This window comes from Moschus berezovskii, chromosome 10 (genome assembly GCF_049115385.1).
Source record: "Moschus berezovskii isolate FMDL1 chromosome 10, NW_MosBer_1.0, whole genome shotgun sequence".
NCBI lineage: Eukaryota > Metazoa > Chordata > Mammalia > Artiodactyla > Moschidae > Moschus > Moschus berezovskii.
The window spans coordinates 65378618-65522796 of NC_142469.1; positions in this window are offsets into that span (position 1 = coordinate 65378618).

Consider the following 144179-nt stretch of genomic DNA (forward strand, 5'->3'; position numbering starts at 1 on the left):
AATACTGACTAATCCCACTCATGCTGTATATCCCAAATTGTTCTAGAAATGTATTCATAACCAGAAATACAAGATAACTTGAGATGATTTAACTTCCATTTTATTTTACTGTTCTAAGTAAATTGATCAAAGAAGAGGGAGAAAACAATATTTTTGTCTTCACATTTCTGTTTGACTGGTTTCATTTAAGTTATTTAGCTTAATCTTCATTACAATAAGTTAGGTGTACCACATCAATTTTCATACAATTGAGGTCTAGAATCATTAAGTGATTTGTCAGTGATGATATAGCTGCAAAGTGGATGGAGAAGGTGCAAAACCAGGCCTGCTGCCCACTCACCCCAGCCCCACACTCCTCTCTCTCTGCTACACTGTTCTTCCCAGTGTCAGATAAATGGAGATTTTATTTTTGCTGATGTAAAATAAGCCCTCTAGAAACCTCAGCCACTTGGCTTTATAAGTCTCTTTTATAGTAAATAATATTTATATGAGTACAATGTTAGCTACATTTCCCAACCCATAGAAAAAGCAAGTTTTATAGTGTTAACTCACATTAGAAAACATAAATTTATGGCCCATTAAAAACATAGTAAAGCTCACGTTTGTTCTAATATGTTGTGATTGTCACTTTTGGGATTTAGATATTGGCCAAAGGGTTTACATTTTCCCAAATGCAATTTTACCACACTATTTCAACAGTTGTGAGTTTCACATATTTTAAAGTTGTTTAGTGTGATGCTATTTTTGGAATAGACTTCCATTTTAAAACATAACAATCTGTCTTCAATTTTATCATGTGGCCATTTATCAATGCTATTTTAAGAATGTTATTATTTAACTTTTCATATACATTTTATTCTAGAGAGTATCTCCCAACTTTTTCTTCCACTTGCAAGTTTCCTATTTAGAAAAAAATTCTAAATTTGGAGAAAGTCAGTATCATTTAGTAGAGTATATTATTGCACATAAAATCTAAGATGGGTGGAAATGGGAGACTGAGATTTAATTTTTTCACTTGTTATACATCTAAGATGTATGAAGTATAGATATCATAATTTATTATGGAGGGGAAAATAAAAGAGATTTTTCTCTGAAGCTTTTTTGTTTCATATCCCCAAAGCAACTTGGGTAGCTTGTACTCTGACTTTCATACAACTATAACAATGATACTATGCTTTCAGAGGCAAAGGTAAAAACATTAAACATTCTTTAAGATTGCTACTTTTACAGAGTCTCCCATTCTGGTAAAAACAAATGCACTATAAAAACAAAAATAGTTCCACAAGTCTAAGTAAGCTGGAAACTCCATTCTGAGGCTCTCTGGTGTCTTCAGCCTACTTTCTTCACCTATAGATCAAGTTTCAAGGTTACAGTGAAGATTAGAGGTAATATCTGTAAAGCATCTGGCACAAAAGCTTGCTCATGGCAGGTATTCTTGTAGCATCTGCTATTCCTCTTTCTGTTTGCATTCTGCATATTAGGGTGAAACCATAGGTCTAGATGCATCAGCTTAGGTCCACAGTAAATGGCATTTCTTTTTCTTGCTCAGTTTTATAATGACTGCTTGACTGGCCTGTCCAAATCAGCAGGAAGGCCACTTTTCTGATGTCTTCACCCTATGCAAGTAAAAGTGCAGGTGCTCACACCACCATCGTGACCCAGAGGACCCCAGCATAGATCACTGCTCCAAGTACTTGGCGCCACATTACTCATCATCCAGAGGATGCTAGTTAGCTGTGCTCGTTTACCAATAGGCGTATTTTCCCCCACAGCTGCTGCTGTTGCCAGCACATAACAGCAGCATTTGCAGGATGGCTGAACACCTGCAACAGCTGCCCTGGGGTGAAGAATGAGGTCGAGGCCAGAAGGAGCCTTTCATCAGAACTTAATTGAGCCAAAGGGACTGCAAAGGCAAGGACGTTGTTGGAGTCTCAAAGGGCAAATGTATGTGATAAACAGTGAAAGATGAGCCACAGGATCCCATCCCCAACAGTGCCAGTCCAAGGATAACCACATATTTGATCAAATAAAATCCAGTCACTTTACCTGCTTGTATTGTGGCTTCTCAACTAATAATGTTCAGGAAACAGTATGGATTTGCTCATCAATGTGCCTGGTTGAAAAAGCAAGGATCCTGTACAAGTGATTCTCCAGGCAAGAATACTGGAGTGCCATGCCCTCTTCCAGGGGATCTTCCCAACCCAGAAATCAAACCTGGGACTCCTGCATTCCCAGCAGATTCTTTACTGTCTGAGCCACCAGGGAAGCCCCATAGACTGAAAATAATCCCTCCATAATCCTCAAGGACATTGTGTCAGGTACTAGGTTTCTCAAGTCACATGAGATATGGATTTGACTATACTGTATTTGGTGGCTCAGTGGTAAAAGAATCCATCTGCCAATGCAGGAGATGGCTTCCTTCATAGCTCAGTTGGTAAAGAATGTGCCTGCAATGCAGAAGACCCCAGTTCAATTCCTGGGTCGGGAAGATCCCCCAGAGAAGGTAAAGGCTACCCACTCCAGTATTCTAGCCTGGAGAATTCCAGAGACTGCAAAGAGTTGGACACAATTGAGTGACTTTCACTTCACTTCACACAGGAGATGTAGGTTTGATCCCTGAATCAAGAAGATCCTTTGGAGAAGTGAAGTGAAGTCGCTCAGTCATGTCCGACTCTTTGTGACCCCATGGACTGTAGCCCAACAGGCTCCTCCATCCATGGGATTTTCCAGGCAAGAGTATTGGAGTGGGTTGCCATTTCCTTCTCCAGAGGATCTTCCCGACCCAGGGATTGAACCCAGGTCTCCTGCATTGTAGGCAGATGCTTTACCCTCTGAGCCACCAGGGAAGTCCTTTGGAGAAGGGAATGGCAACCCAATTTGGTATTCTTGCCTGGGAAATCCCATGAACAGAAGAGCCTGGTGGGTTGGTTCATGGGGTTGCAAAAGAGTCAGACACAACTTAGCAACTAATCAATATTTAAATATTTAACTAAATTATATTTAAATATTACCCTGAGCAGATTAGAGACTCAGGCAGGTGATCTCTCTCCTTACAAACTGGTTGATCAGCCATACTGTGGTTGACCATTACCCAGGGAGAATTAATAAAGATCTTCAGAATAAATGGATTATGGTTTAGACTAGCCATTGATTTTTAAACTTGGCTGTTCATCAGAATTACCTATAAAATTTATTTAAAATAGATTTATTGGCCTTAAATATGGAGATTCTTGCCAATGAAGGTGTGGGTTAAAGCTCCAAAATTTGGTATTTTTGACAAGAGTTCCAAATATTTCTGATTCCATTTGGAAACAGTTGAATGAAAGTTCAATTCAAAAATCTTCCATCACTGAGGTTCCATATCTCTGTCCAGAGACCAGAGGACTCCAGGCAACACTGAGTGTCTTTGGTGTAACCCCCAAAGCTTCAAAGACAGGTTGGGAGAATCAGTTGCCTCAAGCTATTCTCGGAGAAGACTAAATTACTTCACTCATTCATTTGGTAAAACCAAGTTAGGAAGCCAGGAATTTTCTACAGCTGTCCTCTAGAATAGAACTCAGTTGATATTCAAGGTCAATCCCCTAATCATTTGGTAAAGATATATAGTTACAATAAAAAACACTTCCCTTGTCCATTTTTATAGATTAATTGTAGAATACCCTATGTTTGAATATGTCTACACATAAGAGAGAAAAAGCAGTAGGAGTGTCATATCTTTTTATGTTTTACTTTTTCTTCCTTCTCAAGAACAGTAAAAGTCAAATGTAATAGGAAAGGAAAAAATTCTCAACTGTTTCTACAACTTTGTGGAATAAGAGATGGAAAAATGCATTTTTATTTATGCCTATTTATCCCTCTGAGCTTAAACTAATCCTAAAGGGTTTGAGCAAAGAGCCAGCAACACTAATGCACTGGACCAACAGGTGATTTTAATTTACTTGCTATAAATTGTTGAGGGTAACCTATGCTAAGTCCGTTCTCATTAATTCATCTACCATCTCCTTTCCTGGAGTGAAAGTTGCTGATTGCACAGACAGGATCCAGAATGAAAGGCTGAACTAAGCAAAGTATGGAATGTCAGCTTTTTGTGGACACAACTGGGATATTCTCCCATCGGATACAATACATCAAAAATCCTCAGGTCTACAGAAACCATAAAATAATGCTGAGGAAAATAAACATGGTTTCTAACATTTTGTCCAACTGAAAAAATATATATTAAATGATATTAAATGTACTCATTCTTTTTCAAATGTTTCTTAATAGTTAAACTTTATTCTGAAGTCTCCAAAACTTAAGAATATGAGGAAATCGTCTCCCATTACGTAGTGGGTGTCAGCAGCAATATGTTCCTATCAAGCAGTCCAGTTCCACCCATCTTGGCTAGCAGGAATTCATTCCATAAACAATTATTTCTCATTGTATTCAAGACACTGCATTATTTAGTACTGGGGATAAGAATGAATATAATGCTCCCTGTCCGCTTGAAGGACCCCAAAAGAAGTAATGGCCTGAAGAAATCCCATAGAAAAATATCAAAACTTGAAAGTGTTCTGTCTCCACTGGATCACCCATATGGGGCTTAATCTTTCTTCTCATTTATCTTCAATGGTGTCATACGGAGAGCGGCCTTAGGTGTATTTGTTGCCTTAACTAAAGGCATAATCCCCCATCTTAATGGATAGGGGAACTCTTAGGTATAGAGAGATGTAAAGCTTCAAAGTTTATTAGGAAAAACCAGAATGCTAAATATAAAATCGGAGTTAGCCACAGTACAAAAATGTACTGAATGCTGCCCCAAGTCCTCAGTTCCAGCATTTATCTTACCAGAGTGTAATTTCCCACATCCATCTCTATTTGCCCCAGTGGGAGACCCAAAGTCAGGAACAAGCCCCAGGGTATTAGAAAGATTGAGTACAACTCTTGGCTTTGCTTCTAACAAACTATGTGATACTGGTCAAGGGCTTACATCTCTAAACTTTAGTTCCTCACCTGTAAAATGGAGATATTAACAACTACTTAAAATTTTGAGGATTAAATGAAGTAATGACTCTAAAGTATCTGCAGAAGCCCTGGTACGTAATCAGTGGTTAGTACACGGTAGCTAATCTTATTATAGGTGCCTTTACCATGTTTTTATCATGTGTACGACAACTTATTCCTGCAAGCCCCATGGTAAGTCCTCAACTTCAACATTTTATTTCTAACTTTGAACCAGGAGGTTCGTCCTCTATTATCCTTGCCCAGGTGGCCATGACGGTAATCATTGCTCCAGAGGTTTTCTGATCCCAGCACAAGTCATGAATCTGCATCCTTTGAACAAAACTTGCTGCAATGATAACCATCCCGAGTTTCCTGCTCATCAGAGTAGTCTGCGCTTTCTTGAATATTATAATCTAGGAGATAAAAAAGGATTTGAATTAGGAAAGAAAGAAGTGGGAAAGCCCAGCTGGAATGATCTTGGAGGCAGTGAGTGGCATTTAAACTTTGTTCTCACATGGGTGAGTTGAGAGAACTGTACATCCAGACTCAGGGATGTAATATCAGCAAAGACAGTAAAGCCATAAATACTCGAAACATGTCTGAATGGTAGGAGGGACCATGTGTTTTGTTGAGAAGCAGTCTTTGCAACAGTCTCTAATCCTTAATTGAAAACCCTTGGGGTCAGATATATTTTTGCAATTCAGAATTTTTCAGATTTTAAAAAAAGGATGCAGTTCACGTAATCTATACAAAACACACCTGTAGCCTCTAGGAAGCAACTAGCAATCAAATACAGTAGTATTTCTACATCTAACATTCAAATATTTGCACAAAGTGATATACATAAAGGACATAAATAGCCTCATGTCAGTTCAGATCAACTTTGGTCACCAAATGTGTTATGAAAAATAGTGCTTATAAATTTTAGGTTTCTGTACTGTTGAGGCTGCAGAGGGAGATGCAACCTGAAAGGTGGGTTAGGAGCATATTATAAGAGATATGAATGCCTGGCAGGGGAGTCAGCTTTCATAATAGGCTGATGGGACAGCCTTACAAATCACTTCACACATCCAATTTTTGGTAATTTTTAATGTCTTTTTTGAAAATATAATTGTTGTTTGTACTATATCTTATTACATCAGTCTTTCTTTTAGCTTTTACTTTAATGTGTTAATCTGTCAATCAAATCCCTCTTCTTATTCTTCTCTGACATGCAACAGAACTATTTTGAACTGGAATTTAACTATAATTCTTTCTATTACTATTTTTAATTTCCATAGAGTAAAACTGATTCCTTTTGATGTACAATTCTATGTGTGTTAGAATGTGTAGAGATTCACATAATCATGACCACAATGAAGATACAGAACTGTTCTATCACCTTTCAACTTCCTTGTGTAGTAGTTTTTAATAACACATCATCAGGAACATATGAAAGGTCCACCATCTTACCTCCTTGAATCCCTCTGCAACGTAGGAAAACCGTGGCTATGGATTGCATCTAGAATCAATATGTTGTTGGCTAAGATGTATATGACCTCTGCCCCTTTATTGTAATGAGTCCCATTTCCTGAAGGATGCAGCTCAAAAGGGCATTCATTTTCCAAATGTTTATTGTTGCTGTTGCTTAGTCACTGAGTTTTGTCTTTTGCAACCCCATGGATTGGAGCCTGCCAGGCTTCTCTGTCTTCTGATCCAAGCAAGAATGCTGGAGTAGTTTGCCACTTTCTTCTCCAGGGGCTCTTCCTCACCGGGGATCAAACCTATGTCTCCTGCATTGGTAGGCAGATTCTTTACCAATGAGCCACCAATGAACTGAATTTTTTCAAAAAAGATTCTTGAAGTATTCCCCACTGCCTTTTTTGAAATACAAATGCAATTCTATTCAGGTTTGTGTGAGTCCTCTAGCTCTCAGATTTTTTAACACACACCTTCCCCCATCAGATCTCTATATTCATGTATTGTTTAGCTTCAGATACAGTCTACAGAATCACATGGACAGAGGAGCCTCGTGGGCTATAGTCCATAGGATCGCAAAGAATGGGACATGACTGAAGCAACTCAGCACATACGCATGCACAGCCTCCACAAGTTGCTTAGATTTGACCCACACTATCTAAAAAACTGCCACATGCCTTTAGGGTAAATGGATGCTTAATCTACACCTTCAGCTGTCAGATAAGTGGTATCTGTATTGTAGCTCCAAAATTGATGTGTGATTGTCCTGTGGGTCTGTAGGTAGAACAGAAAAACTCAGACATGAAAATACTGAGCTACTTGATGCTGTGCTTTAGTAGCTCAAGGCTCCCAATTGCATAGAAATCAAATGAAGATTCTTATTTGTATACCCCTCAACTCACTGTGTTCTAGTGCCTGGCATGTCAGTTCCAAAACTACTCTTTGCCAGACTGCTCTGTCTTCACGGCTCTTTTCTTTCATCCTAGATACCGCACATCTTAGAAAATGGCTTAAATATAAACTTTAGAAGTAAAGGTGCCCAGCTCAACCTTGTGGAGTTTGAGGAAATAACACAAACAACCAAGTCAAAATACAACATAGAACCTCCAGTCAAAAAAAAAAAAAGTGTGAGAATTTGGGAAGATTAAACACATTTCTCCTTTTTAGAAATATGTTCAAGCTTCAGAGTATTCTTTTTTTCTTTTCTGATGTAGTTAAAAATAACTCAAGAAAGAAAATATTCAGTGAATTTTTGAATTTCTGTAGGACGGTATGTGAAGGAGCCCTTTCAAGGAAGGACAGCTGAAAGGGAGACACAGAGTTTGAATGAACTTATCTCCTGGTAAGTTGACAAGGCTTTATTTCCCTTGAGCAGGACAAAATGACACTAGAACTGTATGTTCTCTACCAGTAGAGTTCCTGTTATAGATTTTTATATAAACAAAAAAACCCACATATTTTATAGGCTGTGAAATTATCCTGTTTTACCTCTACAAGGCAACTGGGAGAGGAGTTTACAGGTGGAGAGGATATCATAAATGAATACTGGACTGGAAACATCACAATTAATTCAATAATTGCTTTTTATGAAGTGCTTGCAAAAATGACTGCTAGATGAAATGAGCCCCAGTAGTGCAGTAGAGTTAGCAATGTCATCTCTAAGAGGGGGAAGAATGTAAATCTTATAACAGTTTACAGATGTTTTTATTGAAGATCTATAATCCAAAAGTTCTGAGAAAAACGTGGCCACCCTGGAATTGTACAATGGTGGTCTCTGCTAGGCAACAGCTTCCTACAAGCAGCAAATCCTCATTAATCCCTTTGGAATTCATTGTAATGACACTAATCATGTCAAACTCATTGGGTGTTAATATAAGTGTTTTATATAATGCCAAAGGAATCCAGAACAAAACTCCTCAAGTAGCCTGCATCTATCCTCCTGAACAACTGAACAACAAAAATCGGGTTACAGCCTAAGTACCCACTTATTATGCATAAATTTTACTCATTATAGCTCCTCTGATTGACTATAACTCATTTACACCAGTGGAGGGGCACAGGTATGCAAGAAATGATTAGCAATTTACTGTTTTTCGGGAAGAGCTAATGGACTCAAGAAAACAAAGTAATTCCATACTAGTTCTAAGTCAAGTCTTTTGATATTCTGCCCTCCTTTCTAAGGCACCAAGAATAATATTTCTGGCAATGATGAATAAGCAGCAAATGTTCTTTCAGTGAAAATCCCTGGAGTGTGAAACAAGAGAGATGCCTTGCTTCTCCAGTGATCAAACTTATATGGCTCCTAGTCCTGTGTTAGTGACTAAGTGTGACCTCCTTTCACGGCTGCAGCCCATTCCTAGTGGTTCCCTTATAGTTTGAAAAAACAACAACGACAACAAACTGTGTTTCTCTCCATCGGGGTACCCTGAAATTCCCAAGCATAGTGAAAGTGTTCAGGGCTGCTTAGGAGAAAAGTGTTCAAGAAATAAAACAGCAGCCACAGAGAGAAATATGGGGGGGAAAAGTGTCTAGAAGGAGCATTATCTCAGAAAAGCCATCATCAGCTGCTTCTCTTTTGAGATGGCTTGATTTTAAACATTGCAACTGTGTTATGATCCCTGGTCATATTTGCATAGCTATTACAATTAACAGTAACATTATCCCAGCAAACTTCTGTGGGAAAAACTAATCACATGCTCACTGTGCTGCATTATAGAATATTAAGTTGATGATGTCATCCTGTTAAAGAGAATTCTATGAATTCTTTTATGTAACAAATAAATGTTGACTAAAGTGAGTGATCTAATCCCCACCTATCTTGACCAGGGCACAGCTCAAGTTTATGAATTCATCCTCTATCTTAGCAAGAAGTAAAGCTCCAACAGGAATTTTGGACTCACAGTATGAGTCACAGTCAAAGTATAAGTCCCCGAAGAGAGACCAGAAACCCTCTATTAGACTGATAAAATGAATGGAAATCTCTAGGTGGACACATTTGCACTGCACCCACAATATTATTCTTGGTTTGCTAAGAAGAAAGCAATTTATTCTGTCACTTTCTGGGGACTTAGAGCTAATTGGCCTTTCATAGTTATGTGATTCTGCAAATGAGCATAAAAGTGAAAGCTGACAAAAATTCAAACAGGAAATCTGAATCTGCCTATTTTCATAAGTATCTTATAATGGTTTGTAGAAAGGGACGAGATTTTGATTAGAATAGCAAATTTCTTCATGCAAAGGGAAGTGCTATTACCCATCACTGTAACAAACAGAAAGATTGCTCTTCATTCAGCCTCCTGTGTGGAAAAAAAAAAAAAAGAATGTTCTTTCCTGAATCCCACCTCCACCCGCCCCCTCCAGACCATCCATTGTGGTCCATCAGCATTGTCATCAGTGGGCGTTCCTCAGAGCATATAACCTCTCGGAGCTTACCAGCTCTTTGTGGCTCTTCCCACCCCAATCCACTAGAAAGGACATGCATAATACATCACATCTTCGAGACAACGAGACAGTGTGTCTACAAATGCAGCAGCAGGAGAAAAGAAAGAGAAAAATGACGGAAACTGCCATGCAAACTTAATAGAAAAGAAGCTGGAAAAGATTAAGTTCAACACTAAAGAAAGAGTCCTCAAAGCCTGAAACGAATGCTACGGAATTTTCAGGGTCTGGCACAGAGAGCAAAACAGACATCGTTGAAGGGAAAATGAAGAGAAGCAAACCAAGGCAAACCAAAAGCACCATTTTTCAGGCATAAAATCTACAAAATGAATTTGCTGAGGCCAACAGATCGGGGTCATGAATGAAACAGAGTCCAGCCTAGGCCATAAGCTAGTTTTTCTTTCAGATTTTTGGGGTTGGAGTAAATTTCTCCTTTCTTTCTCTTTCTTTCCTTTTTCTCTTTTTTAATGACCAGGCTCCCCTCTCCATGGCTACCATGTGACAAAATCTATAGGAAAGACTGCAGTTCAAGCAGACCCATTTGGGATGTACATGATGTGGTTATGCATTTTGTAGGACGGGGTGGGCACTGGGTAAAAACTGACATTTCCAAAACAGCATCTCTTCTGCTTTTCTGACTGCCGGTCGGTTTTGCCATATTGAGGCACTAAAGCTCCTATTTTTTTCCTCCCTGAGCTTGAGCTTTCAAAGTTATTTTCCACTCTGATGATTACAGACAGCTCGACAGACAAAGAAAAGGGGGATTTAAAACAGGCAGTCACTACTAATATGTACTTTGCTCTTTCTGACCAGGAAAAAGAAGCCCGGGTGTCATATTGCCATTTCTTAATCATCAATGTCAAAAAAAAGAAAAAAACACCCTTCTTCTGAAAATGCAGACATAAAAATGCACTTACATGGAAGAGATCAGGGGAGAAAAAGTGACAAATCTTGCTCACAAACAGTGCCCTGGGTTCCTACAGGAAAATGGGGATTAGAACAAAAGAGAATGATGGTGAGTGTGAGATTGAATTTTTAATAAGAATAATATAAAAATAAGGTGAGAAATGTGTTTAGAATAAGTTTGCTGCTGCAGACTGTACTCTGGGAATTGATAATACAGTCAATACTTTCCTTTGCAGACCTTCAGTCTGTCAGCTCCTCTGTGTTCTAAGAAATCTACTGTATTGGTTTCCATTCTCATATTTTAAATTTCTGGTCTGCTAGTTCTTTTTCATTCATTCTACTTTACATCAAGCTTGTCATATTCAAACATCTAAAACTTCCAAAAAACGAAGTTAAAATGTATCCTATTTCAGAATATTGTGAGGGGTAGGTGACAGACGGCAAGGTGAACTGACATCAGTATCAAATTTCATTAGTGGAAAGGAAAATAATAAGGTAATTCTAGATTCATCCATAGTGAACTAGTTTCAATAGTCATTTTTCCTCAAATCATTTCATATACGTTTTAGACGTGTTATTAAAGACAGTGTTTTAAGTGTGACTTTACATACATTAATGGCTACAATTTATTGACTGCTTACTTTGTGATAAACAAATGCTGTGTGTTTTATAGAAATAGTTTCTTCTATTTAATGTGTTCTACAGAGTCATTATATCTCTTGTTCACTTTCACAAAGGGAAACAACGTTCATGGAAATTGCATCTGAACTGAGGCCACCCCCATAGTGATTAATGACTGGCACTGAAACCCAAGATTCTCTAGATGCTAAATTGATATTTTTCTCTTTTCTCAAATCACGTCATCTTCCCCCAGTTTGCTTCCAAGGAACAAATTATTCTGCAGGGTAAGGGAGAGTTAATGGATTTATTCCTTGTAGACTAAACCACAGAAGGTTTCAATAACTGTCCTGTGATGTCCCATAAATGAGTCAGCAAAGAACCAGAAGGCAGGACAGAAGTGCTGGACCGTGGTCTAAAAACAACGATAAAAGTTTTCTGAAAAACTCACAGCACTGGCTTGAGACATGTACGGGAAAATGAAGAGAGCTATCTGCCAATGAGGAAGTTAAATTCTCACAGGCAAAACTAGCCTAACACAGATATTAGAAAAAAAAAAAAAAAAGCCTAGATACAGTAAAACCTAAAATAGCTGGCCTGATCAGAGAATAAGAGGATTCATACATTTATAAACTAACACGTCTTTAAGCACCAAAAATGACTGTTTCTCATTTGATGTTTGATGACATTCTAAACTCTATTATACACTTCCCTGGCTTCATCAACATAGCTTACTGCACACCATTTTTCCTTTCTTTGATGACTGGGGATCCTAACTCTGTATCAGTCCCTGTTCTGAGCTGTGGGAACACAGTGTTTCCAGAAGTTATTGAGTCCTGGCAAGACATCTGCCTGGGCACCATGTGACCCTTGGTTTTAGGACTTCTAAGGTTCTTTCACCCACACATCCTTCCTCCCCATCAGATATCCCCCCGTGTTACTCTCATGATGACTTTGCTAATTCCAACCTGCTGTTTCCAGGTGTCACATGCAAGACCTGTCATGACTGCATCTCTAGCTTGTTTGTTCAGCTTTATCTCCTAGATTATTTTTCCCTCCCATGAGTCTTATTTTCTATATTACAGCAATTCAGAAGTCTATTTAGGTTCTAAGCACAAATACAGGCTCTCTCACACTTCTGCCACTCTGCATTGAATGCCTTTTCCTTTACTTGTCCACTTAAAAAAATAGCAACAATCCTTGTCATTCGTTGAACCTAACCTAGAAATAAGAATTTCCAGAGAGATTTGCTGATACCATTTCTTGAGTCCAGAATAGAAATCATCAGACTTGTTTCTGGGCCACCCCAGCACTGGGTGGATTTCTCTGTATACTACCTGGAGCAGAAGGTAATATTTTTGCTCATAAATTTGTTCTCTCTACTAAACTAGAAACTGTTTATCCACTTTTGCCTTTAGCTTATGGTGTCCTGTAGAATAAGTACTCAATAAATCCCTGCATACTTAAGAAAAGTGTCTTGGTTTTACATACACATGTCCAGACTCTCCTCTGCTATCAAGCGGGTGTTAGGTTTGCTTTAGCACTGCTGGTCAAACTTTGGCATGAAGAATGCATGGCTATTTCTAATTAATTGTGTGCTACAGAAAACAAATACATTACAAAGGACTTTCAGTATGAGGAGAAATTTCACAAGCATCTTCCTGAAACAGGGAAGGTTTCAGGGAAGAAGTGAAACTTGAACCGGCCCCTCTCACTTGATGGGCACAGATATTTGCTGCAGCCCTGGTAGGGAATGACTTGTTTATGGGGCTACGTAAAGTGAATCGCTTCATATCTCTGTAAAGATGTTATATTGTCTTGTTGGTCTATTAAAAATAAAATGTCTACCATAATGTTAAAGCTTCTTTGACTTTAGCTGAGTCCCTTGGATTTACTGAGAGGCAGGAACAGGGCCACCAAGGTTGCTCAGAGATAAGCTGAAGCAGAGGAATAAATAAAATCAGCTACAGTGGGGACTTCCTTGGCGGTCCAATGGTTAAGAATCCACCTTCCAGTGCAGGAAATGTGGGTTTGATCCCTGGTTGGGGAACTAAGAACCCATATGCTGTGGGGCAACTAAGCCTCTGAGCCACAACTACTGAGCCTGGAGCCCTCGTGGAGAGGAGCCCGCATACGTCAATGAAGGATCATGCATGCCACAACTATAAGACCCAGTGCAGCCATAAATAAATAAGTAGCTAATTAAATAAATATTTTTTGAAAAATCAGCTGTGGAGAAAAAATGCTAGGGTTATTTGCAAAAGCTGGGATATTCTGCCCTTGATGCCCAGTGGGGAGGAGAGAAAAGCTCTGATTCTTTTTTTCCAAGCAGCTCTCACAGCTCTGGTAGTAAGTCTGAGATGCTGGGATGTGAGTCATTGTGTTCCTTAAAAATGGCCAATCAATAAAGTCGGACTAGATTCTCTGACCTTGGCCTCAACATCTTGCCTCACTTTCAACTTCTAGACAAGATGTGTATCTTGTACTGTGCTGTGCTGTGCTAAGTCGCTTGAGTCATGTCTGACTTTGCAATCCCAAGGACTGTACCCCTCCAGAATCCTCTGTCCATGGGATTTCCCAGGCAAGAACACTGGAGTGGGTTTCCATGCCCTCCTCCAAGGGATCTTCCCCACCCAGGGATCAAACCCTCATCTCTTGTCTCCTGAACTGGGAGGCAGGATCTTTGCGACTAGTGCCACCTAGGAAGCTCTGTATATCTCTTCAGTTCAGTTCAGTTCAGTTCAGTCGCTCAGTCGTGACCAACTTTTTGCGACCCCATGAATCACAGCACACCAGGCCTCCCTGTCTATCACCAGCTCCCGGAGTTCACTCAAACTCATGTCCATCGAGTTGGTGATGCCATCCAGCCATCTCATTCTCTGTCGTCCCCTTCTCCTCCTGCCCCCAATTTTTCCCAGCATCAGAGTCTTTCCCAGTGAGTCAACTCTTGGCATACTAAACTGTATTATCTTTCTAGAAGTTGAAAACTTTCAATTACTTTTCTCAGTAAATTTTTTCCTTGACCTCAAATTTCACAGTATTACAAAATTAACCAATGACCATTATCAACTAGGTTAAGAAATATAGGAGGAAGAAATAGAAAGGTTTTGTTTCCTTTATATAACCTTGACTCCAGCTTCCATCTTGATGTAATTTTCTGTTATGCTATGCAGTATTTGAAGAAACATTTCATGATACAGAAACCTCAAAAAAATTTTCTGAAGTGAAAAGCAGTTCATCAAAAAGGACAGTCAGAGAGTCCACGGCAGCAGGTTATAAATGAATTCCCATCAGTAAGGGCACAAACATAGAATCCACTTATGTAAAACACAAACCAAAAGCAGGAGACCTTGGAATTGCATGTTATAATACTCAGAGCAATTTGTTTTATGTATGTGTGCCAACATGTCATACAAAATGAAGCCACAAACCACACTTCTAAGTGATCCATTTCATAAAGCCATTCTATTTAGGACCATAATGCCTCTTTCCTTTAATCTTTTCATAAGATGATTTCCTTAGTATTAAAAGGCAGAACCTAGTCTAACATTTTGTTTACTTTATCCCATTTTAGTGATACATTAGCACTGTGTTACCAACTTGCAGTGGCTTTCATTTGGAACCAAATGCAAAATGTTTTTATTTTAAGACTCTCACCTTCAAATTTCTTTCCTACATTTCCTTCTTTGCTTTTCCAAGGGAACGACTCTCCATGCCTTCCTGATCAAGACAGACAACCTAATGGCTGAGTGGGCTTTAATTTCCAGCTTCTGGCATTCAAACCTGATTTGCATTGTCATGTGGAATTATTTGGTATTCAGTATAAAACACTATTTCTTTCTCTCCTTTTTTCCTTCCCTTTTCTAGACAACCAACCACTGGGAAATTATTGTCAAAGTCTTAAAGTGATTTCTCAATGATTGCTTGTTAGTACAATACAATTTCTCCGTTCTGGTTGCTTTCCAGCTCCCTTCTGGGGACCAGGGGCTCCCCTAGTGCCTCCAGCACACACAGCAGACACACTCCAAACACACATCTCTCTCCACTCCTCTCTGTGGCACTTAGCAGGTATCTCAGGGAGCAAACATGAGGGGTGAGAGGGGGCAGGTGTAAAAAGACAAGAGTAAATGAGGAAGGCTGTGAATTTGAAAAGAAAAAGTAAGATGATTCTTCACAGAGTTTAAGGAAGAGATTTTCATCACACAAAGAAGCTGTAATGTTGGAAGATAGAAGGAAGCAAATGGAACGCTTGCCTTCAAGACACCCCCAGTGCAGTCAGAGAGATGGACTTAAGTAAACAGCTGTTGTTCAAGGTCAACAGTTAAGGGCTGTACATATGAAATGGGCTAAAATGAGTTCTATGGGGATGCAGACTAGTAGCGATTTGTTCTGGGGAGTTGGGAGGTGCGGTGCAAAATGGCGGGGGATGTTAGCCATGGTCCCATTTCAATAGGTGGAAGATTTGATGAAGCGAAAGAGAAAAGTGTGCAGATCATAAAAAGAGAGAAGGAAAGGATCTGGGGGTGAAAAGAGAAATAGGACCTCAAAAAAGGGAACAAATGGCAAGAAACAGGGCCAGATTTAATTTCCAGAGAATTAGCCTGGGAAATACTTCTAACTGAGGAGGCTGTGACTCTAAGGACTTTCTTTTAAGTGCCAAAGGCATAAACTAATCTATTTAATTAGAAAAATATGCGTGTATTGCACTCTGAGTAATTTCCCAGAGGACAACTTGTTTCTTTTACAGTTAAATGTTTTTGTTTAATGCCTCCCATCCCCCATTCTCCTTTCTCTGCCTCAGAGCCCACACCTCTTGAGCAGGTACTTGCTCCTACGCAATTATCATCAACAGGGATGTGGGTATGACCCTTCTTAGATCTCACATTTGTTTTTTGGGTACTGAAATAGAAACACATTAACCTAGATATACCTGAGCCCTCCAGCAGGTACTTTATAATCAGAAAGAAAGAAGAAAAAAAAAAACTCAAAAGGCAGTTTCTTCAATGACTCACCAGATTTTCACAATGGCAAATAATTCAACAGGATAACTCAATAGATCTTAGTATCTTAAATGGTAGTGAAAATACTCAAAATAAAACAGAACATCCCTAGTCAATTCACAATCCCCTTCCAATAAGTGAGTAGAGTCTAAAAATATTTTCTCTGATAGCAGTAAGGCAAAGTACTTAGTCTTTCTTGTACCTGCAATAAGAGGAAAATAGATTCTGAAGGTGGCCTGCAAATTGAGTCAAGATAAGCTCCTTTTTTAAAAGATGCTACAGGCAAGCCTGCAAATAGAAAGTTGAATATTTTATCATAGTTTTGCTCTTGAGGAAGGAAGTTTGATCACATTAATTGAACCAATACAATCATTTATTCAAAGAAGATTAAAATACTCTAAATATGCTTCCTGTGTTTTTCAGTGAAAAAAAACAAAGGGGCAAATATTCATTTCTAATCCATTTCTGCCTAGTTTTGTACTTCTAGCTCTTTCTACATTTACATATATGGTATAGCCTCAGATAATAAATAGCAAATGGAATGTGATCAATTCAAAATAAATACGCTTACTAAGAATGAAACCAAAGCAGGACAAAGATGTAATGGATGCAAAAGAAAAGGAAGTATGGGTATACTGCTGAAACCCTGCAAATATCAACACTTAGTAATTGAGAAACATATTTTAGAATCTTTGTGGTTCCTAAACAAAGTTAATAAAAAGTTTCAAAACCAGCTCAAGTTGTATTTTCCTTTCCTTTAATTCTTAAAACAGAAATGGATAATCTTGGGACACAGGGTAAAGTGACCTATAACCTGCTCTTGAGCCCAGTGAACTTTATTATCTGGAGACACTGAGTCCACAGTCAAACCCATAACATTATTAAAAACTGTGACCAAAGATTCATTCCAGGTAGGTTTCCTCACATGCAAGTAACCGGAGCTTGAACCTGTGTTTTGGTGGCTAAAGGCAAAGTATCTCATTATAAAGAAAGGATGGAGTTTAAATGTCAAGGAAAGCTTTCTTAATATCTATTTTTGCACTGAATATTAAATACACTTCAGCTTGCTTTTATGAACCCCTATGAATTATGGTTTCAGAAACATGTGTATGTAATTGTTCTGTTTTTATAGGTTCTTTGAATGCATGCACCATAATTCTTTACACATTCTGTATGCATATGGGTAAGTAACCCAAAAGCTCAATGAATATATTTCTAAAGGTTAACAAAGGTATGATGAAAGCTTTATTTTGATCTGTCTTTACTATTATTTACTGCTTCATGAAAACCATAAAACTGTTCTTATAACTAACAACTAGATCTGCTAAAATGATCTTACCCTAGGAATTAGACCAACACAACTTGCAAGTTATTTTTATATCAAATCAACTCCGGTTTGAAATGGTTTCCCCAATTACTAACAGGCATGCTATGCTCACATAAAAGGATTGATATCCCACAAACGTGCTGCTGTGTGTTTTTCCCTGGAAAACTCAAAATAGGATCTGTCAGGTATATCCGCTAGCGTAACAAACATGTCACCCAGATTTGCATTGGGAATTAAAACATTCTGTAGCCTGACAAAAGGCTGTGTGTTTTTAGCAACCGTGACGAGAAGAAGGCATTGCAGCACCTACATGTTGTGTGTTAAAAGTCCCTCACCAGTCAGCCTGAGGAAGCACAATAATTCCATGATGGAGCGTCCCTGAGTGGCGTGCCATGCTGCCAAGAGCCGTGGCTGCATCCCTACTCCAGCCATCATCATCGGGCAAGTCTAATTCTATCTCCTGCAAACCCGACATTGTCTTTTATTCTTGTATTTATACACCACTTATATCGGAGCCAGGAAAGTAGGAAAATGCATGTGTAGCTGGTGAGAAATGTCATTGATATTAAAAGTCCAACCCGCATTTTCTCTAATGTCAAATGTGAAACAATGGTATTTATAAAATAATACTACATCACTATGTGATAAGTAAACAATATTAATTAGCTTACAGGATGATACCATACATCTTATCTCTATTATTTTAATAACAAGAAGAGTGTTACTAGTTTAAATGAGAAGCAGGGCTAAGAGTTTCTCCATTTATATAGTATATTCTTTATGTGCTGACTTAAATAATTTTACTATATTAGTCCATTTTTAGTGTCCAAAGAATGCCCAGCAGATAAATCTAACAATATTTTGTACACGTCAAAAAGGATCTTCACCTATTTGAATCATAGATAAGTGATAACCAAAAGGAAATCTCTTCTGCATAAAAGAGCAGAAATACTGTAACTTACAGTTTTGTTTAAAATGCCACAGGCTTCCCTTGTTTTTCAAGTCATTAATGGAAAACAGGTGTCAACTTATTAGCAGTTTCATAAAGGCAGTCTTTTGGAAATATTTCTTATCACTTAACTGTGTAATTCGGTCATGTCATTAGTTCCACAAGTAAGACTTTTCTGTAGAAAAAATGTGAGAGAAACCAAATAAAGTGCTCATCACCAATGGATAGAATTTAACTTGTACAAATAAAAAACAGATTGCCCAGCAAATGTTCTAATAACTTTACATTCTAAAACACAGTGTCCATTAAAGTTATTTATTAAAAGGGTTCCTTTATTGAGTAAGCGTTAACTGACATGCTAGATTCAACTCTGAAACATGAAATACAGTTTTTGCCTAAATATTTCTACACAGGCATGATAAAGGTCAATGAACCATATTCATCATATTGAAATATTAGTACTTACATTCTTCCAATTTTATAAGACAAAAAAAATACAAATCATGAATTAATTAATTGATTAATTAATCATAGGCTACCATTCCCAAACTATAATTTGACACCTTTTTGGCCATCTTATTATATGAGACTACTGTTTTCATTTATTCCTTAATAATGCCTATTGCTACATTTAATAGTGCTTACTGATGTGTTTAATAGTGTATATTGATATGCTAAAAATATAAGTACATCCTTAAAAATCAGAAGCCAGACATATATTCACATTCTATACCAAAAAGCAAAAATGAATGAATGCACTCTTCTGCCAGACACTTACTTTCATGTATTTAATCTTCACCTTCAAGTGTGAGGGCTGAAGTTCATTATCCTACTTCCAGATGAGTAAAATGAGACTAGAGAAATTAAGTAGTATATCCGAGTCATACAGCTAAGACTGTTAGAGAATTTGAAAATAGTTCTGAGTGACACCAAATGATATTATCAATGCTTGCTCTCAATGCTATAACTAATTCTTCACTAACTTTCCCCAAAATATTGATATAAGTAATGTGAAAGGTGGCTGTACAAATTAACATTCTTTGGTGATCCTTGACATTTTTTTCTTCTATATTCTTCTTATTTAATATTCAAAAACTAAACATCTATTCATAGACCTGTGAGCCCTCCCCAAGATACAGGTGACTCAGTGCTGCCCCTTTGTGGGGGATGGAGGAAGGGATACAAACACACTTGGGTGCCATCTTGCCTGAAGGAGCTCATTTTGTCATTAGCCTTCCCAGAGGGGACACTGTTTTGCAATCCACATTCAGTTACCAATGGTCAGTGCCATGACCCCAAGTTCCATCAACATGTTTTATTATTTTCTGTAACAGGATTTAGGAATTTAGAAATTCATTAAATAATTTCTTTTCTTTCTCATTTTCATTTTTCTTCCAGACAGAACAGACATGAGACAAAGGAGATGGTGGAGTCAGTTGATAGACTAGGGTCTGGAGAGAAGTGGTTCAGTTCACTGAACTTAATTCAACATTCATTTACTGATGGGAGTTACCAAGCTGATGGATCTTTGAAAGAGGAGGCATTCTCAGGATCTTTATGGAAAAAGACAGATGATTGGAAAGATGCATAAGGAACTGTCATTCCAGAAGACAGAATAACCTGCGAGGTGTTAAGAGAAGCTGTACCTAGTCTTGGGATAGCATCCTTTCTTTTATCATTCTTTGTTACACAGGAGACATCCCATGTGTGTCAAGGAAGGTGGGAAAGAAGTTTGTGCAACTGAAGACAGAGCTAAAAGTGGAATTTTTGGTGGTATACTAACTTCTCTTACCTTTCACTTCCTTAATGATTTTTTAAATTATTAAAATGCTGGTATTTAGCATACACATTTAGTTTTCAATAATACAAATAGAAAACTGCTCACAAAAAGCATCTTTGACCTTTTAAAAATTTCACCTAAATCCTCTCATAGATAAACAGTAAATAGTTGTACTGGTTTAATACAACTTCAGTCTGAACTTTTCTTTCTAGCTCTATGAAATGGCAACTCACTCCAGTATTCTTGCCTGGAGAATTCCATGGACAGAGGAGCCTGGCAGGCTATAGTTTGTAGGGTCACAAAAGAGTAGGACACAACTTGGCTACTAAACAACAACTGTGAACTTATTACAGTCATTTGCCTTCTGGGAGTTTGTTGTTTTTTTTTTTTTTAATCTTTTATATAGAAATCATTCTGAGAATAGGATTCTGTAAGGATTAAATGAGTTAAGGTATGTAAAATCCTTATTTGGCACAGGGAATGGCATTTTAGGAGTTATTAATAATTGATAGATGTGACTTGCTGTTTTGGTTTATTGGCTGGTTTGTTTGCTTGCTCTCTGACAAACATAATATGTCCAAAATGCCTCCAAGGAATCTGACTATTCAATATTTTTAAATTAAATGGACAAATTAGCTTAATTCCTAGTTTTTTTCCTCAAGTGAACTTTCTTGTCATTTACATGGCAGTCTTACTTTTAATAAATGCAACAGAAAGCTGCCATCTAAAAGCACTGAGAGCTGATGAATAGAACCAAAAAGTATGTTTTCCTAATGTTAGTACCCAATTGCTCTTGCTTAAAATTGATCTCTTCAGTTTCAAACTTTAAGAAGCCTCAAAGGCTATCATGTTAGACCATTACTATGTACTAATCATAGATTTCATTCTTGAGAAAGCCCTACTAAGAAAGAGAAATCACCGGGATTTTTATAAAACAATCACAACAAATTTCTTTCTGCCCTCTTCCTTCCCCAGTGAAAATGAGAAAACAATATTATGATGAAAAGCAAAGAGTCTGGATTCATAGATAGACATGCTCTGAAGAACAAAAGATAGTTAACAGTGAAAGATAATTCAAATAGTGGGATTTGATGTTCTTTTTCAGCTGTCCTATTAAATACTTTTTTTCTTTTTTCACATTTCAATTGCACCAAATATGAAAAGCCCAAATACAAAAGAAACAATAAAATGCTTGTTAATCTAATAACAGAATGCCAAGAACAGAAAACCTCTCTTACCACAAAGTGTAATTGAGATTGCCTGCAACACAGGCAGTTTGTGATCAAAACCTTGGGGAAAAAAAAGCCATCAATAGAAATGATGTTTCCACTGTGAGCTCATGGTCACAGCAAGGCTACAAGACCAGGGACATAAAGCCCTATTAATTGTACCTCCCAGGGGTCACCAAACATCTCTGTTTGCCTGTAAGTGTCCCAATTTATGCCTTTTATCTGGTGTAATTATTAATAGAGTTCCTTTAGCTCCAAAAGTGTCCCAGTTTGGACAATAAATTATACAGTTGCCCTCAGCTTACCCCTATTCCTTTTTGCTTCTTTTACCTTTCCAAAAAGAAAGAAAAAAACCCAAAGCAAAACACCGAAGGGGCAAGCTATTTTAACTCTTCAGGTTATATGAGAGCCAAGAAAAAAGATATCTGTTGCTTAAGCTCAGCTATTCATTTGACTACCTTTCATTTTCTTAATGAAAATGGGACTTCCCTAGTGGCTAAAATGGTAAAGAATCTGCCTGCAATGCAGGAGACCTGGATTCAATCCCTGGGTTAGGAAAATCCCCTGGAGAAGGAACTGGCAACCCACTCCAGCATTCTTGCCTGGAGAATTCCATGGTCAGAAAAGGCTGGCAGGCTACAGTTCATGGGATAGCAAAGTGTTGGACACACCTGAATGAACAACTTTCTTTTTTTCACTTTCGTTTTCTTAAAGCAGGGAAGATTTCTAGTCTGAATTAACTTTGATGTGGTCCCATTCATCCATGAAATATTTGGGGGCAGAACTAACCCTATCTTTTTCCACCACCCTCTCTCTCTTATGAATTTCTGCCTAACTCTAAGCTACATTGCTGAGTTCACATATTAAATCCTGTTTGCAATTTTAAGGAATTATACCTCACGTGAGTACTCCTTAATATAATTGCTGGGTTTTTTTTTTGTTGTTGTTAAAAAAAAAAATCAGATGTTCAAGGTAGGTTATATAGCAGCCAAGAATAGTAGTTCATATCAGCCTCAAGAAAGGCCGAGCACCTTAGAGCAAGAGCCCTTTAATCAAAAAGCAATCTTCGGGGATGAGTTAGTAGTACTTTGCCTCTGGCACTAACCAGATCCCCTGGTTTCATTGTATATTTCCACAGGAGTCTAACGATGAAACACATTAGATCTTCTCATAGGTACAGTAGAAAAAGCATTGCCTACCAAGGGTCATATGGCCCTTCTAAAAACAAGGGGGTGAAGGTCAAGAGCAATAAGAGCATCCAAACCAACCATGAATTCTGCAGCTAAAGTCTCGATGAAGAAGGGGAGAAATTCCCCCTTTCATAGGAACGTTCATGGGAAACCCAGGATGTGCAATTGTGAAGAAGAGCAACAGCAAACAGTTTGCTTTTTCATGGGAGGGGTTAGGGGTGCAAATCTTTGTTTAAAAATTAAGAACTTACCCTTTTAGTCAGGAGAATATCCCTGATCTTTATCCAGAAAAGCTTCAAAACTGTAAGGAAAAAAAATAAAATTCATTTGAGGGCAAAATATTCTGGTATTGTAAAGATTTACATTGATCCAGTGGGTTTTATCTGTGGGTCTAGATCTATAAAGGCACAAGCCTCATTTCATGGGAATGTGGTTCTGCATCATTTGCACAAAGAAGGCATGGACTGCGTCTAATTGAGTTATTTTATTTATTTGTATTTTATTTATTTTCACATAGGCATAAAAAGAATGCACACACATATGCAGAAACAAATAGCATAAATTTTCACTTTTCATGTGTATATCCGTATGTAAACACAGAAGCACCCTCACACACGTCAAGTTTTGTAGCACATGTGGAAGACACAGCAACTCTCCTCCCCATATTACAGTCTCATGACCACTCCCCCAAGATGGGGAGCATTCCCAAAACGGGACAGCAGGCAATATTTTAGATTGGCTGTGCCTTTGAAACATCTGACTCTTCCTTGGGTTCTGCAAGTAGCCTCAAGTCAAACAGGTAAAAACATATCATGAATCAGGGTGAAAGGCTATAAATATGCCATGTTTGTGTTTCTCTGTTGGTTTTGTGTTTTGTTTTGTTTTGTTTTGAACCTTCACTGATTTGGGGGAAGTAATTAAGTGCTTTAGCATAAAAGATCTCATGCTGGGTGATAGGCTACATGGGAAAGAGAAATTAGACAAAAGGTATTGAGTAATAACCACAAATGACTTTATAGACCATTCTGCTTGAATGTCAATAGAACTCGGAAGCAGAATTTGCAGATCATCAGCAATGGCTCCCCCAAGTATAATCAGGAATTGACTATATAATTTGCCACTTGTAAACTCTTACCTGCCGTTATGATTTCTTAGCTGAGTGGGGGAAAATGATATAGTGATCTAAAAACTCCATATTATCAATGGCAGAAATTCCCAACTATAAAAGGCATTTACTATCTTACCAAAATTTATCAGCATTGAATTAATTTGGCAGATTCTTGATTATTTTGCCCAGTGATGAAGTACACATCATATAGCACCGTATGTATTATTGTAAGCTGCTTCAAAGCTTTTGAGAAATGAGAGGAGGGCAAAAAATAAATAAACAAGTATAACTGCACATTGTTTAAATAATGGTTGTATAAAGAAAAATCATACTGGAAATAACTGAAGAATAAAAAATAACTTGAAGTACAGCAAAAATATATAGTCTGTCATGCTAGGCTTTGCACAAGAAGATGAAAAGTGTGTTTGGATGTATTTCTTTAACAGTGAAATATTCACTTAGGTGAAAGTGAAGCCGATAAGAAACAATAATTGTTTTATACAATATTAATTCAGTTACAATGACTTTCCCCCATATACCCAGGCTAATGAGTTTAATCAAAGAAGGAGCTGCTGAAAACAGACTAATGGGTTTGAAATTACAAAACCCTGCCTTCCAATTTAGACACGGAGTTCTTTAAAGGGTGCTGTTTTTTTTTCAAATTATAATCCATAAGAAAGATTTTTTGGTCTATCAGAAGTCATGTTTCCTAAGGCAGGCTGCATCTATATGTTATCAAAGTGCCTAAAAATAAGTTTAAAAAATTGGTCATAATGGATTTTTTAAAAAATATAGTCACTTTACCTACATTATATTTACCACACTACAATTCCTGGGTGTGCTGGGCATTAGGAGACACCCAAGTAAACCACCTCAATGGTTATTAAGATACTGTGCTAAAGAAAAATATTTCCCAACAAGAGGTACTAGTAAGATAGACAGTAGCATAAGAAAAGAATCAACATGAAAAATACTAAAAAGACAGCAACTATGTCCAGTCTGGATGTTCCTATTTAGCAGTTAAAACATTGCTGAGCTACAGTGATCTGTACATTGAAAGTCCAAGGGTTTAAGCTGGTGACAGAGAGAACTCAAAATTTTATTCAGTGCAATTTGACGAATACCTATTGTGCATCTAAAACATGTCTAGTTATATTCAAAGGAATCTAAAAAGAAATCAATTCTAAAATAAGAGGACTCACCCAAACCGGGAGTTCTAGATATTTGGAAACAGAAATCATCAGGCTCAAAAGTGTGCAAATAAATGTCTTAGAGAAAAAAAAAAGCAATAATGAATATTTAATGGCAGGCCATTTTTGGCACTGATTTAAAAACCTTATTGATAAATACCAGAATTTTCTAAATACCAGACTATCTTGTAATTTCACCTAAGACCAAGCCCACTTTAGCAAAAAACAAAAAAATCAAACCTGTCAAGGGGTAGTAGCACAACTGCTATTATCAGACAAAGGTTCATTGACTGAATCAGTGACTTAAACAAAACCTTTTAACTTGCCTCAGAAAATATCTCCACTTACATGAGAACGCAGTTCATCTAATTTCATATCTGTAACAACCATGATCTCTTGGGTTTCTCAGTGGAGAAAGTGGGATCTAGGATGAGGACACAGAGGAGAAGTTTGAGAAAAACCCAACACTGCAACTTCCCTGAACCTGGCTTGCCATTTTTTTTAAAAATCAAAATTATTACCCCTTTGTTAAAGTTTGTAAGCAGGGGGATGAGAGCCTGCAGGATGTTATTAATAGTAAGAGTGGTATCAGTAGAGATACAAGAAGGTCCATGAAAGGGTCAGCTCTCATCAGCGGGGTCTCCCTGATATTCCACAGCCTGTGGTGTGATGAGTTTCTCTGGCTTATGAGAGATACAGTTTCCTTAATGTGTGGAGAATTTTCTCTAGGTAAATATTTATTCTAGATTTGGAAAGCAATTAAGCATCACTACATTCTCACAAATATGTCTTCTCCTTTTAAAAATAAACATTCTCCCATGAGGATGCAGGAAGGCCCCATCAGATGGACTTGGGTTCCCTCACAGACTGTTAGCCAGATATATAACCCATGTTATATGTTTCATTATATCATGTTAAATTACTGGGCAGAATCACATCGGACAGGAAGTCTGTGTCTCTGTCTCACTAGGAATGATAATAATTACCCATCTGCACACAATGATAGATCACTGTTTCCAAGGAGGATGGTAGGCCTACCTGACTACAGGGGGCATTCAGGTTTGCTCAGTGTTTTGCTGTTCAGAAACTAAATAACATGCTATCTCACTTAAGTTCTTGGGCAAGAAGAACATAAGCAGAATGAGAAACGCTTGACCCAGAATTTTACATCTGGGAGACAAGGACAGCAAAGAGCTTGGGGATGTGGAGGTGGGGCTCCCAACAAAGACTGTGCAAATAACAGCAATTCATCAAAGACAGTGGCTTCTCTTCTACAGCTTAGTTTCTTTAAACACACACACATAGGGAGCTAATGGCAGCCTTAGTGCAATTTCGTCAAGTACAAAGATAACAGAGTACCACTGAAAAAACTTCTGACTTAGACTGAAACCTCAGTCCCTGCCTGAACTTCCTGCCAACTGGAGCAGCTTCCTGCACATCCTCACCTTCAGTAAAGTGGCAATGATGTTAAAATTGCACTGGGCAGTTATAAAATTTTACTCAAATGCACTCTGCAAGAAAAAAAAAAAAACAAACTTGGAAATATGAAGACTTCTACCAATGTTTGAGTTAATACATTTATGCCACTACCTCATTCTAGATAGATTTTCCTGTAGGTTTTAAGGCAGTGAAATCGGTATATATAACACGCTTGTCACTTGGCAGACAAAAGACCTGGACAGTGGACTGCATTTTTCATGTTTTATGTTTCATGTTTCATCCAGATGTTTTGGCACTTTGGAGCCAGAATAATTTTTTTATTCCCGATGCGTCTCATTTCTGTTAGGACTGCCAGAATTCTGGCTGATGACAATAAGTCACATTAGCTCTTATCTTTTTCGGTTCAATTAATGTATCTATTGAAAAATCAAAGAGCAATTATGAATTTCTCTTCCAGTGAATTCTGCCCATGTATGAGGTGATGGTAATGATGCTGTGGGGGTGGTGACAGAGTATAACTTCAGAGTAGCTATTCTGCAAATAATGAAGGCATGGATCAAGCATGGTAGAAAAAAAGCAATGAATCAACTACAGATGAAACGAGGGACTTGGTAAAAAATATAAAAACCTCAGGAGGAAAAAGAACAAGATTTGACTCTTTGTTCAACGACAAATATGCATATAAAGTAACTGTCCTTCATCCTAAAAGGCTAAGCTGCTAAAATGTCGGTTTCTGTGGCTAAAAGCCCCAGGCGCACAAATGAAAACTATGCTTTGGTGGGTGGCTTCAGTTGCTATTTACATTCTGTTGTCACCTGGGGCCCCGCCTCCCGTCCTCCTAGGGTGCATGCCACAGTTGCTCACAGGGCAAAGCCAGAAGCCAGGTCATCTATTGCTGGCTGTTTCCCAGCCCACAGTAGCTGTTTCACTCTGCCTCTGGAATGCTTTGTTCTGGGAATTCTTAGAATTTCATATCTGCCTCCTTCCATGCTTTGCACTTTCCCCATTTTAAGCACAAAGTAGGAACTCAATGTGTATTTGCTGAACTGCTTAGTGAATGAATGAGTGAAAAAATTATACTGACATTAAATATGACTCGGCAGTTGTATTATAGCTAGCATGATATCTAAATGAGCAGATTTCAAAGCAAGGTCATCCTCTCCTGCACTTCAGTGGTACTATTTAACATGCCTGACTACCTAAAAACAATTCAATGCATTTACAATTTAACAAAAATTAGATTTTAGCAACGTTACAGAGCTTCCCAGATGGCTCAGTGGAAAAAAATTCTCCTGCCACTGCAGGAGATGCAGGTTTGATCCCTGGGTGGGGAATATATCCTGGAGGAAGAAATGGCAACCCACTCCAGTGTTCTTGCCTGGGAAATCCCATGGACAGAGGAGTCTGGTGGGCTACAGTCCCTTGGGTTGCAAAGAGACAGACGCGACTGAGCAACTGAGCATACCTGCAATGTTATCTCTTTGTCATTCTCTCCTTTGATAATTTAACAATGTCTTAAAGTATGTTAGTGGGGTTATAAAGCTCACTCAGTTCTCAGCAAAAGAAGAAACCAGGGAGCAAAGCAGCCAATGGCGCTGGCCAAAGCTTGTGCGAGACACAGTTGAGTTTCACAGAATTTTCCTGATAATGACTGCATCATTTTGAACTAAGGACACTTTGATCTCTTTATATCTAAATCAAACCACGTTTCTATCTTTTCCTGGTCCTCAAGCATTTTAAAGATATTGAGCAATGTCTTCAGCAACAGCAGTGATACCTGTATTTCTGAAATAGCTTGTGATTTGTTTTGCAAGTGTGTGTGTGTGTGCTCAGTCGCGTACAACTTTGTGAGCCCATGCACTGTAGCCTGCCAGAATCCTCTGGCCATGGGATTTTCCAGGCAAATTACTGGAGTGGGTTTCCATTTCCTCCCCCAGCTTGTTTGTCATATACTTTCTTAAAATGATTTTGATGGAGAAATGACAGAGACAGCATGATTATGAAAGGGACTTTTGATTCTAGAATCAAATAGGTTTGTAGATGGAATTCAGACAAAAAATATGTCACCCTCCCTCACCTTGCCAAGGTCCAACAAATGCTAAATGTCCAGATATATGGAGCTCATCCTTACAGACATGTTAGATCTCCCTGTGTATTTTGAGACTTGGACTCCTTTAAAAATCAACACTAAGGGGAATGTCGTGAATATATGCTTTGATCTTTCAGCTCAGCCAAGTGGCTTACGAGGCAAGTAACTGCTACGCAGACCTTTGCAGCAGAACCTGGTAGGAATTATCATTTTAGTCTATTACAGAGGAGCAGGACTCGCCCTGCCACTTGTAAGTGAAAATAAGAAAGTTGGCATGTCAAAAGATTATCATAATATAGAGCCTTTCAAATCACAGTGGAGATTGCAAATCTGGCCACTTGCTTTCTACTCAATCAATAATAAAACAGTTCTCATTTTCCAAACTGGGATTGGTTTTCTCTGTTAATCCTTAAAAAAAAAAAAAACATGGTGCTTGGTGGGATATCCGAGACGGCACCTCCCAGCGTGGCCCCTGATGTCATGCTCCCACCAGGTTGAGTCTAGTTGGTATAAACTCGTTTATTTCCAGAACCAAACATCTTATTGCTGTTAATGAAAAGAACGCCTGACCAGGCAAAATAAAAGCAATTTAAGTCTCTCCCATGACTTCTGGTTGCTGGGCCCCCCTTAGAGCCAAACAAATCTCTGTTGGTTACAACTGGCAAAGCCCAGGAAAAAAAAAAAGTAGTTATAATACACAAGTGGTCAATGAGGCAGCCTTTAAGGAAAAACACTGCTGATAAGATAAACAGCTTGTGATGTCCTTAATTATAATATTTCATACTCATTTAGCCATCTCCACATCACAGAGCTAACAAAGTGGATTTCAAACAGGAAATAAGGCTCCTTCCCACCAGCCCAGAGGCCTAATTATAAAATAGCAACCTACTTTTTCTGTAGTGGATACAGGGCGCTTTTTCTTTTTTTCTCCTCCAACAGAATTTATTGAGCTCATTACCAGGCTGCTTATGAAGTGATTTGAAATGAGGCAACATTAAAGCATTCCACAAATCCCTTGTACTTAGTCATCCTGACACTTTATTTGAACTCGGAGCACTGATATGGAATAACTGCCGAAGCCCCACACTTCTGACTCTATTATCTGACAGGAGGTCCAGAATCCAAAAAAAGAGAGAGATATCATCAAACTTTCTTAATCATCACAATAATTTGTCGGAAAGAACCAGGTACAATTCGGGCAACACCAGAGGGGCTTGGCTGCTAGAAACCAGGCAAGTGTAGCGTACATGCCTTACAGGAACAGAATCACATTAATCAGGCAGCAATAGAGCCCAAGGCCGTGTATGTACGTGTGTGTGTATTTTAAGAAAAATTGACAGATAGGCTTCAAAGCAGCAAAGCACTGAACTCCCTGTGTGCTATTAGTCCAACTCTAACTTCTGTTCTCATGTAATCTGAGAGGCAGCTATAGACTGGCCCTCCCTGGGTTATCACTGAGGCTAATACAGCACAGTTAAAAACTGCATCTGCCAAAGTTTCAAAGAGGGGGAAAAAAGTCTGTGATGAAGGACACAAAAGTCTATGGAAGCTGACTATCTGTTATGTGAAAATGGTGTTCATTTTTGCCTTTTATTGCCTCTTTCCCTAGCTTACTGAACCAGTAATGAATATCCCTGAAGAAATATCACCTGTTAAAGAGAAATTATGTTTTATTTCTCACTGGATCCTACATATATCCTAAAGTGCAGTCTGTCTTTGAAAAATGTCCATTTTAGGAGATTCATGGAGAAGAGAGGATGAGTGTGCATGGGTGCACACGTGTGTGTCTGCATGGCTGATGGGGGAACAACCTAGCCTGCAGGAATAATGGGTCCCAAATGCAGTTCTAGCCTTAGAGAGAGGCTGTGTCTTTTCAGCTATAGCTACTCCTAATCCTTACTATAGTCCACAATCCAGTGGCCAGACTTAAATGCAATTGTATCACCAAGGAAGAATTAAAACTTTTGAGCAACAGGAAGAAATTCTGGTTTTTCTAGTTTAGGTTTTGAAAGAGTACCATAGCATGATATGTTCAGGAGAGCCCCGTTTGAATAGAGTATCAGAACATATGGTATCTCCTGTTACCCACGACATCTTCAACCTTGACAGTTAAAATGCCACAGCAAGTTCATTACATCTAAAGTGAATACATGTCCTTCAAGTGACTTCCTATAGGAAAATTATTCATCAGCATCCCTTAAGAAAGTAAAAACGAATGAGAGTATAATATCTTCCTCAGAAGAGAGAGAAATCTGCCACTTGGTACCATCTCCATCCTGTGTACATATACTGAATGTTGATTACTTGCAAGGCTTGGGATTAAGTTCTGTAGAAGACTTTTTTTAAGGAAATCCCATAAACTCACATCCAGAAGAACTTCTTTTAACTCAAAGCTCTATAATTGGAAGAAGCAAACATGGGATTTAACATCTTCCATAAATATAAACTCCAAGAGGATCATACCTCATCATGTGTGCGCCATGAACATATAGCAAGTATATCACTCATAACATTGAGACACTGTACCGGAATTAAAGAAGTCTCCTTTTCCTAGGTCTGTGCCATGGCACTCTCCTCACTCATCCTCTTAACACCTTAGTCTCACAAGTTTTAAAATAGTTAACATTACTGACCTCCACTTCTGCTCATTTTCAGTTATCCAGTAACGCATCTCAGATCTCAGCATCCCTCCACACTGTTCCACTAAGAACTTGAACTACCCTCCATTTCTAAGTCACTCTTACCAGACCTACTATTATTAATCATCAGATGCTTTTATTATTTTATCTCTTTTCTCCCAGTTTACCAGATCTCTTTTGTTTTTTGTTCATTCCCTATCTAGATTCAATCCCATAGGAGTCAAGGCAAACAAAGTAATTTTAAGCTCATGTTGTACAGTGACTATGAACAAGGGCTCTGAGAGTAACAGAGTGTCCAGTTTACTTTTGAAAAGTGTTCCAGTTTACTTTTGAAAAGTGAAGTCCCTCAGTTGTGTCCGACTGTTTGCAACCCCATGGACTGTAGCCTATCAGGCTCCTCTGTCCATGGGATTTTCCAGGCAAGAGTACTGGAGTGGGTTGCCATTTCCTTCTCCAGAGGATCTTCCTGACCCAGGGATTGAACTCGGATCTCCGACATTGTAGTTAGAGGCTTTACTGTCTGAGCTACCATACTCTTATCTAGGTGTAAACTCTATCTCCACCACGAATAAGCTGTGTATGATCTTGGGCAAAGTACTTGACTTCTGCGTTTTGTTCTCTCCATCAGTCAGAAGATAATAAATACTTCAGTGTGCCAGGCACTGTGGAAGACACTAAGGATTAAATATTAAAGTCATTGAAAATTTTTAGGTAGAGAAATGATATCATGTATCCTAGCTTCTTTCATGATCAGCTACGTGAATTTCAGCTAATATTAATCTCTTGATGCTTCAGTTTTCTCAACTTTAAAATGGAGATAGTAGTAGTGACTCCCTAATAGGATTGCTGAGAAGATGGAATGAGATCATAATAAGCTACAAATAAATCTTAGCTATTGTGGTAACGTATGCCCATGATATAATCTTTTTGCGCTACTGCAAATGTTGTAGAAAAATGGTATATATTCCCTGATTTTAACTGTTCCCAATTCACCTATTGAACCTTCAAAATTCAATTTTAATTATTCATTCATTCATTTATTTATAGAAGTATTTGCTCAGTGGCTCATAAATGTGAGTCCTCTAGCAAGTGATGGTGCTAAACAGTAAAGAAGACAAACATGATTTTTACCCTCCTACTTCTCACCAATCAGCTCAAAATAGGCATTTCCAATGATTATTCATAGTCTTTTCCTGATTAACTTTAATAAAATATATAAAATTATTGAACAGCCCACTTTCATGAAAAGACTATCAAGTTCTCCCATTCCTTGGCACACATGACATGATATTCCTCGGGGTCTTTTATTTCCCTAACCCTGCCTGCTAGCCCCTTTCTGCAACCTCAGTTTCCCACAGCCTCTTACTATGAGAATATATTGGGTTGGCCAAAACATTCATAAGATCTTACAGAAAAACCCAAAAGAAATTTTTGTCCAACTCCAATATATCCCTCTGTCCCTACATCATCTTTCTCATCAAGTTCTCTGTTCTCATAGCTCCTATTATTACTTATTTGCAAATGACTCTTTATCTTCTAACTACTTTATTCTCTGAAAACTTTCCTGATTTTCTTCAATGCATCTTGGTGTCTGCTTTCCATCCCCCACTGGGGTGTCCTGACAAGTCTTCCAAGCCAACATATGTTAAATTAGTTTTCCATCTTTTACAAACACCCAATACCATCTCCTAAATTTCCTAATTTTTGTCTCATACATTTCATGAAAAGATGGGCTCAATAAAGGACAGAAATAGTATGGACCTAACAGAAGCAGAAGATATTAAGAAGAGGTGCCAAGAATACACAGAAGAACTGTACAAGAAAGAGCTTCACAACCTAGATAATCATGATGGTGTGATCACTCACCTAGAGCCAGACATCTTGGAACGTGAAGTCAAGTGGGCCTTCCTTAGAGAGCATCACTACGAACAAAGCTAGTGGAGGTGATGGAATTCCAGTGGAGCTATTTCAAATCCTAAAAGATGATGCTATGAAAGTGCTGCACTCAATATGCCAGCAAATTTGGAAAACTCAGCAGTGGCCACAGGACTGGAAAAGGTCAGTCTTCATTCCAATCCCAAAGAAAGGCAATGCCAAAGAATACTCAAACTACTGCACAATTGCACTCATCTCACATTCTAGCAAAGTAATATTCAAAATTCTCCAAGCCAGGCTTCAACAATAAGTGAGTCATGAACTTCCAGATGTTCAAGCTGGTTTTAGAAAAGGCAGAGGCACCAGAGATCAAATTGCCAACATCCATAGGATCATTGAAAAAGCAAGAGAGTTTCAGAAAAACATCTATTTCTGCTTTATTGTCTATGCCAATGCCTTTGACAGTGTGGATCACAACAAACTGTGGAAAATTCTGAAAGAGATAGGAATACCACACCACCTGACCTGCCTCATGAGAAATCTGTATGCAGGTGAGGAAGCAACAGTTAGAACTGGCCGTGGAACAACAGACCGGCTCCAAATAGGGAAAGAAGTACATCAAAGCTATATATTGTCACCCTGCTTATTTAACTTATATGCAGAGTACATCATGAGAAACGCTGGGCTGGAAGAAGGACAAGCTAGAATCAAGATTGCTGGGAGAAATATCAATAACCTCAGATATGCAGATGATATCACCGTTATAGCAGAAAGTGAAGAAGAATTAAACAGCCTCTTGATGAAAGTGAAAGAGGAGAGTGAAAAAGTTGGCTTAAAGCTCAACATTCAGAAAACTAAGATCATGGCATCTGGTCCCATCACTTCCTGGTAAATAGATGGGGAAACAGTAGAAACAGTGGCAGACTTTATTTTGGGGGGTACTCCAAAATCACTGCAGATGGTAACTGCAGCCATGAAATTAAAAGATGCTTACTCCTTGGAAGGAAAGTTATGACCAACCTAGACAGTATTAAAAAGCAGAGACATTACTTTGCCAACAAATTTCTGTCTAGTCAAGGCTATGATTTCTCCATAGTCAGGTATGGATGTGAGAGCTGGACTATAAAGATAGCTGAGCACCGTAGAATTGATGCTTTTGAACTGTGGTGTTGGAGAAGACTTGTGAGAGTCCCTTAGACTGCAAGGAGATACAACCTGTCTATCCTAAAGGAAATCAGTCCTGAGTGTTCATTGGAAGGACTGATGTTGAAGCTGAAACTTCAATACTTTGGCCACCTGATGCAAAGAACTGACTCATTGGAAAAGACCCTGATGCCGGGAATGATTGAAGGCAGGAGGAGAAGGGGATAACAGAGGATGAGATGGTTGGTCGGCATCACTGACTCAATGGACATGAGTTTGGGTAAACCCCAGGAGTTGGTGATGGACAGGGAGGCCTGGCGTGCCGCAGTCCATGGGGTTGCAAAGAGTCGGACATGACTGAGTGACTGAACTGAGCTGAATACCTGAGATAGAACCCTTAAAATCACATTTCATTCTTTACTTAACCCACTATCCTCATTTTAAACTTATTTCATAGATTCCGTTCTATGGAAATTTTGTATACCCTCCGGTGTGCTTTAAAACTATAATGGTCACTATCCTGGTTCAGACGACTCTTTATCTCTCACTTTAACCACAGTACTAGTCTTCTAACTATCCCATACCACACTACTCAGTCCCTTTATCTCTTGGTCCATCACACAAGCTACTGTGAGATCCAACTTCCTCAAGATCTACCTGGGTTTTGCATTCCTTTTTATGAAAAATTTAAGGGTTCGCCACTGCCTAATAAAGTATTGGACTGGCCAAAAAGGTTATTTGGGTTTTTCTTTAAGACGTTATGGGGAACACAAACTTTTTGGTCAACCCAGTATGTCAACACTTGTAAGTGTTTCTTGTCCTCTGTGTTCTGGGCACACACTGCCTTCAAAAATAAGGTCTACATTTTTATAACTCCATAGTGTTTGAGAAGCATTTTGTACATATTATCTTATTTAATCTACTACTCATAAGATGTCTTATGATGTAGATATCATAACAACATGAGAGCCCCATGTTATTAATAAATCATAAAAGCCCTACAGATGGGGAAACTAAAGATTGAAGAGATTTGGCTTTTTCTTAAGTTACATAAGAATATCTGAGCCAGAACATAGGCAGATTTGACGAGAGGATTTTGACCTAACAGTGCAATCAACACACTTTATTCTTGCAAATAATGATAATAGTAATGATATCTCTCATTATTCTCCTTTGCGAAGCACAAATGTGGACTGTTAGAAACTGTGGAAAGAAATTGATTAAAAGGAATTATGAGTCAGTAAAGCTGGGTTCAAGTTTGGACTCTGTATTAATTTCCTAAGTCCATTAACCACTGCATGCTTTATTATATTTGTCTGCAAGACAGTCTTATAATTCCTGAAGTGCATTTGCTTCACAAAGAAATAATGAAGAGTAATGGAATTACAGCCATTTTAAGTATTTAATTCTAAAGCATGTAGTTATCTTCTTTCATATGAAACATCAAAGCTTTTTATAATCATTAGGCATCTGCATTATCCCCATTTCTACAGATAGGAAAGTGTTAAGTCAAGTACTTTCTTTAAGGTCAGATACAATGCCATTCACTGTTGGATAAAGACTCAGAAACTCAGCCCACACACCCAGGTAACATTTTTACTTCAAAGTAATCTACAGAACAGCTTTACTTGAGATAAAAAGGACAGTTTCATAACATCAGCTCACAATTTATGTTCTTAAATAAAGCAACCATATATTTCAGATGGGTAAAGAAGACGCAGAGTCAATGGCTCAAAACATCAAAATATAATATTTAAGAGCAATTATAATAAATCTTTGGAATTTCTAATGTAGTTAAATCTTTTAGCACTCAAATCTATGTTCCTCAGAATTCACTGTTTTCAAAAAGAGAGAGAGAAAGGGGGGAAAGTAAAAGAAAAATAAAAGAAAGGAGAAATTAAAAGAAAGAAAACAGCTTTAAGAACTGGATGGTGAACAATCGCCATGGTAACACACAATGCACCATCATCACTGCTCATCACTAGAATGGGGAAGGCGGTTGTATTCTCAGCTTTGTGGCTGACAGAGCCAAGCAAAGGAATTTTGAAGAAGCAATGAAAGGCATTACAGCTACTCCTTTCAGGATCAGCTGATCGCGTTCTAGTTAAACGGTGTAAAACCTTTCTCAGCTCAGGAAAAAAGGCTCCGGAAAGTAACTCCCCAGCTGTTTTCTGCTGATAACTTGAGAGAAGTAGAAGAAAACTGTACCTGTGTCCTCTAGGAATTTCTGACGACTAGCCCACACAACGCTGAATACAGAACTTAAAAATCACTTTCGGTTCACAAGTATTCGAAATGGTTTTATTTCTTTGTGTAAAAAGGTATATCCTTTACAAAGACTCAAAGTGGCCTGTTGTTAGTCACAATCTGAAAGAAAAAAAAAAACACGGAACAAGAAGGGAAACCAAACTTAAAAGGATTCAATGATAAATTTCACACAAAGCTAGTACAATCCAAAAAGGAGGAATATAGATGATTCATTGATTTATGTGTTGGCATGCAGCTTATCAGGGCTTCCCTGGTGACTCAGTAGTAAAGAATCTGCCTGCCAATGAAGGAGGTGCAGGTTCAATCCCAGAGTCTAGAAGAGCCCCCGAAGAAGGAAATGGCAACCCACTCCAGTATTCTTGCCTGGGAAATCCCGTGGACAGAGGAGACTTGTGGGCTACAGTCCATGGGGTTGCAAAAGAGTTGGACCCGACTTACTAATGAACAGCAACAACACGCAGCTTATCATGCAACATTACTTACTGTACTCAGTGTGGATGTATATTTGATAATACTGTGTAGATCAATCATATATTTAATTAAGAGTGAAAACACGGTGCTTAGTAAGTATTTAACATGTATAGGTTTTCTTTCCTTTATTTACCTCCTTCTAAAATGTAAAGTAGAAGTCAGTTCATGACTCCAATTTTTTTACTCTTTGAATCTAAGTTTAATGAATTTCTAATCTCCACATAAGGAGTTGTGGAAGAATAATTCTTTTTCCTACCTGGTCCCGCATATTTTACTTCTCATCTATTAGGTCATCCACCACCAGGCTTATTGAAAAATAGGAATATTAATTCAACAAATTATTTGAGCCATTGAAAGAGCTCATGGGAAGTTTTTAAATTTGATCTAAAAATTAGAGGAAATAAATTCTGCTTCTAAAGAATTGCATTATTCTTCAGTTGTGAAAACTAGTCAGATATGGGTCTGCCAACATTTATAGTGAAAATGCATATTCTTTAAAATGAGACATGTTGTGATAGAAACATTATTCCAGTTTGACACAACAGCTAACCAAACTTCAGTCCAACTGTGACATTCTTTACAACAGCTGAAAGAAAATATGTTTGCATTCAAAATAGTCTCTTTGTTGTTCATAGTGACAACATAGGTTCAGAATGCATTTTCTATTACTACATTTTATTTCATGCTTTTTTTTTTTAACTAAGATAAGTCAGAGCCCTGAATATAAATTTTAGATTTTGGTACATGTGTTTCTTCTGTCTGCTAATATAGAATCATTCTTCAGACATAAGCAATATCCGTCAAAAAGACATAGTTAGGAGTAGATGGTTCATAATGTTTGACAGTTACAGTGTACTGCTTAATCTTACTTGATAAAATGTAAACTTGTTACAGCAGTTAATTTGAGCTTTTCATGGGTTTAAACACTTATCATAAATGGTTTACTAAATGGGAATTTTTTGTTTAATTAATGTGCTTAGATCTTGAATGTTATTAACATACATTATTTTTCTTAATTTATAAAATTATTTTGGAATATTGTTAATAGATATATTGGGAAAAATACTGGAAAAATAGTAGAATTTTTCTAATTTTAGGACATACTTTTAAATGTGAACTACACTGCTAAGAACTAAGAAATGTGAAATTATATAATGGGTGTCAATAGAGCTATTAGGTAGTGGTTTTTTGGTTTTTTTTTTAATCAATAGATTAAAAATCCATCTACACAGACAGGCCATCAGCAGGATTAATGTGGTGAAATGTCCTTCTGGCAAGAAATCAACAGCTGGGTGAACAAAGATAGGTCCTTGGGTAACTCAATGTCACTGCAAAGATGCTGAGATGTGCAGATGTCTCTAGCATTATGGAATTGTGTGTTTTTTTTTATTCCAATTGCCATGTATTCTCAACTTACTGGGGATCAGCACAGAGGAAAATGCTTAGCCACTATAGTTTTTATAAATGATTGAAGCAGGAAGAGTGAAAAAGAGATGGCGAGTTTAGCTGGTAGAATAAATAGGTAGAATGATAAATGCAAAGGCAATTTTTATTTCTGACAGTGATAAATCACACATGGGGTGGGTTCTGTCCAGAATTACTGCTGTGCCTGAACCAGTGACCCATTCACCGTCTGCCTATAGGAATAAAGATCACTTACTCTTCCTTCATCTCCTTTTCCCAGGTTAGCTTTCTGAAAGTTTAAACTCTAACAGCCACTCATGGTCTATTGAATTGCCTTATGCTTTCCCAAGTCTAAATCATTTCACAATTGATCTGGGAAGTGGTCAGGAGTGTTGCTCAAACTAACTCCAATAGCCTTCATTGCAGCAGGTCCAGCTCTTTAAAGGGAGGAGGTGAGAAACAGGCAAGAGAAAGGAAAGCTTGCTCTTCTAATGTGTCACCATGTGTTCTATCTATGATGTCAAGCTCTTGAGCCCTAGGCATGAAAACCTCTGGTCTTCAATGGAATCCAAATGGCTACATCCTTGACTACAGTAATGACATTGTTCAGAGCACTGATGCATCCACCTTCCCTTCTTTGTCATCACTCTGCCCAACTCTGTCAAGATCTTAACTGCTATTCAGCCAAACTCATTTTCCAGCTTACAGAGGTAGAAAAACAAAATTCCCTTATTGTGGGAGGGAGGGCCGTTAGAGAAAAGGGCTCATTTTTATATTCAGCTAAAAGGGCACCCTGCGGGATACTTCTCAAGGAAGATGCATAGAACTGGTCTTTTGTTCACTGACAGTATGGAAACTTTAAAGATGGTGGAGAAAGAGTGAGTGGCTTTGTGGACAGAGGAGAGGCACTAGGGCAGAGGGGTGAGAAGGAGGGGCTTTGAAGTTCGGCAGATCTGGACTCCGGTTTCACATATCTGTGCTCTTGGGTATGTTACCTAACTTAATCTATAAGATGAAGAGAGTGGAATCCAACTCACTGAAAGATTTTATTGAATGAATATAAAGTGTTTAGCCTTGTTTCTGACAGCTATTGCCAATCAAAGGAGATCAAAAAGAAGTATAGCGTTCTAGCAAGGGTTCAGTAAAAGCATTTCCATTGGAAATGGATGTTGAGTGAGTTATCATTAATTAGCTAGGCATTTTTTCCCATTGAAATACGTATATCTTTGCTAAGTATATGGAATACGGGCTTCGTCAAATCAGAGCAGACGATGTGATTCAGGTCAGCTGAATTTCATTGCCTGTCATTTCCAATCACACTTCATAGTAGGTGCCCTGAGAAGAGCCTTGTCCCCAGGCAGCATGCAACTCTGAGATCACTGAGCCGCCAAGCCCTGTGACCTTGTTCATGCAGCCTGACTCTGCCTTAAAGACAGATTACTTGATACTTGTAATACTGATGCCTGGATTTAATGTTAATACAAACTACAAGAGCCTTTGCGCTGCCATCAACTAAATTTATGTGTCCTGCCCTTTTCCCCCAGACATTTAAAAAAGGGACCATATAGCTAAGAAAAAGAGACCAAACTAAATTTACACTCTAATCATGGTCTCCATACAGTCTGCTTCTGTATCTGCTGTTATCTTTCACATTTGTTTTCTGATACAAGAATGCAATTTTTCTCCTTTGCACCTTTGAAAAATTATGGAAACAAATGCTTATTCACTTGTGTGCACCATCAAATCCCTTTCCATGTGGTCTGCACAGCACCCAGACTGCTGACAGCCTCTGTGTACAGACCCTGGTGTGTTTATTTTGACATTCTCTTAAGTGCCAAGAGAAACAGCAGGGTGATTACTACATTTCTCCTTCCCGTCCCACTCTCCCACGCCCAAAAGTCAGCTCTAAATTTTTCATGATAACATCTCCATCAGCTTAGAACGTTTTTTTGTGTGTGTGCTTTTTTTTAACAAGATTTCTTCTTCTTTTTTTCTCATATAATGTTTCTATTTTGAAATCTAAGTTTCCTACCTCATCACTCCTCAAGAGCAGGAAGTCTCCCCCAAACCCCCCTTGGAACAAAAATCAAATGACTGAGCTTGGAACAAAAATCCAATGACTACACTATATGTATTATTACTCCTTAAGTTTTTTAAATGTTAATGAAATGGAAAATGTCCTTAGCCATCTCTAAATCTAGTATTTCTAACTAGTTTCTTGGGATCGCCAGCTTTGGAAGGCCAAATTTGGAATAACTTAAGATCTCAAATTATTGATTCTTTCAACAGCAGATGTATATGGTCCAATTATTTATAAATAAGCTTAAAATGAAACAGATCGAGGGATTAAAAAGTAGAAAGCAGGAAAGGCATGTGACTGAGTTGAAGACCATAACACAAAGCTAAGTAACTTGTCCAGAGTGTAGCTCATTAACCAGGGTGCTCTTATGCTTCCATAGTCCTGAATTCACTGAGGATTTTGTTTAATGTATTTCTCACTTTATTTGTTTTGGCCAAAACAAACACTTACTGAGAATCTCAGAAATTAAAAGCAAAAGCTTATTTTTTCCCCATTGTGAAGGAGAGATTATCATTTCTCTTCATATTTTATTTCTTTCTCCTTTAATCAACTTATTTTACATATCTTAGGCAATACAACTACCATTGTTTTTAGAACAGTATTTTGCATTTTAATAAGCCTTATTTTAATATATTAGTTGAGCAGTGTTATAAATAGACTTCTTATTCCAGGGGTAAGGGTATAAACTATGATTACCTAAAAAAAACAGCAACAAAAAGAAGTGGTACAGATAATATTTCAAAAGGAGCCCGTGGCAAAGTGTACACTGGTACAACAATTCACTTCTATAAGTGAGGGTTGTAAAACAGGACCAAAGGAAAGCTTGCAATCACAGACTCCTGAGACAACATCTGTCATGATTGTGTGGCTCAAGATTGACATTATCTGGAAAAATCCCCTCACCCGAATTGTCTTCTAAGCTGTGAAGTTTCTGTTGTAGTGTGTGTATTGACAGCCCCTCCTCTTGGGTATGATGATTGTAATGAAAGAAATGGCTTTTCCATAAGTAGCTTTGCATTCAAAGAACCTCCTATATATGATTCAAAGAAACTTCGTCCCTCATGGAAGATAGTTTAATAACCATGGAATCTACACAATTTTTCCTTCTATCAAAGAGCACAAAACATAGGGCCCATGTCAGGCAAAAGCAATGGAGGGAATATAAGTGGTCAGTTATGTCTCTTAGTTCTTCGAGGAAAGTCCAAAATATGAAGGAATGAATATTTAGAGGCTTCAGGGCTTCAGAAGAGGCAAGCAAAGCTTAATTACTGAATGGTAGAGAATTACAAGATAATATTCTGCTAAAACAATTCTCAAGACAAGTGACAGATCCAAAGAAAGAAGTGGTCAAACTTCATTGCATTTGGTTATATTATCATGTGCCTAAATCTGTACTATTGTAGAAGAACTGACTTTCACAGGACAGTGGAGTTTGTGTATTAAAAGAACTGTGTGCCTAGAGGGCAGAGATATTTGGCAAAGTCCAGCCCATCTTTTTGATCATGAGCGCAAGTGATGGGTGGCACAAGAGGAGATACCTGCTAAATGTTGGAGAGTAGAAACACAAGAATGTGTATGTGTGCATGCTCAGTCACCCAGTTGTGTCTGACTTTTTGCGACTCCATGGACTGTAGCCCACCAGGCTGCTCTGTCCATGGAATTCTCCAGCAAGGATACTTGAGCAAGTTGCCATTTCCTACTCTAGGGGATCTTCCCAACCCAGTGAATGAACTTTTGTCTCCTGCATTGGCAGGAGGATTTTTTACCACTGTGCCACCTGGGGAGCGATAGAAACAATACTCAAAGCAATAAATCAAGGACTATATACCACATAGACTAAACTGGGTAAATATAGCCCAAAGGCCAAATATAGCCTCTGCCTTTTGTGTAAGTAAAGTTATACTGAAGATCAACCAGGTTCATTTATTTCTGTGTTTTCCATGGTTGCATTCACATCATAACAGCAGAGCTGGACCACAAGGCCTACGAGGACTAAAATGTGTGCTGTCTGACCTTTTACAGAAAAAGTTACTGATCCCTAAACTAAATAAAAAGGGGGATAAATGGGTAAGGCTGACAAAGAAAGTGATGAGTTACTCCACCCAGAGCCGTAAAACAAAAGGAAAAAAATAATACCATGTCTAATCAGGAGAATACAGAATGCATGGAGGGGAATCATCGGATGGTAAAGATGATTCCCCCAACAGCCATGCCAAGATTACCAGGCTGAACTCTCAGAAGTTTGAACAAGCACATTGCAGGATGAAAAGAAAAGGCTGTTCCCCAGGAAGCCATACAGTACAAACACACAGTCATTTCACAAACATCTGTTGAGCCCTTATTGTTCTAGGCCCTGGACTAAGAAGGCATTGGGGATCTGAATGGCTGTGACAGATTTCTGCTTCTGCAGAGTTGGGTGGACAGTTGCAGAGTGGATTCAAATGGAACATGGACCTGGCCAGGCCAATGCTCCAACATTTTAAGAATTAGTGCAAAGAGCATGCTTCCTCTTTCAGACAAACGTCTTCATTCTCGCCACTGTCAGCAACCTAGTACTGGCTCAGCAAGCTTTTCACCGCAAGGGGCGTCACTCAAACAAGAGATCTACATTTTCTTTTCTATATATATAGTCAGAAAGTGCCAAAGAGGTAGTCTGAAACAGAATAGATTTTCTTTTTTCTTATTGGAGTATAGTTGCTTTACAATGTTGCGTTAGTTTCTGCTGTACAACGAAATGAATCAGCTATACGTATACATATATTCCCCCCACTCTTGGGCTTTCCTCCCCACCAGCCACACCTCAATCCACCCCTCTAGGTCACCACAGAGTACCAAGCTGATCTCCCTGCTCAATATAGCAGGTTCCCACTAGCTATCCGCTTTACTCATGGCAGTGCACATATGTCAAATCCAATCTCCCAATTCTTCCCACCCACCTCCTCCTATCCTATCCACCTGTCCATTCTCTGCATCTGCGTCTGTATTCCTGCCCTGCAAATAGGTTCATCTGTGCCATTTTTCTAGAGTCCACATTTAATGAGTGCTTATTAAATAACTGACTTTTCAATTGACGTCAGTAATCTTCTTTTCATCCTTGTAATAGAGTTCTCCGAAAGATCTTTGGTTCTATGAGAAAGAGATATCTGTTGCCTGGTGTTTTCTTCACCCTCTAGTACAGAGAGAAATAATGAGTGGTTGGAAGACATAGGATGGGGAGGGAATGACAAAGCTTTGAAATATTTGTAAGCTCATGACTGGGCTGAAAAGTCACTTTTTAAATCATGGACTTCCTTTGATATTTCACATACTAGAGCTATTTTATTATTAGGCTGTAACTGCAGTTCAGCTGGAAGAATCACTAGGTTCTGGAATAGACCTGTGCTGTTTTCCCACTTACGGTGGAAGTATCAACTCATACTATTGCAAGAATAACTTTCCCCTCAAATTCCATTTTCATGGACTACTTCCCTGAAAACAATTAATGGCTCTGTGATATTTATTAGATTAAATGTCATAACCTCAGTGTCACATAATACAATCTGCACTAATCTGTCTTGTCCTGTCCTCCAGTTTTGTCTCACACTATATACCCCTGTGCCTTGTTCTAGCTGATGGCCAGGCATAGCCTGAGGAGAGACCTTTGCCCCTTGACCTTTGCACAAGCTGAAGCTGCAATACTTTGGCCACCTCATGCAACGAGTTGACTCACTGGAAAAGACTCTGATGCTGGGAAAGGTTGGGGACGGGAGGAGAAGGGGACGACAGAGAATGAGATGGCTGGATGGCATCACCGACTCTGTGGACATGAGTTTGAGTGTACTCTGGGAGTTGGTGATGGACAGGGAGGCCTGGCATGCTGTGATTCATGGGGTGGCGGAGAGTCGGACACGACTGAGCAACTGATCTGATCTGATCTGATGTGCTTTCCAGCTTCTCTTCTGAGGGCCTTTCACTCCTTTAGAATCCGGCTTAACACTAGGTTCTTTCAAGAGCTTTGTGATACTCTGCAAATTTCATCTCTCAAAATGCCCCTGATTTTCTTCTCTTTTCTACCTGAGGACTTACTAATACGTGTGTATGTACACGCGCACGTGGGCGAGGGTACATTAGTCCTGTCCCAGACTCTTTGCAACCCCACGGACCATAGCCTGACGGGGTCCTCTGTCCTTAGGATTTGTCAGGCAAGAATACCAGACTGGGTTGCCATTTCATCCTCCAGGGGATCGTCCCAACCCAGGGACAGAACCCACGTCTCTTGCATCTTCTGCATTGGCAGGCAGATTCTTTACCACTGCACCAGCTGGGAAGAAAATATATTTTCTATATTATATATTATAATACATTAGTAATTATATAATAATACATTAGTAAATTTATGGACTTATGGACTACAGGGATAGGGGAGGAGAGGGTGAGTGTATGGAAAGAGTATGTGGAAACTTACATTACCATATGTAAAATAGATAGTCAATGGGAATTTGCTGTATGTCTCAGGGAACTCAAACAGGGACTCTATCAATCTAGAGGGGTGGGATGGGGAGGGAGATAGGATGGAGGTTCAAGAGAGAGGGGACATATGTCCACCTATGGCTGATGTTTGACAAAAAGCAACAAAAGTCTGTAAAAAAAAATTAACCTTCAATTAAAAAATAAATTTTTTAAAGTAAAAAATAATATATTGCTATTCAAAATTAGCAATATATTATAGTACTAATGTAGTATTATATATACATATGTATGCATATACATATACATAAGCTGTCCTGTTGCTAAGTAACTTTATTCCTGTCTGACTGTTTGAGACCCTATGAACGTAGCCAACCAGGCCCATGGGATTCTCCAGGCAAGAATACTGGAGTGGGTTACATGCCCTCCTCCAAGTGATCTCCCCAACCCAGAGATTAAACCTGTGTTTCTTATATCTCCTGCATTGGCAGGAGGGTCCTTTACCACCAGATAATACATATTAGCACATGTATGGGATGCTCCGTTGTTCAGTCACACAGTCATGTCCAACTCTTTGTGACCTCATGGACTGCTGCAGCACACCAGGATTCCCTGTCCTTCACCATCCCCCGAATTTGCTCAAACTCATATCCATTGAGTTGGTGATGCCATTCAACCATCTCATCCTCTCTTATCCCCTTCTTCTCCTGCCTTCAATCTTTCCCAGCATCAGGGTCATTTCCAGTGAGCCAGTTCTTTGCATCAGGTAGTCAAAGTATTGGAGCTTCAGCTTCAGCATCAGTCCTTCCAATGAATATTCAAGATTGATTTCCTTTAGGGTTGACTGGTTTGATCTCTTTGCAGTCCAAGGGATTCTCAAGAGTCTTCTCCAACATGATAATTCAAAACTATTAATTCTTCGGTGCTAAGCATTCTTTATGGTCCAACTCTCACATCCATACATGACTACTGGAAAAAACATACTTTGACTAGACGTAACTTTATCAGCAAAGTAATGTGTCTGCTTTTTAATATGTTGTCTAGGTTGGTCATAGCTTTTCTTCCAAGAAGCAAGCGTCTTTTAATTTCATGGCTGCACTCACCTTCTGCAGTGATTTTGGAACTCAAGAAAATCAAGTCTTCACTGTTTCCATTGTTTCTCTATCTATATGCCATGAAGTGATGGGACCAGATGCCATGATCTTTGTTTTTTGAATATTGATTTTTAAGGGAACTTTTTCACTCTTCTCTTTCACTTTCATCAAGAGGCTCTTTAGTTCCTCTTCACTTTCTGCCATAACGGTGGTCTCATCTGCATATCTGAGGCTAATGATATTTCTCCCAGCAATCTTGATTCCAGCTTATGCTTCATCCACCCAAGCATTCCTCATGATGTACCCTGCATATAAGTTAAATAAGCAGGGTGACAATATACAGCCTTGGTGTACTCCTTTCCCGATTTGTAACCAGTCTGTTGTTCCGTGTCCAGTTCTAACTGCTGCTTCTTGACCTGCATACAGGTTTCTCAGAAGGCAGGCAAGGTGGTCTAGGAAGCTCCATAATATATAAGAAATATACTATGTATTCATGCTTATTGTATATATTTATATTATACATGTTAATGTATATATTATACATATAATCTAATCATCTTACTCTCCCCAAACAGTTTGCAATATCCAAAGAGCAAGAGCCCTAACACTCATAATCCCCAGCCATCACCTGGTACCCAGGACAAAGGCCTGCAAATCCTAGCCTGACTGACCGGCAGACAGGACAGCCCATATTGTATCATTTCTCCATCCCCACTTCTCCTGAGTGTATTTGCTGTCTGTGCCTCATTGTCTTGTCTATTTAATGTTCTGCTGTGCTCTCTCGAGGTCCTAACGTACTGCTGAAAATAAGACATGGCTATGAAATCATCATCATAGGAGCACTTAGGCATTTTGCTGCAAGAATTGTGATTTAAACAATTTTTTGAGTTCATATGTGCTGTTTTGTCTCATCATCTGTCATGCTTGATAGTAAGCCATTGCCTCTGCCGTTTCCCGATTTGCACAAGAGTTCAGGAGGATATTCTGAGCCCAATAGAGATATTCAGGGTCTTGAAATAAATAGGTTCCATCAATATTGGTGATTGCAGACTAATTCAGATGTGTTTTCCTGCAAAATATAGCAGGCTTTGTTTGAGCCTCATGTCAGATTATCCACGTTAGTGTTGATCTGCGGCAGAAATGGGAACTGGCTTCTCAAAATATCTTTTAGCTATTACCTATAAATGCTTGAAAGAATTCACAAATGCAGATACCTTGTTATGCATGCTGCTTTCTGAAACTGCCTCTGAGACACCAGATGGCACAGTGAGAGCTGTACAAGTGACAGATGATAAAGTGTATCAAGCCACATAAATTAACCTCATCATGGCCGAAGTATCAGATGCCACAGGGAAAATCAGGAGGACCGGGGAGCAATGGCACTATATTACCCATAGGGATGAATTTACAATCCATCTGGGGTCTCTCATGTGAGGATACAGGAACCCCAGATGGCCTGTGAATTCTGAACATTTGTATATGCAGGGGTTGTTTAATCTTTCTGGAAATGAACTGACACTTTGGTCAGGAAGAAAGCTTTAGCCAGCACCAAAGCCATGTTTCACTCAGCTCAGACAGCCTCTGAATATCATTAGAGGGAATACCCCCAGGCTTCCCCTGCCAGCATGCCATGACGGTTCCAGGCCAAAAGGGTTTGGGAGGGAACTGCTTCCTGGATGTGCTTCAACCCCAAGCTAATGAGGCCATTCTGTGTGATAATACTGAGCTTTGTGAAGACACCAAGGGACATTCCAGGAGACAGTACAACTGCCCACAAACGAGTTATGAGAGTATGAAAGCATTCAGAACCAACTGGAGCAAGTACAGAGAGAATCCCTGAAAGGGTCATCTTACTCAGGCTTGTAAACCAAGATTTAGATCTCTACTGACATCACTGCTTCTAGAAGGTGAACTGCTTTCCTCTGAGCAGTTCTGTAAAGAAGCAACTACTCAAAATCACGCTTGCCGTGGGAATACAGAACAGTTCTTTAAAATGGACTGGCTGGATAGCAAAAGAGAAATAGAGATAAATTAAGAAAGCATGGGCCTTCCCTGGTAACTCAGCTTGAAGAATCTGCCTGCAATGCAGGAGACCTGGGTTCGATCCCTGGATTTGGAAGATGCCCTGGAGGAAGGTATGGCAACCCATTCGAGTATTCTTGCCTGGAGAATCCCATGGACAGAGAAGTCTGGCAGGCTATAGTCCATGGGGTCACAAAGAGCTGGACACGACTGAGCAACTAAGCACAGCACAAGAAAGTATGACAGGTAAAATGTTCATAGGAGTCAGTGCAGAGATGGCCTGGAAGAAGATGAGAGTGTGTGATGTTAAATTGGGGGGCCCAGAGAGCCTGCATCTGGAAGGAGGTCTGTGTAGGGGGGAGGGCAGCAGCAGTTGAGACCTTGGCAGCACATATCTGTCTTTAGATACTAAGTACTAGAATAATCCCCGATGGCTCAGCAGGTAAAGAATCCACCTGCGACATAGGAAACACAGGAGATGCTGGTTCAATCTCTGGAGAAGGAAATGGCAGCCTACTCCGGTGTTCTTGCCTGGGAAAACCCATGGACAGAGGAGCCTGGAGGGCTACAGTCCAACGGGGAGCAAAAAGTTGGACACAACTGTGCGAGTAACACACAGCACAAGCAGAGAGCCAGACCCAGGGGATCACACAAGGAGAGCAGCAGAGTGGAAGGGATACTCGGAGGCACAAAACCATTGATGCCAGAAGCAGAGTGGAAGGGATACTCGGAGGCACAAAACCATTGATGCCAGAAGCAGAGTGGAAGGGATACTGGGAGGCACAAAACCATTGATGCCAGAAGCAGAGAGGAAGACCGAGAGAACAGCTGCATGATCCAGTCCCACAGCAGGCTGACAGCCTGAGACTGAAGCAGGGTCCTTATAGCCAGAGGCTAGGAATTCTGAGGAAGCTGTGCTTCAGGCCAGAATTGGCCCTGGTGTCTTGAGCTAGGGCTGAGCCCACAAGCAAGAATTTAAGTCAACTTGTTGGGAAAGACTTCTTTAACCATCCATATTCACTTTGATCCTCCCCCAGAGAAATCAGCGCTCACCCTTATCCTGCCATTGTCCATTGTCTCTACATCTTTTTTTCTTCCACATCTGTGACTCCTTGAATGCAGGAACTAGTATTTGTATTCTAAGTGTCAAGGGATGATCAGGGACTGATGCAAATTCCCCAAACCAGAATCAAAGCAGCAGGGCTACCAGAAAGGCTGGAGGATCACGTGGAGCCAGGACCTACAAGAGGCTCAGTACACCACAGCCACCTCAGGTTTACAAAGCTGAATATATTTACCATGTGGCCCTTTAGAGGAAAGTTCAGTGACTCCTGACCTATGGAACCTGTGAAAATACCACGACCTGGGCTAACCCCTGAGACTCAGAAGTAGGGTGCAGGCATGAGTATGAGTGTGTGTGTGTGTTTTCCGGTATGTGTGTGTGTTTGTGAGTATGAGTGTTTGTGTATTTTCAAGTGAATATATTTTTAAAAGCTCCACAAAAGATATTCTGGTATATAGAATTCACAAAAAAGAAACACCCAATGCCAGCCTAGATAGAACTACTTCTAGTTTAAGTTGGAACTTTAAATAAACTAAAATCATTCCAGGGACACTCAAAAGTCCTCCAACACTCAAAGCTCCTACTGAACTGGCCACTATGACTGACGTTCCAACTGGAATTATTTTGTGTTAAAAGACAGATGTTTTACTTCTTGGGGGCATTTTATATGAAATCATTTATATTTCATGGAAAAAACCTTTAAAAAATTAACTTTGGTTACTTCACAGGGTCGGGGAGACTTGAAGGTATAAGAAGTGATTACAGGAAGTGGATTCAGAAAGAAATTGAGCATGAGGTGCTACTGGATGGTTGCTCAGCCGGGGTCCTCCTTTGGTGGCAGAGGAGGTAGAGAAAGGAGATTGAATGAAAGGCCAGAATCTCCAACAACATGGACTGCCCGGGGAGATTCCATGGTTTTAAGAAGCTGTAGTGCTGGAGGTTTAGTTGCTAAATCCTGTCCAACTCTGAGACCACATGGACTGTAGTCCACCAGCCTCTTCTGCCCATAGGGTTTTCTAGGCAAGAATACTGGAGAGGGTTGCCATTTCCTCCTCCAGGGTATCTTCCTGACCCAGGGATCAAACCCAGGTCTCCTGCACTGCAGGGAGATTCTTTACCAACTGAGCTGTGGAATCTAACAAAAAATGACCCAAATGATTTTTTTTTTATAAAATAGTAACAGACTCATGATCTCAAAATCAAATTTATGGTTATTAAACAGGAAAAATAAAGGAAGTGATAAATTAGGAGATTGGGGTTAACATATACAGACTACTATATATTGAAGGAGGAAATGGCAATCCACCCCAGCATTCTTCCAGGAAAATTCTATGGACAGGGGAGCCTGGTGGGCTGCAGTCTTTGGGGTCACAAAGAGTCAGACATGACTGAGGGATTGAGTATGCACTACTATATATAAAGTAGATAACTAAGAAGGACCTACTGTATAGCACAGAAAAATATATTCAATAGTCTATAATAATCTATATGGGAAAAGAATCTGAAAAAGAATACATACATACATAGTATAACTGAATCACTTTGCTGTACACCTGAAACTAAAACACCATTGCAAATTACCTATTGTTGTGTTGTCCAGCCACTAAGTGGTGTCTGACTTACGGACTGAAGTGTCTGACTTCAGTCCCTCTAGACTGAAGCATGCCAGGCTCCTCTATCCTCCACTATCTCCCAGAATTTGCTCAGATCCATGTCCATTGAGTGGGTGATGCTATCTAACCATCTCATTCTCTGCTGCTTCCTTCTCCTTTTGCCTTCAGTCTTTCCCAGCATCAGCTTCTTTTTCCCCCAATACTTGCCTATACTATAATTTTACGTATATTTGCCTATGTTTCAATACATTTTTTTTTTAAGTTGTTAGATCCCTTGTTGCTGTTTTATGGCTGTTATTCTAATCCATGAAAAAGTCTCTTTAACTCTACCCTCAAAGTATATTTTAAATATCCCCTTCTCTCCAAGTATACGGAGATGCTCTCACCTGTTCCCCACACTGACCCCGACCTGGGCTCTGAGCCATCCCCATCTCTCGGATAGGTCTGCAGTGTTGCTTTCCCCTGACAGACTGCCTCTCAGATGCAGCAGCCTGCTAACTGTTCTCCTCGCTTCTGTCCTTTCTACTTTCACCCACTGCCCTCCCCGTGGCCTGGCTGATTTTTCTAAATACAATTCACGTCATGTTTCTCCTCTGTTTAAAATTTCCCCTTGACTTCCCAGTATGCTTGGAATAAAATCCCAACTCTTCATCCTAGCTCAGTGAGGGGAGTTACTGCCCAAAGTCACATAGCTAATTTGAGATGGAGCCCTATTTAGATATTAAACAGCTGTTTTCTGGCAGGAGACCAACAGACACTTTGCTCTGCTGGCTGGGAATCTGCTTGTTCTGGCACCTGTGCCCACATCTCTCTCTTCTCCCCATGCCTGTCCCCGACCCAGTACCCCAACACCATCTCCAGCCTCAGGTTTTCTCTAATTTGCTTGTCCAGCTGGAGTGAAACAGATCCTGCCTGGCCATTATACCAGAGATGAGAGGAAAGCGGATAAAATGGAAAACATAAAGAGAAATAAACATTTCTTCACGATAGTAAGAGCAAAATTCAGTAGTACAAAGTCCCTCAGAATGGAGGATGACATTGGCATGATTTTCATTGAGATGTGAAAGACATCTTGGTGTGTATACACTTCCACACTCTTCTTCTTATCTACCCATTTATGGCCATTTAACAACAAATCTTGAATATCCACCCGTCAATTAGATGGCCATGATTTGGGTCACATAACTGCAAGTCTGGCTGCATTGAATCAAAGCCCATCCCAGCCTGACATGTGGGAGGCCAGTGGTCCATTATAGGGCCTGACTTAAGGACTCTCTCCAGCAGGAGAGGTGTATAGTGAATAAACTCTCCTAATCAGACCCTTTCTTGGGAGTTAGGATACAAAAACAATAAAACGTTATATGGAAAAGCAAAATAAGAGGAACAGAAAAATTCAAAGAGAAGGTGGGTGGTACATGTGAGTCAGAGACAGTGAGAACAGAGATGCAAAGGAATTCATCAGGCACGAGAATAACAGACTTTCAGAGTTTTGAGGGATTCTGAATAAGGACCCAGTTCTCCAGGAGGCCTGCATGTTACAAGGCTTCACACACTTTCTTACTTCCAGTCCAACACATAAACATTGCCTGGGTCATGGAGGTCAGATGATGATGACTCTGTTTCCTGAACAACCCCAAGATAGAATTCCTCAACTGTCCTCATTCCTTAGACATGTCACATGAATTTTCCACAGGACTGGTATGTTCCGTAGGTACTGCTTCTTCATGTTTCCTTGACGAGAAAAATGGCTCAGAAAATAAGTATGTAAATTTTCAAGTATAAATAAATTGTGTGGGTGTTTAGTTGCTCAGTCATGTCCAACTCTTTGCGACCCCAAGGACTGTAGCCCACCAGGCTCCTGTGTCCATGGAATTCTCCAGGCAAGAATACTGGAGTGCGTTGCCATGCCCTCCTCCAGGGCATCTTGCCAACCCAGGGATCGAACCCAGGTGTCCCACATTGCACGTGGATTCTTTACCACTGAGTCACCGGGGAAGCCCATAAACAAATGATCAGCCAATAAAAACATTGACGGTCACATCGATAGTATTTTACAATGTCTCTTATCTTTACCATAATATTATCTATTTTAAGTCAATCAGTTTGTATGTGTGTGTGCTCAGTTGTGTCCAACTCTTTGCAACCCCATGGACTGTAGCCCACAAGGCTCCTCTGTCCACTGAATTCTCCAGGCAAGAATGCTGGAGTGGATTGTCATTTCCTTCCCCAGGGGATCTTCCAGACCCAGGGGTTGAGCCTATGTCTCTTGCATTGGCAGGCAGGTTCTTTCCCACTGAGCCAACTGGGAAGCCCCACTTACCTGATAACTTCCGTGTCTGAACCTTTAAGGAGCAAGTTGGATCCCTCCCTGCTTAGTCTGTCAGTCAGTTAACAAAATACCACAGGCTGAAAGACTTAAACAACAGACATGTGTTTCTCACAGTTCTGGAAGCTAGAAGTCCAAGCCAAGGATGTCAGAAAGGTGGTGTCTGGTGAAAGTTCTCACCTTCAGTTGCAGATGAATGCCTTCTCCATGTGTGCACAGAGAGAAGGAGACAGAGAGGGTTATGGTGTCTCTTCTTACAAGGACACTAGTCTTATGGGATCAGGGCCCCACCTTGATGACTTTATTTGACCTTAACTGATCTCCTTAGAGGTCCCATCTCCAAACACAGCCAAACACAGTGGGGGTGAGGATGCCAATGAAAGATTTTGGTGAGGACATATACCTTCAGTCCATAACATTCACTGCAAAAAAAAAGAGGGATTATACCTTTATCTAAGATAGTTCATATATTATGCCTTTTCATGAAAACAATAACTTTAAAAAAAACAGCATATTAGAGTAACTTTTCAGTGAGTCCTCCATTATTAGTATTTCAAAAGATAAGCAACTTATAGAAACTAGAGTTCCAACAACTCTTAAAATAGACTTCCATCCTGAGATCTTTTTAGCATCAATACAGTGAAGACTCTCTCAGAGGTAACCTTGTGCTAGTGTGACTGCTCTAAAAATAAGGGAATCAGAGGTTTTGCTTTCGTCAGACCTTTTCTGAGAGCTCCTAAACCTGCTGCCTTCACTCAGCTGGACGTTTTGCTCAATGCCAAGATTATGTCAGGAGTTTTTATGTAAATTCTGGAATTTTCTTCACAGATTTATTGTGCTAAACCCCATTCCAACTGGTGCCTCTTGTTCTGTCTTTATCCTCACAGAGAAAATCTCAGATGTCCATTTTCTCAAACAGAGAAAGGCAAAATGCTCTTTATTTCTTTTAGAATGGAACAAGATTGTCCCCATTTATTTCCAAATGTTTTTCTCCTTCTTAGTTTGGATAAGGCACTCGACTGCTTCTCTTCTCTTCCTACCCCACTTCATGTGGATCTTTCATTACAGTCATCCTTATAAAGGAATTTTGCCCATTGCCTGGCTATTTTCAGCTAGAGTTGCTCTACACATAGACATTATTTTTCATGTGTTCATGAGGGGAGGTGAGCTCATCCTTCTACTCCACCATCTTGACTTCCCTCCTCCCCCAGCATCCACTTTTAAGGGAAAGTGTGACAAATACGCCTGTTCTCTAGGCAAGACTCTTTGCTTACGAGCATCAAAGACAACTTCAAGTGACCTTCAGTAGCAGCCATTTATTTTCAGGATATGTACAAATAGATACAGCTTTCCTTCACTCTCAGAGCTAAAACTGGAGGGTGTTTCTCTGACTATAGGGACAGTAGCTACAGGAGGTCATGGACTTTCACTCTAAGCTGGCCCCACCTTCCCCTCCACATGGCTGTTCTCCTTCCCCTGTACCCCATGTGTGTCACTTATTCCCAGTCTTGGCTCCCCTGTGATCTAGTTGCGCACATTACCCAGAGTTAACAGGATGAGCAATGGTACCACAAGATGCTCATGTCCTAATCCCTGGGACCCACAAATGTTACTTTATATGGCAAAAGAGACTTTGCAGGTGTGATTAGATTAAGAATGTTGAGATGGGAGATTATCCTGGATTATCCAGGTGAGTCAAGTATACTCATGGGGATCTTTATAAAAGAGAGGTAGGAGATCAGAGAGACAAAAGATTATCCTGACAATGGAGCAGAGAGGGATTTAAAGATACTAAGGAGTCACAGGTGGAGAAAACAAACTTGATTCCAAGAGGGAAGAGGGGAAAGAATAAAATGGGATATTGGGGCTGACATAAATAGACTACTATATATAAAATGGGTAACTAATAAGAACTTACATATAGCACAAGGAACTTGTCTCAATACTCTGTAATGACCTATATGGAAAAAGAAACTTATAAAAGAGTGGATATATGTAGAGGAGGAAATGGCAACCCACTCCAGTGTTCTTGCCTGGCAAATCCCATAGACAGAGGAGCCCAGTGGGCTAGAGTCCATGGGGTTGCAAAAGAGTTGGACACAATTTAGCAACTAAACAAACACACAACAGTATGAATATGTGCAACTGATACACTTTGCTGTATAGCAGAAAATAACACAAAATCGTAAATCAATTATACTCATTTTTTTTTAATAAAAATAATAAGGTACTGGCTTCAAAGATGAGGAAGGGGCAATGAGGCAAGAAATCCCAGGGATGCAGCTCTAGAATCTGGAAAAGGCAAGGAAAAAGATTATCCCCTGGAGCTTCCAGAGGAAACAGGTTCGGCAAGCACCTTGGTTTCAGCTCAGTGAAATCCATTTGGGACTTCTGACCTCCAAACTGTGAGAATGCATTTGTGTTGTTTTAAACCACTAAGTTTGTTGTAATTTGTTTTCAACAAGAGAAAACCAATACCTTCAGCATAACTTCACCTGCTGATTGCTATACAAGAGATTTTTGCCTCAGTTTCCTTTGCTAATGAGCTCCTTGCCTTGGTGTTCCTTGGTTTAAATTCACAAGAGAGTTTCTTCCAACAAATTTAGTTTGTTGTGCGTATGTGTCTGTGTACACAGGTATGCCAGGTATCACAGGATGGGGGCTGGCCAGCCTAAGAATTGACTGGGCTTGGGTATAGAATGACCATGCATCAGCTGTGGCTGGGAGAGCAAAATCTTGTGATTACAAAACATGACTGCTTAACTACTTCCCTTTCATCGAGGTCTGATGATGGAACATGGCCATATAGAAGGGCCGAGGCAGGACAGAGCACTTCCTTTGTAACTCAATTTTTGTTTAAAAAATAACTTGTTAGCCTTGTGTCTCCAACGTAGTTGTGTCTAATTGATTATCCTTCACTTAATTTGAGAAGAGACATGTTCACTGAGATAAGATCCTGGGAAAAGACAAGCCCCTGACTGACTTTTAGTCAACAACCCCTTCTCCTTGAATGAGGTCTGAAAGCCGTGATCTTCTGTGAGCCCACCTTTCCAAAAGCTTTCAGGTCACAGTTGTGGTTGTGAAGCAGCCTCAGCTCCCGGAGCAAGCCTGAGGTTTCAGCACACAAATTATTGGCTGTACTTCTCCAATAAATTTGGGAGAGGAGCCCCTATTCCCTCCTGAGTGGCCTCAGGGAGCAGAGAATGCTGGAGGCTCCGAAAACACAGCCCCCACCATGGGAGTTAAGTCACCTGCCGGTTCAGTGATTCACTTCTCAAGGGAGAATGCTGATCTATTTCCTGACTAAGTAAAGACTGTTTGCATTTTTGTTTATCAAAGTATCTACAGCAAAAAGAAAATATCCTTGAAAGGTCACAGAGGAGATATATTTTTCCTAAACCTAAAAGTCAGCCTGCTAGCTTCTCTTCCGACTTCTTTCCTTTAAGATTACACTAGAAATACTTCCTTTCCTGGTTAATATTTAATATTACATAATTGGTCAGTCTCTATGGTGGGAAAGCAGAATGTGAGATTATAGAAGCCTATAGATCTAATCTTTAAGACAGTTATTCCTTTTGTTATTTCCAATTGAATAACTAATAAAATTAGTACAACCGAATGATCACCATTTGCTCATTTATTAGCCATTATATTATTTAAGAAGACAGCTCCCTGCAGGATAGAATAGCAAATAATTTAACTTAATGCAAAAGATACATTCCCACTACACTTCTTTTTACTATGATTTTAAAGAACTGTATTTTAAAATTACATCTGGGTAAATTTCCAATAGGACAATCAAGTGAACATGAAGGTGAAAGTCACTCAGTCGTGTCCAACTCTTTGCGACTTCATGGACTATAGAGCCCGTGGAATTCTCTAGGACAGAATACTGGAGAGAGTAGCCTTTACCTTCTCCAGGGGATCTTCCCAACCCAAGGACTGAACTCAGGTCTCCTCTGCATTGCAAGCAGATTCTTTACCAGCTGAGCCACAAGGAAAGGCTATCAATTGAAAATAGAATAAGATAATTTAGAAATACACATATTTCTGGAAAAATTCCATATCAATCCAAAGCATCAAGGATATATTTCCGTTCAGTTCAGTTCAGTCACTCAGTCGTGTCCGACTCTTTGCGACCCCATGAATCACAGCACGCCAGGCCTCCCTGTCCATCACCCAACTCCCAGAGTTCACTCAAACTCATGTCCACAGAGTCGGTGATGCCATCCAGCCATCTCATTCTCTGTCGTCCCCTTCTCCTCCCACCCCCAACCTTTCCCAGCATCAGAGTCTTTTCCAGTGAGTCAACTCGTCACATGTATATAAAACTGCCTAAATGTGCACATTGAGTATATTCATGTGTTGTGTTGTATATATTTCTGTACAAATCTTTATTTCTGTAAAGTAATATTTCATTCAGATTTATATATATCCATTATATATATATTATATTAGGTATAATAGATATTGTTAGTTGTCTAAAATTTTGTCTTAAATTATGAATTTCAAAGAACATATTTTTTCACTTTAGGTCACTCAGTGGTGAATTTCTTATTTGTATTATGATAACATAGTAGGGTGGTAACCTAAAATCAGATAATTTCCAAATCTTTCCAAACTTTTTAACCCTTTTAAATTTTGCCCTCAAAAAATTTTTTTAAACTATGCCTTCTTAATAATAACCATTTAAGTTTCAACCCTCATTATTTCTCCCTATGACCTCAGATCATTGCTGGCTAATGACGCTTCAGTCAGTACAGTTCGGTTCAGTCGCTCAGTCGTGTCCGACTCTCCGTGACCCCATGAATCACAGCACGCGAGGCCTCCCTGTCCATCACCAACTCCGGAGTTCACTCAAACTCATGTCCATTGAGTCGGTGATGCCATCCAGCCATCTCATTCTCTGTCGTCCCCGTCTCCTCCCACCCCCAATCCCTCCCAGCATCAGAGTCTTTTCCAGTGAGTCAACTCGTCGCATGAGGTGGCCAAAGTATTGCAGTTTCAGCTTTAGCATCAGTCCTTCCAATGAACACTCAGGATTCATCTCCTTTAGAATGGACTGGTTGGATCTCCTTGCAGTACAAGGGACTCTCAAGAGTCTTCTCCAACACCACAGTTCAAAAGCATCAATTCTTTGGCGATCAGCTTTCTTCACAGTCCAACTCTCACATCCATACATGACCACAGGAGAAAGCATAGCCTTGACTAGACGGACCTTTGCCGGCAAAGTAATGTCTCTGCTTTTCAATATACTATCAAGGTTGGTCATAACTTTCCTTCCAAGGAGTAAGCGTCTTTTAATTTCATGGCTGCAATCAGCATCTGCAGTGATTTTGGAGCCCAAAAAAATAAAGTCTAACACTGTTTCCACTGTTTCCCCATCTATTTCCCATGAAGTGATGGGACCAGATGCCATGATCTTTGTTTTCTGAATGTTGAGCTTCAAGCCAACCTTTTCACTCTCCTCTTTCACTTTCATCAAGAGGCTTTTGAGTTCCTCTTCACTTTCTGCCATAAGGGTGGTGTCATCTGCATATCTGAGGTTATTGATATTTCTCCCAGCAGTCTTGATTCCAGCTTGTGCTTCTTCCAGCCCAGCATTCCTCATGATGTACTCTGCATATTATTTAAATAAGCAAGGTGACAATATACAGCCTTGACATACTCCTTTTCCTATTTGGAATCAGTCTGTTGTTCCATGTACAGTTCTGACTGTTGCTTCCTGACCTGCATACAGGTTTCTCAAGAGACAGGTCAGGTGGTCTGGGATTCCCATCTCTTTCAGAATGTTCCACAGTTTATTGTGATCCACACAGTCAAAGGCTTTGGCATAGTCAATGAAGCAGAAATAGATGTTTTTCTGGAATTATCTTGCTTTCTCCATGATCCAGCGGATGTTGGCAATTTGATCTCTGGTGCCTCTGCCTTTTCTAAAACCTGCTTGAACATCTGGGAGTTCACGGTTCACATATTGCTGAAGCCTGGCTTGGAAAATTTTGAGCATGACTTTACTAGCATGTGAGATGAGTGCAATTGTGCGGTAGTTTGAGCATTCTTTGGCATTGCCTTTCTTTGGGATTGGAATGAAGACTGACCTTCTCCAGTCCTGTGGCCACTGCTGAGTTTTCCAAATTTGCTGGCATATTGAGTGAAGCACTTTCACAGCATCATCTTTCAAGATTTGAAATAAATCAACTGGAATTCTATCACCTCCACTAGCTTTGTTCATAGTGATGCTTTCTAAGCCCCACTTGACTTCACATTCCAAGATGTCTGGCTCCAGGTGAGTGATCACGCCATTATGATTATCTTGGTCATGAAGATCTTTTTTGTACAGTTCTTCTGTGTATTCTTGCCACCTCTTCTTAATATCTTCTGCTTCTGTTAGGTCCATACCATTTCTGTCCTTTATCGAGCCCATCTTTGCATGAAATGTTCCCTTGGAATCTCTAATTTTCTTGAAGAGATCTCTTGATTTTCCTATTCTGTTGTTTTCCTCTATTTCTTTGCATTGATTGCTGAGGATGGCTTTCTTATCTCTCCTTGCTATTCTTTGGAACTCTGCATTCAGATGCTTATATCTCTACTTTTTTCCTTTGCTTTTCGCCTCTCTTCTTTTCACAGCTATTTGTAAGGCCTCCTCAGACAGCCATTTTGCTTTTTTGCATTTCTTTTCCATGGGGATGGTCTTGGTCCCTGTCTCCTGTACAATGTCACGAACCTCCATCCAGAGTTCATCAGGCACTCTATCAATCAGATCTAGTCCCTTAAATCTATTTTTCACTTCCACTGTATAATCATAAGGGATTTGATTTAGGTCATATCTGAATGGTCTAGTGGTTTTCCCTACTTTCTTCAATTTAAGTCTGAATTTGGCAATAAGGAGTTCATGATCTGAGCCACAGTCAGCTCCTGGTCTTGTTTTTGCTAACTGTATAGAGCTTCTCCATCTTTGGCTGCAAAGAATATTAGAAATGTAAAAGTTCCTAAATGAGGGCTTGGGGTAGGAAAGATGCAATGGGCTCTAAAATAAATTCATGGAGAGAAGTGAGGTTAAAAGATAGCCAGTAAAATTTTGTTGAAGATTCAATATTTTGGAAAAGTGATGAAGGACATAGATTTAAATAATGATTTCTTTTTAACTTCTGAGTGATAAAATCATATTTTTCTGACTTCTTAAAGAAGATTTACTCCTACTGAGTTCTTCTTAGTAAACTTGATTTATATTTCCTGAATATATAGTAGCTAGTTGAGATAACCCAAGTATATGATGTCAGTCAAGAGAAACCAAAAATCTGCATACTGGGAGTTAATTGTTCCCATAGTCACAGAATAGACATGGACAGTGTAACTCATTTGTGCCATATTTCAGTTTCCCAATGACATGAGTATAGCTACAAATTTACAGATACATTGTATTTCCAGCATTTGGAAAGATAACAACTTAAGGCCATAAGATAACATTATGAAGTTCACATAAGCCATTATGTACATTTCAGTCAATAATCGACTTCTGCCACAAAGCACGTTGCTTACTCATTTATAGCTGTCCTTTCCAGTGTTTTCTATCCTATTTTTAATTATCCCCATCTGCTAATACTTCATTTAACATGAAATATTACATTGAAATATTAACAGGAAATATTAACATGAACTTCTGGAGTCTCGGAAGTTAAAGATTCCACCGGCAGTACAGGAGACTCAGGATCAATCCTTGGGTCAGGAAGATCCCTGGAGGAGGGCATGGCAACCCACTCCAGCATTCTTGTCTGGAGAATTCCATGAACAGATGAGCCTGGAAGACTACAGTCCATGCATCATAAAGAGTCAGACTTGACTGAGCGACTAACACAGCAACTGTCTGTGAGAATGGCCTGAAGATTTTCCACAGCTAAAAGAATTTCCACAACTAAAAACATAAAGAAGGAACCCCAAAAGGGTGAGTAGAGGGACAGAGATGTGATACGGTCAGGAGCTACAACCCCCGGTCAGCAAACCACAAACGGGAGTCATAGCACAGTCGTAGAGGAATTCCTCAAGGGGCAAAGGGTCCAAGTCCCACCTCAGGCTCCTCAGCCTGGTGGAAATGCACCCAGAAGATGATTCCCCAGAACAACTGACTTTGAAAACCAGTGGGGTTTATGTTTGGGAGAGCCTCAGGGCTTCAGGAAACAGAGACTCCATTCTTAAAGAAACACGCAAAATGTCATGTATTCCAAGCCCCAGGGCAAAGAAAGCAGTTTGAAAGGATCCTGAGTCGATCCACTTGCTGATTCTGGAGTGCCTCCTAAAGAGGTAGGAGGCAAAGGGGACTTGCCCTGGGAACAGAATCTGGCAGCAGTCATTTGGGGAAGCTCATTCTGAAATGAAACACTGGGTCTGGCAAACACCTTTTTGGAATCCTTGCTTCAGTCTGTTAGCTCTGAGGAGCTGGATCCACCCACCAGCTGGCCTGCACCAACCCCCTTGCTCCCTTAAGCCACAAAATGCCTTCCAATTGGTCCACACTCATGCTAAGCAGAGACAGTCACATGGGGAGACCCAGCCTCACCCTCTAGCAGGCTAGAAGCCCTATATCCTCCCAGGTCATGCAACCTACCACACAGGAAGCCCTCCCCACCCTCCAATGGATGGAATGTTTTCCATCCATTTCTATTCCATTCCAAGAAGATGGAATGTTTTATGCAAATCCAGTGGGCATAAGGCACAGCCTCACAACTATGCAGGCCAGGGCCCAGCCCCACCCACCCACCAATATGCCCACAGTATGTTGACCTGGACGTGAAGGACAAGTGCATGTATGCCACATTAGGAGCGCCCCTAGAGTATATAGCTCGGACAGTCAGAGGGAAGCAAGATATTGGACCCTATAGGTCATCTCCTACATAAGACCACTCCTCCAATATCAAGAAATGTAACTGACCTTCCTAATACAGAGATGAACCCAGAGAACTGGGCACAATGAGGAGAGACGGGAATATGTTTTAAACAAAGGAAAAGACAACTTCAGAATAAGAACTAAACAACTAAGCAAAGTGGAGATAAGCAATTTACCCAATAAAGAGTCCGAAGTAAGGGTCATAAAGATACTCACTGAACTCAGAAGAGATTGGATGAACACAGTGAGCATTTAAACAAGAGGAAATAGAATCAAACAGAGCTGAAAAATATAATAACTGAAATTTTAAAATACACTAAGAGGAATCAGCAGTAGATCAGCTGATACAGAGGAATGGATGGATTGGTGGTCTGGAAGTCAGAGTAGTAGAAATCACAAGAGCCAAACAGGAAGAAAAACACCTTAAAAAATTAGAATAGTTAGATCAAATTGCCAACATCCGCTGGATCATGGAGAAAGCAAGAGAGTTTCAGAAAAACATCTATTTCTGCTTCATTGACTATGCCAAAGCCTTTGACTGTGTCGATCACAATAAACTGTGGAACATTCTGAAAGAGATGGGAATCCCAGACCACCTGACCTGCCTCTTGAGAAACCTGTATGCAGGTCAGGAAGCAACAGTTAGAACTGTACATGGAACAACAGACTGGTTCCAAATAGGAAAATGTGTTCGTCAAGGTTGTATATTGTCACCTTGCTTATTTAACTTATATGCAGAGTACATCATGAGGAACACTGGACTGGAAGAAGCACAAGCTGGAATCAAGATTGCCGGGAGAAATATCAATAACCTCAGATATGCAGATGACACTACCCTTACGGCTGAAAGTGAAGAGGAACTAAAAAGCCTCTTGATGAAAGTGAAAGAGGAGAGTGAAAAGGTTGGCTTGAAGCTCAACATTCAGAAAACAAAGATCATGGCATCTGGTCCCATCACTTCATGGGAAATAGATGGAAAAACAGTGGAAACAGTGTCAGACTTTATTTTTTTGGGCTCCAAAATCACTGCAGATGCTGATTGCAGCCATGAAATTAAAAGACGCTTGCTCCTTGGAAGGAAAGTTATAACCAACCTTGATAGTATATTAAAAAGCAGAGACATTACTTTGCCAACCAAGGTCCATCTAGTCAAAGCAATGGTTTTTCCCGTGGTCATGTATGGATGTGAGAGTTGGACTGTGAAGAAAGCTTATCGCCGAAGAATCGATGCTTTTGAACTGTGGTGTTGGAGAAGACTCTTGAGAGTCCCTTATACTGCAAGGAGATCCAACCAGTCCATTCTAAAGGAGATCAATCCTGGATGTTCATTGGAGGGACTGATGCTAAAGCTGAAACTGCAATACTTTGGCCACCTCATGCGGCGAGTTGACTCACTGAAAAAGACTCTGATGCTGGGAAAGGTTGGGGGCAGGAGGAGAAGGGGACGACGGAGAATGAGATGGCTGGATGGCATCACCGACTCTGTGGACATGAGTTTGAGTGTACTCCGGGAGTTGGTGTTGGACAGGGAGGCCTGGCGTGCTGTGATTCATGGGGTCGCGGAGAGTCGGACACGACTGAGCGACTGAACTGAACTGAACTGAAGAAACCTCTGGGACAACAAGTATACTATCATTTACCTTATAGGGTTCCCAGAAAAAGAAGACAAAGAGAAAGGGGCAGAGAACACATTCCAAGAGACACTAGCTGAAAATTTCCCTAACCTGGGGAAGGAAAAGGGAAATGCAGATCGAAATCACAGTGAGACATAGCATCACACCTGTCAGAACTGCTATTATTAAAAGCACAACAAATAAAAGTGTTTCTGAGGATTTGGAGAAAACAGAACCCCCACGTACTGTTTGTAGGAATGTAAATTGGATGCAGCCTCTATGAAAACAGCATGGAGATTTCTCAAAAAGTTAAAAATAGAACTATCATATAATCTAGCAATTCCACTTCTGGATATTTATCTGAAGAAAACAAAAATAGTAATTAAAAAAAATATATGCACCTCTGTGTCCATTACATCATTATTTACAATAACAAAATATGAAAACAATCTAAGTGTCCATTAAAAAATGGATAAACAAAATGTGGTATATATATATTATATGTATGTATATAATATATACTGGAATATTACTCAGCCATTAAAAATAATGAAATTTTGCCATTTGCAACAACTTGGATGGACCTAGAGAGTATTACACTAAGTGAAATAAAGCAAACAAAGAAAGACAAATATTGCTTGATTTCACTTTATGTGGAATTCAAAAGGCAAAATGAATGAACAAATATAAAGCTGAAGCTGTCATAGATACAGAGAACAAATGAGTGTTTGATGGAGTCGGGGAGAGTGAAGGGTTAAAATACGTGAAAGGATTTGAACTGGGATATAAACCTCTCAGTATAAAATACGTAAGCCACAGGGATGTCATATAAAGCACAAGGAATATGGTCAATAACATAGTGATCATGCTGTGTGGGAACAGATGGCTACTAGACCTATCATGGGGATTATTTTTTAATGGATGCAAATGTTCAATCAGTAGGTAGTATACCTGAAACTAACATAACATTATATATCAACTAAATATAAAAATTTTAATAAATTTTAAAAAGAAAATAGAAAACTTGGTATTTGAATATGTCTGTTTAAAAATGCTGCTGCTGCTGCTGCTGCTGCTGCTGCTAAGTTGCTTCAGTAGTGTCCAACTCTGTGCGGCCACATAGACAGCAGCCCACCAGGCTCCTCTGTCCCTGGGATTCTCCAGGCAAGAACACTGAAGTGGGTTGCCGTGTCCTTCTCCAATGCATGCATGCTAAGTCGCTTCAGCTGTATCTGACTCTGTGTGACCCTATGGACAGCAGCCCACCAGGCTCCTCTGTCCACAGGATTCTCTAGGCAGGAATAGTGGAGTGAGTTACCATTTCCTTCTCCTTATTTAAAAATACAATACAACAATTAAAATGTTTAGGAAGTGCAACAGAGGAGACAAAAAAGGATGTTACTACATGTCTCATAAAACAGAATAAGCCAAATGAATACATGTGAGGCCTGTTTTTGTGGTTACGGGAAAAAGGCAAAAAATATATAAATGATATATTTGAAACTAGAGAAAAGTAAATAATTTTATTTTTCATAGTGTTTCAGAGTTTACAAATTATAACAATTACAAAGGAAAAAATATATTTTTACACATTTCTTGGTGTCTTATCCCTCTGGTTTCTTAAAATTCAAAGACCAATTTCCCAAGTTCACTGAAAAAGTCTTATTAGTATGAGATTTTGTTGTTCTAAGTCTCTGACATTACTGTAAAAATAAATTTTTATTATAATAAACACTTCAGCATAAAAAGTCTATTGGAGAAAAAAGTATCCATATGTGAGGAAAGATTCTTAGTAATTTTTCTTTGGGAACAAGTTTTCAACCATTCCTCTAGAAATGCAACAAATATATTTTCAGTTTCCATCTTTTAAAATGTCAATCCTTAAAGGAGTGTGTAATTGTGAAATATTTATGTTACAATCCAATAAGAATGATTTAAGTTGACTCTGGAATTTTAAAAATTTCATTTCTAACAGCTTGATATCATTTCACTTAACTATCTTCTGTTCTTCCTCATTTCTAGAATGCCTTCTCAAATTACTGAAACCATAAATCTCACAAAAAATTTTCCCAAGAAAAAAAGCATGGAAATGTCCACACAGGACACTCCATTTTATCTCCTACAAAGTAGAAATTGTTTTCATGCAGCAAATGACCAAAAGCATATTTATCCAACTTTTGCATGCTTAAAATATGACATTATTAGAAAATGTCACTACAATAGGACTCATGGCAGTCCTAGAAATACAACCAAGTAGACTCTCATCTGCATACCATTTAGAGAAATATTTAAATCTCACTCATTTTTACCGCTAAATAAGGAAACCAGAGCTTCTATTTCAGCCTCACAATTTACAATACTTAGTTTGTCTTCATCTTAGAGAGCAGTAAATCCTTTTCTTGAAACAAGAATTAGTCTAATGTAAAGAATATTAATTTGGAGAAAATCACAGAAAATCCCTGGAAGTCTCACCCCCAAGGGACTCAGTGGAGAATGGAAAAAATGATATCTCCACCAGCCCCTGGAGAATCATGCAATCTGGTGGCTACTTTCTCTCGCTGGTCTACTAAATGCCAACCAAGATCTGACTTGTTGAAACCAGATATTTGAAATACTGGGATTTTTTTTTCCCTTAGGGGAAGCTATGAGGGGCAGAGAACTCTCCACCTCAGCAATGCTCTGAGGGATAGGCACAGCCCTTGGAAAGAATATTCATTATCCTGGGTGAAACACTAGCAGATCAGAAGATATGCCATCTGCTCAAATGTGACCAAATGACATTCTGTAGAAATGGTGCTGGAACGAGGACAGATAAGATGAAAAATGGTAAAGGCAACAAGCTCAATCTGAAGAAGATGGAATGTTTTATGCAAATCTATTTTAACATGCTTAGCTGTTGCCTTCCCATCTGATATAATGTTTCACAGATGGACTCTGGTGAGATTATCATCCAGCTTGTGGATGAATGGATGATGGCTATCACCGTGACATCTTGGAGATTCTGAGGATGTAAACCAGTTCAAGGGCAGTGTGTCTCCAGATCTCAATTGCTCAAGCACATATTCTCAGGAAAAGAGCAAAATAACTGAAAGTTCCTAATATTTCAAACTATTGTGACCTCAGAGTTCATTCTTCCATTGTGGAATAATGAGACATTTAAAGTTTTATTAGTGTTACAATTAAGAGTTGGTTCTCCCTGAATGGTTACCAGACTGTTCCGTTTTCTTTTCATAAGTCTCTTTCTTATTTCCCAATTATTTCCAACCTTTGAAAAATCATTCACTAATAATTTAGCTATATTTTTTCTACTGTCACCAATTAGCCTTCAGAATCTACAAAATAAAAAATATATATCAAAAAAGCCTAGAGGTCAATCGTGTGTAATATACACATAAGGAAAGAGCTAAGTAAATGCCAGATAGCAATTTTTCAGCAGTTGGAATGAGTTTTAATTGTGAGGTAGTTGGATAATTAAACACTAACAGGCAATAGGAGTAAATTGGCCAGCTTATAAAAGGAACCAAAAAAACTCTTGGCTTTACAATGAAGGAAGACCCTTTGACAGTTCAGGGAATAGAAAAGGAAAATCTCATGGGAATGATTTGACCCAAAGAAGACAAAAAGATATATTCAGGAGTTTGAATTATCTTTTGCCTGTCTCCCATTTCCTTGACTATGAAATATTTTCTCTATAAAAAGGGTAAAAGTAAGACCCTGAGAGGGTTGTTGTTGACAAATTTCACCATGTAACAAAAGAAAGGGAGAACATTTCACCAGAACTTTCTCTCTAACTACCTCTATTTATATTGATATATTCCTATTCCTTATAGAATAGAAACCTTGTTAGTGAAGATAATGTTTTCTTTTGGTTAGTATGATTTAGTTCAAGTTGTTCTACTATAGGAATATTCTTTTAGTTTAGACTGAGCTCAGTAGTGGGAGCATATATGAAACAGAAGCAGGAAAAAATATATATTTTCCTCAATAATGGAATTTCTGAAATGTATAGCTATACATAACAGTAGTCATGTATAGATGTGAGAATTGGACCATTAAGAAGGCTGAATGCCAAAGAATTGATGCTTTTGAACTGTGGTGTTGGAGAAGACTCTTGAGAGTCCCTTAGACTGCAAGGAGATCCACCCAGTCAATCCTAAAGGAAATCAGTCCTGAATATTCATCAGTAGGACTGATGTTGAAGCTGAAGCTCCAATACTTTGGCCACCTGAATCAAAGAACTGACCCACTGGAAAAGACCCTGATGCTGGGAAAGATTGAAGACAGGAGGAGAAGGGGACAACAGAGGATGATATGATTGGATGGCATCACCGACTCAATGGACATGAGTTTGAGCAAGGTCTGGGAGATGGTGATGGACAGGGAGGCCTGGCATGCTGCAGTCCAACGGGGTCACAAACAGTCAGACACGACTGAGCAACTGAACAACAACAAAGGCTTTAAGTGGACTTATTAAGGTCAGACAAAGTATGTGAAACTAAGTGTAACATTTCAAAAGGTCTCACCAGTATAGTCATTAATACTGCTGAAGTTGCTCTTCGGGCTGTTAAAGCGAGCAATCTGATAAAGTAAAGGGCCAAAATTGCTGCTGTTAGTCCTGGAGTCCTCCTCACAGCCCTGTCTAAACTCCCAAACACATACACGTGCACACACACTCACACGCACATATGTGCTCATGCTCACATTCTCTTTCTGTCTCTGTCTCTCTCTCTGTGTCACGCTCACATATTTTCACCTCCTGAACTCCAGCTAAAATGCTAATATGTTGACTGATAAGTAAGGGCAGAACCAGCTCACATCTATCAGACCCATAAATATAACTACACTTAGAAATAGAAGCAAAACCCTCAAAGTCTATTTTCCCATAGTTCTGTAGCATAAAGGAATATTTCTAGGGCATCTCAGGAGACCAATAATCATAAACTCATCCTTTTTCCTCCCTACAGATTGGTTTAAGAATAAGTAGAGCATTGCCCATTTACACAGCAAAAGATCTGGAAGACAATCCATTGGGAATCACTGAGTGGGAAATTAAAATCTACAGTAATCATTTAACTAGAGAAACGTATGAACTAATGAGAATAAAGTGTCTAAGTATAAGCAGAGGGAGGTATTGGGATTTTTTAGTAGAAAATATGCCAAATAGAAGTGTTTAAAAGAGACAGAATACAAACTGCAAAGAACTCAGAAAGAGGGGAGCATATTGAAACCAATGAAGCTGTTAGGAATGAATTCAGTTAAAAAAAAAAAAGAGGAGCCTCAAAGAGAATCATCAGTTCTCCATATATGTTCAGCATTCCATTCATTTCTCTGTTTTGGAAATTAGTGTGGGGGACTCACAAGGCAAAACACTTTTCCTAGAGATTTTTAATTTTTTTAATTTTAAAAATTTACAATAGTAAATAGATAATGGCATGACAGTTGCTATGGTGAAAACTAAGTAACCCCCATAAAGCTGATCTGGGGACCAAGATTCCCTTGCTTCCTACAGAACTTGAAACAACTCCAAAAAGATACATAAATACAGAGTAATCCAAAACAAAAACATGCGACCTATGATTAACCTTTTCTTTATTGTTCCTGGGAAAGAATGTTCTTCTTAAGCCATGAAAATAGTAATTAGTAGTACCAATGGTTAACATTTGCTGAGTCCTTTCAAGGCGCCAGGCGCGGTTATGCCTTTTCCATGGATAATTATTTTAATGTTCACAGCAAGCCTATGAAAAAGACACATCAGTCAAGGTATAGTCAGTAGACAGAAACTACATTGTGTATTTTAACAGGGAGAATTTCATAAGAAGAACTGCTAGCCACTGAAGAACTGAAGACAGAAAGGGACCAGAATGTTAGTCATTACTGAAAGCTGCTATTACCATTAAGGCTTGAGGAACAAATGATGAATTTACAATCATGAAAATTTAAAAGCTTGAAGGAGTATTCTTGTGGAGCTAAAACTGAGATTTATGAGAAAGGGCACACTGATTGGCTCAGTTCAGTTCAGTTCAGTCACTCAGTCGTGTCCGACTCTTTGTGACCCCATGAATCACAGCACGCCAGGCCTTCCTGTCCATCCACCAACTCCCGCAGTTTACCCAAACCCATGTCCATTGAGTCAGTGATGCCATCCAACCATCTCATCTTCTGTCATCCCATTCTTCTCCTGCCTTCAATCTTTCCCAGCATCAGGGTCAGTTATTCGCATCAGGTGGCCAAAGTATTGGAGTTTCAGCTTCAACATCAGTCTTTCCAATGAATACTCAGGACTGATCTCCTTTAGGATGGACTGGTTGGATCTCCTTGCAGTCCAAGGGACTCTCAAGAGTCTTCTCCGACACCACAGTTCAAAAGCATCAATTCTTTGGTGATCAGCTTTCTTCACAGTCCAACTCTCACATCCATACATGACCACGGGAAAAACCATAGCCTTGACTAGACGGACCTTTGTTGGCAAAGTAATGTCTCTGCTTTCTAATATGATGTCTAGGTTGGTCATAACTTTCCTTCTAAGGAGTAAGCGTCTTTACTGCTTGGCTAGTGATAGTATTTTTGATGAGACTCAATGAAGCTGATTCTATCTGTGCTGGGAAAACTTAAAAATAAATATAAATCCCTGCCTGAATGCTTAATCGTGTCAACTCTTTGAGACCCTTTGCAACCCTTTGGAATTAGCCTGCCAGGCTCCTCTGTCCATGGGGTTTTACAGGCAAGAATATTGGAGTGGGTTGCCATTTCCTTCTCCATGGGATCTTCCCAACCCAGGGATCAAACCTGCATATTCTGTGTCTCCAGCATTGCAGGCAGATTCTTTACCCACTGAGCCATTGGGGAAGTCCATAAATCCCTGGAGTGCCTACAAACAATCTGTGATCCGAGTTGTGGTAACTCTAGCCTACCAACATTACACAAAACAACTGCATTTGGAAATGATTCCCTGCAGTTACCCTTCTTTCTTGTTAATGGTGCTCAGATTCTTCCTCCATTTAGCTCATGAGCAGTTAGAATGTGAAAGACATGTTTCCTTCATTCAGTGACTTTGTGATCTGACAAGTTGGGGGAAGCAAACCAGTGAGCAAGTGTTTGTAACATGATATGACACAAAGAGGAAGCTGTGAACTGCTGGGGAACCTGGCCAGGATTGGGGTGGGATGGCTATAAATTAGCATGCCCTCCTAGAGCAGATGGCTTCTGAGTTGAGTTTTGAAAAAAATGGAAATTGGTCAAGTACAGAAATACGGTGTCGGATATGATCCGAATTGAATGAGAGCATCATAAGGGTGTTCAAAGGCATAGAGCTTTATTACTTATATTGTATTAATATTTTTATTAGAAAAGGCACATTGGAAAGGAGAACATTATACATTTGGAAACTGCAAGGAGTTCGGTATTGCTCAAGTGAAATACCAGACTAGGGCAGGGAGAAGGAAGTCAATAGAAGGAGACAGACGAATGGGTAGCACTCAGGATATTAAAGGTTTATATGTTGAGTTAGAGTTTGGACTTTCTTCCCTGAAGTGCACTGACACACAGGATTAGTAGTCAGCAATGAAAAGGGACAAATCACTAACACATGCTACAATATGAATGAACCTCAATAATCACACGAGGTGAAAAGACCAAAATATTCTATGATTTCATTTACATGAAATTTTATAGGAACTACAAAACAGCAGATCAATGGTTGCCTGGAGTTAGGGTTCAGAGTGAAACTGACTGCAAATAGCACTAGAGATGGAAGATTGAGGCTCTTGGTCCAAGGTCAGATAAGTGAGGATGCACAGCATAAAACAAAAGGATGGATGAAGCGGAGAAGGTTCAGTAGCTAGAATGTCTTTCTGCAAACCCAGCCTAGCTCCCTAAATACCTCTGGACTTCAGGCAGGATCCTGTGAGATGGTGCAATAAAAACAGTGTTTTAAAGTCAGTTTTATGCTCTCAGAGGTCTTTCAACAAGTCAGCTTTGAGAAACATCTGTGTGCCTGTATGCTCAGTTGTGTCTGGCTCTTTGCAACCCCAAGGACACTAGCCCACCAAGCTCCTCTGTCTATGGGATTTTCCAGGCCAGAATTCTGGAGTGGTTTGCCATCTTCTTCACCAGAGGATCTTCCTGACCCAGGGATTCAACACACATCTTTTGCATTGGCAGGCAGATTTTTTTACCACTGAACCACCTGGGAAGCCCTTGACAAATATCTACATATTTGTAGATATTTGTCATATCTACAAAAGAATACTGTTTAGATTTTAAAATTCTGAGGTTTGACTTCTTGCATGGCCATGTTTGAGCTGCTTTAAAAGAAATTACTTAACCTCTCTGCTTCCAAGTCATTAATTTATAGGTGGCAATACTCATCCTACCCCATTCAGGAAGCTGTTTTGAGTAAATGATCACATAGGTGACTATCCAGCAAAGAGTATATCCTGTTTTAAGTTGTACTTTAAGTTTCCGTGTCAGTATTTTTATCTTAACCTCTCAGGCCTTCAGTTTCTTATCTACAAATGGTCCCAGCAACTTAGGATTTGCTTTCCAGTTCTAACATTCTATTCTGTCAGATCATCAGCAAAATGTTAGGTTTCCCAGAATCTCTTATTTGTGTGAGATTCTTACAGAAGTGATTGCACAAAAAGGATGAGCAGAATGGCTCTTTCATTCAACACAGGCTTATCTAGTGCCTACACTCAGGTTATATGGTGTTTGTGGGGTGGGGTGTAAATCCAGCCTAGAAAAGGGAGATGACACATAGATACTCCAGAATGGAAACTCCAGATGCTCAGGGAAGATAGACAGCCTTGTGTTCTAGACAAAATGCCCCTTGTATCTAGGTCAAGTACATACATGTATCACCAAAATCTATTCAGGCAAGGGCTGAAATTCTAAAAATAACTCAGATATAGCCCTAATCAGGGCTTCCCAGGTGGCGCTGCTGCTGTTGCTGCTAAGTCACTTCAGTCGTGTCCGACTCTGTGTGACCCCATAGACGGCAGCCAACCAGGCTCCCCCGTCCCTGGGATTCTCCAGGCAAGAACACTGGAGTGGGTTGCCATTTCCTACTGGTGAAGAACTGGCCTGCCAATGAAGGAGTCATAAGAGATGTAGGTTTGATCCCTGGGTTGGGAAGATCCCCTGGAGGAGGGCACGGCAACCCTCTCCAGTATTTTTGCCTGGATAATCCCATGGACAGAGCAGCCTGGTGGGCTATAGTCCATGGGGTTGCAAAAAGTGGGACACAACTGAAGCGACTTGGCACACACACATAGCCCCAGTCACTGATTCTCCAACTTTCCCCATGATCTAGCCTTTGTTAACCAGCTCCCTTAACACAAGTCACTTCACAGTCTACACTAGGAAGATGGGAGGGGAGAGTTTGAATGGAACTGATTAATTCTTTACTTAATCACACACTATCTTTCCAACTGACCTTTTACTATTCTCATTATTCCAGTTCCTTTTGAGAATGAACTTGTTCTGTGGAACAATTAGTCTTCTCCTCTGTCTTGTTATATTCAAGTAACACTGTTTTATAACAACTCTGTAAGAAAAATGGTCTTCCCCCATCCTTTGGTAAACTAAAGACAAGAAAGTGAATTAAGTTTCTGAATACAGAACAGTCCCAGACAAATTACAGCTGCCCAAGCTCTTTTCTTTTCTCTGACATACATGAAGAGAACATTCTGCTGCATTTTCTTGGGTCTTCAAGGGGATACCAAGCCAGTTCTGAGGCAGCCATTTTTCTCTGATGAAAAACTCCTATGACCTCTACCTCAGATATTAGAAAACTTATCTATTTCTCACCTCATTCTTCAAAAGAGTGAGCCAGCGCTGGAATCCAGCAGGTAAGAGAGTGAAATACATTTCATTAAAAATAGTTTTAGGGGCAGAAATTATATCTTTTCCTTCTGAACTGACCCATCTCATAGAAGGAAAACACATCAGAGGCCTAGACTTGAAGTCAAGCCATTGAAATCCAGGAGAAAATTAAAGAATGTGCAAGTGTGGCCTTGGAGGTGTAAGTGTAAAGCAAATCTGCATAAATGCTGCATAATTGATAATGAACCACTTACTGGTCTTGCAAAAAGCACTAATGAAATAGCTACTTTCTGCTGCATTGACTATTCCACTATTGTTAAGCGTGAGCAATTTAACTTTTTCAACTTTACTCACCAATAACACCTAATTATGTTTTGGAGTTGGTAAAAGAACCCTTGCAGTGCTAGGGGCTAGCCTATGCAGAATGATGAGGTTGGCAGTTAGTCAATCTCTCGGACTTTCGGTAACCACTTTTAGGGGCTGTTTGTTTGTTAATTGGTTTCTTGTTGTACCAAGATCTTCATGTTCTTTTACTCTATCTTTATCAAAGTTTGCTTTAAGAAACAGACCCAACAAATTCAATTATAATAAAATGTTTATAATTAATAACAGCTTTGAAGTCCTACCTTTCTAAGGGTATTTTTGTTTTAATAAAACTATCATCTTAGACCACAGTGGTAGTTTTTAAACAGGAGGGAACATCGGAATCACATATGGAGACATGTCAGTGTGTGATCTCTCAGCCTTCAGCTCAGAGATTATGATTTCAGAGGTTTTGACTGTGGCTTGGGGAACACTGTGTGTGTGTGTGTTCATGCACATGTATAGCTATTCACAAACTTTTAAAAATGATCTGATGCATTCTCTCAGCGGTAAATTAAAGGTTAAATGAATGAAGCTCTAATGGTAAACTTCTTATCACTAATCAGTTTTGGGGGTAACTTTGGTTGGGCAGCTGATGGTGCCTTGACAACCCACAAATTATAGAACCACCTCTTCTACCTGTGTGCTAGACTAACTTGTTAAATAAAGAAAAATAGAGAAATAGATTAAGGATAGAAATTCACACTCCAGCTGGTGTTTCTCCAAGCAATTCACATCACACAAATTGGGATCTTCCAGGGTGATGTATAAATCACTGTTTCAAGAGCTTCATTCAGACCTTGGTTCAGAATATTTGAAGGCAGAACTGGGAAACATAACTTAGAGAAAATGCCCTTTAGGTAAATAAAGTTGAAGAACTTATATAGGAGTTAATGTTTTTCTCAACAACTATTCTTATGGTTATTATAAAGAAAGTGTAAAATGTATAACAGCCATCCAAATATAACCTATTATGAACATTTCATATATTTTCCTACTTGTCTTCTTTTCCTATGAAATATATATGATTTTATATCTATTATGATGTTAACACTATTTTTAAAAGCTTTCCCCATATCATTGGATAGCTTGCAAAAAAGTAATTTTAATGGATATACTTTTTCCATTATATATCAATAAATAGAATGAATTTCACTAAATTACTCCCCATTGTGGGGACATTTAAATTGAGTCACAATTTTTCCTATTAAAAATAAATAATAACATAGTAGATATCTTTATATGTACATCTTTGTTCTCCCTGTAAATCCTAGGAGTGGAATTGCTCTGAGAGGTTGTGATACGTTGAATGTTTATCCTTGAACTGAAAGAGTACTGTGACCTGCTCTTTGCAGTCATAGTATCAGCAAGAGTTAAACATAGATGATCAGAATGGAATAAGGATCTTGGAAGGACAAACTATAGTATTTCTAATTCCAAACAACTCGCCATAGCTTTAATGATGGTCCGGCAGGACTGAAGCCCAGGAGAGTGCCTTAGGGTGGCCAACTGTCCTGGTTTTCCTGGGACTGAGAGGTTTTCTGGGGTACAGGATCTTCAGTGTTAAACCCAGGAAAGTCTTAGGAAAACTGGGATAATTGTTCACCCTAGTCATCTTCTAAACTTTGAGTTTATAAAGAATAAGTAGGAATTTTAGCTGAATTTGGCATGAGTATATTAGGACATGGTATAAGTACTCTTCATTCTACTTTTCTTCGACTAGTAAACTGAAGAGGATCAGGTATAACTGTTCATCTTTTATAAATTTTAAAACTATACAGGTAAGGTGAAAAAACTGAATTAGGACTGCAACGTTACCAACTGAGATAGCAACACCACCTGGTCTGTTGCCAAGCCCATCTAGAATTTACACCACAGTAACAATAGCTCATAAAATGCCAGCCATCTTTCACTTGACTGTTTCTTGTAAGATATCAGGTTTGGAAAGAACTCACAAACTCACCTCTTCTCCTTACTGGGCTGCTGCCTTTTCAACTTTTTTGAGTTCTTCACTTCTCATCTGCTCTTTATACAACTGGAAATTCATTAATGCCAATCAATGAGGTATACATCTAACTTAAAAAAAATAAAATAAAATAATTAACTAGCAGGATGATGGAATCACATCACTGACTCCATCTACTTCCCTTAATGTACATTTCAAATGCCTTCATTTCAATTAAGTGTGAGGTCAGGATAGGGAAAAATGCTCCCTTACATTCTGCCTAACACTCCAAAACGTTAAAGACAGCATTATCTCTTTCAGAGTCAATAATGCCCAGAATGTCAAACAACCAAGTAGCATATTCATATATAATACCAATCTTTATCTTCATGTTTCATGACTATAAGATCACACAGTAGGCACAATATATTGATAATTAAAATGACATGAATTTTCAATTGTAGAAAGAATAGAAAATGCATATTCAATTCCAATTATCTTGACTTTTTTCAGAACTGGATCTGTCTATAAATTAGGAGTAGATTTATTGCATGTAATTTTTCCAGCAAACGTACATGTTTAGAACTTTAAAAATGTAGAACAAAATCTGGTTTAGATTATTGTCCTACTATATCTCACTCTTTACTTGGAGAAAACTAAATATTTTCCTTTGAAATTTAATTAATTCATTTATTAAATATTAATTGATCACCAAACCTATCCATTTCTGTTTGTTTGCCCTTGTGGATTGGTTTCTTTTTTTTTTTTGGTCTCTTATTTTCACTTCAGGGATGGAGCAGAGATAAATGCACATGTTCAATTAGCCATGTTTATGCATAAGTCACTCAGACAATAATCAAAATAAGCCAGTGATTCATGAAAGTAGTGAGATCCCCATTACTTGATAGGTATTATCAGAAAGGGAGAATGTTTTTCAAGAAAGTGATGTAAGAGAATTACAACCTCACTAGGAATATCATAGAAGATAATTGTATAATCAATTCAAACTCTCATTATGATACCCTGTTCAACATCCGTGTGCTCCTGAGTGTGCACTAGAATATCAACATTTGTATTCACTTTCTTGCAATTATCAGGAGATAAAATATTTACTAAAAAGTTATCCGTGATACCTCACTTGTCACTTAGGTCTGAATGATACTCAGATTATTATAACTCTTCATAGTTCTGAGTACTGGACAAATTTTCATTAAGCATGCTTAAATTTTGGACATATTTGAGCCATATATGGTAGGATTACTCCACTATCTTTTCCTCCTTCAAGATTTCTTACTTAAAACACCATGGTTTATCTATGCTTACCAAACAGGTTAACTATTAGCCTATCCATGTCACAGGACCTTAAACTTTATTGTTATATATTATGGTAGACAGTTGCAAGGAAATAATATTTTGAATTTCATATTTGCAGCATAATGTTTGTAAAAATAGAACTTGTATTATACTTGCTGTCATAGATTGAATAATGGCTCCCAAAGATGTCCACATCCTAATTCCCAGGATGTAGGAGTATATTTTATGTGGCAAAAGGGAATTAAGGCTACAGGTGCAATAAAGGTTGCTGATCATCTGACTTTAAAGGGCCTTATTTGGATGGGCCCAGTGTAATCATAAGGATCTTTAATCAGAAGAGGCAGAACTAGAGAGATGGTATCATGAGGAAGACCTGAATAGCCATTGTTGGCTTTGAAGATGGAAGGCAACAATGAGTCAAGAAATCCAGACAGATTCTAGAAACTGGAAAAAGAAACAAAGAAAAGAAACATAGAGGATTCTCCCCAAAGTCTTCAGACTTCTGACCTCTAGAACTGTAAAATAAAAAATTTTTTGAAGTCACTAAGCCTATGGTTCAATACAGCATAAATACAAAACTAATACAGTTGACTAAGAATTGGGGTTTTTAAATATTAATAACATGGAGATATGAAGAAGGACAGGTATTATTCTGTAATAGTTACACAACATCATCACAGTTCTCCTTTTTGTATCTGAGTCCCTCAATATCAATGAATATGAGCTTGAGCCAACTCCAGGAGATAACTAAGGACAGGGAAGCCTGGAAAGCTGCAGTTCATGGGTTGACAAAGAGTCAGACACGACTTAGCAACTGAACAACAACCCTCAGCATCTGTTCCTCTTGCGGTTGCTGATTACTTCTCCTTATGCTCAACAAGAAAAGAGCTTCCATTCAGGCTGACCACATACCACCTCAGCTTAGGGTACCCCACCAAGACAGGACTCTTTAGGTAGAACCCCTCATGGATCACTGACTAACTTGTAGGTGGTGTCCATGTAGTCATCATACAGATAGCAAGGACCATAATGGAGAATCATATGGTTCAAGCATGGTAAAAAGCCAGTGTAAAAGGAAAATGAGGTGATATATTGAACAGTAACTCACATGGTCTCCCACATAAGCATCCAAAGCTCACCTGCTTTATCCTTTGAACTTCCAATTCAACTGCATATAAACCATCTAAATCACAAGACTGCTACTCTTTATCTTAGTCTTAAAAATGTATTTGTTAAAAGGAATTTTTCTATATCCTTTCTATCCCAATTCTGCCTTCAGTAATCCTTAGTATAAAGATGTGTTTGATAACTTTTTATAAAATAAGTCACAAGAATTATAAGGTCACTTGCTATTGAAGAATATGAGTCAGCATTCTCCTTACAATAATATGTTCAATACTTAGCAGAGAATTAATGATATGCCCCCTTCTTTCTCTCCAGATTAAACAGCCCAGTCTTTTTGACCTCCCTGTCATGTCTGTCTGAGACCATTCACCATATTGCTTGAGATCAGACCTCTGAAGTAGATTCTTTGGGTTCATATTTCGGCTTCTTATTTTACTAATAGTATAATCCAGGGAAAGTCATCTAATCCGTGTCTTAACACTTTTGTCTATAAAATGAAAATGATAATAATACCTTCCTGTAGGATGCTTATAAATTCTAACTAATAATTTATTTATGAACTCTGAGAACATTGCATAATCACAAACAGAACTATACCATTTAATCCATTTATCTATTTTGGATTTTCATCTCCAGCACTTTCTCCTCTTTTATCTTCCAAAGGTAACTAGTTTGTTTCAATGAAAACAGAGGTGTTCCAACTTCTCGAATGTAAAATTCAATGATGTTAAAATTCTAGCATTAGGATTAATTATCATTGTGTCCTAAAAATATATGTTGTACGACCAAAGACTAAACAATAAATATGCATTGATCAGCCATCTAAAAAAAAGGATTTTGATGATCACAAGAGTAAAAATGTCAATGTTTTAGTAATAATCACCATGAATATTAGAAAAAATGGGGCTAGCTTAGTGGTAAAAAGCATTATGTTTGAGTCACACAAATTGGGTCTAAAAACTGTCCCCACCATTGACCAGCTGTGTGACATATCAGTTAGGGTAATGCCATTTGCCATAGCAAATAGACCTAAAAATACACAAGAGGTTTATTTTCCATTCACACAACAGTCCTAGGTAAATGCTCCTACTTGTTAGGTGAGGGGCTTTCATCCTTGTGGTGATTCATTTCCTTCCATCTGGAGGTCTCAGAAAGCTCAGGGCTTTGTTGTCACCTGTACCTGATTGTTGGAGCTTCCAAGCTGGCTCAGTGGTTTAAAAAAAAAAAAAAAATATGCCTGACAGTGCAGGAGACACAGGAGATGTGGGTTCAATCCCTGGGTCAGGAAGATTCCTAGAGGAGGAAATGGCAGCCCACTCCAGTATTCTTGCCTGAATAATTCCAAGGACAGAGGAGCCTGGCGAGCGACAGTCCATGGGGTCACAAAGCGTCAGACACAACTGAGCACATACACACATACCTGGTTGTTGAAAAGGGAAAGAGTAAGTACATAGGACAAGCCTACTTTTAAAAACCTTGCTACACAAATGGCATAATTCAATTCTACTCTCATTCCATAGACTAGAATTCAGTCACATGAACACACCCCACTGCAAGAAAGGTTGGAAAATGTAAAATATCTTTTTTTGCTCCCCAAAGTGGCATTTCTAGAACAACTAGAAGTTTCTGACATGGCGACTGGACAAGTTACTTTATTTGTTATAGCCTCATCTTTGCTGTTTGTAGTAACAATGCTGCTGCTAAGTCGCTTCAGTCGTGGCTGACTCTGTGCGACCCCATAGAATGCAGCCCACCAGGCTCCCCCATCTCTGGGATTCTCCAGGCAAGAACACTGGAGTGGGTTGCCATTTCCTTCTCCAATGCAGGAAAGTGAAAAGTGAAAGTTAGCGACCCCATGGACTACAGCCCACCAGGCTCCTCCGCCCATGGGATTCTCCAGGCCAGAGTACTGGAGTGGGGTGCCATCGCCTTCTCCTGTAGTAACAATAGTTATACTAATAATGGTTCTGCATCACTGGGTTATCATGAAGCATAAAATGTACCTGGATCAGGTTAACTGCCTTAAATATAGATAGCTATTATTTTCAGTATCATTTCAAAGTAAACGTACTAATGACATTAGAACAATATTTGTATGTAAAATGTGAAATTTGTATGTAAAAATAGATTTTTATTAATGTCTTAAAATTATACTGTTTTGACTTGTAATCTGGGTTTTGTCATGGCTCCCTTTACTGTTACCAATAAAATATTTATCAGATTACAGGTTATTTATTAATTCATTGCTACTTTTCAAGAGTCAACCATTCACTATAGATTTATTCTCCAAGTTTTTAAAAAAACATATGTATAGAAAGTCCTAAAAAATCAATCTGCTGACATAATACTGTGTTTTTACTGCTTGAAATAAGAAGCTCATGAATTGAGGCATCAAAAATTGTTTTACATCAATTCTCATTCTAATATGAAATTTCATAATAAAAGTCACAAAACCTGTAGGTTTTAAGGATCTGATCATCTCATCCTGCCCTTGTTTAACTAAGGCTGCACCCATGTCCCTTTACAAAGTCTCTGACAAGCTCCCAGTCAGTTTAGACTGGACCGCCACTGCTTCCCAAGGACACACAGCCATTCCTGGACAATACTGACTACAAGAAAGTGTCTCCTTACATTGGGTCAAAATTCTGCAACCTGGTTGTGTCTACACATTAGATCAAGTTTTGCCCTTGGTGACACATAAGTACTCTTTCAAATATCATCATTTTAAATGTTTAAAGACTGTAGTAGTTTTTAAGCAATCTTGTATTCATCTTAAATGCTTCCCATTCTTTCATATTTCTCATGCTAGAAGGCTTAAGGCCTCTTCTTCATCAGAGTATTTTCCACGGACTTATTCCTGTTTGATGCAAACCTCTTATAATCCATTCCTTAGGACAGATTGAACTCTCTGTAGTGTTTAACTAGCATATAGTAGTGTATTCTCATAGCTTCCATGAGTCCACATTAACATTTGACTTCACCAATCATATGAAGTAATTTAGAAGGTCAACATTTAGGGAAAAGGAAGAAGTAATAAGTCAGTAATTTGAGAATTGTATCTATAATATTATGTCTCAAAGTGGCATATTCTCAGAAGAAAAGGTCCAGAAAACGTACATGTACACTTCTCCTAATAAATTTAGGAAATAGAATACATTATACTTATTTCTTGGAAACTCACAAGTTTTATTGAATATTAAATGCATTCTGCAAACCTGTTTCACTTAGTTAACACTCATTTGATAGTGAGACCCCTTCAGTTCAGTTCAGTTCAGTTCAGTTCAGTCGCTCAGTCGTATCCGACTCTCCGCGACCCCATGAATCACAGAACGCCAGGCCTCCCTGTCCATCACCAACTCCCGGAGTACACTCAAACTCATGTCCACAGAGTCGGTGATGCCATCCAGCCATCTCATTCTCCGTCGTCCCCTTCTCCTCCCGCCCCCAACCTTTCCCAGCATCAGAGTCTTTTCCAGTGAAGAGGTATTTAAAATCAATTAGTATCTCAGGAACATTATTTCAAGAAAACTGAGCAACACTGGTGCACTCAACACCAGCATTAATATGTAGAGAGGGAATAGGTATTCTAAACTTTCCACCCACTCGCTTGCTGCTTCTCCTTATTTAAGATCACACCAGCCAAGCAGATACAAGTCTACAAGATCAATGAAAATGGTCAAATTTAGACTTTTCTTACTTATCAGGAAAATATCTTGAATAGCACAGTTCATAAAGAGAATTAAAGATTTTATATGCATTATCTAGGGTTTCCTTCCTTACTCATTCACAGAAGAAAATCAAAATTTTCTGACCTAAATTGCCTTTACATATTTAATTTGAATTATCACTGTATGTTGTATTGCATGGGGCTGTTGAATGAAAGTGTGGAAATTGTGATTTTATAAACTCACTTTAAAAGCTGTTTCTCTTAACTTTATCTGACAGAGAAAGAAAAACAGATAGTGACAGCAACTTTTGTTTCAGACATAAACTCGCATTCCCTTTAAAGCAAAGGTCAGAATAAAAAAAAGACTAATTCACAGAATCCTGGAAGATTACACATAAATATTAAAAGTAAACCCAGTTCCTCAACCACCGAAATTTGAAAGTTTATTGCATTCTCCTCACAGTCCCTTCACATATAGAAATTGTGTTTCCTTTACCTCTCAAGTCCTAAGCTACAACCAATCCATGCACACAATATCCCTGTTTATTTATGAGGCCAGGCAGGGTAAGATGAAAAACACTGCCCTCTTTATGCTATGGATTGCTGATCTTTGATCTTTACCCGCTAAGAGAGTCCTTCTGCAAATACCTCTGGAAGAATTTCCATGACCTGCTGAGCTCCCATATCATTCTATTTTTAAATGCTTTGCTAAACTCCTTCATTTTTAATAAAATGTAACTGTTTCCACTTTGGACCAGTGAAGGGCCAAAAGTTCTTCCCAGGTTCTTCCTATTTTCACATCTGATTTCACATAAAAGTTAGACAAGTTAAATGGATGAGAGCAGTAAAATTCCACCGTACTCAGAGGAATAATGCCTCAGGCACATTGAACTTAGAGGACAGTGTCGGACATATGGTGTTTGCTAATCAGAATTGTTTGGGTCAAAGAATAGGACTGTGAATCTATGGAGAAGGATCTACGTTTGTTAAGGGAGGAGCCTCACTTTTCTCATCCTTCTATCTCCATCACCTAGTCTCTAGTCTGGAGAAAAACACGAGCTTGGTAAATGTCTGTGGAACTGAACTGCTCTGTCGTAAAAGCAATTACAGCGCTGAATGACAGAAATGTGCCAACTATATGACTGAGGAAAGTCAGGGATGCCTTCAGTTGGAAATCACAAAAGACACTGGATCTCTTTTTGAAAAATAATAGCCATACCATCATACCAAAAATAGATTCACTACTTATTCAATAGTTTTTTAAAAAGTGTTTTATAGAGAGTTCTGATGGACATGAGTTTGAGTGAACTCCGGGAGTTGGTGATGGACAGGGAGGCCTGGCGTGCTGTGATTCATGGGGTCGCAAAGAGTCGGACACGACTGAGTGACTGAACTGAACTGAAGAATGTTTTATACATAGTTTACATTTGATCAACACAAGAACTCTGAAAGATAAGTAGTATCATTGCCATTATCACTGGAGAATGCTGAAATTCAGGTGAACTATGTTGCTCACAGGAACAGTCCTAGATCCAGGATTAAGCTAAGCCCTGACTGACTCTCAAGCTGAGAACTTTTCCACATTGTTTTCTGGTGGCATCACATGGCATTTCTCCTATCTAGCATTCAAGCTATTTCCAGAAAGGCAGCATGTTCCACACCATGCTCCAAGTCTCTCCACCTAACTGTACAAATGAATGACCTCAGAACACTGGGATGGGTTGATCTGAATTACTGTCATGGATACTGTCAGCTATTTAATAGAACTGAATACTCAGAAATGGTTCAGCAGCTACCAAGTGAGAAACCAGATGGAGAAACTGACTCAGAAATGAGGAAGAGCGCAATTTCTAGCTCAGAAAATGCCTTTCTTTTTATCCTATCTAAACACGCCTTCCTCACTGTATAAATGTTAGTTCAGGATAAGAATTCCTCCTTCAGTCTAGCCATTTATATTAAGATACTGAGATGCTTTTTTGCCCCTAAGTAAACTATTTTATTTCATATACCAACTCCATAATCAGTTCCATTTAATGCTTCTCCGATTCTGTAAGAACAACAAAAAAGAGAGTTGTTTATTTGTAAACATATTTATTTTGTCCTAAGAGTAATCACCATATTTACATATTCATTAGAATTGGCGCTCTACACGAAATGGGAACAGTAGTTAATGGCAAAATTTTAACTTTGTGGATGGCCGGTTTTGCATAAATAAAATGAGATTAACATTGAATTTGTATAGCAAATCTAAGTGAGAGAAAATAAATACAGGCATGTTTCCTTAAAAAGTTCCTTTAAGAAAAGAAACTAAGGGGTACTGTCAAAAAGCAAACATTCAAAAATGTAAATAAATCAAAGCAAATATTCTAACTTTAATATTTAAAAAATAAGAGTCGGTTTTTAGGGATAAAAAAGAGGCAAATGTCTAAAATATCTAATTAATATAAAAACACAAATGAAAATTAAATTACTATAGGGTTACAGTATATAGAGAGAATTATAAATCATAAGAGAAAGAGAATACTATATACAAAAGTTTAAAAATTGGATTAAATTTAAATTTCTAAGAAAACAAATGTAACCAGCAGTTTAGGAAGTAGAAGAATGTCTTGAGACAAAAATAAATTTTTAAGACTATTTTTAGATTGGTTTTAGGTTTACAAACTTATAATTGAGTTTTAAGGATTCTCTGTACATTTTGCATGATAGTCCTTTATCAGATGTATATTTTGCAAATATTTTTCCTAGTCTATGCCTTGTCTTCTAATATTCTTTACATTGACTATGGAGTTTCCCTTACACATCCTGTCCCCACACGTGTATAACCTCCCACATCATCAATATCACTCACCACTTTTCACCAAGGATGACTCTACATTGATATATCACAATTACCCAAGGTCCATAGTTTACCTTAGGGTACAATCTTGGTATTTTACATTCTATGGATTTGGAAAAAATTATAACCATCATTGCTATATCATACAGAGGATTTTCGCAGCCTGAAAAATCCTCTCTGCTCTGACTATTCATCTCCCTACTTTACCATGCTTGGAAACCACTAATCTCTTTATTGTATTCATAGTTTTGTCTTTTCTAGAATGTCACATAGTTGGAAACATACAGTATGTAGACTTTTCAGATTGGCTTCTTCCACTTAATAATGTGGATTAATTAATCATATGAACTTGGTAATATGAATTTAAAGCTCCTCCATATTTTTCATGGTCTGACAAGTCATTTCTCTTTAGTGTTGAATAATATTTTATGATCTTCATGTCCCACAGCTTATTTAGGAATTAACCTACTGAAAGACATTTTGGTTGCCTGAAAATTTTGGCGATTATGAACTTTTGCATCTATGTTTATAAAAGATATTCATGCATATAGTCTGTAATTTTATTTTTCTTGTAATGCTCTTTTCTGGTTTTGGTATTAGAGTACTGTGGTCTGATAGAATGAGTTAAGATGTATTTCCTCTGCTTATCTCCTCCGAAAGGTAATGTAGAGAATTAGTATAATTTACTTCTTAAATGGCTGGTGTGTGTGTTAGTCACTCAGTCATGTCTGACTCTTTGCGACCCCAAGGACTGTAGCTCACCAGGCCTCTCTGTCCATGGAATTCTCCAGGCAAGAATACAGGAGTGGATTGCCATTCCCATCTCCAGAGGAACTTCCCAACCCAGGGATCGAACCCTGGTCTCCTGAATCGCAGACAGGTTCTTTACCATTTGAGCTACGGGCAAGTCCTAAATGGCTGGTAGAATCCATCAATTAACCCATTGGGGCCTGTTGCTTTCTGTTTTGGAAAGTTATTGATTATCACTTCAGTATTCTTAATAAGATACAGGCCTATTCAGATTGACCATTTATTCTTGCGTGAGTTGTGGCAGGTTGTGTCTTTCATATAATATCATCTAGATTATCAAATTGTAGATGATAAAGAATCTGCCTGCAGTGCAAGAGACCTGATTTCAATATCTGGGTCGGGAAGATTCTCTAGAGTAGGAAATGGCACCCCAACCCAGTATTCTTGCCTGAAGAATTCCATGGGCTGGGGAACCTGGCAGGGTTACAGTCCATGCAGTTACAAAGAGTTGTACACAACTGACAAACACTTTTTTTTTAGTATATCAGTCATACTTCCTTGATTGTTTTTGTGGTTTGTTTGTTTTTTTGTCATTGTCCCAGAGTTTGCAATATACATTTACAGCTAATCCAAATCTACCTCACATAACACTATACATAAACATAAACATCCATACCATCTTGTCTCTAGGCTCATTTATTTCCTTAACAGCAGTCATGCTGGTAATCTTCATTATCTGAGAAGCATTCGCATCCAAGCGAGAAGTCCTAACTGTAGATTTAACCACAACAAATTTAGAGTGACTAAACGGATGCCCTCCACCATACCACATGTTTGAAGAACCTACATACATCAGCTTAAAGTAAGAAAGGAAGGAATCAAACCCTCTATTACTGGTTTCAAGCCAACATCATAGCCACTATGTCTTTCTCAATTAATGAGGTGTTAGTAAAATATTATATAACTTTGTCAAAGTTAAGTTACAAGTGAAAATCCTGTACATCTCATATGGCATACCCCATACAACTAGGCTCTCAAGATGCAACATCACCTATTATAGAAGAACTTCTACATTTCTATGAGCACACACTAATAATTGTCTTTTTAATCAGCTCACTAGTACTTTAAATTATTTCACTAATACTGACAACAAAACTAACTCACACTAGCACAATAGATGCACAAGAAATTGAAACGATTTGAACAATTCTACCAGCCATTATCTTAATTTTAATTGCCCTCCCGTCTCTATGAATTTTATATATGATGGATGAAATCAACAACCCATCCCTTACAGTAAAAACCATGGGGCATCAATGATATTGAAGTTATGAATACACAGACTATGAAGACCTAAGCTTTGACTCCTATATAATTCCAACATCAGAATTAAAACCAGGAGAACTACGATTACTAGAAGTAGATAATCGAGTAGTATTACCAATAGAAATAGCGATTTGAATAATAATCTCCTCTGAAGACGTACTACACTCATGAGCTGTGCCTTCCTTAGGATTAAAAACAGATGCAATTCCAGGTCGGCTAAACCAAACAACCCTTATATTAACCTGACTAGGCCTATATTACGGACAATGTTCAGAGATCTGCGGATCCAATCACAGTTTCATACCCATTGTCCTAGAGCTAGTCCCACTAAAATACTTTGAAAAGTGGTCTGCATCAATACTATAAAATCATCAAGAAGCTAAACTAGCACTAACCTTTTAAGTTACAGATTGAGAGCATGACACTCTCCTTGATGATATGCCACAATTAGATACATCAACATGATTTACAATAACCCTATCAATATTTCTAGCCCTCTTTATTATCTTTCAACTAAAAATTTCAAACAAAATTTTTACCCCATCCCTTGTACCTTTCCTGTCATTTACTTCACTTAGATAAAAATATCAGAAATATACATAAACATGCACAGTCAAATATGTGTTGCTATTACTATTTTTGACAAATTGTCTCTTAGAGACCTTAGCATATTTGTCACAGTTGCTTTAAATTCCCAGTCTGATAGTTCCAACATCCCTGCCATGTCTGGTTCTGATGCTCTGTCTCTCCTAATGCATGTGTTCTTTGGCTTTTTGTTTGTTTTTTTAATTTTGATGTGTATTATAATTTCTTTCTTGATAGCTGGACATAATGCACTGGGTAAAAGAAACAAATAGGCCTTTCAGTTCAGTTCCGTCACTCAGTCGTGTCCAACTCGTTGTGACCCCATGAACTGCAATATGCCAGGCTTCCCTGCCCATCACCAACACCTGGAGTCCACCCAAACCCATGTCCACTGAGTCGGTGATGCCATCCAACCATCTCATCCTCTGTCATCTCCTTCTCCTCCTGCCTTCAATCTTTCCCAGCATCAGGGTCTTTTCAAATGAGTCAGCTCTCTGCATCAGGTGGCCAAAGTATTGGAGTTTCAGCTTCAACATCAGTCCCTCCAATTAATATCCAGGACTGATCTCCTTTAGGATGGACTGGTTGGATCTCCATGCAGTCCAAGGGACTCTCAAGAGTCTTCTCCAACACCACAGTTCAAAAGCATCAATTCTTTGGCATTCAACTTTCTTTATAGTCCAACTCTCACATCTATACATGACTACTGGAAAAACCATAGCCTTGACTAGACAGACCTTTGTTGGCAAAGTAATGTCTCTGCTTTTTAATATGCTGTCTAGGTTGGTCATAACTTTCCTTCCAAGGAGCAAGCATCTTTTCATTTCATGGCTTCAATCACCATCTGCAGTGATTTTGGAGCCCAGAAAAATAAAGTCAGCCACTGTTTCCACTGTTTTCCCATCTGTTTGCCATGAAGTGATGGACTAATGTGGTAATGAGGTTTGGGAGAAGCATTCTTTAATTCTATGATTAGTCATCATTAGTCTTTCAGTGAGACTATGTCTGTGAACTGTGAACTTCACAAGTGTTTCCTCTTCCCTTATGTGGCTCAGAATAGTTAGAGTGGGCTAGAATTGGGTATTTCCCTTCTCTAGATCAGTTAGGATCTAGAAATACATCAGTGGGTTAGGCTCTGGTTAACTAGTTTACAATAAGGGCAGGTCTTTTTTAAGAAGAGAATGGCCTGGGAGAATTCTCTCACAGTCAGTGTGTAGGACTCAGCACTTCCACTGCTGATCCCTAGTCAGGGAACTAAGATCCATGGCTAGGTAAAAAAAAAAAAAAAAAGAAAAACCACAAGAGGATCCTCTGGTATATTTCAAAATGATTCCTTTTCCCCTCCTCCTGCCAGAGATCTGCGTGTATTTTTCTTTGGAGCTAAATCTCACAATGTTGTGAGGAAGGGGCTCCCCTACAACTAGGACTCCTGGGGTTTTTATCTTTTGGAGTTTTATGCACTAAGCTCTCAGTTCAGTTCAGTTCAGTTCAGTCGCTCAGTCGTGTCCGACTCTCTGAGACCCCATGAATCACAGCACGCCAGGCCTCCCTGTCCATCACCAACTCCCAGAGTTCACTCAAACTCATGTCCACAGAGTCGGTGATGCCATCCAGCCATCTCATTCTCTGTCGTCCCCTTCTCCTCCCGCCCCCAACCTTTCCCAGCATCAGAGTCTTTTCCAGTGAGTCAACTCTTCGCATGAGGTGGCCAAAGTATTGGAGTTTCAGCTTTAGCATCAATCCTTCCAATGAACACCCAGGATTGATCTCCCTTAGAATGGACTGGTTGGATCTCCTTGCAGTCCAAGGGACTCTCAAGAGTCTTCTCCAACACCACAGTTCAAAAGCATCAACAGCAATTTATCAATTCCACTTCAGGTTTTCTTACCTCAGCATTGGTTCCCACAACTTTCTCCTCATTCTTCTCTGCTCTGATAAGCCATGACCCCCTATATTTACCTGTGCATGCATGTGCATGCTCAATAATGTATGACCCTTTGAAACTCCAAGGACAGTAGCCTGCCAAGTTCCTCTGTCCATGGAATTTTCCAGGCAAGAATACTGGAGTGGGTTGCCATTTCCTACTCCACAGGACTTTCTCCACCCAGGGATCAAACCTGGGTCTTTTGGGAATTGAAGCAGGGGTCCAATCCCCACATTAGGGAAATTGTCTGAGTCAGAGGAGAAACATTGAAGGTTGAGAGTGAAACAGCTGATCTGTGGTAGCCTAAATGGAATGAGAATCTGATAGTCCTTACTGCAGCCATACATTCCCAGGACAGGGATGTAAATCCCCTGGAAGGTACAGTGGCTTGGAGCTGGAGTTAAGGGATTGTGGAGCAATCCCAGGACGAGGGCTGCTGTGACTGTGGAGAGAAAGATGAAGGGGATGTGAGGGAGGAGACTGTGGTGGGAAATGCCTGTGGAGGAAAGCTGGGCAGCCATGGAAGCAAAGCGAGACTGCTGAGTTATGCGTAGTAGGTGGAGCGATCACCACAGCCTCTCTCCCCCCACATGCCAGCATTGGCAGCTGAACAATAGAGAGGCTGGCCCATCAAATGCCTGATGCACTGAACCACACAGTATGATCCCACCCAGGGTGCCCCTTTAAGTGCCTGACCTGACAATCTAAAGAGTAGGACTCCAGCCTGGGGGGAGGACGGTGTAGCCTCTATGTGCCTGACACGCCAAACAACAGAGAAGGACCCCAGGCAAGGGAGACCACTAACTGCCTGAACAGGCAGAGGTATGGAGAAAGACTGGCCAAAGAGACCTTCAGATCGCCAGCTACAAGAGGCTCGAAAAAAGACTCTGATAGGGCCATAACTCCTGTGGCAGAGGCATACCATGTCCCTGTACACTTGGCACCGCCAGGGTCCCTGCAAACCAAGAGCTGTACCACCTTCATGCTCAATTCTCACTGGGGCAAAGCTGCCACAGACAAAAAATGTCTTGCATCTGTGTGCGCAGGGTTGCTTCAGTAGTGTCCAACTCTTTGTGACCTTGTAGACTGTGTCCTGCCAGGCTTATCAGTCAGGGCGGAAGTGTCTCCAAGCAAGAATACTGGAATGTATTAGCCGATACTGGTTGCCATACCCTTCTAGAGCACTGTATTTCGTGCTGCCCTAGCTGCCAATTCCCCTGAGTACCTGGTGCTGCCAGAACCCCTGCAACCCAAGCAGCTGTACCACCTCCACACCTGGTCTTCACAGGAGCAAACCCAAGTCCTCCAGGGCAGCCTCAGGAGCAAACCCCAGTGGACGACCCACATTAGAGGTAGAAATAAAACCACGATTGAAATCCAGGGGTAGTGTGGCTAAGGAAGAAGACCCCAAATCTTTCCACCAGCTGTATAAGCTGCAGATTAAATCCACACAATCAACTAGGCAGACTCTGTGTCTATGGAATATATAAAAGGTCATTGAGAGCTCCCACAAAGGAAAACGCACTAGTTCTGATAGCTGTGGACATTGGAGGCAAGAACACAGAGGAGCAGGACCAGATTAGAATCTGAGCTGCCCCCACAGCAGGTCCAGAGATCAGGACAGTGTTGGAGGGCATCCTGGGGAGGTGAGGTGGACTGTGACTCCCAGTGAGGGAAAGAATTCTGACAGCAGTGATTCAAGAAAAACATTTATTATACTTATGTTTTGACTTGCTCTGTAGATTCTTTTGGATTTTTTTTTTCCCTTTTCTCCCCCTCTGTTGTAGTTGTCGGGTTTTTTTGGCACTATGAAATCTAATTAAGCTTTTGAGCTTTTCTTTTCTTTTTTTTTTTTTTTTTTTTTTGCTTTTTTTCTTCAGTCACATTTTTTATTGTTTATATAAACCCCTGCCTCTACGTTGGGTTTTTGCAGGTCTGGGGAGATTTCCTTTTTTTTTTCTCCTTCCCTTTCTTTAATTTTAATTTTTTAAACCAATTATTTTTTTCTACATTTATTCCTTTGTTTGCCTTTCCTACTGTTCTTTTTCCCTTGCAGTTAATCTTTAATGTATATAAATCTTCATTTACCTCTATTTAACTTTGCATATCTATTCTTTTTTCTTTGCTTTCTTTCCTTTCCTCTCAACATAGTTGTTAGTTTTGTTTTCACTTGGCATCTTGCTTTAGTTTTGTTTTTCAGTTTCTGCTGTAGTTAGTTTTGTTCTGGTAGATAAAATTTTTGGTTTCCTTTGTTCACCAGGTCAATTTATCGTACTTTATTTTTGTTGGACTGTTTTGATTTTGCTTATGGGTGTACACGTTTGTGTGTATTTTCAGTTACACTTTTTATTGTTGTTATAAACCTCTGCCTCTACGTTGGGCTTTTGCAGTTCTGTGGAGTTTTCTTTTTATCCCCCTTTTTCATCCTTTTTTCTTTCTTCTTCCTTGTTTTTTCTTTTCTCTTTTTTATAATTTTAACTTTTAATTTTTTAAACCCCATTATATTTTGTCCACATTTATTCTTTTGTTTGCCTTTCCTACGGTTCTCTTCCCCTTGCAGTTAATATTTCAGGTATATAAGTCTTCTCCATCTACCTCTATTTAACTTTGTATACCTATTCTTTCTTGCTTTGCTTTTTTTCCTTTCCTCTCAACATATTTGTTAGTTTTGTTTTCATTGCTTTATTCCCCACTTGGAACCTCGCTTTAGTTTTGTTTTCTACTTTGTGCTTTAGTTAGTTTTGTTCTTACCTGGTAAATATAATTTTTTATTTCCTTTGTTCCCCAGGTCAACCTATTGTACTTCATTTTTGTTGGACTGTCTTGACTTTGCTTATGACTGTATATGTATATGTGTATATTCCATTATTTTAATTAGTATTTGTCTGATTTTGTAACTGCCATTTATCTGGGGTTCATCTTCGGTTTCTTATTTTTGGATATTTGTTTTAATCTCATTGGAGAAGGAAATGGCAACCCACTCCAATGTTCTTGCCTGGAGAATCCCAGGGGTGGGGGAGCCTGGTGGGCTGCCATCTATGGGGTTGCACAGAGTCAGACATGACTGAAGCGAAGCAGCAGCAGAAGCAGCAGCAGTGCCATAACAAACCACTTGTGGAATCTTCAATCCCTACCAGAGATCACACCCTAAGCTTTTGGAGTGGGAGCTCTGACTCCAAGATCCTAGACTACCAGAGAGCTAACCCTAGGGAGTATCAAATAGCAAGAACTAACATAAAGGAAACCACTTGAATTCAGGTCCAAGCATCACCCAACCACCAGTAACACCCTGTGGAAGATGCCTCATCTAAACAACTAACAAACAAACAAAAAAATACAAACCCAATCATCAGTAGACAGGAGTACCACCTCATTCAGCCTTGCCCATCAGAGGAAAGACAAATAAACAAGCAAACAAGAACTCAGCACAAATTTCACCATATATGAAGCTGACACAAACCACCGGACCAATCTTAGGAGGGCAGAAACCAAAATGAAGAAAGAATTCAACATTGAAGCCTGGGAAAAGGAGACTTCAAATACAATAAGTTAAAAAATTAATAATGGAAAGGCAGAGAAATACTACACAAATGAAGTAACACACTAGGAACACAGAAGTTCAAATAAATGAAAGGGAAATAGGCAAACTATCTGAAAAAGAATTTAGGATAATGATAGTAAAGATGATCGAAAACCTTGAAAACAGAATGGAGAAAATGCAAGAATCAATTAACAATGACATAGAAGAATTAAAGAATAACTATACAGAGACAAACAACACAATTACTGAAATTAAAATTACTCTAGAAGGAGTCAATAGCAGAAATATCTAAAGCAGAAGAACGAATCAGTGAGCTGGAAGATAAAATGGTGGAAATAACTTCTGAAGAGCAGAATAAAGTAAAAAGAATGTAAAGAACTGAGGATAGTCTCAAAGACCTCTGGGGCAATATCAAATTCACCAACATTCAAATTACAAGGGTCCCAGAAGAAGAAGAGAAAAAGAAAGGATTTGAGAAAATTTTTGAAAAGATTATAGTTGAAAATTTCCCCAACATGGAAAAGGAAATAGTCAATCAAGCCCAAGAGGCATGAACAGTCCCATACAGGATAAGCCCAAGGATAAACATGCCAAGACACATATTAATCAAACTAACAAAGACTAAACACAAAGAAAGAATATTAAAAGCAGCAAGGGAGAAACTATAAGTTACATATAACTTAGATTGTTCCGGTGGTTTGTGTCAGCTTCATATACGGTGAAATTTGTGCTGAGTTCTTGTTTGCTTGTTTATTTGTCTTTCCTCTGAAAGGGAAACCCCATGTGCTGATCTTTCACCAGAAACTCTGCAGGCAAGAAGGGAATAGTAGGATATATTTAAAGTACTGAAAGGGAAAAATCTACAACCAAGATTACTGTACCTGGCAAGGATCTCATTCAAAATTGATGTAGAAATAAAAAGCTTTCCAGACAAGCAACAGCTAGAATTCAGTACCACCAAACCAGCTTTACAACAGATATTAAAGGGACTCATGTAGCCAAGAAATACAAAAGAAGAAAAAAGATTTATAAAATCAACCCCAAACAATTAAGAAAAGGGAAATATATATATATCAATAATTGTTTTAAATGTAAATGGATTAAATGCTAAAGACACAGACTGGCTGAATGTATACAAAAATAAGACCCATATATCTGCTGTCTACAAGAAACCCACTTCAGACCTCAAGACACATATAGACTGAAAGTGAGAGGACAGAAAAATGTTTTCCACGAAAGTGGGAAGCAAAAGAAAGCTGGAGTAGCAATCCTCATATGAGACAAAATAGACCTTAAAATAAAGAAGATTACAAGAGATAAAGAAGGACATGACGTAATGATCAAGAGATCAATCCAAGAGGAAGACATAACAAATGTAAATATCTATGCACCAAACATGCTGCTGCTGCTGCTAAGTCATTTCAGTCGTGTCCGACTCTGTGTGACCCCATAGACGGAAGCCCACCAGGCTCCCCTGTCCCTGGGATTCTCCAGGCAAGAACACTGGAGTGGGTTGCCATTTCCTTCTCCAATGTGTGAAAGTGAAAAGTGAAAGCGAAGTCGCTCAGTCGTGTCCGACCCCTAGCGACCCCATGGATTGCAGCCCACCAGGCTCCTCCATCCATGGGATTTTCCAGGCAAGAGTACTGGAGTGGCTTGCCATTGCCTTCTCTGATGCACCCAACATAGGAGCACCTCAATACATAAGACAAACACAAACAGACATAAAAGGAGAAATTGACAGTTTAACACAATATTAGTAGGAGACTTTAACACCCCACTCACACCAATGGACAGATCATCAAAACAGAAAGTTATGAGATGGATCTCATTGATATCTTCAGGGCATTCCATCCAAATGCAGAAGAGTATACTATTCTTAAGTGCACATGAAACATAGTCCAGGATAGACCACATCTTGGGTCACAAATCAAACCTCAGTAAATTTAAGAAAATTGAAATCGTATCAAGCATCTTCTCTGACCACAATGGTATGAGACTATATATCAATTACAAGATAAAAACGGTAAGTAACACAAACACATGGAGATTAAACAATGTGTTTTTAAATAACCAACAGGTTACTGAAGAAATCAGAAGAGAAATCAAAAAATTTCTAGAAAAAAATGTCAATGAAAACTTGACAACTCAAAACCTATGGGATGCAGTGAAAGCAGTTCTACTGGGGAAGTTGATAGCAATACAATCCTACTTCAAGAAACAAGAAAAACATTAAATAGACAGCCTAACTTTACACCTAAAACAACTGGAAAAAAGAAGAACAAAAAACCCCAAAATCAGTAGAAGGAAAGAAATCATAAAGATCCTAGCAGAAATAAATGAAAGAAACAATAGTAAGGATTAATAAAACTAAAAGCTGGTTATTTGAGAAGATAAACAAAATTGACAAACCTTTAGCCAGACTCATCAAGACAAAAAGAGAGAAGAACAAAATTAGAAATGAAAAAGGAGAGGTTACAACAGACAGTGCAGAAATACAAAGGATTATAAGAGACTATTACGAACAACTAAATGGCTTTAAAATGTATAACCTAACAGAAATGGACAGATACTTAGATAAGTTCAATCTTCCAAGACTGAACCAGGAAGAAATAGAAATTATGAACATATCCAAATACAAGCACTGAAATTGAAGCTGTGATCAAAAATCTCCCAAAATCAAAAGTCCAGGACCAAATGGTTTCACAGGAGAATTCTATCAAACGTTTAGAGAAAAGCTAATGCCTATCCTTCTAAAACTTTCAAAAAATTGCAGGGGAAGGAATACTTCCAAACTCATTCTACAAGGCTACCATCACCCTGATACCAAAACCAGACAAAGACAACACGAAAAAAGAAAACTACAGGCTAATATCACTGATGAACATAGATGCAAAAATCCTCAACAAAATTTTAGCAAACAGAATTCAGCAACACATCAAAAAGCTCATACACCATGATCAAGTTGGGTTTATTCCAGGAATGCAAGGATTCTTCAGTATACACAAATCAATCAATGTGATACACCATACTAACAAATTGAAAGATAAAAACCATATGATCATCTCAATAGATGCAGAAAAAGCATTTGACAAAATTTAGCACCCATTTATGATTAAAACTCTTCAAAGAATGGGCATAGAAGATACCTACCTCAACATAGTAAAGGCCATATATAATAAGCCTATGGCAAACATTATTCTCAATGGTGAAAAACTGAAAGCATTTCCGGTAAGATCAGGAACAAGACAAGGGTGTCCACTTACATCACTATTATTCAACATAGTTCTGGAAGTCCTAGCAACAGCAATCAGAGAAGAAAGAAAAATAAAATGAATCCAGATCAGAAGAGAAGTAAAGCTCTCACTGTTTGCAGATGACATTATACTGTACATAGAAAATCCTAAAGATAGTATCAGAAAATTACTAGAGCTAATCAGTGAATTTAACAAAGTTGCAGGGTAAAAAATCAATACACAGAAATCGCTTGCATTTCTATATACTAAAAATGAAAAATCAGAGAAATTAAAGAATCAATCCCATTCATCATTGCAACAAAAAGAATTAAATATCTAGGAATAAACTTACCTAAGGAGACAAAAGAACTGTACACAGAAAATTACAAGACACTGATGAAAGTAATCAAAGATGACATAAACAGATGGAGAAATATTCCATGATCCTGGGTAGGAAGAATCAATATTGTGAAAATGACTATACTATCAAACATAACCTACAGATTCAATGTGATCCCTATCAAATTACCAATGACATTTTCACATAACTAGAACAAAAAATTTCACAATTTATATGGAAACACAAAAGATCCCAAATAGCTGAAGCTGTCTTGAGAAAGAAGAATGAAGCTGGAGAAATCAAGCTTCCTGACTTTAGATTATACTACAAAACTACAGTCATCAAGATAGTATGGTACGGGCACAAAAACAGACATATAGCCCAAAGGAACAAGATAGAAAGCACAGAAATAAACCCATGCACCTATGGGTACCTTATTTTTCAGAAAGGCAAAAATATACAATGGGGCAAAGAGAGCCCCATGCACAGTTCAGTTCAGTTAGTTCAGTTCAGTCGCTCAGTCGTGTCCAACTCTCTGCGACCCCATGAATCACAGCACGCCAGGCCTCCCTGTCCATCACCAACTCCCGTAGTACACTCAAACCCATGTCCACAGAGTCGGTGATGCCATCCAGCCATCTCATTCTCCGTCGTCCCCTTCTCCTCCCGCCCCCAAACTTTCCCAGCATCAGAGTCTTTTCCAGTGAGTCAACCTGTCGCATGAGGTGGCCAAAGTATTGGAGTTTCAGCTTTAGCATCAGTCCTTCCAATGAACATCCAGGATTGATCTCCTTTAGAAGGGACTGGTTGGATCTCCTTGCAGTATAAGGGACTCTCAAGAGTCTTCTCCAACACCACAGTTCAAAAGCATCGATTCTTCGGCGATCAGCCTTCTTCACAGTCCAACTCTCACATCCATACATGACCACGGGAAAAACCATAGCCTTGACTAGACGGACCTTGGTTGGCAAAGTAATGTCTCTGCTTTTTAATATACTATCAAGATTGGTCATAACTTTCCTTCCAAGGAGCAAGCGTCTTTTAATTTCATGGCTGCAATCAGCATCTGCAGTGATTTTGGAGCCCAAAAAAATAAAGTCTGACACTGTTTCCACTGTTTTTCCATCTATTTCCCATGAAGTGATGGGACCAGATGCCATGATCTTTGTTTTCTGAATGTTGAGCTTCAAGCCAACCTTTTCACTCTCCTCTTTTACTTTCATCAAGAGGCTTTTGAGTTCTTCTTCACTTTCAGCCGTAAGGGTAGTGTCATCTGCATATCTGAGGTTATTGATATTTCTCCCAGCAATCTTGATTCCAGCTTGTGCTTCTTCCAGCCCAGCGTTCCTCATGATGTACTCTGCATATAAGTTAAATAAGCAAGGTGACAATATACAACCTTGACGTACACCTTTTCCTATTTGGAACCAGTCTGTTGTTCCATGTCCAGTTCTAACTGTTGCTTCCTGACCTGCATACAGGTTTCTCAAGAGGCAGGTCAGGTGGTCTGGGATTCCCATCTCTTTCAGAATGTTCCACAGTTTATTGTGATCCACACAGTCAAAGGCTTTGGCATAGTCAATGAAGCAGAAATAGATGTTTTTCTGAAACTCTCTTGCTTTCTCCATGATCCAGCAGATGTTGGCAATTTGATCTCTGGTGCCTCTGCCTTTTCTAAAACCTGCTTGAACATCTGGGAGTTCACGGTTTACATACTGCTGAAGCCTGGCTTGGAGAATTTTGAGCATGACTTTACTAGCGTGTGAGATGAGTGCAATTGTGCGGTAGTTTGAGCATTCTTTGGCATTGCCTTTCTTTGGGATTGGAATGAAGACTGACCTCTTCCAATCCTGTGGCCACTGCTGAGTTTTCCAAATGTGCTGGCATATTGAGTGCAGCACTTTCACAGCATCATCTTTCAAGACTTGAAATAGCTCAATTGGAATTCCATCACCTCCACTAGCTTTGTTAGTAGTGATGCTTTCTAAGGCCCACTTGACTTCACATTCCAAGATGTCTGGCTCTAGGTCAGTGATCATGTTATCGTGACTATCTTGGTCATGAAGATCTTTTTTGTACAGTTCTTCTGTGTATTCCTGCCACCTCTTCTTAATATCTTCTGCTTCTGTTAGGTCCATACCATTTCTGTCCTTTATCGAGCCCATCTTTGCATGAAATGTTCCCTTGGAATCTCTGATTTTCTTGAAGAGGTCTCTTGTTTTTCCCATTCTGTTGTTTTTCTCTATTTCTTTGCATTGATCGCTGAGGAAGTCTTTCTTATCTCTCCTTGCTATTCTTTGGAACTCTGCATTCAGATGCTTATATCTTTCCTTTTCTACTTTGCTTTTCACCTCTCTTCTTTTCACAGCTATTTGTAAGGCCTCCTCAGACAGCCATTTCGCTTTTTTGCATTTTTTTTCCATGGGGATGGTCTTGGTCCCTGTCTCCTGTACAATGTCACGAACCTCTGTCCAGAGTTCATCAGGCACTCTATCAATCAGATCTAGTCCCTTAAATCTATTTCTCACTTCCACTGTATAATCATAAGGGATTTGATTGAGGTCATATCTGAATGGTCTAGTGGTTTTCCCTACTTTCTTCAATTTAAGTCTGAATTTGGCAATAAGGAGTTCATGATCTGAGCCACAGTCAGCTCCTGGTCTTGTTTTCGCTAACTGTATACAGCTTCTCCATCTTTGGTTGCAAAGAATATAATCAATCTGATTTCGGTGTTGACCATCTGGTGATGTCCATGCGTAGAGTCTTCTCTTGTGTTGTTGGAAGAGGGTGTTTGCTATGACCAGTGCATTCTCTTGACAAAACTCTATTAGCCTTTGCCCTGCTTCATTCTGTACTCCAAGGCCAAATTTGCCAGTTACTCCAGGTGTTTCTTGACTTCCTACTTTTGCATTCCAGTCCCCTAGAATGAAAAGGACATCTTTTTTGGGTGTTAGTTCTAAAAGGTCTTGTAGGTCTTCATAGAACCGATTAACTTCGGCTTCTTCAGCATTACTGGTTGGGGCATAGGCCTGGATTACTGTAATATTGAATGGTTTGCCTTGGAAACGAACAGAAATCATTCTGTCATTTTTAAGATTGCATCCAAGTACTGCATTTCGGACTCTTTTGTTGACCATGATGGCTACTCCATTTCTTCTAAGGGATTCCTGCCCACAGTAGTAGATATAATGGTCATCCGAGTTAAATTCACCCATTCCAGTCCATTTTAATTCACTGATTCCTAGAATGTCGACGTTCAGTCTTGCCATCTCCTGTTTGACCACTTCCAGTTTGTCTTGATTCAGGATCAAACCCATGTCTGCTGAATTGACAGGAGGATTCTTTCTGCTGAGCCTCCAAGGAAGTGTTAAGTGTTTCTAACGATTACCAAATCTTTCAAAAAGTTGGTGTTGATTTAAATCCCCACACACATTGTGTAAGAAATGTGTTTTTCTTCCAAATTCACCAATACTGGTTAGTTTCTGTGTGTAGACAGAGTACACCTACAGAAAGACTTCCTGAATTGAAATTTAAACTTCATTACTTTTGAGCTGTGTGAACTTGAACAGGTTACTTACTCTCTGAGCCTCAGTTTCTCATCTGTTATAATGATTAAAAAATTATTTATTAAAAGTTCTTTTCCTTATTTTTAATTTAAGTACTCTGTGGGAGAGCTTTATATATTTAGGCTATTAAGCCTTGGTTTATTAGGTATGCTCTGTTTTTTAATCCCCAATTTATGTTTGACAAACAATTATTTCAAGAGTGCTTACTCATTTATTTGGTGGTCTTTATTTTCCCACTGATTTGGAAAGCTAACATTGTCCCCCCCCCCATATATATATATATCAGCATATACATATATATGTTTTTATAAACACCCACACATGCAAAGCAATAAAACATGAAATAGGAAGGAAAAAAGTAAAGTTCCAATGAAGGGATCTGGGTGGAACCTCCTCCCCACACGTGAACATGTCATCCCTTGTCTAGGGCTCCAAGCCAAAAGTGAGGAGGGGCTGAAATGCAGCCACCACTCTGTTTGACACACTGTGTTCTCTAATAACTTCACCCCTCTAGGGTGAAGTTGCATTTGCCCTAAAGAAATATGTTCTACTTTCCATCGAGGATCTCTCCACAGACCAAGCCAACAGAAACATCTGCTTAAATAAGGTACTTCTTTCTTTTATTTCTGCACAGAAGTCATGTAATAATGCCATTTGCGGCAACATGGATGGACCTGGAAATGATGATACTATGTAAAGTAAGACAGCAAAAGACAAATATCATATATCACTTATGGAATCTAAAAAAAAATGATACAAATGAACCTGTCTACAAAATAGAAAAAAAAAATTCACAAGCATAGAAAGCAAATTATGATTATCAAATGGGAAAGCGGATGATGGAGAGGCATGTATTAATTAAGAGTTTGGGATTAACAGATACATATGACTATAAGTAAAACAGATAAAAATACAAGGACCAACTGTATGGCACAGGGAAATATATTCAATATCTTATAATAACTTATGATGGAAAAGAATATGAAAAAGAATGTGTGTATGTTTATATATATATATATATATGAATATGAATTACTTTGCTGTAAACCTAAAGCTATGGCAAATAGATGGGAAAACAGTGGCTGACTATTTTTCTGGGCTCCAAAATCACTGCAGATGGTGATTGCAGCCTTGAAATTAAAAGACGCTTACTCCTTGGAAGGAAAGTTATGACCAACCTAGACAGCCCTAGGTATTGAAAAGCAGAGACATCACTTTGTCAACAAAGGTCCATCTAGTCAAGGCTATGGTTTTTCCAGTAGTCATGTATGGATGTGAGAGTTGGACTATAAAGAAAGCTGATCACCAAAGAATTGATGCTTTTGAACTGTGGTGTTGGAGAAGACTCTTGAGAGTCCCTTGGACTGCAAGGATATCCAACCAGTCCATCCTAAAGGAGATCAGTCCTGAGTATTCATTGGAAAGACTGATGCTGAAGCTGAAACTCCAATATTTTGGCCACCTGATGCAAAGAGTTGAGTCATTTGAAAAGACCCTGATGTTGGGAAAGATTGAGGGCAGAAGGAGAAGGGGACGACAGAGGATGAGATGGTCGAATGGCATCACCGACTCAATGGACATGGGTTTGGGTGGAATCTGGGAGTTGGTGATGGACAGGGAGGCCTGGCATGCTGCGGTTCATGGGGTCGCAAAGAGTCAAACATGACTTAGCGACTGAACCGAACTGAAACCTAAAGCTAATAAAACATTGCAAATCAACTATATTTCTATAAAAAGGCTGTTTGCTTCAAAACAATTAGTTCAATTAAAAGAAAATAAAAATACACAATTTTTAAAAAGCCAACACTATCCTGGAAATGAGAAAGCAAATTATCATTTTCCAATGATATAACAGAAAATCCAAGAGAATTAACTGAAAAAGTATCTCCATTGATAAAACATGTTTCAAAGTCACTGGAAACATGCTATATAGCTATTTGTATATCTATTACAGTCAGCAAAATGTTCAACTATTTCACTTTTTAAAGTCATTCACAATAGCAACCTTAAGCACAAAATTCACAGAAGCATATTTAATAAAGCACATGAGGGATTTAAGTAAATTAAATTGTATAAGGCCACTGAAAATATCAAAGAGGTTTTGAGTGAACAATAACAACTTTATATACATCTGAAAAAAATATTAGAATAATGTAATGTGAAATGGCACCAAAAGCAAAATGTAAAGGGCATTTTTGAAAAGACAAGGCCAGATGCTACTCTGCAGACTGCTATCCATCATCTTCTGACACCATAGTTACAAATAGGATTGGGGAAGGGCTAGAATTTTCAAGTTTGAGCCGGGCCAGGGGAAGAAAAATGATGAAGATAATGCTTTCTCTACTGGCCCCTTGAACTCAGTTTGGACTACCAAATTTAGAGAAATGAGAACCAAAATGATTTTTCAAGACCAACTTTGCAAATATCTGAGCAATGAATGATGGTCAGAAGTTAATCTCTTTGAGTCTCTGGTACAAGCACAGATGCCTATGAGTCATGGTGACCGTGAGGAGAGCACTGAGGAATTGAGGAGATGCCTCTCACTGTCTTTTCTTGGTTGACTGCCTGGCACCAGCTATCTGCAAATGCTGAGAGGAGTAGAAATGATCCCTGGCAAGAACAGCCATTCCGACATTGGGTAGAGACAGCAATGGAGGAGGCCTCTTCGAGTAGCCTTACTAGCTGTGGCTGGTAGCCAGTGGATACGGTACCCTTGGCAAGAGCAGTGTTCTTACCATCAAGAGTGGAGAAGCAGCAGAAGGAGACTTCACTCTGAGGCTTCAGAGACTTGGGAACATCTCCAGAAAAAACAGAGCAGGAAAAGGAAGGATGCTGATTAGGGTTTCTGACCTCACCACTGACATTTTGGGTTGGATAATTTGTTGGGGTGATGGGCAGCAGGACTCTCTTATGCACCGTAAGAAATGTAACAGCATCCCTGGCCTCTACACATTAGATCCTGGTAGAACTCCCACCCCAATAATGACAACCAAGACGTCTCCAGATATCACCAAGTGTTTCAGGGGGTTTGTTGGTGGCGGGGGATGCTGCAGAACTAACTCAACTAAGAACTGCTGATGCAGATTGCTTGGTTAAGAACTGGACTAAAACATTTTGACAGTCTCCTCTTGGAGATTCTCAGAAATAGATGAGGGAGGGGCTTTGGTAAATACTAATTTTGATGTGTACACACTTATTCCTAAATTCACAAAACAATGGGGAAGTGTATATGTCTTCCCACAATGTTAATGATGCGGTTTAGTGGGTTGGAATGAATGGATGACTTTTATTATCATATACATTTTTTTTATACTCTACAGTTTTCAGTTTTCAAAAATGAGTAAACTCGTTTGAAACTATTTTAATATTCTCAAAAAAGTAGTAAAGATGCCAGAAAATGTTACTGTTCTCTTTAAATTTATATTCTCTGTTCTTGGGGGACACAAAGTGAAGGGGAGGATTACAGCTGATCATTTGTAAATAAAGAAAACTAAAGGGTAAAAAAAAATGAATACACTCCATATATTCACTTAACTGTTCTTTTGGACTGCCTCTTATGTGCCAAATAGACTAATGATGGTAGAGATGAGGGTTGGGAATTCCAGGCAGAGAGTGTAGTGGTAGACAGTCATAAACACTAAACCTAATAAATAACTATATGTTATAAAGTGATAAATTCCACTTTTTAAAAAAAAATGAATGAAGAGGCAGTAACCCTAAATAAAAGCCATTCTTAAAAACACAAAGAAAGTCAAGCTGATGTGGAAGCACTCTGTCCTCCTTCATGACCACCCTGTCATATAGTTTCCATTCCAGAGTGTCACTGACCTTTCCTACAAAACGACCTTTTTGCAGATTCTGGCTGCTGTGCTTTTGGTCCAACCCCTGAAGACCTCGTGAGTCAAATGGAGCTTCTCAGTCTAAGATAATAATCGGCCTCAAACAGCTTTATCAATAGCCTTTCCAGTCATTAGAACAGACACTGACATCTATTTTCTGAAACCCTTATGGTTCTCACGGCCATTTCATTACCTGAGGCACAGATTTGCTGGAAATTCCTGCCATGATAGCTGGAGCAAAACTGCCTAATGCCCTTCAGGAAAGCTGGAGCTTGGGGTCTGATCCTGGTTGGAACGGTTAACAACTCTGTGAGTTGTGGCTGCCAGCTGGTTGCAACTTAACTTGCTGTGAACAGGGGTTATTAAATGACTCATTTAAACCTGAGCCAAACACCAAATAAATGGATAATATATTCAAAGGGGCTGGAGGAGAGGAATGGATGATATGATTGCTTTCATCTCAGTAATTAGGTGGATCAGGTCTTAGGTAAACAAGACAGCTACAGTGCAGGCAGACTTCAGGAAACATCAGCACACCTTCTCTGAAGTACGTAAGAGAGAAGATGCTGTAATGTTTCATTTCACTAAAGCCTATCACCCAGAATCTGATAGCCTTTTCCATGACAGCAGCAAAATACATAGGTTTGGAGGAATTGGGTTAAGCAAATTGTCTCAAGATCATAATTTTACTGAGATTTTTCAGCAAGTCCTCTTCAGTCTCTGCCCAAAGAACATCCAACTGAAAATACTTTTAAACATTTTTCTATCGGTGCTGGATAAAAGATAAAATAATAAAATAAAACCAAGGTTTAACTTCATTGTTGCCCTTGCTGAAACCATTTTTTTCAAGTAGTTTCAAGTATGTTTGCAAACCTCAGAGAGGTCCGGTCCAGGCTGGCAGCCTTTGAAGGTTTTGCAGTAGACAAGGTCCTCATAAGCATGAAGATGTCTTGTTTCTGGTAAACTCTATTTTGAAAAAAAAAAAAAACACTGACTTTACTTTGAAGACTTTGCATCAGTCTCTAGAGGCAAACAGGGCAGCAGTGCAGAATTTTCTTGGCCGTCAGCACAAAGGAGGCTGCACATCAGTAACAAGGAGAAATGGCAAACTTTAGCAAAAACAAAGACCTGTCCCAGTTTTAAAAGAAAGACAAAAAGAAGGGAAACGGGACATGATCACCTGTCAGCTGCCAAATACATGAAGTAGCTCCAGAAAGAGTGTAATGTTCCCCTGGAAATGAGAAACTATAATTATGGTTAGGAAATCGGGAGAGATAAGTTCATAGAACTGTTGTGTGCTAACTGGTGATGGGAGGTGGAGCAGAGGCCTTTGAGGAAGGCAGGCCTGGAGCCACAGCCATACCGCCATCCCGTCATCAGCGTTCTCAAGACCAGACTATTTTTTTGTGAGGTCTGTACAATGAAATACCAGGTAGTGCTGGAAGCCAGGGCTTCCCAGGATTATGGAAGAAGGAAGAAAACCTTTTGTGACGGTCAGATGCCCCTGAACTGGTTTAACCCATTTGAATTTCCCCTAAAGGACTTGTGTCGACTTGAAAGGAAAACCAAAGGGCTGTCCCCGACTTACACATGTCACAGGAGCCAATGGGAGAGCAGAGAGCAGGCCTACAGAGGGGTGGGAGTGTGGGGGAGGTGGACTGGTCCCAGAGTATGTTCCGCAGATGTGAAAAATGGTTACGTCCTGGACCGGGTACATAAACTTCCCAAACATGCTATCCAGTCCAACAGTTAGGCAATAAAAGTCACTCTGTATTTCACATTTCTTTTACATTTTTACTTTTTTCTATCTCAGCTCTTGGGGTAAGATGAAACTTCTAAGAGCCATCTTTATAGCCTTTGTTTGTTTTAAGGTCCAAATATTTGATAGAAGTCACAGGCATGTTTCCCTCTTGTTCACAAAAGATCATTCATTTCACTGGATATAGGAGATCCCAAAAGCCTGCTCTTGATTTATTCTGTGGAGAAAGCTAAAAAGAGAACTCTACTATAAGACCTCTTTCTTTTTTGCAGTTATATCATAAGAAAACCTATATGAAGTATTCTGATGATGATTACTTTTTTTATATTATGCGAGTATTTTAGGAGTTAGAATGGAATCAATCTTTTCAGATTTCTTTATGCCTAAGTGTCGCCATCTTAACCTATACAAAATAATGTCAAAGGGGAACTTGGCAATCTCTAATTATTAAAAAAAAAAAAAAACAGTATCTAAACTGTGAAGCCATGACTCAAGAAAAGAATCCAGGCCACCTCACACTTTGAAATTGGGACAGTTTGAGCAATCTTGGAAACAGAAGACTGTCCCTAGTTTGATGACTTAAAGAATCCTTGATGGAACTGTTGATGAAATTAAGAATGAGCACAATTAAACTGCAGGAGCCAGGGCTCTGCCACAGCTAGGCCTGTGGGGAATCTCAACAGAAAAACAACTGTCACTTGCTCGGTTCACAAGGTCAAAGCCAGTCAAGAAATAAGAAACCATCACAGATCAGCATGACCCAACTTATAAAATATTATTGCTCACTGAATGTGATAGACTAAAGAAAAGGAGAGTGAAAATTAGTAAAAATCACTATCATTTATATTGCCTTTTCATAATCACAGTTTTTCAAATGCCCAATATAAGGTATACTTGTTCAAGAAAAAAAAAATGGCTATTGCCATGCTTTAGATATTCTGTAACCACTATTTGCATATCTGTTCAAAGCAGTCTGTATACAAACCAATTACTACATACTGAACACTTGCACATGGGGCTGTACTGGAAATCAGGGTCCTCTCTCTGACATCTAATGAAGGGTGTGGCAAGTCTCTCCCGTGGTCAGGGACGTAGGCCCCTCAGAGCACATCTGCTTTAGCTCTCAGCTTTTAGTTGGACACCTGATAGGTAGGTTTACCATTAACTACAACAGGACTAGAAGAGGAGCAGCACATATGGAAGAGAAGTTAGGCTCATTAATCATGAGACTTCCATGTAACCTATCTAGAGAAGGGATTGGCTACACACTCAAGTATTCTTGCCTGGAGAATTACATGGACAGAGGCTCCTGGTGGGCTGCAGTCCATGGTGTCACAAAGAGTCTGAGCGACTAACACTTTCACATAACCTACACTTCAAGTCAGACCACTTAAACCATAAGTGGTTGCTATAGTTGCTAAAACAATCTTTGTTTATATGATCCACTTAAGAATAAGAAACTTAATCTTATTCAGATTCAGTTCAGTCACTCAGTCATGTCCAACTCTTTGCGACCCTATGGACTGCAGCATGTCAGGCTTCCCTGTCCATCGCCAACTGCCAGAGCTTCTCAAACTCATGTCCATCGAGTTGGTGATGCCATCCAACCATCTCATCTTCTGTCGTCCCCTTCTCCTCTTGCCTCCAATCTTTCCCAGCATCTGGGTCTTTTCTAATGAGTCAGTTCTCCGCATCAGGTGGCCAAAGTATTGGAGTTTCAGCTTCAGCATCAGTCTTTCAAATGAATATTCAGGACTAGTTTCCTTTAGGACTGACTGGTTTGATCTCCTTACATTCCAAGGGACTCTCAAGAGTCTTCTCCAACATTACAATTCAAAAGCATCAATTCTTCAGTACCCAGCTTTCTTTACAACTCTCACATCCATACAAAACTACTGGAAAAACCATAGTTTTGACTAGACAGTCACTACAAAATTGATATTTCAAAAACATTCTTCATGTGATATATTCATCAATTAATGGAAAAACCAACCCAAATCATGAATCACTGCAAAATATTCTATTGTATTCAAAATGACAACTGTTAAAGATGCAAACATTAGAGGATTCTAGTTATTTTTCTCTTTCTGTCTCTCTCATTCTCTCTCTCATTCTTCCTGTGACTCCCTGCCCCTTCTCTTCCTCTCACCTATGCATCTATGTCTATATCTATATTTGTCTATCTATAAATAATGATGACATTCAAATTTATTTTCACAAATACTGTTATTCTATAACATGAAATCAGTCACATGCTTTGTGCCTTATTTATTAAATTTGAAAAATACTAATTTGAGAAGAGATATAGTTTCTCTTAAAGCGACCTTAAAATTAAAGGTGAATTTAGCCAGTAGCACTAGGAAGTGGAAGACAGTAGATTTGTACTGGGTTGAATTAAACCTTTTTGTTAAACTTATTTTTGTTTTGTAACAAAATTCCTTATTGGACTCCATGGAAAGACTTGTAATTTCACTTCCTGGATGAGAGCTCAACTTTTAAATTAACATATAAAATATGCAGCACAAAGCATTCTATATATAATATAAGCAAATTTGAGCTATAACAACTTCATTATGTAGGCTGATTTTAGAGGATTTTAGCTCCAGAGGACATTAGAGATTTTGAGTACATTTAAGCTACTATGGCACCACTGTCCTCAGATTTAATTTTCCAAGAGTCATAGACCTGAAAGGAATTCACTAATTCACTTTTCCTAATTAGAGCTGGACTCCATTCCTTTGTTATAGACATTTATATTCAGTTATATGAACAGTTGATAAACACACTATTTCAAAGCACTACAGAATGAATCATTTATTTCTCACTTGCTCTCCCAGAATCTTACCTTATCATAGCATCGTTTTCCAAACATACAAACTCCTTTTAGCATTATTGTGTCACTATGATACAGTACAAATTGCAAAGGCTCCTCTACCAAATCACACATATGCATATTTTTCTTCTTCATATTTAGAAGATTTCAGTGCTGTTGGACACAACAAAGAAACAAGATAATACCCTGAAATCCCTCCTAGGATATACCTCTGAGGTGCATAATTCCACTTCTCCAGGGCTTGGTCCAGTCTCCTTATAAATTGTGCAGTCCTTGAAACTTCCATTGGCTCCCTCGGGCCACCACCTCTGGATCTGTTATGTAGCTTAACACACTTCACTCTTCAAAAACTTCTCCTGACATTCAGCCCAAATGTTCTTTAGTCTCATTCACAATTAATACTCCCCAGGACTGACCTTTGTTGGAAGTACAATAAACCATTCCTTTCTCTCCTGAGTGCTAACACTCTTTACACCCTGCGATTCCTCCCTAACTTAGATGTCAGTGAAAATATTAAAGTGCACTCAAGATACACATTTCATTGCAGCTCAGCTCTTGGATGATAACAGTTCTTAACTTTCAGAAACCAATTCGATCATTGATCCACTTGTTGAACAAATATTTTTTGAGCACCTACTGTGTACTCAGCATTGTGCTAAGCACTGAATATAAGGGACATAAATCTGTTACCTACCCTCATTTATACTCTTCAAAATCCACTATTGTCATCCACCACATAGCTCCAACAATAGACTCAGCATGAATATTAGTTTTCCTTTGCTGAAAACTTGGTAATGTCTTCAGGTAGCAAGTATTGTATTTCAAATTATGAGTGAAAACTAGACCATTTTAATCCATTTGGTGCAAGACTAGGCCATTTAGAATTTTTACTACAGAAACCAGAGATGTCTTTTGTTCTCTTGACTGACTATGAACTGCTGCATTCTTTCTTTAAAATTTTTATTGGAGCACAGTTCCTTTACAATGTTTTGTAAGTTTCTACTATGTATGCAACCAAGTAAATCAGTCTTAGGAATACCTATGTGAAAGCGGAAGTGTTAGTCGCTTCAATCGTGTCCGACTCTTTGCAACCCCACGGACTGCAGCCCACCAGGCTCCTCTGTCCATGGAATTCTCTCTGGAAGCATACTGGAGTGGGTTGCCATTCCCTTCTCCAGGGGATCTTCCAGACACAGAGATCAAACCCGGGTCTCCTGCATTACAGGCAGATTCTTCACCATCTGAGCCACAAGGGAAACCCAGATATACATATATCCCCTGGTTTGTTTGTTTGTTTTTCTCATTTAGGTCCATTTTCAGAGACAGGGATGGACCTAGAGATTGTCATACAGAGTAAAGTAAGTCAGAAAGAGAAGAACAAATATCTTGAATTAACACATATATGTGGAATCTAGAAAACGGGACAGACGAACCTATTAGCAAAGCAGACATGGAGACAGAGAGAGTGAACTGCTGCATTCTTTACTTCAAACATATACAGACAAATTATTTGGGAATGCTTTAGCTATGAGGGAACAGAAAGTTAAAAAGAAATTCTTTTCTCTTTCAAATCATTGTTCTAATTTCTCTGACTGGTTTTATAATAGATATAATTAAAGCTCTTAAAATGTATCCTTCAAACTGAATTTCACAAAACGGAAAAAGAAAAAAGAAAAAAAAATCTCCCCCTAAGACAGAAAATGACTCAAAATAAGAGGACACCATCCAGGTACCCTTTTAAAATATATTAGTTTTTACCCAATGCTGAAAAAAAGGTTTTGGTTCAAAAATTGGTAAATGAAATTGAAACAGAGGGATGGAGAGGGACCAAAGGACATGTAAGAGAAATGAGAAGGAAAAGAGTAAATATTTGCAAAGCACAAAGAACACTCTGCTCACTAGTAGGCACTATATTAGTACTTATTAAATAAGGAAGGAAATACTGTTTAAGTGAAATATTTTTTAAAACAAAAACAAAGACAACACATTTTAGGCTCTTACACTTCAGGGTAGGGGGGGAAGTAGTTGCTTTTCCTGCCTAAAGCAGCAGGAGACGAACCAGTGGAGTTAAAGACCATCCCTTGACCCTCGTAGCACTTGGTAGCATTGAAGCTGTTTTTGTTGAATAGATACACTGTCTGGAAAGCTAAGATATTTCATTCACGGTTCTGTAGATTTTTACTAGTGTGTAGGAAGATTAAAACAGGGGAAGGAAATGTTGGAATTTTAATGAGGTATTTCATCCCCCTCAATATGGAAGGAATTAATGTTGCATCAGTTACAAGATTATGTATTTCCATTGTAACTTGTACTGACCTAAAAGCAACCATCTGAGTTATAATTCTTTCTGTCTTCTGTACACAAATTCACTTGTTTTGGCTCATTAATCAAAACCACCTGGTAATATAAAACAAATTGGACAATTAAAGAAATGCTACAGACTCACAGGCATTAAGGCCGGAGCACGTGCTACCAAAAGATGGCCTATCCTCCTTGCCAGGGTGTTAGGGAATCTGCCAGAGAGAAGCAAACACCATGCTCTTTATTAGCATCCATCATCACAACACCTAATCATCCAAATAGTGCTCAATTTCTATTGCAGGATAAAAGAAACAGTGCCAGGTATCCATTTCAGAAACCACTATACCCTAAAAAAATGACTGCTAACATTATTTGCATTTTTCTATATACATATGCACTTACTCCTTTGGAATGAACATTTGGATATTCACAATTAAGACACACTGAAGATTCACATAATGTCACGTATAATTTCCCACACATGTTACCAATTATTTGAAACACACTTAACACAAAGCATACTGTAAACAAAATGCCATGAAAGCAAATGTCTTCTCAATAATCATGAAATTTCTGAAAAATCATAAATTCCCTTAAAATCTGGCCAAATGATACTAAATTAACAAATGAACTTAAAGGTAAGACTGATGTTGTTTTTACAAAAGCAATATTCTAGGAGATAGCAAATGAATTTCATCAAGTGAGTTGGTCTACATCCATGTTCAGTAGCAGGAAGGCAGAAAAATCCTGGGATCAGAAGAACCAAGATGGCTAAATCAGAGACATGAATGATCTAATGTTAATGATTATTTTTCATGGAAGTCATGACATTAACCCACTGACACTTGAGCTACTACACCAACTAAGGTCACTTTTGTTTCAAGCCTTCAAAGCAAAATTTGTGTTCTTTGAGAAATAACAGAAGGACTTGCAGGTATCTGTGAAAGTGAAACTGCTAATCATTCAGTCTTGTCCAACTCTTTGCGACACCATGGACTGTAGGCCACCAAGCCCCTCTGTCCCTGGACATCTCTAGGCAAGAATACTGAAGTGGGTAGCCGTTCCTTTCTCTAGGAGATCTTTCTGACCCAGGGGTTGAACCCGGGTCTCTTGCATTACAAGCAGTTCCTTTACCATCTTAAGCCACCAGGGAAGCCCAGGTGTCTGTAAGGGTCTCCAAATTAGAGCTTCACCTGGTCACACATGGAACATGTTACATACCTCATCACCAGAATGAGCAAAATCACCAAATTTTCTGGCTTTTTAAAACATGGTATATACAGAAGGTCAAGACTCCCTTACTGTGTTGGTAAATCTGTGCTAGCTTTAAAAATATATTGAAAAGTTTTTATTTCATTCACTTATCCACAAAATAAGTATGAAGTACCTACCATGTACCAGGCACAAGTCTAGATGCTGGAGCCACAGCATTGGGAAACAATAAAATGGATTAAGGTCAATGCATTCATAGACACTGGGAGAGCAAAGAGGCTCGAGAGAATATAGAAGATAAACTTTATGGATAGTATATAAAATAGTGATAGGTGAAAATGAATGGAAAAGAACAGAAAAAATTGGGAAGAATTGCAATGTTAAATAAAATGGCTAGGGAAATGCGAGTGCAAAGTCCCTGAGGTCAGAACATGTGTTCAGATACCAGCAAGAAGTCCCAAGTGGCTGGGGCTAAGTGAGAGGAGAGAAGAAGATGAAGCCTGAAAATGGGGGTGGGGTTGGAAGTAGGGAGCAAATCTTACAGTCGTGTAAGCCTCTATTCGTCAGTCCAGTCCCTGCACATGTGTGCTTCCCAGGACAACACTCATACACAATTCAATATGGATTGTGACCCTGGACTTTAGAAAGCTGTGGTCCTGGCAGCCGTGATAAGGTCTTCATACCTGTGCATTTTCCAGTGGTTGGAAATAGTTATCAAGATCCTGTATGACCGTGGAAGCACTTTGAAGAGTGTAACATGTAAATAAAATATCTCTTCTGACTCAGAAAGGCTCACAATTTATATCTTAACCTGAAATTGCCCTTATCAAGCATAATACTTTACCCTTAGGTTATATAAAGGCCACCTTGAAGTCACAGTTTTAATTGTCTGTGCTTTAATTTAAATCTTAATGTGATTATCAATATGAAATCCTCTCACTGTTATTTTGCCTCCACATCAATATAACCTATTTAAATTCCTGAGTATATCCTCTTGAAATTAGAAAATGACTATCTGATGTAGAACACCATCAACAGGTGATTAGAGTAGCTATTTTGGTCGATGGAGATGAGCAACTGTCTGGAGACTTTCATCTAGCACAGCTGTGCAAATATCCTGGGTAAACCAGGTCACATAAGACCCATATTCCTCTGGCAGCACTCATGGTTGCAGAAAATAGGTCTAAGAGCCATCTCCTTCTGGCCCTTTTCCAACCCAGTGATGAATCTGTTTATCAAAATCACTGTCAGGTAAATGTTCAAATGTTCTAAGACCTTGACCAGGGTATTCCTTAAACTTTAAGAGATGGAACACTTTGTAATGTATTTTCAAATTGAAAGTCACTTATCCTCTTAGCACCCCAAGGAGGTTTATGAACCAAATTCATGCTAAGAAATATTTTGAAAAGAACCAGTTAGGCTTAGATGGAAAGCATCAACACGGTGGATTGCAGTGTATTTCCAATTCTATCTAAAATAGGTTTTCATAATTTAAAGTTTAGGGTTTTATTTACTCAGGAAAAAAAAAGTAAATCTGAAGTACTGGAAACGGGATGCAATAAAACTCTAGGATTTCATCCAACTATTGCTTGGAAATGAAAATTTCCCAATGGGAATAGGTCTTTGAAATGGGACATCTGGGTTTTACTAAGTGGGTAATTAAAAGTTTGAAGTCTTGCCTGGAAAATGGGACAAAAGCTCAAATTACCAAGATAGGTGAGACATTCCCCACTGCCTTTATCATAGGAATGGCAGGGGTCCAGGCTCTAACAAAGCAAGGCAGAGAATGTGTGGAGCGTTAAACCACCCAAGGATAAAGAGAACTTTGAAATCTGATTTCTAGGGGATATTTTTCAGAAAGCATGCTATATTTCCCACAGCTAATGACACATCCTCTGTTCCAAGTCCAGCATGTAGTAACTAATGCACAGCCAGGTAAACCATCATCTTAAAACATTCTCTACTCTTTACTGACTCATGATCAAGACCTGGGCTTTCCAGGGCAATGACCAGGCACCAGCTCAGAATGAAAGTCACCAGCTAGCTGTTTACCTGGATAGCCTCCTACGGCATATAGATGCACCTCAAATTCAAATAGAAGCTCCTGTGCTTTATTCTAAGAATGGATAAGGCTATAGGGTCCAATATTGAACTTAAATGAGAATCTGATTATGTATGGACTTTGAGTGGTCTTCCCAAACCAGCTCCTATAGTTCTCCTCCCTATATTCTTTATAACTTACTAATTTTTCTGTAACATTTTTGTTTAAAGAACATTGGGTAGCGCATCTATCTGGGTTGAAGGTTTAGCAATAATAGACCCAGAAGAATGCTCAGGAAACGTCACTGAATCACCACAGTTCAGGATGTGCCTCATAGTAATGACATTCTACTCAGCAGGTTATTCCATCCAGGGGGACAGTTTATAATATCATCTGACAGTGAACATTAGTATCTCTAGTGTCTTTGCATCACAGTCTTCCAGGAGGCCACGAAGAACCATGGTTCAAAGCTTGAAATATTTCACTTCTCATACAACTTTGTAAAATAGTAGGAAAGTGTAAAGTATAATATTATGGTAGAAATGTGAGCACTGTGCCATGCTAAGAAAATGTTCAGTTAGTTAGTAAGTGTAAATTAGTTTAATTTGGCACCAAAGTAAGAATTTCCCAAGGCTATGCGCTAATGTCCAACATTAGTGCTTCACAGTTAGAATTCAGAAATGTTCAGCATTCATCCTAAAGTTACAAATCTTCTAGAAAAAAAATATTTTTCACAATCAAGTCAATTTCAGTCTTATGGTGAGTTCTAACAATGGTTTATTCTTTTCAGCATACACTAAAAGGGAGAATAGATCAGAAAACAAGGCAAGAGGGTTTTCCATGTTTGATTTTGTCCTTTCTAATGTTTGTGACCTTGGGCAAGATTCTGAAGCTCTCTGGGCTTCATGTTTTCTTCACGCAGGAAAAATCATGTGGCTATTTTACTTCAATCATGTTAAAATTTTGATTAGAAGCTGTTCAATATTTTACAAAAGGCAGTACAATGAACAAACCATCTCACTAGGTCAAGGGCACAAGACCCATTTCAACCATCTGCCTACTTTTGCCAAATGCCCTAGTCCTGCTTTTTAGGCCAGAAGGTGCTGGAGGCAGTTCAGTTCAGTTCAGTTCAGTCGCTCAGTCGTGTCCGACTCTCTGCGACCCCATGAATCACAGCATGCCAGGCCTCCCTGTCCATCACCAAATCCCGGAGTTCACTCAAACTCATGTCCACAGAGTCGGTGATGCCATCCAGCCATCTCATTCTCAGTCTTCCCCTTCTCCTCCCGCCCCCAACCTTTCCCAGCATCAGAGTCTTTTCCAGTGAGTCAACTTGTCGCACGAGGTGGCCCAAGTATTGCAGTTTCGGCTTTAGCATCAGTCCTCCCAATGAACACCCAGGATCAATTTCCCTTAGAATGGACTGGTTGGATCTCCTTGCGGTACAGGGAGGCAGTTAAGCAAGACTAAATTTTTTTTTTTTTTTGCTTGCTTTCATATTTATCAGAATCCTCCAAACATCACAACTGCTATGGTTTGTCAGTTGATCTGATACCCCACTGAACCACCCTTGACCTCAGGAGCCAATGGAGGACAGAACAATAGAAAGGTGGCCTACTCACCTGCTTTCCAAATGCCATGCCAGCTGTGGATATGGGTAGCTGAGGATGAACCTCTGGATCTGCTGGCCCTCATTCTCATGGACAAGATTGACATAAGGTGCCACCTCGCTGGTAATCCCAGTGGGCACGTGTCCTCACTCTGCATCCATTTCATTACCCCACCACTATTACCACATCTCCACCCGCCCCTAATCCCATCCCTCATTATCCTTCTGGCCATCTCTTTAAAGAGTCTAGTATCACAAAGCTTCGGATCAAGAGCAGATAGACTGGTAACTCTGGATTCAGAGGTGTGGGCTAGACCGAAATGACATTTATTTTGTACTAATTTTAACCCATTTACTAGTATTCCCACACATGCCTTAAATATGGGACAAAGAAGAAAATGAAGGAAGAAAGAGCAAAAAGTGAGAACTTATACTTTCAAATAAAAGTATTTCGGTGCCAAGTTTTAGCCACTACCTCAGATGGATATTAAGGATAAAACTTTATTGAGCAGCTAGAATAAAAACTGTGAACCATCAAAGTCCATTCTTTTGCTTATTCTGACTTTCAGCTTGATTAAATCAACATGTAGCTTTTGAATCCAGTTGTATAACGCTTGCCTTATCTCTCAGATTCTGGATTTCTTCAAAATCCTTATTATCAAATTGATCAATTTTGTAATGAATAAAAGTGGTTGTACTTTTCCCCTCCATTGAAGGTATCAAAGATACGAAAATAGTTTTTATTTTTAAGAAAAGTAACCAAAACATAACAGATGCTAAAATTTTACCTGACTAGACTCTGAACATAACATCTTAAACATTCTGATAAATAAAACAATATGATACATAGAAAAATTATGAAAACTCAGAAGCTATAAAATAATTTGTCTCATAAAGCTCAATGCTGATATCCTTTGGGGGTTTAAAAATTCCAGAACTGAACTATAGTACAAAATGCAAGGAGACTACAAACAAACCTTTTGAAGTGTGCTTTTCTTTTTTAATATGACTGATACAATGACTACATGAAATAATCATAAAATATCAAAGCACAAAATGTGGCTCCAACATGCACAAATAATATCATCAAGGACAGGATTTTGGAGTCCCCCAAGATGCTACTATGAATTTCCGGGTGAATCGTGGTTGTAATCACCCCCAACTCCAATTCTGAACACAATATACATGCTGAAGATTCACACGGTGCTTCGTGAGTTTAGCTTATAATTTAAAACCCTTGAGGAAATGTCAATGAAAAGTTAGAACCCTATTTTTCAACTCACAAATGAGTGGCTTTGCCTTTTTCTCTGGCTTTATTCATGAGAAATTCCCAAAGAAACCCATGGCACTCTGCTGGTGCCACTGCAGCTTGTAAAAGGGGGAGAAGTGTGACTCCTACAGAGCATCCCTGGGGTGTTCCCTCGGAAGAGTTTGCCTAAGTTCACAAAGTCTCTCTTGTACTTCCGCAAATATCAGGAAGAGGTAAACATGAAGAAAGAAAAAAGTCACCAGCATAGTAAAAGGATGTTAATGAAACAAAATAGACTGGAATTAAGAAGAGGGAAGTTTTAGCCTAAATATCAAGGGGGAAAAGAACTTCCTGATAATAAACTCACTGAATTAAGGTATTGAATGATTTTTAAATGACATAATACATTCAAACCCATTTAAAACTAGATATCTACAAAAAATACAAAGGATTTTTTTTTAAGGCCTCCATTAGCTCCTGCTGCTGCTGCTGCTAAGTCACTTCAGTCGTGTCCGACTCTGTGTGACCCCATAGACGGAAGCCCACCAGGCTAGAGGAGGATTTATCTATGATTAGACAGATATTTTTATAATTTAGGATTTTCTAGGATATTCTTTGACACTAAAAATTCCTAATATTTACAAAGTTTTTACAATTTGCCAGTATTTTCTCTAAGCACTTTGGATACCTTAACTTATCCTCATCATAACCTTATTAGGTTATTACTATTACTAACCCCATTTTATGGATGAGGAAACTGAGACACCAAGAATCTAAGTAACTTACCCAAAGGCACACAGATTGAGCAGCAGAAAGATTCAAACTAGGGATATGGCTCCAATATCTCTTGTGCAGAGAGCTGTATAAAAATATCTTGGTTTAAAATATCAACTTATTATACAGCTAATTCATCCTTGAGCAATTGTCATCATTCTACATGGTCAAACGAGGCAAAATTATGAAATAGGTAAAATCTGTCGACTTTGTACCTTTCTATGCCCTTTTTCTGAGCGTCATCTTCTCTTAGAGAATTGTTCCTACAGCCCCTAACAATTAGGATTCTTTTTTTTTTTTAACTTTCCTCCTAACAAAACCTGCTGACAGTTGTCAAAATGATTTAATAAACCTATTCCAATGAAGGGCAAGTGCCCAGAAAGTGAAAGTCTCTCAGTCATATCCAATTCTTTCAGTCCATGAGATTCTCCAAGCCAGAATACTGGAATGAGTAGCCTTTCCCTTCTCCAGGGGATCTTCTCAACCCAGGGATTGAACCCAGGTCTCCCCCATTGCAGGCGAATTCTTTACCAGCTGAGCCATAAAGAAGCCCAAGAATACTGGAGTGGGTAGCCTATCCCTTCTTCAGGGGATCTTCTTGACCCAGGAATCAAACTCAGGGATGCAGGGGTCTCTTCCATTTCAGGCAGATTCTTTACCAACTGAGTTATCATGTAAAAGAATCTTCTAAATTTGTTGTTGTTGTTTAGTCGCTAAGTTGTGTCCAACTCCATAGAGACCCCAAGGACTATAGACCACCAGGGCCCTCTGTCTATGGGATTTCCCAGGCAAGAATACTGGAGTGGGTTGACATTCTCCAAGTGACCAGAGTCCCCTGGTAAATAGTCAGTGCCCAGTAAGTAGCTATTGAATGACTACTGAATATTTATTCACTGCCTCTGCAAAAAATTGTCTTAATGACTTTCTAGCACCAAAAGTCCTAGGATTTAGCAGCTGGGCTTAAAAACTTCACATTAGTCTTCATGTAATTGAAATAATAACTTCAAATTATGTAGCACAGTTCCGTAAAGCTAATCTCACTTGCCTATGCTCAAGTCAATTCTAATGGGGGGGGGCGGGGAGGGAGCAAGCAAGCCTGAATGGTATTGCCGAAGACTAAATTGAAGGTTAGGGTACCCTTTTACAGGAGTTGGGGGAGTGGAGGCAGTGTTTGGGGCACAGAGTGGAAAGTGTGAGAAAAGACAATTCTACACCCTGGAATTTCAACACCTTGGTATTCCACAAAATCCAAGAGCCAGCTCAAGGGAGAACATCTGCCAACTGCTTCCAAATAAAGGAGAATCATTCTTCCAACAAGAAAATAGTGATGGAGGATCATCTTAGACTGAGAAGAAAATTGAATTTTCACAGTGCCAACATCAGGCTTATTTTCAAAACATTCCCTCAACATTTGTACATGCACCGGGAGAAAGAGAATCAGGAATGTGGTTCCTCAGAATTAAAAGCATTTTGGAAAAATAGTTCTATTAAGCATGTGCCTAATTTAAAATACAGAAGTTTTATTAAGTTGAGATATATAAAGCTGACACTTTTGTAAACCAAAAATGGTCAAATAGAGGCAATTTCATATGGTTCGACCTAAAAGAGTATGTCATATTAATTGGTAGGTGGCTGTAAATCACAATAATACTTAATACTTTCAAGTTGCATTGGCTATAAAGTGACTTTTCAATGGTCACACAGCTGGCAAAAAATGAAAAGTTTTATGACTGGCAAAGTCCTCTTTTTAATAGACCTGCCCTCGAGCATTTATTCATTCAACAAGTATATCTGAACATTTACCATGTGCCATGCGTGGTGCTCAAGGTCATTTTTCAATGTGGAAGAATCACCTACTATTTCCTGCTCAATTGTTGGCCCCAAGAGCCATCAACTCTGAAGCCCTGAGTTTGTCCAGTGTGAGTCAGATCAAAATTGTAGGGGGATGAGTGGTGATCAGCAATGACAAAGAGAAGTTGCAGACCTGGTAGTGAGATCTATCTGCTTTTTTCAAAGGGACAAATGTGCATTTTAGACCCCATGACAAGCAGAGAAAGGGAGGCAGCCTGGGTAGAACACAGCTTTAAAGAAACCCACCCAGCCCTGTCTTGCAGTCACAGCTTTCTCCACCAAAAAAGTCATCTCAGAGGGCTGGAAAGCAAGGTAGAAACAGCCTTTCCAGGCCCATGGGACATGGGCCTTGGACCTGTAGCAGCATCACTTGGGCGTTTGTTAGAAATACACACTCCCAAGCCCCACCCTAGACCTTCCCAACCAGACACTCGGGCTGAGACCCAGGAATCTGAGTTTTAACAAGTCCTCCAGAGGGGCCAGGGAGATTCAGGAAGCTGAGGATCTCTGTTTTGGGGGAAAGGAGAGATCCTGCCAGGGGACTAAGAAGGTTAAAGCAGTGCAGGACCCCACAAGGTAGTGTAGGAACTCAGGCCTTCCAGTCAGAAATACAAATCCTGCTTCATTTCCCATTTACACATGAAAACATGAATGCTGTGTCAGTGAGCATTTAGTCAATGAAAAATAAAAATACAAAATAAAAATAAAGCAAAAACACTCACTGAGTGTTTCTTAGGTTCCAAGATCTCGGCTAAGAACCACACAAAGGTTTCATTTAGTCCACAAGACAATCTTATCATAAAGCAGGTATTTAACAGGTACAGAAACCCTTAAAATCCGTGAGAAGTAAAACACTGGGAGGTTAAATAACTCCATTTTCCATGCATCTCGCAAGTCACGGACTCAATTGCAAGTGAGGCCTCCTGACAGCACTCAGCTATCTATCTGCTGTATTTCAAAAGACACCCTAAAGCACCATAGCCCTCATTCCCATTATGAAAACATGACCGTTTATCCATACATTTTTGAATCAAAATACTGTAGCTCCCACGACAAGGTGAGAGGAATGAAGGACCGAAGCTCTCCGCTGACTTCCAACCCGAACCAAATACTTTCTAGTTTCATTTAGGGAAAAAGCAGCCACCGGAGAACAAAGGATGTAGCGCCACCTAGTGGATGAATGTTCCTATTTATCTCAAAAGGCTTTTCGCTTGTGCAAAGAGCACTGTAATGAAAATAGAAACTACTCTGGACAAATCACTACAAAGCGAGCAAGCCCAGCAAGGAGCGGAGACTCGGTTCAAGAAGCTGGCTCAGCTGTATTCCTCTTCAGTCATGACCTCCCGTGAGTTGTCTGTGCCGCCGCCCGTCCTGGAGGAACACAGGATAAGACACGCCCAGCTAGAAACCCTGTTGCCCACCATCTCTGAGCACCGAATCTTTAAGCACAGAGAATGCCACTGTAGGAATCTCCAAGAAGGATTAAGCTTGTACAACAGAAATGCTAATTCTGCTTAACTTCGCGGACCAGCTAGGCGTCATTGAATAAGACACCCCTTTTATTGTCTGCACACTCTCCTGAAAAAGCCCAGGGCAAGTGAAGAAAAGGAACGCAAGAAGGTGAAGTAATTTGACTAGTAATTTGTCCCTTTAGAGACAGGGAGATCAAAATGACAGATTTCGCCAGGCTTAATCTGACTCTCCACTCAGAGCCATCAAGAAAGGGGGTATTGCCTCTGGCACAGGCTCCAGAGGTTGTCCAGATTGTTCAGGGAAAATTTCAGCTTCCTGCTATTTCGTGATCTGCTCCAAGTAGATAAAATTCCAATCTGTTCCAAGCCACCCACAGCAGCAGCATTTTCCAAAGTGTCGGAAATATTTGCTGTACGGAATATTTGCTGTACGGCAATGGGGTTCTACATTTATTCAAGCTTAGAAGACATTGGATTAAAAAACAAACAAGTCTACTGATTGAATCCAGAGCTTTCTTCACCTTTACCTGATAAATCTCCAAATGAAAGGTATGTCCCCTGCACTCCCTCAGGTATCTAGCCAAGGACTCTTTCCTTCTTTTTCTGGCAGAGCATCCAGTAGATGGGAACACATACAGAAAACCCTAACCTGAAGTGGGCCTGTCACACCCCCTGCTTTCGTAGAGCACAGCTTAAAGTGAGGCAACCAAACAGGCTGTTGGGGTCTTTGTGGTGACTTTGGTAATGAGTATTTAAGATAGCCCAACTAACGTGTCTTGGAGAAAAGCTAAATATCCATTGTCATTTTCCAATTTAATTACAAGTAGTTTCTCTTTATTTGGCTTCCCAGGTGGCACAGTGGTAAAGAATCCACCTGCCAATGCAGTAGACACAGGAAGTGCAAGTTTGATCCCTGAGTCAGGAAGATTCCCTAGAGAAGGAAATGGCAACCCACTTCAGTATTCTTGCGTGGAAAAACTCGTTATTAGCCAGCTCCATCAACCTTGGGAAATGAGATCTCTATTCGACCTTTGTAGACAAGAAAGAACAGTCTCTTCTTCCATCTCTGCCTAAGCACACATCTTTAAGTCTGAGTGTACTGCCTGCCCTCTGCCCCTCTTCAGAGTTCTGGAAGCCCCTCTCCTATGTAGAGTCTGATTCTTCCCATTAGCAATTAGGGTGCACTCGGAGGTAGACAGAGGACAGAGGAGGCGGAAGGCACAGTCTTTGGTCTCCAGGAGCCTAGGTTCTTATCTCTGGGCTTGCTCTTGTCTGCTCAGCCATGGCTTTATTCTCTGGTTCTAAAGACTGAGGATCATTAGCTGATTTGCCTGCCCCCTGCAGCAACAACCAAGGGGTCCTGCACAGCTCTGCCCTGGATCTTCCCCTGGTTCCCCAGCATACCTGCAGCAGTCACCTCTGCCCCTACTCTTTCACTGATCAGAGCTGAGGCCACTGTTGGAGCTGCTCTTGGATATTTTTGCTTGTGTTTTGCATCACATCGCCATGCTCTCTCCTAGAAATGGCAAAGACTGCTTTTTACTGTTTTTCCACCTTTGGTAAAAATAAGTACCAGAGAGAGACAGACAGAGAGATGGCGGCCCCAGGAACCTGCATGCTATCAATGTTCTCTTCAGTTTTGGAAAGCCAACAGACAAAGAAGGTGTCACCCAGTCACTTCAAACACTCTGAACAGGCTGGCAGAGCTGTGGGACCATCCTAACTATAGCCCGAGGCAGTGGTCTCACAGCCTTTCTAGGCTCAGCTCAGCCAGTCACCAGCCAATAGGGAGGTCCTCCCCTGGAGACCCCCTTTCAATATCAGAGTGTTATGTTTATCCTTGCAGCACTCCTTCTTCCCACCTAGCACCCAGACAGGATTTCCTTTTATCACTCTAATTTGACACAAAAGTGCCTCTCTTCCCAAATTACATGCAGGAGAGACAGAAAGAAATTCTATTCTTTCTTTCTTCTCTTCTGAGCAGCATCGTCCATTTTCCCTGGGCTCAGACGACTAAGTTGTTAATGCAATCTCGGGCTTGTGCAAAAACAGAACTGCCATTTATAACCTCACTTCTGGGAAATGGCCATGCCTAGGGCACAGACTCAGGCACCCAGGGAGAGAGGCCTATTCCATGATTGAAGGCGTAAGTCCAAGGGTCACCCTGCCTTCTGATATATAAACTTTCAAAATGGAAGTTTATGAGTTGGGGACTTCTTTCATTTAGGCATTGACAGAATGATCCTCTAAAGCCATTGAAAATAAAAGATTGGGGTCTGTTGGAAAATAAACCTTGCTATATAAGACTACAAATGTGAGATGGGGGAAGGAGAGGCAAACTACAATTCCCAGGAGATAGGTGGCAGAAAGCCCAGTTCAGAGGGTGCAGAAGCTGACCTCTGACATCCTAAGTAACTATCACCTCCCATTTTGGCCTTAATAAGGCTTGGCCCTTCCTCTATGTCTGGATAATAAGAAGTGCCAGTTTCACATTTTGCTGTGAAAGAATGCTGACTCCAGCCTTAGATCTGGGGAAAGGGGGGGCAAAATCACCAATCTAAATTCCAAGGGAAAATTAGATATTTACATTTCAGGTTTGGTTTTGTTTTGTTTTTCCTACCATTTATGGGGACAGAGATAAAACACCATTCAGTGAATGTCAAGAGTCTGTTGGTTTTAAGAACAAATACTAAGTTATTTAACATGATCATCAAGGTCCTGTATGACCCCCTACTTCCTGCTGGCCTCACAAACCTTGGTCATATCACCCTCCATGCCAACTTGACTGGTCCTCTTTCAGACCCTCCCAGGTGCCTGGTACTTCCTGCTGTAAGGTCTTTACACAACTGTACTCTCTGCTCAGAGTTCACTTATCCCTTCAAAAATTGTCCATAGCCCCCCTCACCCAATGAAAACCTCCTCGTCCATCAGTACTCAGCTCAAATGTCTCTTCCTCATCAACCTCCCCAGTCTTTAGTTGAGTTCTCCCACCCTACCCTTGCTGAGTACTTTCATAGACCTCTTTGCTTTCCAGTGCTTTTCAAAATGAAAAGTGAGCAATTGCTTGGATAATTGGCTGATTAGGCCTGTCTCCCCCCGCTCTACTAGCAGAAAAAATTGCAGATAGAGGCAGCCAAATTGTGATATGAAGGAAGGCACTACAGGGCTTTGAAACAAATCTGAAAGAAACCTCCCTTAGGTCACAGCTTCTGCAGAGAGGCAATATCTCATAGAATCAAGGACACAAACGCTAGAGTCAGACTGCCTGGATCGTCATCTCAGTTCTGCCACTTGTCAAGTCTGTGACCTGGGGAAATTTGCATAACCTCTCTGTCAGATTCCTTCTTTGTAAAAATGAACTATTTGCACTCTGTGACCTCTGAGCTCTGCTATTTATTCTTGGTTTGGGGTTTATTTTTGAGCTTTCAACCAGACGGTAGGTATCTGAGGCCCTGTAAACTTGTGCTTCTTATGGACCAGACAGGATTCTCTGTTCATGGTTTGGGTTGTGAGATTTCATTTCATGCCTTTAAATTAAGTATAGGGGAGCACTGTGCTTTCAGTGACCATTCAATGCTCTATATAAAGCTGATGGCTATGGACTGAGTTCCTTGGCAATGTTTTGGAATATAAGTTCTATTTTCATTGCCAAAGTTATGACAGCAACATAATTTTCACTGAGCAGAGATTATGGATTTGTTTGTAAAAAATTATTTACAAATTACTTTGGAGTCGTGATTGAAGCTCATTATTATACTTCCAAATTGGCTGTCTCCTGCACAATCTGATAAGAGGGCAACCTCGCAATGTGGGGTGTCTTTCTTACTGCCTATTGCTGGTCTTTCCTGCAGTTTAAAAACAAATAAACATGCATATATATGTAGAATAAAATGCAACAAGCTATGTAGTTGAATCACTAGAAAAGCAGGGAGACAGTGTGAAGGCTTTCTCTGGGTGCTCAGCCCAGATGTTTTAAGTCAACCACCATAGGATCAATGAGGGTATGATACCATCTCATCTTCCCCTTGACTGCAAGGAATAAATTGGCCATGTGATGATTCAGGATGGTCCTGGGTCTCAGGCATCCTCAGTCCATAAATTCTTCAAGCCTGCCTCCCTTTACACTTGATGCACACCTTTCCAGCTGCTCAGAGGCTCCAGAGAAGGGCGGGAGCAAAGATTGGGCATGTATTTGCTAATCAAAATTGGCTTCAGTCCGAGTTTGGCACTTGAATTATGTCTCCTCCAATGAATGATTCCACCTGATATGACTGAAAATAACATTTGATTGTGTTTGTTTCTAGTTTTCCACCTTAGAGTTTAAATGATTTTCCTTACATTTCATCCCCAAGTTCATGAGATAATTTATGACCTGATATCTACAAAGTGACTCCATTTACTATTATTATAACCATGTCATTCCTCCAAAGCTTCACTCTGGAATATAAAGACAAAATAGCAAGAACATAATTTTAACACACATAAAAATTATTACCATGCAGCTGTGCAAGTATTTCTTTCCTGTACTGAGGTCCACAATCAATTCTATTTGTGCATACAACACAAAGAGAGTAGTAATTTAACACCCCTTGATGGTTGTTTTTTTTTTTCCCCTCCTTTTCCTGAAATCTATTCAGGAGGTAGTAAAAGTCCTCCAAAACCTAAGCTTTGTGCCAAATATCTGCAACAGTCCTCCTGCACAAACTCGAACGAAATAATTAAGAAGCTGCTTAAGTAACCATTTGCCACAAACCAGATTGAGGGATTTGAAATATGTACAAATATTTTTAAATAACCCCCCAAAGGGGAAATTCGTACTAATAAGTGAGGGCTGATGCAGTGCCTGCTGCCAGCTCTGCATCCTGGGAGTACATATGAGTAAATATAAACAGGTTCCAACATTTTTTATCTTCCCTAAGGTATCTGAAAGAAAGGCTCCGATTTTAACGGCTACAAATCTGGGGCAGAGCTTTTTCTAATAAGATTTCATAATCTTCACAGCACAATACTCTCTATGTGAGAGCAATCCCAAGACTCGTAATTCCCCAGCAGTTAGTGTGCCAGGGTGAAGTTCTGAGTCTCAGATAACATTACGGCTGTGGTTTATGCCCTGATTGATAACATAGTCGATGGAAGCAACCTGTCCCAGAGAAAGGATCCAAAAAGCTTTGCATAGTGTTTACGATACAGATAACCTCCCGGCTGACATCCATGGAGGAAAACCTTTGATGGATGAAAGAGGCTCAGAGATCCTGTGCACCCAGATAGCGCTGGCGAGTTTCTCGTTTATCACTCTTTAGACAATTATAGCACTTTAGTCATTTTATTTAGTCACAAACGCTTAACTGATTTTTATAACAATATGTTTTGCAGAGAGTATTTGATAAATATAATGAAATCATTTTATGCTAGATCCCAGGGGACAGGCCAGGGAAAATGCTGTTAAAAGACACTATTTCTTTGTTATGCATCACCTTAGGTCTGTACTCTTACTGGAGCCTGAGTCTGAATGTTTGAGAGCCTCCATCATCAATACGTCCTCTGCCTAATTCCTTGCTGCTTAAAAGGTGACGAGTTGACCCCAGCATCAGCACTACCAGAGAGCTTGTTAGAAATGCAGAATCTTGGGTCCCATCCCACACTTACTGAAGCAGAAACTGAACATTAACCAGATCCTTCTGTGTTCCTATACACATTGAAGTCTGAGATGCACTGGTCTATTACATCTTAGAGCAAGTTGCAGCCCCAGATTGGAGCCAGTAAAAAATAGAAGGGAAAAGGATGTGGACACCAAGGTTTTTTCACACACACACACCCCCAGCATCCTTTCCATGGGAATTTGGCATTGACTAGCAGTTCTAAACTGCAATTTAAATGGATCCAGTGGTCCATGGATTACATGTAAAGTAGTAAACACATGACAGTGTTATACAGAAAAGGAAGAGAAGGCACTTCTAGAGAACCTGATAAAAAAATGTCCATGGTTTACACCGAAACTTCTTAAGCTGCTTCAGTGCAGTTTAATGAGTGTGGAGTGTGCAGAGCGAACTCTGCATCCTCTGAAATCTATCAGTTTCTCAGATGCCTTACCTGCGTTCACAACTTTGATCTACCCTGATTCATTTCATTCCTAATAGGTTTCAGTAGTCTCCGAGAGAATAAACAGCTAAAAGAATGAGTTATAGTACACAAAAGGCTAATGGGGCATCCTGAAAGCAAAGAGAAATGACAAAAAAGAGAAAAAAAATATTATTTGGGCTCTAACTTCTGATGCACTTGTGAAGTTTCTGGTTATAGAGAATTCAAGATCAGATGCCATGTGCACCCTCTTTAGAGATTAATCATGACTTGGAGAGGCTCTTAGCTGATTGAAATGAACATTAAGTTTTTGAACTGCCAAAGGGACTCCTTTAGGCAACTTGAAAAGATCAATAACCAGTGTAAATAGCATGCTGACTACCTGCCTCTCCTAAAAACTGAGGTGAAGTGCCATGTGCAGAATGCTGGAGTTCAAATTGGCCAGCACCATGAAACCAGATGCTTCCAGAAAGCTACCCAAAAGAGAGATGGCTTTACTGAAGAAAGAGTCTTTAACCTCCAAGTGGCAGGTTTCTGGAACAGAAATTATTAGATTTTTCTGTTGTTGGCTAAAGGGATGATTCAACTAGATTGTTTCCTTGAAATAGCAAGTTCAGTTCAGTTCAGTCGCTCAGTCGTGTCCGACTTTTTGCGACCCCATGAATCACAGCACGCCAGGCCTCCCCGTCCATCACCAACTCCTGGAGTTCACTCAAACTCATGCCCATCGAGTCAGTGATGCCATCCAGCCATCTCATTCTCTGTCGTCCCCTTCTCCTCCCGCCCCCAATCCTTCCCAGCATCAGAGTCTTTTCCAGTGAGTCAGCTCGTCGCATGAGGTGGCCAAAGTATTGGAGTTTCAGCTTTAGCATCAGTCCTCCCAATGAACACCCAGGATTGATCTCCTTTAGAATGGACTGGTTGGATCTCCTTGCAGTCCAAGGGACTCTCAAGAGTCTTCTCCATGAAATAGCAAGAGAGCCCCAAATTTATCAGCTTTCATGTTTTGCAGGAAATAAAAAAATAATAGAACCAGATTATTTTGTTTTTGAAGTCCTTGGGTCAGTCAAGAACAGCTCTGGGGTTCTATCACTATTTTGCATTCTACCAGGCCAGCTGGCAGCCAAGCTGGATACAGCCGAGTGCTTTTGTAAATGGATAGAAATGTCTAACATGAATGATAGGGCTCAAATCTTTTCAAAGCTATTATATTAACATACCAAAGATCCTTCAGCCAAACGAGGTCATAGGGCCATAAGCAAAAACCCCAAAGAAATATTGTTTGTTGTCTTTTGTCTTTTCCTCTAGCATTGTTTTACTTGATGAAATTTAATAACATCTACAATACAGCTTTATGATGTTTACGCTTTACAAAGCACTGCCACATATTCTTTTATTTAATACTCAGAGCATCCCTGTGAGAAATATGTTAACATCCCTGTGTTATAGATGAACAAATGCAATTCCCAAAGCTCTGCCCAGCATCTCATGGGTAACAGGTGAAACAGCTGCTTTGTTTCTTAACAGAGCGAGGTCAACACTATACTTAATTAAGAAGGAGATATGTCAACAGTCTCTCCCTAATCCCACCAGGAGAAATTAAAATTTTACAGAAAAGTATAGAAAGGCGAGCAATAAACAAAGAATTCAAGCCTTTGTGCAGGATCATTTCCTAGAGTAATATCACTGTGAAGAGTTTTATTCCCTTATCTTAAAATGCAATGCCTTTCTCTACACTGTCAAGCCCTTTTCATCACTCAGAATCCAAAATTAAGTCCTTCCTCCTCCTTGAAGCCTTTCTTGCATACCAGCCAAAAGTGAATATTCTTTCCCTCAAATTAAGATGGCAGGGATTTTGATCACATGAATCGTGATACCCTGCCTGTGTGATGGTGGCTCATGTCCATGGCTAGTCCGACTATTTGATACATAGGCTCTAGAGTGCAGGAACTGTTATCGTATGAGTGGAATAACACAGACTCCTGTAGATCCCATGGACTCTCGAATCAGCTGTGTCTAGATCCAGATTTCTGCATCTCCCCTTCACAACCATAAAGTATTCCTCGCTTCTACCTCTCTCAGACTGCTTAATATCATAATGTCTCTCATTTTCACTAAAGCACTTCTGAGTATCACCATGAAAATACGTAAGTCAGTGCCAAATTATTTGCTTCAATTCGAGGCATGGAATGCAAAAGTAGGAAGTCAAGAGATACCTGGAGTAACAGGCAAATTTGGCCTTGGAGTACAGAAGGAAGCAGGGCAAAGACTAACAGAGTTTTGCCAAGAGAACACACTGGTGATAGCAAATACCGTCTTCTAACAACACAAGAGAAGACTCTACACTACACATGGACATCACCAGATGATCAGTGCTGAAATCAGATGCTAACAACGTTCAGTTAGCATTCTAACCCAGCTTGCACATTCTAGGCATGGCTACTGCATCTCCTCTTCCTATTAAGTTCTTCAGCAGCAGCAGACCTCTCGCTAGTTCACATTCTAATCTTGTGCCATTATCTAATGAAAGAATCTAAATGTTTAGCATAGGCATGAAGGTTTAGGTCACCTTGCTTCCTTTTCTTATCAGTAAACAACTGATTCTTTCCCACAGTAGTAGATATAATGGGCTTCCCTGGTGGCTCAGAGGTTAAAGCGTCTGCCTCCAATGCGGGAGACCCGGGTTCGATCCCTGGGTCGGGAAGATCCCCTGGAGAAGGAAATGGTAACCCACTCCAGTATTCTTGCCTGGAGAATCCCATGGACGGAGAAGCCTGGTAGGCTACAGTCCACGGGGTCGCAAAGAGTCGGACACGACTGAGCGACTGAACGGAACGGAACGGAAGTTAAATTCACCCATTCCAGTCCGTTTTAGTTCACTGACTCCTAAAATGTGGATGGTCACTCTTCCATCTCCTATTTGACCACTTCCAATTTACTTGATTCATGGACCTAACATTCCAGGTTCCTATGAAATATTGTTCTTTACAGCATCAGACTACATTTCCATCACCAGTCACATCATATGCAGTAGCCTTCAGAGTCAACAAAAGAGTCTGAAATGCAGTACTTGGATGCAATCTCAAAAACAACAGAACGATCTCTCTTCATTTCCAAGGCAAACCAATCAATATCACAGTAATTCGAGTCTATGCCCAAACCAGTAATGATGAAGAAGCTGAAGTAGAATGATTCTATGAAGACCTACAAGACCTTCTAGAACTAACACCCAAAAAAGATGTCCTTTTCATTATAGGGGACTGGAATGCAAAAGTAGGAAGTCAAGGGATACCTGGAGTAACAGGCAAAATTGGCCTTGGAGTAAAGAATGAAGTAGTGCAAAGGCTAACAGAGTTTTGCCAAGAGAACACACTAGTCATAGCCAGGACCTTCTTCTAACAACACAAAAGAAGACTCTACACTACACATGGATATCACCAGATGGTCAATACCGAAATCAGATTGATTATATTCTTTGCAGCTAAAGATTGAGAAGTTCTATACAGTCAGCAAAAACAAGACCAGGAGCAGACTGTGGTTCAGATCATGAACTCCTTGTTGCAGAATTCAGACTTAAATAGAAGAAACTAGGGAAAACTACTAGAATATTCAGGTGTGACCTAAATCAAATACCTTACATTTATACAGTGGAAGTGACAAATAGATTCAAGGGATTAGATCTGATAGAGTGCCTGAAGAACTATGGATGAAGGTTCGTGACATTGTATAGGAGGCAAGGATAAAGACCATCCCCAAGAAAAAGAAATGCAAAAAGTCAAAATGGGTGTCTGCAGAGGCCTTACAAATAGCTGAGAAAAGAAGAGAGGCTAAAGGCAAAGGAGAAAAGGAAAGATATACCTACTTGAATGCTGAATTCCAAAGAATAGCAAGGAGAGATAAGAAAGCCTTCCTCAGTGATCAGTGCAAAGAAATAGAGGGAAATGATAAACTAGAGATCTCTTCAAGAAAATTAGAGATACCCAGGGAAAATTCATGGAAAGATGGGCACAATAAAGGACAGAAATGGTATGGACCTAACAGAAGCAGAAGATATTAAGAAGAGGTGGAAAGAATAAACAGAAGAACTGTACAAAAAAGATCTTCATGACTCAGATAACCACAATGGTGTGATCACTCACCTAGAATCAGACATTCTGGAATGCCAAGTCAACTGGGCCTTAGGAAGCATCACTATAAACAATGCTAGTGGTGGTGATGGAATTCCAACTGAGCTATTTCAAATCCTAAATGATGATTCTGTGAAAGTGTTGCACTCAATGTGCCAGCAAGTTTGGAAAGCTCAGTAGTGGTCACAAAACTGGAAAGGGTCAGTTTCAATCCAATCCCAAAGAAAGGCAATGCCAAAGAACGTTCAACTACCACACAATTGCACTCATCTCACATGCTAGCAAAGTAATGCTCAAAATTCTCCAAGCCAGGCTTCAATATTACGTGAACTGTGAATTTCCGGATGTTCAAGCTGGGTTTAGAAAATGCAGCGGAATGAGAGATCAAAATGCAAACATCCATTGGATCATCGAAAAATCAATAGAGTTCCAGAAAAACATCTACTTGTTTATTGACTATGCCAAAGCCATTGACTGTGTGGATCACAACAAACTGTGAAAAATTCTTCAAGAGATGAGAATACCAGACCACCTTACCTGCCTTCTGAGAAATCTGTATGCAGGTCAGAAGTAATGGTTAGAACAGGACATGGAACAACAGACTGGTTCCAATTTGGGAAAGGAGTATGTCAAGGCTGTTTATTATCACCCTGATTGTTTAACTTATATGCATAGTATATCATGCAAAATGCCAGGCTGGAATAAAGCTTGCTGGGAGAAATATCAATAACTTCAGATATGCAGATGACACCACCCTTATGGCAGAAAGTGAAGAGGAACTAAAAAGCCTCTTAGTGAAAGAGGAAAGTGAAAAAATTGGCTTAAAACTCAACATTCAATAAATGAAGATCACGGCATCTGCTCCCATCACTTCATAGCAAATAGATGGGGAAACAATGGAAACAGTGACAGACTATTTTGGGGGGCTCCAAAATCACTGCAGATGGTGACTGCAGCCATGAAACTATAAGACGCTTTCTCCTTGGAAGAAAAGCTATAACCAAACTAGACAGCATATTAAAAAGAAGAGATATTACTTTGCCAACAAAGATCCATCTAGTCAAAGCTAAGGTTTTTCCAGTAGTCACATATAGATGTGAGAGTTGAACTATAAAGAAAGCTGAGCACTGAAGAATTGATGCTTTTGAACTGTGGTATTGGAGAAGACTCCTGAGAGTCCCTTGGACTGCAAGATCAAACCAGTCAGTCCTAAAGGATATCAGTCCTGAATATTCATTGGAAGGACTGATGCTGAAGCTGAAACTCCAATACTTTGGCCACCTGATGCAAAGAACTTACCCATTGGAAAAGACCCTGATGCTGGGAAAGATTGAAGGCAGGAGGGGAAGGGGATTACAGAGGATGAGATGGTTGGATGGCATCACCGACTCAATGGACATGAGTTTGAGTAAGCTCCAGGAGTTGGTGATGGACAGGGAAGCCTGGCATGCTGCAGTCCATGGGAGAGCAAATAGTCAGACATGACTGAGCAACTGAACTGAACTGAACCAACTGATATATTAGGTTTAAACAATTGGCAGCTCATTCAGTAGAGTTCATTCACTCTCTTTCTATTACATGACCATCTCATACCTTCTCATCCACCCCCCCAGATTCCAATAATCTTCTCTCTCTCATGACTCTCAGCTGATGAAATTCTTCCCCATCCTCTAAGAAAGTGGACGCATCACAAACCAACTCCTGCCCACATGACCACCACATCTACTGTCCCAGTTGCATCTGAACATCTGGAATCTAGTTTCCATCTTTTTACTTTGGTAATGAGTCCATGCTCCTGTCTATTGCCAGCCTTTTACGTTTTCTCCAGATCCCATCCCCTCTTGTCTATACAATCACATCACTGCGCCATCACATTTCTCTCTCCTAATCATCAGGATTATTCCCCCTTATAGGATCATTCTCATCAACAGTAAATATGCCAAAATTCCCCATGCTATAGCTTGGATTCCAGTGAATACTAATTTTTAAAAACCCTTCCTAGATCCCACATACAGCTCCAGCTATAGCTCCATTCCATGTTCTCATCTCCAATACTTGAAAGAATTATCTACATGGATATGTCTAACACCTTATCTCCTCACCTGCTGCTGCTGCTGCTAAGTCGCTTCAGTTGTGTCCAACTCTGTGCGACCCCACAGAGGGAAGCCCACTAGGCTCCCCCGTCCCTGGGATTCTCCAGGCAAGAACACTGGAGTGGGTTGCCATTTCCTTCTCCAATGCAGTAAAGTGAAAAGTGAAAGTGAAGTCGCTCCGTCGTTCCCGACTCTTAGCGACCCCATGGATTGCAGCCTACCAGGCTCCTCCATCCATGGGATTTTCCAGGCAAGAGTACTGGAGTGGGGTGCCATTTCCTTCTCCGTATCTCCTCACCTAGAGGCCATTCAATCATCCTTTTATTACCAGCAAATGGCTCTCTTCAAGGTCTTCTACAGTGTCCTCAATGCTAATTAATGTCAGCCTAATTCTTGAGGATTATAATTATCCAGAACATGTGATACAATTGGGCATTTGCCATTTCTTTTTAGTTTATTGAGGTACAGTGACAATAAAAATCATATATATTTATTGTGTGCAAGGTGATATTTAGACATACTTACCATAGTCAAATCAATCGGTGTAGCCATCACCTTGCATAGCTGCTCTTGGGGAACGTTAGGATCTACTCTTTTAGCACATTTCTAGTATACAAGTCAGTATTAATAACTGAAGAAGAACAAAAGAGCCTCTTGATGAAAGTGAAAGAGGAGAGTGAAAAAGTTGGCTTGAAGCTCAACATTCAGAAAACTAAGATCATGGCATCCGGTCCCATCACTTCATGGGAAATAGATGGGGAAACAGTGGAAACAGTGACAGACTGTTTTTCAGGGCTCCAAAATCACTGCAGATTGCAGCCATGAAATTAAAAGACTCTTGCCCCTTGGAAGGAAAGTTATGACCAACCTAGACAGCATATAAAAAGCAGAGACATTACTTTGTCCACAAAGGTCTGTCTTGTCAAGGCTATGGTTTTTCTAGTAGTCATGTATGGATGTGAGAGTTGGACTATAAAGAAAGCTGAATGCCAAAGAATTGATGCTTTTGAACTGTGGTGTTGGAGAAGACTCTTGAGAGTCCCTTGGACAGCAAGGAGATCCAAGCAGTCCATCCTAAAGGAGATCAGTCCTGGGTATTAATTGGAGGGACTGATGTTGAAGCTGAAACTCCAATACTTTGGCCACCTGATGCGGAGAGCTGACTCATTTGAAAAGACCCTGATGCTGGGAAAGATTGAAGGCAGGAGGAGAAGGGGATGACAGAAGATGAGATTGTTGGATGGTATCACCGACTCAATGGACATGGGTTTGGGTAGACTCCAGGAGTTGGTGATCTACAGGGAGGCCTGGTGTGCTGCAGTTCTTGGGGTCACAATGAGTCAGACTCAACTGAGCGAATGAACTAAACTGAATGTGTGTGTATGTGTGCTTAGTCACTCAGTCATGTCCGACTCTTTGCAACCCTGTGGACTGTAGCCCACCAGAGTCTCTGTCCATGGCTATTCCCCTTTTCAAGGGATCTTCCCAATCTAGGAATCGAACCCAGGTCTCCTGCAGTGCAAGCAGATTCTTTACCATCTGATCCACCAGAGAAGCCCCATAGTCACTATACTGTACATTAGATCTCCAGAACTTAATCACATTGCACAGGTGAAACTTTGTGCCTTTTGACCAACATTTCCCCATTTCCCCCACTTCCCAGCCCATGACAAATACCATTCTACTCTCTCTTTCTAAGGGTTCAGTTTCACTTGTCCATTGTTGGGATGCTTTATTCACTTAGTTTGAGTTGCCACACATTTAAAACTGTCCTTCCACACCACTGGCCATTCTTTTCCCAGATTCAAGGCTGATTCTTCCTCTTTCTCAACGTATATGTGTTAGAATGGCCCAGATTCAAGCCTACCTTCTTCCCTACCATCACTCCCTCCCTGGGAGACCTGATCCTATTCCCTCCTGTCAAATAGACATTGATATGCTGAGAACCTCCCAAACTTGCACCTCCAATGAGAACTCCCTTGAATCTAGGCTCACTTCTTCCATCTGACTTGACATCTTCTACTAGCTGCCTAGTAAGTTTCTCAAGTTTAGCATGCATAGCAGTCCAGCTCCTCATCCTCTCACCTATCCTTATGGCAGAGGAGCAACTCCATTTTCACAACTGCACAGGCCAAAGGACTTTGAAGTCATCCTTGCCATTTCTTCTTCTCCCACACCCTATATCCAATCCATCAACTGATCTTTGGATTTTTACTTCAGAATCCTGCTTTTCTTGATCTGAATCACTATCATCCTATCATAACTGTATCCTAGTTTATCCCAAAGTTTTTGACTGATTTCTCTGCTAACTTCTTGGCCTCTATAGAATCATTTCTCTACACAGGAGGCAAGGTGACCTTTTTAAAAGCTAAATCCAAACTTGGCATGCCTCTGTTCAGAAAGCCAAACTTCTGTGTCCCATGAAGCCCTAGACTTTACCTTATCATCTCTTTGCCCAGTGTCCTCAAATTCATCTCTCCTCTTTCCCCTCTCTCATGTTGCACTGACCTTCTGCTGTTCTGACAAGCCCAACCCACTCTCCCTCAGTACCTTGTACCAGATCATCTCTCTGTCTGAAAATGTCTTCTCCCAGATTTCCCCATTGCTTTCCTCCTCAGGGTGTCAGTGATGATCACTTTTTCATCACACAACTGCAGAGGCCTTCATTAATTCTCCTGTATAAAAATTTCTTAACATTCTGCATTCCACTTTCCCTGTTTCTCCGAACCCTTCATTATCATCTGACATGAGTTATAGTTACTTATGGTTTCTCCTTGGAAGGAAAGTTATGACCAACTTAGACAGAATATTAAAAAGCAGAGACATTACTTTGCCAACAAAGGTCTGTCTAGTCAAGGCTATGATTTTTCCAGTGGTCATATATGGATGTGAGAGTTGAACTATAAAGAAAGCTGAGCACCAAAGAATTGATGCTTTTGAACTGTGGTGCTGGAGAACACTCCTGAGAGTCCCTTGGACTGCAAGGAGATCCAACCAGTCCATCCTAAAGGATATCAGTCCTGGGTGTTCATTAGAAGGACTGATGTTGAAGCTGAAACTCCAATACTTTGGCCACCTGATGCGAAGAGCTGATTCATTTGAAAAGACCCTAATGCTAGGAAAGATTGAGGGCAGGAGGAGAAGGGGACAACAGAGGATGAGATTGTTGGATGGCTTCACTGACTCAGTAGACATGAGTTTGACTAAACTCTGGAAGTTGGTGGTAGACAGGGAGGCCTGGCGTGCTGTAGTCTATGGGGTTGCAAAAGTCGGACACGACTGAGCGACTGAACTGAACTGAACTGACTGATGGTTTCTATTTCTCCTCATTAGAATATGAACCTCGTGGGGCTTCTTCACCATAGCACTGATATGTAGTATGCGCTCAATAAGTGTTTATTGAATGAATGAAGAGCAACTTCTGTGAACACCTAGAAGGAAGAAGAGATTTATGTTTATCACTTTATATTTGTGATGTGTATGTCATCAGCAATGAACCACCACAGATGTCAGTCCAGACTAAATTTCTTAACCCTAAAAGACCTCCTTTTACCCACTTAACAGTTATTGAGGATGAGGATGATATAATGATTTTTAAGGCAAATAGAGAACAGTACAATACACTGAACAACACATGGGGAAATGATTTTCTTATTCTTCAGATACTCTGTAATAGTTACTTGGTTTAAAAATGGTGAAACTAAAATTTTGGACCCTAAAATATAGGTGTCCAATATGACAGCATCTTTTTTATATTGTTCCTAACAAAAAATACAATGCTTATAAAGAACAGTTACTAGTCCCTCTGTTCTGGCTCCTGTTTGTTTCCTGTTGTTAGATCCCATTGTGAGAAATAATACAAACTTTTCATATCAGCTATTAGCCAATAGTTATTTCACTCAAGTTTTACTGGTTCACAACCCTTTTCTAGCTATTTTATGTCTGGAAATATTTGCTTCATTTTCATAAAGTCCTATTAGTAAATTCTTCAGCATCCCAAGTAACCATAACGATTAAACACATAATAATTGTAAATTGAAAATCTACATATGGGATTAGCTCAATTACTCATTTTGTGAATAATCAAATCCCCAAAGAAACTCACATTCCATTGCTGTGTAATTTATTCTGGAATTGTAAATACAGCAACACTTGATGTATGTGGGTTACACCAATTTGAAATTTGAAGAAATTCAGACAAGGTGAGCAACGAAGGTTATCTTTGATTAGGATGTTCTTCTTAATAAGGTTGAATAAATTAATTTCATAGCAAAATATAAAGGGGAAAAATACTTGAGAATAAACACTCTTGCAGAACCCTTCAAAATAGGAATAAGATTTCAGCTTTGCTTTGGTTTTTTAAGGTAAAAAGTGCTTAAATGTTCAGTTACTTCAATTTCATTTAGTAAAGTTCTAACCTAATAGCAGAATCAACTTTGATACAATGGTTCCCTCAACTCTTTGATTTTATTATTTTAGGCTATAAATTCTTCTACTCAGTACTAATCCTGTGGCCTACACTGAGTTATAATTATTGTCTTAGTTGTAGTAGTAGCTTAGAAGTAATAAACTAACTCTAAGCACCATTAAATAAATACTGAAACTCAACATGCTTGCTATTTTAGACTTGTTTTCCCCCATCTAGTCCGAGTTAGTAATGTTTTAGTACAGAAGAATTCTCTATGTGGTGAAACCTTTTAAGGATCACTAACATTTTTTGAACAAGACAATATAGGTGCAATTTACCTTTGATGAAATTGTTTTCAATTTAAAGCAAACATATTTTAGTGAATTTTATTTTTTATCTTTGAGACATCAAATTGTTTTCTCAGTTAACTTTGCTAATACAAAATTAATTACATTGTCTACCTGCATGAAAATTGCAAATTTTATATTCCACAATAAGAATCATTAGCTATGTATATGAAGTCAATACTCAGGTTGAGTTCAACTGGGTTCGAAAGACTTCCAAAGCTGGTAACTAAGTTGGAAGACACAGCTTTAACCTTCTTGTGCTAAAAAAAAAATGCAAAATACTTCTCCTTATTGACACTGAATATTTATTAACTCACTATTTATTGGCTTGCTTGTTGTTTTCATTACTTGAAATGCCTCAAGGAACCATCAGATCCACAGATCAGATAATTCAGGCACAAATCATATGAATTAAAACTATCTCAGCAGACACCATGTTGGTATGTGGGAAAAAAATTATATTTTGCACCTGATGGTCTGCAAACTAGCAGTTTGCCTTCCAGAAGGGGAGGGAATTTCAGTGACAAGGGTCTTCTGAAACCGTCTGTGTCTGCTTCCCTGAGATTCAAAAATGGCCTTGTACATTCTCTCCGAGCCTCAAGGCTTGAAAGTCATCCAAAAGCTGGGGACCAATCTAAAGTAGATTGGCTTATACCCAAATTTAATGAAACTTCCTTAGAGGAAACTGATTTCCCTCATTATCCTTTATGTAGATAATATGTGGAATTAATTCTCCTTCACTAAGTTATCATTACATTGAGCAGACAAACACAGATATAATATTATTAAAAGTAATGGAATGAGTTCATCCACTGTTAACTTTAATGGTTTGTATCTTCTCAAGTGTCCCAGAGAAATGCCTCTGTCTCATCGCTTTAGCAGATTAAAGGTCAGGGCTAAGGTTACCACATTTCATGCTCACTAAAGAAGGATCTGCACTCTCTCAGGCCTTACTCCCTTGGAGCTTTGAATGAAACTGGCCTAAGAGCAAACGTAACTCTTCTAAAGACTTCTTTCCAATCGTAGTGGTAACAGACGCAGAATTGTATTTCTATATATTTATTTTGCAAAGTAATTCCAAAATATTTTATTTTTATAATGAAATTATAAAGAGACATATATGAGATATCTAACCTTTGTTATAGATTCTTCCTTTCTGCATCTTGGAAGGAGTATTTCTTAGTTAATATTCAACAATCACACTTATATGCTTATTAATATTCAGAGTGAGTAAAGACTGGGCAGGTAACACCTTTACATTTTAAGCATCAATCTTGTTGTTCATTTTGCTGAAGTGAAACCTAATCAACCTTTCTTTGCTGCAAGAAAGCTTTTACTAAGCATCTCTCAGCTGTGTGAAAAAAGAGGATTCCAGAACTATAAGTGCAATGGAAAGAATATACACTTACACACACATATTCATACATATACACTTGCATATATAAAATATGTATTATATACTTATATGTAAAACATGTAATAGATTGTCACCGAAACATGTGCTTACTCTATTTTAGTTTCATTCATTCTGCAAGTTATCTATGAAACCACTGCTCTGCATTAGGCATTGTGTTAGTACAGAGAATATAAAGACAAACATAAAAGTTTGTGCCTTTTAGAATAATTGAGAAGACAGACTTAAATAACTATTGATAACTATTATTACATGACAACCACTCAACATGTCAAAAACAAAGTTGTTGGCATAAAAAAATATTAAGAAAAGCAAGACTTCTGGATGAAATATAGAAACAGGGATCAAATTTACCATCCTGTTTGAAAAAAAAAACTGAAATACCAGACAAAATATGTAAAGGCATAGTCATCAACATGTTAGAAATAAAGGCGAATGACAGCCAAAAAAAAAAAAAAAAGCCTTGAAACAAATAAGGGGAGCCTTATCATTGCTCTAGCTTACTCCTCAGAGAAAGTTCCCAGTTTGTGAAGCAGGGAGAGGACATTCAAAGTCTACTGAATATTCTGAGTTCAGGAGACAGAGTAAAGAGTTTATAAAACCCAACCTGACTGGTGTTTGCAGGGTGGGATACTGAAGAGGATAAAATTGCACAGAGAGAGAACTCCAAAGATTTGCAGATGGTCCCTACTTAAACCAAGTAGAGACTAACTTGCATTTGTTACCAACCCTCTTGTGTTGGTTACCTATAAGAATCCTTCCTTCCCATTCACTTGCACCAATAAAAGGAAACCGAGTTCGGTTCAGAAGCAAAACACAGCTTTATTCTTTGATCAAAGGATGGAGAGATGCAAGTCCATGCTCTTCATGCAAAGCCATCTTGGGGGCTGCATTATGAAATTCTCCTCAGCAAGGAGGGGGCAGAATTCTTGCAGGTTGGCTGCAGCTATGCTGCTCACACTTCAGATCACAGCCATGGATGTGATATCTCTGTTCAAGGCCCATGGTCACCACACTGAATTGCAGTGTGGTGCACAGCACTTCTGCACACACCCTATGTAGCTATTTTGCACTAGGAACTCTGGTTTGAAATGCCAAGTGTGAGGCCTCTGCACATGGCACCGTATGAGCAGTGAAACTAGACTAAGCACAGAAGAAAAGCAAAGATTAGACATTTTTTACCCAGATTCTATTTTTATTCTCTGGGAATTGTTAATGGGCTTTGCCAGTGACACATTCTTGTGAGGAAACTACCTGAGGCCAGGAAAGGAAATACCCAGAAGGATTAAAGATAATAGTAGCAAGGAAACATATAAGACCAGGAGGCATGCCTGTGCTCAGTAACCAAAATGGAAAATTTTATAATCCTTGCCATCAGAGAGCTACGAAGAGTATTGCCTGAAGTGGGGCGGGGGGCAAACAAACACTCCTGTAGTCTCACATAACAAAGCTTCAGTTCAGTCGCTCAGTCGTGTCCGACTCTTTGCAACCCCATGAATCACAGCTTAAAAAGAAAAAAAAAAAGATTTAAACTATTACCAAGTACTTTAACAATATTTGAGTACAAATTTCAAGAATATTCTTTCAGAAATACAATACCCAGAATCACAATGTCTGACATCCACAAAAAAAGTTTCCAGTATACAAAAATGAAGGAACACATAATATAACAGAGAAGAAAAATGTTAACCAATTAAGCTAGACCAAATATGATATAAATGGCATTACAAAGTAATTATAACTGTATGCTATATATCCAAAAGGCTAATGGAAAAAATGAACATTTAAATAGAAGATATAAAAAAGACCCAATTTTAATTTCTAGAAGTAAAAGTTAAAATTTCTGCTTTGTAAAATACATAGGATGGAATGACAGAAGAAAAGAAAGCAAAGTTGAAAATATTTTAGTATGAACTATTCAAAATGAAGCACACAGAGAAAAAAGTTCCTAAAAGGGAAAGGACAGAAAAAATATTCAAAAAAACAGTGGCTTATACTTTTGCAAACTTGATGAAAAATATAAACACACATCTCGAAGAAGCTTAATAATCTAGGCACAAAATATATATATAAATACAACTATAGCCTGGCACATAAAAGCCAATTACGTAAAACCAGTCATAAGAAGGAACTGTTAGAAGCAGATATAAGTAAAGAATTATGTGCAGAAGAATAGATATATGGATGAAAGCAGATTTGTTGGAAATAATGAAAGCAAGCAGATAATAAATCTAATTTCTTTAATAAAATTATTAGAATTTTGTTTCATACAAAGATATTTTTCAAAAGTAAAGGTAAGTTATGTGTCCAGTCAGTTGTGTCCGGCTCTTTATGGTCCCATGGACTGTAGCTTGCCAAGCTCCTCTGACCATTGCATTTTCCCAGCAAGAATATTGGAGCGTGTTGTCATTTCCTACTCCAGGGGATCATCCTGACCCATGGATTGAACCCATGTCTCTTGTGTCTCCTGCACTGGCAGGGAGATTCTTTACCACTAGCACCACCTGGGAAAGCAAGAATACTGGAGTGGGTTAAAGATAAGTTAAGGGCTTTTTAAAAAATTGAGACTTTATTTTTTGGAGTGGTTTTAGGTTCCCAGTAAAACTGAGAGAAAAGTTCAGTGATTTTTCCGTATACTTCCTGACTCCACATATGCATAGCATCCCCTGTTATCAACAGCCCTCACTAGAATGGAACATTATTTACGATTGATGAACCCGCATTGATACATCATAATCTCTCAAAATGCATGGTTTACATTACCATTCACTTTTGCTGTTGTACATTCTAGAGATTTAAACAAATGAATAATAGCATGTATCCATCATTATGGTATCACACAGAGTATTTTCTTGCCCTAAAAATCCTCTATGGTCTGTCCATTCATCCCTTCCCTCCTACTTTCAATCTCTAGCAATTACTGATCTTTTACCATCCAGGACTTTTTTAGAATGCAAAAACTGAAAGAATTCACTATGAGCAAGGCTGAACTACAATAAATATCAAAGGATATCCCTCAAGCAGAAAGAAAGTGATATCATATAGAAACATGGATCTTCACAAAGAAATAAAAAGCAATGGAAATGATAAATTCATGGGCAAATATAAAGACTTTTATTCTCATTAAATATCCACAAAAGATAATTGCTTAAAGTAAAAATAGTAACAGTATGTTGTGGTATTTAAAATATATACATAAAGTAAAATATACCATGTTAATAGCACAAGATGTATACTGTAAGAACTAGAGGAAGTTTACATGTCAAAATAAGAGTTATAGTTAACAAACAAAGGAGTCAAAGTGGAATCATAAAAAAAAAAAATAAACCTCAATCTAAAAAAAGAGGGAATGGTAAATGGAATACATGAGGCAAATAGAAAACACACAGCAAGATGGAGTACTTAAACTAAACCATAAAAATAATAACATTAAATGTAAATAATTTAAACACTCCAATTAAGAGGCAAATATTGTAAAATTAGATAAAAGAGTGAAACAACTATATGCTAACAAGCATAAGATGTGCATGCATGCCCAGTTGTGTCTGACTCTTTGCGACCTCATGGACTGTAGCCCACCAGGCCCCTCTGTCAATGGGATTTCCAAGAGATGAACACTGGAATGGGTTACCATCTCCTCCTCCAGAGGATCTTCTCAACCCAGGGACTGAACCCAACTCTCCTGCATTGGCAGGCAAATTTTTTACCACTGAGCCACCTGAGAAACCCAAATATAAAGATACAAATAGGTTAAAATAAAAAGATGGGGAGAAAGTGTCCCAGGCCAACACTAATCATGGGAAAGCACTATCTTGATGTTGTTGTTTGTTGCTGTTGTTTAATTGCTAAGTTGTCTCTGACTCTTTTTCAACCCCATGGACTATAGCCCACCAGGCTCCTCTGTCTGTGGGAATTCCCAGGCAAGAATACTGGAGTGGATTGCTATTTCCTTCTCCAGGGGATTTTCCTGACCGAGGGATTGAACCCGAGTCTCTTGTGTCTTTTGCATTGCAAACAGATCCTTTGCTGCTGAGCCACCGGGGAAGTGCATCATGATATTAGGTGACATAAAACAAAGATGATGGCAAGAACAAATAGGAACGGATTGTAATGATTTTTTTAAAAATCATCAGGAAAACGTAACAAACCTTATCACTTACACAGAGTTTTGAAATATGTAACACATGAAGCAATGATATGAAACTGAAAGTAAAAATAGACAAATTTACAGTTACAGTCAGCAGTTTCTACACCTCTGTCTCAAAAACAGAAGGAACAAATAGAAAATCTGTAAAGGTATAGAATACTAGAACAACAACATCAACCAATCTGATATAATTAAAATTATAGATTAAACTACCCTGAAAAACAACAGAATACACATTGTTTAAAGTGAACATGAAACATACTGGGCCACACAAAAAATCTTTATAATTTAAATAGAATCAAGTTATTGAAAAATTTGTTCTCAGACAGTTTTATAGCTGTTCAGTCGCTCAGTTGTGTCCGACTCTTTGCAACACTATGGACTGAAGCACGCCAGGTTTCCCTGTCCTTCACCATCTCCCAGAGCTTAACAAACTCACATCCATCTCAGTGATGCCATCCAACCATCTCATCCTCTGCCGTCCTCTTCTCCCCCTGCCTTCAATCTTTCCCAGCATCAGGGTCTATTCTAATGAGTTGGCTCTTCATATCAGGTGGCCAAAATGTTGGAACTTCAACTTCAGTAACATGCCTTCTAGAATATTCAGGATTGATTTCCTTTAGGATTGACTGGTTTGAT